The sequence below is a fragment of the Pteronotus mesoamericanus genome, unplaced genomic scaffold, assembly GCF_021234165.1.
Source record: "Pteronotus mesoamericanus isolate MK-2021 breed Mesoamerican mustached bat unplaced genomic scaffold, CSHL_Meso_final scaffold_21, whole genome shotgun sequence".
NCBI classification, from domain to species: domain Eukaryota; kingdom Metazoa; phylum Chordata; class Mammalia; order Chiroptera; family Mormoopidae; genus Pteronotus; species Pteronotus mesoamericanus.
The window spans coordinates 4,972,013-5,093,908 of NW_026555310.1; the positions used below are offsets into that span (position 1 = coordinate 4,972,013).

Genomic DNA, 121,896 nt, shown 5'->3' on the forward strand with positions numbered 1-121,896 from the left:
TGCTTTTCTCTTGCTGCTTTTTTTTTATTGTTTTTTTGGCTCTGACTCTGATTAAGCAACATCTGGCTTTTATTTGGGAAGCCACCAGTGTTGCAGACATTTGTGAAAAGATCAGGATCACCAAAGGGAGTTTTGTGCCCAAATGTCACTCCTTTGTGGAGAAAATACTCTCAAAAAGAGTATTTTTCTAGAAAAAGATCCTAGGAGCTTCTCCATGACTGCCATCACCAGGCTCTGAGAGAGCTGCAGGGCCGAGCTGCTGACGCAGGGGTGACGTGGGCATTCTCCTTTCTTCACTGACCACGAGGCTTCATTTTCAGAGTTGACCAATTTTTATTGCTTTCCTTTTTAGTGATATAAATATTTGAAATCTCTACACTTGAGTGGTGACATTTTTTAAAAAGTGATTTAAATTCATGTCGTTCTGTAACTGATAGCTATGAAGTCAAATTTCTAAAGATATATTTTTATTTGAGACAATAACATATAAAACGTGAGAGATGTACATTTGTATTTAACCAACACCTGCCCGTGGATGTGTCCATATGACCCCTGGGCAGAACGTAGAGTGCCACCTACAGGCCGGATCCAGAAAAGCTTCCACACAAGTTTCCATGTTCTTAGTCTCCCACTTCCAACCAAAAGGAGAGGACACCAAGGGCCCTGGTCTCTGGCAAAGGTGGGGGCAGAGCAGGCCAGAGATGTCCAAGGAGAGACTGGGGAAGGAGGCCCTGGGGAGAGAACTGAGAGAGCAGCTGGCGGGATCCCGATGCTGACCCATCCCCCATACGGCAGCAGGCATCCTGCTCAGGCAGACCACTCTCTTGTTGCTTTTAAGATTCTTTGTCTTTAGCCTTTGGCATTTTAATTATGATGTGTCCTTTTTTTTTAAGATTTTATTTATTTACTTTTAGAGATAAAGGAAGGAAGGGAGAAAGAGAGGGGGAGAAGCATCAATGTATGAGAGAAACACCAACCAGTTTGCCTCTCACATGTCCCCAACTGAGGACCTGACCTGCAACACAGGCATGTACCCTTACGGGGAATAGAACCAATGACCTTTCAGTTTGAGGGATGATGCCCAACCCACTGAGCCACATCAGCCAAAGCATCTTCTTTTTTTTTTTTTTTAATTTTCACCCAAAGATATGTTTTTTGATTTTAGAGGGAGAAGAAGGGAGAGAGAGAGGGAGGGAGAGAAACATTAATGTGAGAAAGAAATATTGATCAGTTGCCTCCCATACAGGCCCTGACCAGGGACTGAACCTGCAACCTAGGTATGTGCCTTGACTGGGAATCAAACCCTCAGCCATTTGGTGTACAGGATGACACTCCAACTAACTAAATCACCCAGCCAGGGCAATTATGATGTGTCTTAGTGTGGGCCACTTTGGGTTCATCTTCTTTGGGACTTACTGCACTTCCTGGACTTGTATGTCTATTTGCTTCACCAGGTTAGGGAAGTTTTCTGTGATTATTTTTTAAAATAGGTTTTCAATTTCTTGCTCCCTCTCTTTTCCTTCTGGCACCTCCATTATGCGAAATGTTGGTATACTTGAAGTTGGCCCAGAGACTCCTTACACTATCCTCATTTTTTTTTTTCTTTTTTCTCTTTTCTGTTCTGATTGGGTGTTTTTGCTTTCTTGTGATCCAAATTGCTGTTTTGATTCTCGGTTTCATCTACTCTACTGTGGATTTCCTGTAAATTATTTTTCATTTCAGTTAGTGTATCCTACATTTCTGACTGGTTCTCTTTTATGGTTTTCATTTCCTTTTCTATGCTGTTGAAGTTCTCTCTAAGTTCATCTATTCTTCCTCTAAGTTCACGAAGCACACTTATAACCAGTGTTTTTAACTCTTCATCTAGATTGCTTATCTCCATTTTGTTTAGTTATTTTTTGGAGTTTTGTTCTGTTCTTTCACTTGGGACATGTTTTTTGTCTCTTCACTTTGACAGCCTCCTTATGTTTGTTTCTATATGGTAGGTAGAGCTGCTACATCTCTTGGTCTTGATAGAGTGGCCTAATGTAATAGGTGTCCTGCAGGGTCCAGTGGCACAGGCTCCCCATTCACCCAAGCTGGACATTCCAGGTGTGACCCCCATGTGAGCTGTGTACACCCTCCTGCTGTAGTTGAGCCTTAATTGCTATAAATGGGATGATTTACTCCAAGGCCCATCACCTGCATGGACTGCCTGCAACCAGCATGATAAGCTGTGCAGGCACCCTCCCCACAGAGCAGAACTTACTTCAGTCGGGCTCTGATGCCTACTGAGTTCACCTCTTCAATGTGTCGCTTGTAGAGGTGGTTGGGTGGTGCTTTGACATGGTCTGAAGCTGTCCACTGAGTGCCCTGGCTCTGGGGCCTCACCGAAGGTGCAGTCTAAGGTCAGCCACCCCGTGTGTTCTTCTGCCTGTGGCCACCTGGAATGAGCTACAAAGTGATCTGCAGATGATTGGTACTTGTGCTGGGCTTGGAGGTGTCCAGGAGAGGACAAGTTGTGAGCCAAGGCCAGCTGTCACTAGTGCTGGGTCTAGGGCCACTTAGTAAGAGGTATGGAGTATGCATGCCAAGGCCAGATGCCGCTTGTTTTAGAGATTTTTAGGAAAGTCTGAAGTGTGAGCCAAGACATGCCGTTCATATGGAAAAGCCACTGGAAACAGCTTGGGTGGGTCCCACAAGTTGTTGGAGCGTGATCAGGGAATGATCACGATGGGGCAAACAATGTGAGCCAGGTTGATGGAGAATGAGATAGGGGGCCTGCCTGCTGGCTCTGTGAGGGAAGGGCTAAGAAAAGGAACAATGGCCTCTGCCAACACTTCTGTCTGGGAGAAAGCTGCCCCTCCAGTTCTTGCCTTGATGCCAGACACTTTAGTACTTCCCCTTGTGTTCCTGGTGCCTTTCAAGCGGCTGTGCCCCAGCACTGGAGCTCAGAGTGTGTGAGTCGAAGTGAGTCTGTGCATGGGCCCTTTAAGAGGAACTGCCTTAGAGTCTGCAGCTCTCTGTCTCACTCAGTCACAATCCCCACGGGGTTTCACATCCAGAAGTTATGGGGACTTCTCTCCCCAGCACTGAGATCCTACGCTGGGAGGCCTGGTGTAGTGTGGGGCTGGGACCCCTTGCTCCTCAGGTTGTACCTTCACAGCTGAGATTACCCTCCTGATTGATTTTGATCTGCCACACATGGGTGTGGGACCAATCTGTGGCGTCTCCGTCCCTCCTACCAGTCTGGACGTGTCTTATTCTTAGTTGTAGGACTTCTGTTCAGCTAGATTTCAGGAGGTTCTGAATGATGTTTGTTCTGTAGTTTAGTTGTATTTTTGATGTGGTTGTGGGAGGATATGAGTACTGTTTTTACCTACTCCACCATCTTGATTGGAAGCAAGAAATTACAATCATACAAAAAAGTAGAATAGTACAATGACTTCATCCATTGCCAAGCTACAACCAATATAAACTCATAATTAATCACTTCATCTATACCCGGCACTCTTTTTTTTTTTTATCCTTAGCCATAGACATGCTTAGAGAGAGGGCAAGGGAGGGAGAGAGAGTGGAAGAGAAACATCAATGTGAGAGAGAGACACCAATCAGTTGCCTCTTGTATGTCAGGCACCAAACGTACAAGCCCAGCATGTGCCCTGACTGGGAATCGAACACATAACCTTTTGGTTTATGTGTTCGATTACAGGGCAATGCTCCAGTCAACTAAGCCAGACTCACCACAACTTTACCCTCCACTCTTTGCAGCTACCCAGCTGCATTATTTTGAAACAAATCTCAGCATTAATGCATCTATAAGTTTTTCAGTATGCGTCTCTAAAAGATAATTTTTATTTTATTATTTTTTTAACTCCTCACCCAAGGACATTTTTTCATTGCTTTCAGAAAGAGCGCAAGGGGAAGTGGGGGAGAGAAAATATTGATGTGAGAGAGAAACATGGATCAGCTGTCTTCTCGTATGCACCACAACTGGAGATCAAACCCACAAACCAGATATGGGCCCTGACCAGGAATCGAACCAGAGACCCTTTAGTCTATGGGGTCCTGACATTCCAACCAACTGAGCCACACCAGCCAGGGCTCTAAAACATAATTTCTAAAGGACATAACCATAATAACATTATTAGCTATATTTCTTTAAATCAACTGTCTAGTCAGTGTTTGCACTAGGTACCAACTGTTGAGTAACTTAGTGGTTTAACAAAACAACAAACGCGAACTTGGGAGCATTTTAGCTAGGCTGTTCTGGCTCAGTGTCTCATGAGACTGCAGTCACCTGAAAGGTTGATCCACTTTCCAGGTGGCTCATTTTACACTGGCTGGCAAGTCAGTGCTGACTTTTGGGGAGTGGGGAACTCAGGTCCCCTCTGCAAGCACTATCCACAGGGCAGCTGAAGGGCTTCAGAACCTGTCCCTGGTTTCCCCCAGAGCAAGTGAACCAAGGAGTCAAGGAGGAAGCTGCAATGCCCTTTTTATAACTGACCTAGCTTCATAAGTCACGCACAGTTTTCCTTCAGACCTACATGCCAGCCTGCTTCACTGTGAGAGGTGAGGGTGTGAATACCAGGAGGCCTGATCCTTAGGGGCCTATCCTGAAGGATGGTTACCACAGATTCGAATAGCTCCAGATCTCTCTTTCTCTTTCTCTCTCCAGTTTGTTTATTAGAATCAGGATCCAAACAAGGTCTACATCGTTGCATTTTGTTGGTATGACTCACTCCTAAGTCTGAAACTCTGGGTTCCCTTCCCACTTTCTTTCAGTTTCATTCTTATTTCTTTGCCCCTCCACCACTTTTTTTTTTTTTTTTTTTTTAAGAAATCAAGTTGTTTGTCCCTATAGACTTTTACTGGATTTTGCTGTTTGCATCCCTGTGATGTGATTTAACATTGTCCTTCAATCCCTGTCTTTCCCATAAACTGGTACTTAGATCTACAACCTAAAATGTCATTGGTAGTGGTGTTTACTTCCATCAGGAGGCACAGGTCAGGTTGTCTCAATATGATGTTGGTGGCTATTGATTATCATTGCCTACCTTCATTTTCATCAGAGGTTTACAAAACAGTGATAAATCCTGTACTACCTCCATCAGCTGGACTATTTCTACAGAAAGGAACTTTCACTTACTTTTTGATTACCCTGAAGTACAGTTAATACAGAAAAGGAAGGCTACATGTTTATTTCCCTTTGTTAACAAATATTCAGAAGTGACTGGTTTATAGCATCCTCCAAAGGTGACCAGTAAGATATTCTTAAAATATCATCATGAACTTAAAAATATTTGATTTCAATCCATTGCATTTATAATTCTTATCATATCTGAAACAATCCCATCTCTAGCCAGTAGGAGCCTCTTTAGGTTAGCCTCTGAGTCCTTGTGAATTAAACCAGTCAGCTTTGATAGCTTCTTTGCTGTCCGAAGTAAGGTTCCCAGTTCATGTTGTACATTTCCTGTGCAGACCTTTAAGCACCATTATCCAAGGAGCTCTGGTTCCTTTTAGTGGATAATGAGAGAGACCACAATTTGGGTATTGAGTATAATTGCCTTTCAACTCACTCCTTTCCCAGGTTACTTTCCAGTCACCTGAAATGTAAAATGCAAATCTGACCACTCCCTTGCTCAATGCCCTTCAGTGTCATTTCCCTCAGGACGAAGCCAGCTCCTTAGCATGGAATACAGGCTCGCCTTGCTTTATTGAGCTTCATGGAAGTTGCTATTTTCTTTTTTTCTTTTTCTTTTTTTGTAACTATTTGAAGGCAAGACCCTCCATCAGCAAAAAAGGTTACAGCTCACTTTATTGTGACACTTGCTTCGTTGTGGTGGTTTGGGAAAAAACCCGCCATGTCTCTGAGCAATGCCTGTACAGACTGGGTCCTTAGCTTACCCCTCCCTCCCATGTCCCACAAGTCTTCTCAAACTTGACAACCCAGCAAAACCTTTTTTTGCCACCCCAGCACTCTCTGAATCATGCTGCTGTGCTTTCTCATACTAATTCTTTGACTTGGAAATACCCATTCGCCTCTTCCACCTTGACTTGGTCTTTGAGATTTAGCACTACTTAGCTCTGATGTCATCTCCAAAACACTTTTCCCTGAACCGCCAGGGCCGGCTAAATGTCTTCCACTGTTGCCTCAGGGCCCACTGTTTACCCACGGAAACTCTCCTTCCCTTGGCTGTGAGTAACTAAGACGCCTGTCTTTATCCCCAGCATGGAGATGCCCCCATCTGATAACCTGCTTAGGCAAGACAGACAGTCTCTTTCCCCAGCATAAGAGGTCCTTTCACTTCGACACCAATGACTTCCTCACTCTAGTTCAGGCCTGCAGGTCTGCTCAGCACGGAGTTGTGTTAACCCCTTATGTTTAATTTGTAATTGGTGGGCATGTTGGGGCAAACACTAAAAGGTTACAGATTGGTAGGGGGCAGATTTTGCCCAAACCATATCAGGCCTCCCTCTCCACCCCAGCTGGAGCCGGAGCCAGAGTGAAGGGTGAGATGGCACTAACCTCAGTGTCGCCTACATAGAGCAACAGTGAAGAGCTGGGCCTCCAGAGACTGGGTGCCTGGGTTCCTTCTAAACTTCTGTCACTGCCTGCCGGCATGACTTTGGACACTACTGATCATATGTAGTAAATGCCACCTTCCTAGGCTTTTGGGAATATTAAAACCTGTATAGCACTTTGTGTAGTGTAGTATATTATGAGCACCATGGTGCAACCTTTGTGTCTTACCACCAACCGCCCCCCCCCACCCCAAGCAGAAGACAGTACAAGGATAAAATTGGGTTTTAAAGAATCTTGAGACACATTTTTCAGTCACCATGAGAGTGAGAAAAGACGTTTTAGGTACACTTTCTAAGTTGGGGAAAGAAGTGGCTAGCGTTAGCTGAATAGGGGTATGTGAAGTCCAAAGAGGTCAGTCAACTGGCAGTAACCTAGATGAACCAGTCAGGTAGCAGTTAACAGTCAAATCCTAACAGGAAGCTCTGTGGCTACAATGAACACGACAACCAGAGGGCAAACATGCCAAAACGGAATAACCAGCCTGTAATCCAAACTTCGATTTATAATCTCATATATAAACAAGGAAAGGATGTTTTTCACTAATGATCCCTAGCACATAGAATAGACCCTGGCCACAATGGTGACCAAAAGTACTCACAGAATGAGTGGGTTATGCCTTTTATCCATTACACATCCCCAAATTCCAGAGCTTGCCTATACGTGGGAACCAACTACAACATGCTGTTACCACAAACCACCTGCAATAAAGGCTGGGAAGGGGGAGACCAGAAAAAGGCCCGGGCTGTTTACTGGACAGAAAAAATTCCCAAACTTTGTAGCAAGTTGCAGCTACAGAATGGGTGCCTACGTGGGGGTACTTGTTTCTTTCTATTCACACCTAGAAAAAAAAAAATCTCGCTCCACTCAGCTCCCATTATTAAATCCTCCAAGCCCCACCATGTTCAGCTATGGCCTTGAATTCAAAACACGTTAACACCAGGAAAGGTTAAGGAACTTTATTTATTTATTTTTTTACAAATTAAGACTATGTAGGTTTCATATATTTCTGATCAAAAACACCTTTGTCTTCACAGTATGTTAGAGAATGCAGCCTGAGCTGAAAAGCAAGGAACTAGAAAAGAAAGTGATAATTACAGTGATTACTGTTTTAAAAACCTGTTAGACATTTTCTTTAAAAGTAGTTTTTTTTTATACGTCATTCTTGGCACTGTTTCTAAAGAAAAACTCCTTTAACCCAAGCAAAAAAAGCACAAGAGGTGGAGTTTGGCTTCAAGAGATATAACTTGGATTCTAAGGGTTAGCAAAGAATCAACAAATTTATGGAGTTGTTATGAGGGGGTTAGTGGGAAGGAAGTCTTTCTATTAAGTTTACAAGCCAGAGACTGGAAACAGCAGCTCAGAGGGCAGCATCCTCTGTGGAGGCACGCCACTCCAGAAATACACACAGCCCGCGAACAAATCTTTTCATGGGATGGTGTACTGCAAACAAGTAGTCACTGGGTCAAACCATGTAATGGGTGTGAACATCCACAGCCAAAAATGGTGTCCTACTGGCAATAAGCTTTCTGTATTTCCAATAAAGCTCAGTCTCTCTTACACTGAAGCCCCGTGAGTAGCCAGAGCCACAACTGCTCCCAAGGGCCATCCATCTGCGCCAGCTGACTGTGCAGCCCACAGGAAAGGAGCTGGTGATCCCCACTGGTACCGCCCTCCCTCCATGTGCAACCACAAAGCTGCAGGGAATTAAGTATCTTGGTCACCTGGGCCCTGCCAGGATGGCTGCAGAGTTACAGAAAACAGGTATAGAGCCAAAACCTAAAACGCACGTGTAAAATAGACATCTCTCTCCTGCCCCAAATTTCTGGCTTGACAATACCTATTATCAGGAGGGACATTACCAGATGGAAGATAACAAAAATGCAAGCCATCACAGCCCCATTCTGTTGATGTGAACAAAGAACCACACAGTAGAGGAGATTTTGTCCCAACAAGTCCTTATCAAGGTTTGTCTGGCAGGATTAGTTACAATTACCCTCAGAGGCTCAACCATTCTTTTCCCCTGTTCTTCCTCTCCTGGGATCTTTAATCACAGCCACCTGGCAGGGGCCACTCAGTAACTAAGGTGATAAGCAATACAAAATAAAATAAAGACCTGGGGAAATTTAGGAATTCTAGGCTCTACCTTGCCATGCATCATCAGTCTTTTTTTAAGTGATGACAAGAATTAGTCTTCCCTTTGGGCTGAAATCCTCCTGCCCCAGGGATGGAAGGCAGGCAGGCTCCCTGAGGGTCAGACAAGAGATAGGAAAGAGCTGGAAAGAGAACACCTACAAATCCACATTCCTTTTGTGACGGCAAGGCAGAAAGGTGAGCTTGCCAGGCTAGCAGCAACTTAGGAAGCTTAGAAGCAGCAAAGCATCCACCAGAACAGGCTCTTCATTTTCTTTGCAGGGGTTGACAGAAGCTCAGATATAATGAGCCTGAATAACAACAGGGCCAAGCAAACTTCTTTCCAAAGGAAAACACACTGCCCAGTCCCACAGGAACTGTGCGCCAACCAAACAGTGCTGAGGGAGGAAGGGCTGAGGTGACTCTACCCAACAGTTCAGATCCGCCTGGTACAGCCTGGCCGGAAAGCGGACTCCTGGAGCTGTGTCCCTCTGCGGGTTCCACTCCTCATCACGATGGACTGGCTGCCTAAGCGGAGGAAGAAGCAAGGGATAGGATGACAGAAAAGGAAGTGGGGGAGAACTCCAGGAATACGAAGCCAAACTCCAAACTATATTCTGCTAATCAGTTTTTTGATCAAAAAATTCAAAATAGAGAAAACCACAAAGTACAAAAGCTTTTCTGATACTTTTCATTATCAGAGATCACGCCACATGTAATGTGTGCAGAGAGAAAATGAGAGGGCGGAGGGAGAGGAAGCCAAACTGGGAAAAGGCTGGATGGTCACCTCACTTCTTCTCTTTCTTCTGGTCCTGGAAATGGAGAAAAATTACCCAATTAATTTTTGCCATCAGACATTCAAGCTAAAACTCTTAAGTGTGCCAACACCTGGCTGCCTTTGATTAGGGACAGGAAGGGATCAGGACAATAAGCGGGAATGAGAACTGCTCCTTTAGTGCAGCAGGAACTGAATCTTAACCTTCTTCCACTGGTGGCCCCCCAGGTTGCTGACAGACTTGAGAATAAACTCTAAGCAGCCGCTCCCACTCCCACTCCAAAAGTATGCAGGTTGGCTGCCTGACCACCCTTGGCTACACACAACACTGCAGCTCACACCCCAGCCAGTGCAGGCGTCCGCCTGGCGGTCTACCCCGAAAGAACTAAACAAAAGGTCACCACGAAGGCAAAGACCACCAACTTTCCATCAGGCCTCAGAAGGAAGCGTAACTCCTGTGCATAAACCGACATTCAGAAATATTCTAGTCCAGGGGAATTCTTCATTCAATCTTAGGTGGAAACCCAGTATATTTAACAAATGAAAGTTGAGTTGCTTTGACAGAAACTGGGACACCCGTTTGGTGCTAACTGTGGCACAGACCAGAGAACCACCAGAACCACCTAGTCACCTGCTTCTACCACTGCACTGTGCCTTATTCCATAGCAAGGATTGTGAGAACAGCTGGTGGGCTTGTCTGCTCCCCTGCTGCTGGAGCAGTCTACGTTTAACACTCACTAACCATATATGGAATGCTTCACTGGAAAGAAATTAAGACTAACAAATGGATAAATTGGTTTTCTTCTGAAATGTATTTACAAAAGCTGGTTGCCAATATTATACAAATCTTCTAAAATATCCTTTTCTGAATCATAACTATCTTTAGAGCCTTTAAATTCTTCATATAGCAGACTGTTTGCTGCCCCTAAAGCTCTTTTCCCTTTGGTACTAATATTCAGGATTAGTTAAAAAAAGGACTATTTTTACTTGTTCCTTTTTCTCCATCAGCTTAGGATTTCTTGTTTACTTCTTACTCAATGCCTTATATAACCCTGCACCTACACAGTGTGTAAGCAAGTTTTCAAATCTGAAGTATACACGAATGTTGAGCTCAGGAGCTATTCTCCCATCTTCAGGTAGTGGGCTGACTAACCTTCTCATTCAAAGCCAGGATCATCATCAGTTTTCTGAAGAGATTAACGAAATCTAAGAAGAGGTCAATGCAGTGCCTGAAAAGAGAACCAGATTACAAATTGCACTTCCTACTTTCCTTTACACAAAAATGTAAAACATAAAACTCCCACCCCATGAGCTGACTTCACCAACACTCTACCACCAACTAAGGAAGTAAAATTGTGTCTGAAATCCTTTCAACTCAATGAAACCATGTGTTGGGTTGACCAAAAAGTCGGTTACGTTTTTTTCCACAAAATAAAAGACACATTTTTCATTTTCACCAATAACTTTATTGATTTGGATGTTTTGAGTATGTTGGCTCTCTCCTGCTATTGGCTTCTAGTAAGTAAGAGACCGGGGTGCTGCTAAACATCTTCCAATGCATAAGACAGCTCCACAGCAAAGAATTATTTGGCCAAAACATCAATAGTATCAAGAAACTTCACAAACCACTTCTGACATGTTCAATCAGTCACAGCACCTTCTCCATACACTGCAAATATATTTTTGGATTTCAGTTCCATTTTTACCTTTCTTGAAATAAAAAAGCATAATACACCGCAAATGTTGCGTATTTTCTTCCACCTTCAATATTAAAACAGCTGCACAAAAATGCGCCAATTTTGATAAGTTTTTTTTTTTTTTTAATGCATGCTGATATGACAGCTGTCACAATACAATCTAACAAAACTGTTTCAAACGAAAAGCCAACTAAGCATTGTTGGCTTAGCTGTATGAAAAAAACTAAATGAACTTTTTGGCCAACCCACTAGCACAGAGAAAAGAGAAATTGGGCTTTAGATTCTGCAGAGGCCCAACTCTGAACCCTGCCTGACCCACTTACCACTAACTTTGAGAGGATTTCAACATGAAAAAATATGTATATTTTAAAAGTTATATATATAGATATCTATATATATCTATATATATAAATATATATCTATTATATCTATATATATCTTCTCACTGTTAAAGACTTAAAGAATACAAAGGTATAAAGAATAAAAGGTGAAAAGTTCTCTTCTTTCTCCTTTGCCTACAGGTAACCACTATGAAAAGCATGGATACCACATTTTTCCGTGTATAATGTGTACTTTTTTGGCCAAATTTTTGAGGAAAAATAAGGATGTACATTATACATGGGTAGTATCTGAAATACCTTGTATCTGTTCTTATGTTTTGTAATTATTTGTTACATAAAATTTCTTGTACCATAATATGTTCAAAAATAAATGCTAAAATTCCTTGATAATACAAAAAAACAAGTATCCAAATATAAATAAATAATAGAATTGAAAAATTAAGACAAAAGATTTTTTTCCTGAAAGTCTGGGCCAAAAACATGGGAGCGCATTATACATGGCAAAAACAAGAAAAACTCCAACAACAATGGTATTTAAATACATATTAGTAGTTCAATATTTAAAAATCTGATGTCTTTCAGGAATTGAAGGTATGTTATTTGGTGCCTGGTTCCAAAACCATGGGTATTCTTCCACACACACCCCCAAAGTAAAATGTAATGTAAAGAATACATTAAGTTTGGCTAGTGCTACCTGAGCTAGTCTTACCCCTACCAATGTGGACAGAAAGGTGGGTCAGGCAACGGATTGTCCCTGGGATTAAGAGCCACAGAATGGAGGAGTAAACCTCACCCTTCATTCTTATTAAAGACCAGTTTTCACACTCACCAGATATAATCCTTATCTCCATTTTCAGCCTTTTCAATAATGAGTTGAGTATCAAAAAGGACAAAGCCACACATGAGCAACAGCCCCAAGTACAGGTTTGCCTAACAAAAGAATGACATGAGGTTACTATATGGTAGACACCATACACAAAAAAGCCATACTTCTTTCTGGCTCTTGGCCACTTGAAAGTACATGAGATGCTAACCCCACTGACATTAACATTCATGGGAACTGAAGCCTATGGTGAAGACCTCCTTCTGTCAGCACAATTCTACACTAATTTGGTTATTTTTTTTGTCACTGGAAGAGATTCAATCATTTTAACAAGGAGCTGCTGTTGGACTGGCCCTAGAAAAATGATCTATGAACAAACCATCTTCTCCTTTAGTCTAAACTTCCACCCACAGAACGCTCCATCCTAGGAGGATTGGTGGGGCAGCTTCAAGAGCACTTCTTAACAACAAGCAGCATTCTGGAGGGGTCTTGGTCTATCTTGTTTCAGGATTAAGCAAGAAAAAGAAGTGTGAGGCAAATGGCCGCTGGAAAGTTATATGTAAAGTCTCACCTGGAAAAGCCAAATGGATCCAAAGAACAGATTCCCCAGGGAAGACAACACCATCAGGCTCATGGCTGACATCAAGACACCTAGAACAGGTGACAAAAAGCCATCTTGAGAGCCAAAGTAAAGGAAAACAATCTGCTAAAGCCATTCCTTGTGTTCCCCCCCAAAATGAAGGCTTTCTATTTCAACTCAATTGCCACAAGAAGCTGGGGTGTGGGAGAATAGTCCTAGTAAGAATCCTGCCTAGAGTGGAGACCCTCTCCTTGCTTTCCAGTCCAACACTTACCTCCCAAAAAGAGGTAACTACGGCGCCTGGCATAGAGTGCACTCAGGGTGAAGCAGGTGAAGATCATGGCTGTGCCTATGAAGGCAGTGGGAAGGATGCTGTTAAGGAAAAGACCATTAGACTGAGGGCTACAGTAATACAGTCTATATTTAGAAGGTACTTTTGTAAAGATACAAAGACTTAAGACTCTACTAAAACAGTTACCTGGGGTTGATGTCAACACACAACTCCAGAGCAGGGCCCAGGCCAACTCCTAGAAAACAAAAAGCCCCAGAACACATTACTACCATCAATTCTTGAAGAGAACCCTTGATCAAAAGCTGATCGTTAATAGCACAGACATACCTATGCTCCTAAAAAAAAACACCAAAAACCATGTGGACTAAAGTAATTAAATCTTTCTCTCCATTCTCCTTGTTTTCAACAGAACTCCAACTTTACTAAGTTATTTATTTATACAGAGCTGCAAAATTGTCCTCTTAGTCGAAAATCATTAATGACCCCCATAAGGAATAGAGACTAGGAAAAATGACAAGGGCATGTCTAACATTTTGAGGTAAATCATTACTCTGAAGAGGCGTGATGCAATGTGGGCCTGATCAGGAATTAGAAAAAAAGGATTAAGAGTAAAGCAGACCCACGTGGCCAGCAATCTCATGGTCATGCAGGACTGACCCTCTTTAGGCAAAGAAGGCCAGACCAGTTCTGCAGGTGGACATGTGCCCAAGGCGGGGCACAGCAGCAGCCTGTTCCGGCTCCAACATTTCCTCCACTTTGGTTACTCTCCTTTCTCCTTGATTCTGCCCTCTAATCTCTAATGCCTTCAAAAACTAGCTCTCCCTGATCTAAAAATCTTAATCTCTAAATCCTCGCCTTTCTACAATCTCTTCAACATGGTATAGATTAGACTCATTCAGAATGAGCTGTACTAACTCATATGTTGCTTTGCAAGTATTTTTATTGTGTAACTTTAGTCTGGTTTCCCTTAATGGTAATTCTAGAAGCGCTTTAAAAAAAAAACTTTATTTTTATTGTTGATACCATTACAGACGCTCTCATACTCCCCCCACCGTTGCCGCGCGCACTGCCCCCGCCCCCCACTGGCCATCACCACACTGTTGTCTGTGTGTATGCAGCACACATAAATGTTTTTTTGCTAATCCCTTCACCTTCTTTCATCCAGCTCCCCCCACCACATGTATCCATATCTGTTTCTGTTTTGTTCATTAGATTCCACATATAAGTGAGATCATATAGTATTCGTCCTTCTCTGCCTGCCTTATTTCACTTAGCACAGGTCCACCCATGCTGTTGCAAAAGGTAAGATTTCCTTCTTTTCTAAAGTCATATAGTAGTCCATTGTGTAAATGTACCACAGCTTTTTCATCTACTCATGTACTGATGGGCACTTGGGCTGTTTCCAGATCTTGGATATTGTAGACACTGTTGTAGAAGTGCTGTGCTTTTCATTCTTTTCTTGAGAATCAACAAAAGGCCCTGTGTGATGTATTTCAATGTATGGCTTTAATTAATTGTATGTAAGGTTCAGAACAGATGGACGCTTCTACAATAGTTGCCAGTGTGAGTCCAACTAAGTCAGGTTCTTAGGCCTTGCACTTAGTCCCATGTCTACCATTAACAACTTATGCTACCTAAGCTCTTAGACCTCATTCATTCAAGCACACAAATGCTTATTTTTGGATACAAAAATAATCACCAGTCACAAAAAGCTTACCCTCTGTATGGGGAAGCAAGATGCACCTACACAAAATAAGAAAGCAGTACAAGGCAAAATACATTAAAATATAAGGTTGGATAGTAAGTGTACCAGTGGGGATAAATCAGAATAAATATAAATCTCAGAGCCTAGTCTAAAGCGATACTAAAAAATACAGTCTTCACCCCGCCAACCTCCCAAATTAGTCTAATCCCTTAACATACCTGTAAGGAAAGCAAATCCAACAAGAAGTCCCAGTCTTTTTTGCTCGGTCTCATGGCTATGAGGTGTTGCGTTCAGCCAAATCATCAATCCCAGGGAGCCCAGGGCGGAGAGCAGGCCAGCCTGTCAGATTCAGATCATAACTCAAGTTATCAAATTTATTATGCAGACTTTATCAGATTCAAATAGTCATCTGAACTTCCTAGTATTTGCTTCTGACCTGGAGGCAGTAGAAAAGGCACTGTGGGCTGAAGACAGAAACCAAAAGCCTTAACGCACAGGGTTAGGAGCATGGAGGATGCTGGAGGCTGTTCTGACCTGGGTAGTCCATCAACCACAACTACCCTAGTCAAACCAGGAGTCTTGCCCAAGAAATACCAAAAACTGAACTGAAGTGACAAGTACTGAAAATACATTCCAATCTGTAGGACAAGTAGAAATGACCCCTTTTTGATCACTTTAAAATATACACAAATACGTACACACATACAAAGACTCAGAGAGGGTGCTAGGGATGAAATGTTTATGTCCCTCATCCTAAATTCACGTTTAAATCCTATCTCCCAATATGATGGTATTTAGAGGAAGGGTCTTTGGAAGGTGATTATATCACAAGGATGGAAGCTTTAGGGAAGGGACCAGTGCCCTCATAAAAAGGGGATCCTGAGGGCTCCCTTGTCCCTTCCACCATGTGAGGACACAGCAAGAAAACGGCTGTTTACAAAACAGGAAGTGGACCTTCACATACAACAAATCTGCTGGCGCTTTGATCTTGGACTTCCCAGCTTCGAAAACTCTTAAGAAAAGTTTGTTGTTGCCTGGACTGGTGTGGCTCAGCTGGTAGTTGGTTGTGCATCATCCCACAAATCAAAAGGTCATGGATCCAATTTCCAGTCAGGGCACATGCCTGGGGTGCGAGTTTGGTTCCTGGTTGGGGTGCATGTGAGAGGCACCTGATTGATGTTTCTCTCTCACATTGATGTTTCTCTCCCTCTCGTTCTCCCTCCCTTCCCCCTCTCTAAAAAACAAATAAATAATATTTAAAAAACAAAAAACAAAAAAAAAACACAATACTTTGTTCTTTAAGCCAGTGGTCCCCAACCTTTTTGGCACCAGAGACTGGTTTCATGGAAGACGGTGGGGTCAGGGAGGGAAGCTCAGGTGAACTACTGTGGACTGATGGGGGGGTGGGGTGACAAGAAGCAAAGCTCACACCAGCCTAGGTGTTGGGACCCCTGGTTTAAGCCACCCACTCTATAGTATTCTGCTATAGCAGCCTGAAAGGACTGAGGCATAGGGTAAGTATCAAAACATATGCAGTTATTTCTGGGTGATGGGATTATAGAGTTTTATATCTACTTATCATTAGTCTGTTATCTGAATTCTCTACAATGAACATGCCTCAGCTTTGAAAGAAAACAAGTTCTTTTCTTATAAAGCAAGTGGGAAAAAGCTATAGACATTTAAAAAGAAAGAAACCATTAAGGACATATGAAGACACAAAAGTTCCCTCCTTCCTTTAAAGGTATATTCCAGCCGTGGCTGGTTTGGTGCAGGGGATCCGAGTGCCAGCCTGCAAACTGAAAGGTCACTGGTTTGATTCCCACTTGGGGCACATGCCTCGGTTGCAAGCCAGTTGGGAGCCGTGTGAGAGGCAACTGATCAATGTATCAATGTATCTCCCCCTCTCTTTCTCCCTACCTTCCCCTCTCTCTAAAAATAAATAAAATCTTTAAAAAAAGGGGGTATATTTCATTCTTGATTTTCACAGTAGTTACTTTATATAGTCAGTATGAACAATGAATTAGTGAAAACTGAACAACTGCTCCTGTGGGAAATAAAATATTAGGTTCTTGCGAACCCCCAGTCACAACATTTGCATTAACTGATCAATACATAACCTTTGAAATATACTGTCAATTCATTAACACTGAGCTCACAGTCACAGCACCAGAACTCACGCCAGAACAAAGTTTATCTAATACACATTTTCTCCATAAGGCAAATCACTCTTCTCACAATTAGGAACACTAAGAACATGTAAGCTCTATGCTTGGAGCCATTTTAAACAGCAAAATTATCAAGAAAAATGCAAAAAAAAGTAGCACTAACAGACTGTAAGTAGGACTATTGTTTATAGTTTGAGAGCTTGAAATAAGGTGCTGTGTTGCCTTGTTCAGTATCGGCTGGAACATGGGTGGGATGGGCAACTCAGATTCTTCTGCTGCTCTGGGTACAACTGCAAATGTCTGCAAGAGTACTGATTTTAGGGTTACAAAAAAATTTTACTGAGTAGGTATACAAAATCCACCAATAATGAGGATGACTTTATTTTACATTACTTAAAAGGGCCACTTTTGCCTAAAAGGTAGAATATGTTTTAGTCTGAACTCAAGGGATTGCCCTGGCTGATATGGCTTAATGGGTTGAACACCAGACTGCGAACCAAAAGGTCACCAGCAAGAGCCCCAGTCAAGGGCACGTGCCTGGGTTGTAAGCCGGGTCCCCAGTTGGTGGGTGTGTGAGAGGCAACTGATCTGACCGACCGGTGTATCTCTCTCAATACACTGATATTCCTCCCTCTCCCTCTCTCTAAAAATCAGTCAGTCTTAAAATCAAAGGATCAAAGTCCTATCCTTTGAGTATCTAGAGTAATTTTTCGCACAACTCCTGCAAAGAAATGCCTGAGCACAGGGACAGTTCTCAGCAGTGCCAATGCCAACATGGGCACACCCTTGTCCTTACACTAAAAAGGACACTCAACAGTGACAAGTCTTCGCTAGTGAAACTTCAAACTTACTGATTACTCCACAACTCTCCCTTCTGTTCCTGCTAACCAAACCCAAACGCTCCCTCAACACAGGAAAATGGGTTATTAAAGGGTTTTTCACTTAACCATGCAGATATAAGTGTATCAGAGAATAAAATGGGTCAAATCCTTAAAGGTCTCAACCCTGCCCCTCCTGATAATTAATTACACAGTGTTCTGTATCCACGTATTCCACAGTCATTCACACAAAAAAGAGAAAAAGGAGGAAAAGATAAAAAGGCAATAGTGGAGAACACCAGCAACACATCATTCAATGTCAGGGTTAAGACATTCTGAAGCTAAACATTTCCGTATCTAGAGAGAGCAGAGTCTCCAGAAAATTTAAATGGCTCTACATGTCCTTAGTATTTACTGGCTGGCTTTGGCTGAGTTCAGATGCCAAACTACTGAAAAGGATTAAGAAGAGGCATAGGCTTATACCACCCTGCTGAGCTAGTTTCTTCCAATTATAATTTGTACAATAGCAACTTGAAAACATTTCTCTTACCTGAATGAAATGAGTGACTACATGGACAAAGGCCCCTGCAGCTGCCACAAACATACACAGGGCAAAACTGGCATAGACTTTCTTCAGGTGCTGCTGTGTTGAGGGGGTTCTAGAAAAGAATGTTAAGAATAGCCATCACACTGTGACCAATCCAATCTCATCTCTAAGCTAAGAAATCATTTCCTTCTCTTCTTCCCAGGCAATACATGAAAGTTATATTACAATTAAAAAAGGAATGTTTTGAACATAGGTTAACTAAGAGAATATTAAATGCTGGGGAAGAGCCAAAACCCCACAATTATGAGCAATCAATACGGAAACTAACATAATTAAATGACTTTCCAGTGATCACAAAGCATCCCTTAGAATCTGGGTGTGCTTATCATATCCTCAGAATTCTAGCTAAGTCCATGTTGGTCTATATATACGAAAGTTAATAAACTAGAAAAAGAAAAGCCAGATATGAAAGGAAAAGCAGTAAGAAACTGCAGTGAAGGTCAACACACTTACATATGGGAAAATTTTAAGAGCACATCAAAGTTGATCTTCCGATCAAATACGTTCATGATGCCAGAGTCTGTGGGACACAGCCTCAGCACTGTAGAATAAAAAATAAAAGAAGAAAGGTTATTTTAAAGATGCAAGTTCAGACAAAATAACAATTTTCTTACAAAAAAATACAAGTTTGGAAAAATGAAAGTACTTAAAATCCAATTGTTCTAACACAATTATTTTTATTTTTATATATTTCCTTCTAGAATATTTGTAATCATAATCAACCATTTTAAAGGGGACAGAGGAAATGACCTATCTACCTCTCCCCAAGGTACTTCATTAATAGAATCTGATTTCTTTTCTTTCAGAAGGTGATTTGCCCCTTTAAAAGACCATTTTCTCTGAGAAATTCTCATTAGCAATCTAGTTAAAGGAACCCAGTCACTGGAACATAAAGCAATTTTATGTCATTGTTTCAAGTTGCTAGAGAACTCCCTCAGCAACAGTAAAGAACTTCAAAGATTTAAAAAAAAGAAAAAGAAAAAGGAAAAAAAATTCCCTGGCTTGTGTGGCTCAGTGGATTGATTGCCAGCCTGCCAACCAGAGGGTCAACAGTTTGATTCCCAGCCAGGGCACATGCGTGGGTTGCGGGCCAGGTCCCCAGTGGGGAACGCGCGAGAGGCAACCACACACTGATGTTTCTTTCCCTCTCTTTCTTCCTCCCTTTCCCCTCTCTAAAGATAAATAAAATCTTTTTACAAAAGGAAAGAAAAACTATAAAGGTCTGCACTAGGACCTGCAATTTAAAAACATTTATGTAGCTTTCTATCAAATGCATTTTAGAACTGAACTAAAAAAGGGATTCACAATTTTAAAGAAAGTTCCTACCTCCATGAAAAGGAAAAGTGTATAAAAAGAATTTTTTAACGTCATTTCAGAACCCTTCCTACAAAAGACTTGGTGTAGCACAAGGAATTGCTGTATAACCTGCACCCAGACTAAATATTACTATTTCACTATATTTACTTTATCCCCTCTCTCTCTATAGCAATATATAGACTTAAAAAATGCATATATCTTTTTGCCATGCAGATACAATGCCCCTTACCTATAAATACTTTAATGTGTATATCCTAAAAATGATGATCAAAATCAGGAAATTAACATTGATACAATGCTATCATCTGATGTACAGACCTTATTCAGATCTTCAGCCAACAGTCCCAACGGGCATTTAAAAAAAACAAACTAAAACTAAACTATACCGAGGTCCCATTACTCATCAATACCTCAAGTTTTGCTCCCTCCCCTATCTCACATGCAATCCTAAACAAACATGCTCAATCTAGAAAACTAGAAATCTAATCAAGAGCTTTCATCTTTGCTAAATATAAATCTTCCAGATTCTTATTAGACCCAATCTTATTCAAATTTACCAAAAAAGGGAGGGGAAGGAGAGGACTAAAACCACTCATACCCATTCTAATCATCACTTAACCTAATACTCAGGAAAATTCATCTGGGCAAGCAAACCAATTTCCTGAGGGACCCTGGGCCAGTGGAAAGATACCATTCTTAAGAGTTCAAAATTTTACCACTTGTTTCGAGAGGCTCTCTCATAAATGAAACAATTAAAATGGCTGGCTTGCTATCTCTGATTTCCTCTTTCCTTTCTCACCATTCCCACTCACCTCAATTCTTTCGTTAGTTCTGTTCTTAAGAATGGCTATGGTAAGAAGCTGCAGAACGTACTAAACGCTGACGCTCTCATCTCTAAGTCTCAGGGCTCTAGATGGTGCAATTATTGCAGGCTGTTGCGCTGCCGGCCACAGCCTTCCATAACCATGATGAATACATCCTCTCGAGAGCACACTTACAGGACGGCAGAATCAAGCACCTGGAAAGTATCTTTGTTCAAGGCTTCCATTAACACCCCTAATGACTTCCCTAGACAGAACTTGCAACAGTACTGAAGCAACCTTCAGAGTCAAGTTTCTCCAAAGTATTCACAACAATGCTAAAGTATCTCTTGTTTCCAATTTTAAGAGTTAAAAAAGTTAAAAAATATCTAGGGGATTGTTAGTCAGAAAGGAGCAACACTCTGTAACCAGGCCCCACTAAGTAGAAATTTAGAAGGGGAGAATGGCAGAAACTCCTCTGTCCCAGTTCACTCTTTGACATTTCCTAGGGGGTACTGACTGCCTCTTTCCAGGGCTCTCTTACAATTGCTAATGGAAAAATCATCCAAGTTTGTGAGGGTAAGGAGGGAGGTGTGGAATAGGAATTTTTTCATGACTTAATAGTGGCTTGTAGTTTAAAAACCATAAAATAGAAATAAAATAAAACTAGGTTTCCAACATTACTACCTATTTTAACATTTAAGTGAAAAATGTAACTACCGCCCTGGCGAGGTAGCTCAGTTGGTTAGAGTGTCGTCCCAATAAGTCAAGGTCGCGGATTCCCGGTCAGAGCCCATATAGGAATCAACCAATGAATGCCTAAGTGGAATGTTTTTTCTCTCTCTAAAATCAGTCAATAAATTTCTTTTAAAAATGTACTGTAGCTATGCAAAGATACACAGCAATTTTAACAGCTTTAAGGGGGGAAAAGAAATGCAATACAGTATACAGATTTAAGATGGCATGATGTATATATCACATATTTTCCAAAATACTAAAATATGAGGGGAAAAAGTTGGTCTTAGAGTCAAGAAAACATGATAATTTGTTCTAGATCTGAACCAGATAAGAACTAAGGTGCAGATAAATAATGAGTTAAAAAAAGTGTTCTTACCAAAAGTATTCTCAGTCTCAGGAAGAGTATTTAAAACCATTAACCAAGTAACTCAGTTAACATCCAGAGGACACTACAGTTAATGAAAATCTTTATTTAAAAAAATAAAGTATATTAAAATAGTAAAATATTAAAATTTTGTTATATATATTTTACCACAATTAGGAAAACAAGTACACTACTTGTTGCTCCAAGTTCTTTAATACAGCAGTCCCAATGTACATCTAAGCCCATTATAAAACTGATACCAGCACTGGTCTGCCTTACCCTGATCCCAACTTGTATAGAAATCTAGAAATCCTATATTCAACTAATTATAAAACAGGGAGGTGGGATTATGTACACAGAATACAATGAGGACAGTGTGTCCTGGACTCATGGGAAATTTGCCTATGTTGCATTTATAAATGACAAGTAAATGTTCAGGTGTTAATCATAACCAAATTTCCTTTAATTTGGTCCAGAGCCTCCTTTTAAGCCTTCATCCTTAGGAGAGCAGGAATTCCCAAACTTGTCAGAATCTGTCAAAATTTGTCATGCATACACTGCTAAAGCTGTTGGAAGTGTCACTATTCCCCAGGTCAGCCTCCTCTGCCAGAGCCACTGCCTCCCCCCCCCCCAAAAAAAACCCAAAACAAAACAAACTCAGTGCAGAGCTTTACCAAGGGGGGGAAAAACTTAAGGGAAACAAAGAAATTCTCCCTTCAAAATCCCTCCTACTTTACACAGCTTTAATCAAGAAATGAAACACAAATGTAAGAAATTTGTACAGATAGCAAAGTGTGTATTCACCAATCAAAATCCAACATTAATCGAAGTGAAAACTAAAGCAAAGGTTTGTAGTTGCCTAGATGTCTCTAGGGGACAGGAAGTCAATGCTTACCAGCCTTCCTCAAAAGAGACAACTTTGATAAATGTCGGACCCATTTGCTTTGGTCTATTAAACTTGAAGGAAGAATATTCTTCAAATATAAAAGATAGGTCCTTGATTAATAACTCCACTCTATTGCCATGCCGAGCATTAACAACTATGTATGAGGAAACAGGTATTTTTATCAATGAACATCTATGTCTATCTAGTGTCTTGTTAAATCCATTGTTTTGTTCTATTATTTTCTTTACCCTTGTCCTAAAATGAAAAGATTATCGTAAAGGGCCAGGCCTTAAGTTAAAAATATTCTCTGCAATCTTATTGCAACCCCTATTAGATACAGTGCTTATGAAACATGGTCAAAAGCTATGCAGAACAGCCCTGGCCAATGTGGCTCAGTTTGTTGGGCATTGTCCTGCAAAGTGAAAGATCACAATTCAATTTCAGTCAGGGCGCATGCCTGAGTTGTGGCCCTGGTCCCCAGATTGGGATGCAAACGAGAGGCAACCAATCGATGTTTCTCTCTCTCTTTCTCCCTCCTGTCCCCTCTCTTGAAGAATAAAGAAATATTTTTTTTTAAGTATAAAAAGAAAGCTGTGCAAAACAGAAACAATCATGCATTAAAAAAAAAAATTCCTTGCCTTTGAAAAATAAAAGTCTGCTGACTGCTGGAGCTAGGACGACAGCTGCCTGAAGTGCATACAATTTAACATTAAACCAGCAAGTTCAAGAAACATTGCTCACGCGTTTAATTAAACATTTACTTTGTGAGTTATGGTTCTCCATTCCCCCTGTAATAATGTGACCATCTTGAATTCTGATCTCTCCCAAGGGACCTGATACTTAAAAGAGAAAAAAATATATCCCATGTAGTTTTTAAAAAAGGGGGTGGGGTGAAGGTGGGACTGTTTATAATTTTTCAGTTCTTCCTACTGAATAGTTTCCAGAATCTGTATAGCCATGTCCTTAAGCATAGTAGTTAAAAGCATGAGCTGCTGCACTTGAATCCTGGCCATTATTTCCTTAGCTATATGACACACAACAAATTTCTGGCACTTAACCTCACTGTGCTTCAGTTACCTCATTTGCAAAAGAGAAATATACAGGGTTCAGAAGTATGCTTACTTAGAGTGTTGTTGGTAGGGTAATATGGGTGTAATAATTTATAGTTTTAATTTGAACATTTCACCTAAAATGTCATATGGTGAGCTTGAGTGTGATATTGTTACAGAATTACATGCTTATGATTTTGTAATAAAAGATTTTGTAATAAAAAAGGGGCATTATTTGTGTCAGACCCTGTGTATTACCTACTTCATATGGTTGAGGATTAAGTGAGATAATATAAATAAAATGCTTGAAATAGTACTTCATACACAAGACTGGCTCAGTATGTTAACCATTACTGTTACTGAAGTAAATATAGTGGAACCTCAGTAGTTAAAAATTCATTCTGGAAAACTGTTCAAGGAGTGATTTATTTGAAAAATGAATCTCCCTTTTTTTCTTAAGATTTTATTTATTTATTTTTTAGAGAGGGAGAAGGGAGAGAGAGAAACGTGAAATGTGTGGTTGCCTCTCGCATGCCCCCTACTGGGGGCCTGGACTGCAACCCAGGCACAGCATCTAGACCGGGAATCGAACTGGCGACCCTTTGGTTTGCAGTGGGCACTCAACCCACTGAGCCACACCAGCCAGGCCAATTCTTTTTTTGTCACCTGAGAGACATGTGACTGATCATACAGGTATGAGCAATGAAAGGGTTGTCAGGTAGAGAATCAAGACCCGAAGTTTTGTTAGACAGGCAGGACATTTTTTCCATGAACAACTTGGTCAAGGACCGAAATGTTTGAGAACTAAGATTTGACTGTACTCATTACCCTCAAGTTCTCAGCATATCCTTATTCCTTTTAAAGGCTAGTTTTAGAAGACATTTATCACAGGCCTAATTTACATATGTCCTGTCAATTACTTTAAAAAATATTATTCAACCATTAACTCACAGTTAGCTATATATCTTGAAGGTTTAATATTTACCCAAATGAGAAATTAAATTATATGGAGGGCAGGAGGGAGTCAAAGAAAGTTATAAACTGGAATGTAAAGAAACTGGATAAATCTTATCACTGGTTAAAATGACTTTTCTTTAAATGACATGCCCCTCTTCTGGCACATTTATACTATACCTCCTGTCCCACATGGTCATAGGCATTTTGAGACAGCCTAATAACAACTAAGTGATAACCTGATGTGGTAGAAATTTTGATGAAGTAAATGGTCATTACAGCTTGATGCTTTGACTATTCATAGTTGGTCTATTTGCTTTAAGAAATTCCACTTCAACTAGGTCTGGACTTTGATTGCTCTAGATCTGAACCATACATGTCTCAGCTGCTCCCCTCCGCCCCTACAACTTGGACCAAAATCCCCAGATTAGCAAACACTGAATGAACACTCTCTCTCTAGGGGACTACCTCAGAACCAAACCAGTACCTGCAGATTGAAATGCCTATTGCCTTCAATATATTATTTTTTGTACCAAATTCCAACACTACAGAATCTCTCTCTGACCACAACTGTTTGACAGACACTGAATCATAAGGCGGCCCCAATGTCCTAAATACAGAATCATCTTGCAATACAAACCAGTCATCTCTCCCCAATTAGCACCATACTTAGCCCAAATGTAGGTATAGATTAGGACAAACTGTACATCCACACAATCCTCACCCCTGAAGATCTTTTTTGAATTGTTTTAGATTCCGGTTAATTGTAACAAAACTCCTCTCACACATTTGGCTTTAAGCACATTCAGAGCAGAGCCTGTATATGAATCAGCTTGCTGCCCCCACAATTAAGCACAACCAGGAGTGTCCAGAGCAAATACAGATCCCATTATCTATCTGATCAAGAATGTTATAACCTCAGAGGCAGGGGAGTATAAGGGGACTAACTAAATGGTAGAGGGAAAAAAAAATACAATGAAGATTAAATTTTAAAAAAAACCCAAAACCATTATACCCTCAAATCAACATTCCCCAGCTGGCTCAGAGGGAGACCTAACTTGAGACCTAACTCTTTCTAAAAGCCAACCTCGACAGTCCTCTCCTTGGTTTGAATGTCTTAGGAAAACAAAAATGTGCATAAAAACTATTCCATGAAATCTGATTAGAAACTCGGGGGGAACAAAATACAGTTAAGTGGAAGACATTTCTAACAGCTTCTACAACCAAATCAAAGTAGCAAAAGATAATTTAGAAGATTGAGCATCAAGGGAATATTCAGTGTTTTCCCAGAAGAGATTAATAGTCTTGTGGTAGTTCATGAAATAAAGTGAAACTCTTCAGGCCATCAGTAGTATCTTCTATAATACCACTGACCACATTTATATAAATTTTACAACTTTCAAAGTGCTTTTATATACATTATCCCCTTTCATCTTCAACGCCAATAGATGAGGGAAGAACAAGAATGTTTAGTCCCACTTTAAAGATTAAAAAAAGAAAGTTCAGCCCTGGTTGGTGTAGCTCAGTGGACTGAGTGCCAGCATGCATACCCAAGGGTTACTGGTTCAATTCCCAGTCAGGACACATGCCTGAGTTGCAGGCCAGTTCCCCAGCGGGGGGCGCTCAAGAGGCAACCACACATTGATGTTACTCTCCTTCTTTCTCCCTCCTTTCCCCTTCTCTAAAAATAAATAAAAAAAATTTTTTAAGTAAGTTCAAAAGGGCAGTGTAATAGTGATACAAGTACTGGATTTAGAATCACAAGTCCTGCTATTTTCTAACATATAACTTTGGGAAAATCATTTTACCTATGGTCCTGTAGGCTTCCTCATCTGTAAGATAAGGATAACTAATACCTGCTCTACCAAGCTTAGTGAATGCCAATAAGAAAATCTCTGTGAATTATTCTAAAGTGCTAAATGGACATTAGTACTGACTAGACCAACGTCAGAAGTTAAAAATATGTAAAAAGCAGAGCCAGAACCAGGTTAGGCTTCTTCTGACCTCTTAAGCCTGGTACGCTTTCTAATGGTACACCCTACAGTAGAAAAGCAGGTTTTCATTAAGACAGTTCCAGCCATTGATCAAGAGAAATCTTTTTTTAAAATTAACATAGGCTGATTCCTATTACACTTTCCTATATTTTTTAGCATTTCTACAATAAACATGAACTATATCCATAAAAGGAAAAAATACAGAAATGCTGACTATATGAATTAATTTTATCTTTCCAATTATTCAGGAGAACAAAGCTTCAGTCAGATTAAAAGTAGAGAAGGAAAGAAAGAGGGTGGGTACTAAGCCGTGTTTCCACAACAAGATGAATAATTTAAGAAGGAAACTCTGAATCTAAATTACAAACTGCATTTCTCAAGAGTTCAACCATTCTGTCCCTACTGACGGAAAATTGCAGAGAATCTAAATGTCGACACAGTACTTTAAGCCAGAAGAAAAAACATTCCACAAAGAGGAATGAAAAAAATCAAAGAGAGTAAATCTAATAATTACAGAAGTAAGCGTGTTCGCAAAAGCCGTAAGAAATGTGGTTGTGCGACTGCAAAAACCTGTCTTGAACTGATTTCTTAAACTACACATTCTACCAAAAGATAAAATAGAAATAAATATCAATAAGTAACTAGAAAAGCCTATTCTCTATTAACCTTTAACCTTAAAAATCTTTGTGTTTCAAGCACAGTCAGCTCTTCTACTGGGTTACACACTCTTAAGTTAACTATTGCTAGAAGAGTCTCAAGTTCAGAAAGGTTTCTGTCCTTGTTTGGATTGGGCAACGCAACCCGGACTGGCACGGGGTAGCAATTCCACACTTTATACACAAAAATACCAGAGCTCCAGCAAGCAGGTTCCAGAAAAAACACAACGCCCAATGCCGCCGCCTTTCCTAATCAGACTCTGAGAAAGTCGCCCACAAGGTTCAGGGCTAAATAAAGCCTAGCCACCTCACCTGTCCGAAGGTAACCAATCAGACCAGTGCCAGGCTGCCCTGTAACGCTGGAAAGTCAAGCCAAGCCCCGTCTCTCCACACTTAACCGCTTCTGCTGTTTGCTCGCACGTAACTAAGGATCCTTGCGTGTTACAGAGTGTGACATCACCCGCCCTGCCGAGACAGGGCGGCCTGCCTGACGAGGCCCCTTCCGAGAACCAACCCCAGCCACTCACACAGAGGCCCCTTGGCGGAGCAGTGATCGGTCGGGTCGAGCTGAGGTGACCATAAACCCGTGAAGTTTCGCTTTCATTCCCCTCGGAAGGAAGGGGTGGGGGACGTGCCCTAAATTCCAGACGGGCCTGGGCCAAGGAGCCACTGCGTCTACTCTCGGCGGAACAAAAGGGACGCAGACTTGAGAATAAGGGGGAGAAGAGGCTAAAAAGGGTTTTCGGTACCGCTCCGGCGAAGAGCGGGCGCCTGGACGCCCCCCAACACTCGGCTGACTCGCCCCCGCCCCCCCTTTCCTGTATAGTTGCGCATGCGCGATACCAGTTCCTCGTTTCCCCTCCCCGCCCAGCCCTCCGGAGTCCAGTCGCAGAAAAGGGGCTTTTCCCACGGGGTCCAGTCTGTCCGAAAACGGGAACTATGCCCATTCTCGTTCGGACAATAAGTAATTAACCCCCTCTCATTCTTCACTGCCACCTTGCGCAATTCTAGTTTCAAACGTACCTTCTGACCCGCCTCTCCTGAGCCACAAAGCTCTTCGAACACCGGATGTGCTTCTGACGCTTCCAGGCTCCGCTTCAGACTCTTTATTCTGAGTCCGCCCTTCCAAGGAAACCCCGCCCCAAATTTATTTTAAGGCCAGCCCTCATTGGTCGTTGGCTGCACTTCTGCCCTTTATTTGACTGGACGTGCATAAACTTCGCCGGCTTACTTCAGAGCCATTCGCTAATGTCTTTGTCAATCAAGTTCCTGGCCACCAGCCGGAATCATAGAAAAGGTCTCAGCTTTCTTCCCCTATAGTAAAAAAAGGACTGCTGTACAAAGCTCCTTCTAGTGGAGAATGTGGAGAAGAGGGCAGACCCCACCCAACACACAGGTCTGGCCAAATAATGGAACCCCTATGACGCGTGAAGGGATAGCGCTATGTACAGTCCCAAATGGCGCTATAATGTCCCGGGATTTTATTAAATGTCCCAGGCTTTTTATGAAACGTTAAAAAAGGAAAGAGGTTAAAAAACACAGAAAAGCTCTTCTCACAAGCCAATTTGTCGTGAATCTAGTGGAGCTTAAGCTTCAGAGCATCTTTGAATTCACGGGCCTAATAAAATGGTGGTGGTTTTATGTCATCAACTTTGGAGTCTCATAGATAACTGAAACAGTGTTCTTTCTACAAACCAATAAGAAAGAGATCAAAGTCAACATACATATGGACAAAGGGTATATAAATAGGCAACTCACTAAGAGAAAACCCAAATGGCCAATAAACATGCAAAAATTCTCACTAGTAATTAGAAAAATGCAAATTGAAACATCTTTAAAGCATTTCACACATGATTGAAAATGAAAAAGTCTGACAACTCTAGTATAGGTGAGGACGTGGAAAAACAGGAAATCACACACCATTGGTGTAATGAAAAACTAGCATAAACACTTTGCATAGCAATTTAACAAGACCTAGCAAGGTTGAAATGAACATACCCTTATAATTTATAGGTATGTATTTTCATACATACGTATGCAAATATACCCAAAGCTGTTTGTTGCAGCATTTTTTTAAATAAAAAATTAGAAACATGATATATTTATACCATGCATTCTCAACAGGGGCAATGTCACCCCTAAAGGGGTGAAAATTGATTTTTAGAGGTGCCGAAAATTTTAGATGTAGTTTGCAGTAGTGACCCTCCAAAATTGATTTCTATTCAACAAAAACCTATTCCTTAGCTTTTAATTTCTCTTGTTGGGAGAAATTAAAATTGTGATTCATTTAAGAACTTGAAATTAAGTATATTTTCTCCCTGGGGAAGATAATAAAAGAAAGGTTAAGAAACAGATTTATACAATGAAAAACCATAGAGCTGCTACAACAAATTTAATAGATTTTTATGTATCAACACGGATATATCTTTTTTTTAATCCTTACCCATAGGTATATTTATTGACTTTTTTTTTTTTTTTTTGAGAGGAAAAGAGAGAGAGGGACAGAGACAGAGAGAAACATCTATGTGAGAGAGAAATATCAATCGATTGCCTCCCGTGTGCGCCGCGACGGGGATCAAACCTTCAATCTAAGAGTGTGCCGTGACTGCGAATCAAATCCAAACCTTTTTTTAAGACGTTTATTTTTAGAGAGAGGGGAAGAGAGGGACCAAGAGAGGGAGAGAAATACTGATGTGAGAGAAAACATTAATCGCTTGCCTCAACCCAGAACGTAAATCAAACCGGTAACCTTTTTGCTTTGAGGGACTACGCTCAACTAACTGAGCTGCACCAGTCAGGACAAACCTGTAACTTCTTTGGAGTTCGGAAGGACACCCCAACCAACTGAGCCACCTGCCAGGGCACAAGGCACATCTTGAACACAATCTAAATGAAAACAAATTACATATTGTTACATGCAATATGGTGCAATTGACATAAATATAAATTAACACCCAGAACAATAATATATATTATTAATATGTACATAAAAAAGGTTTTGAAGAACTCGGATTGTATAAACATTAAATTTATGACAATAGATGCATTTGAGGAGGATGGTGGAGGGGAATGAGGTTAGGGAAAGGATGCTTCAACATATTTATAATGTCCTATTTTTATGAGAGATTAGCTAAAGCAAAAGTTATGAAATCTTGCCTTGGCCTGGTGGCTCAGACGGTTGGAGCATTGTTCCACACGCTGAAAGGTTGTGGGTTGATCCCTGGTGGGGGTGTATAGGAGGCCAAAAAATAGATGTTTCTGTCTGATATCAATGTTTCTCTCCTCCCACCCCCTTCCTTGCCTCTCTCTCTAAAATCAATAAATATATCTTCAGGTGAGGATTTTTTTTAAGTTGTGAAATCTTCACATTTGTTAATTTTAAGCAATGGGCACTTGGGGCATTTATTATTCTCTATGCTTTCTGTCCCCCCAACCCCAAAACTGTTCAAATTGAAACAAAATAGGAATTTGTATTGTTACAAAAATTTGTTTTAGGTATGTGTTAAATGCTTCTGTTTTGAGTGTGTCTGTGTGCATGAAATCTAACTTAGGAAGACAGACTATGAATGGGTGAAGTAGGCAGGGTTTGCTTATAAAACAGATTTATTTTTTTAAACCCTGCCTGCCTCCTGGTCCTAAAGATATCTGAGTTTACCTGGCCCCAAAACTCTCTACTTTAAGGACACTACCAACCTTTTCCCTCTCTCCTCTCCTCCCCCCAATCCATGGGAGGGAAATTCTCCTTAGTGTGGTAAAGGACCTTCTTTCTTATCTGGCCAAGACACTATGCCCACGCCCTTGAAAACTTTGCCAAGGGAGCAAAATGCTTGGCAGTCATTATTTGTTCACCAACTCTATCTTACTCTCCATATTTTCCCCTGAGGCAATAAGCATAAATCCAACTAACTGTTTGATCGAGGGAAAGGAGAAGAAAAACAAAAGGGAATGTCTTAAATTGTGACTCAAGGCAGCAAACCATAGCTGCCATGTTTGGAGTGCCTGCTATGTGATCCTTTGACAATGTCGTGAAATTTAAACTCATAAGATTCTTAAGTTGAACTTTGTCTCTCCATCCCTCCTACTTTATTTGTTCACATCACTATCTAATACTAAGCCAAATTACATATACCATATTTTTGTGGTGTATAATGAGCAACCACATTTTTGGCCCAAGCTTTCAGGCAAAAAAATCTTTCAATTTTTTTAATTCAATTTTTATTTATTTATATTGAGAAACAAAACTGATTATCATATTCCAGGGTATTATTTTACATATGGATATCGTTACTGCTTTCTAAAGTGACACTTTTAATGGATAAGCATAAATAAAAGAATTAAAAACATTTACATAGATATGGAATTAGTACTACCCATATATAATGCTCATACTTATTTGTCCCTCAAAAATTTGGGCAAAATAGTGTGCATTATACATGGCAAAATACGGAAAGTTGCTTCCCAGGAGAGGCTAGAACTTGGTTTTCAGAAAGCAGAGAAATATTCTTAGGAAATGGCTGAAGGAGACTCTTCCTATATAGGACAGAAATGGCTATCACCCTGTCAATTCTGAAAACCCTCATCAGGAATATGTCCAACCTAAAGTTAGAGGACCACCCTGACCGGTGTGGCTCAACGGGTTGGGCATTGTCCTGAAGAGCAAAGGGTTGCCATTTCCATTCCCAGTCAAGGTATAGGCCTCAGGTGTGGGCCAGGTCCCCAGCTGGGGGCATGCGAGGGGCAGCTGATACTGCTCTCATACACTGATGTTTCTCTCTCTCTCTTCTGCTCTCCCTTCCCCTTTCTCTGAAAAGAAATAAATAAAATCTTTAAAAAACAATAAAGTTAGGGGACCACATGTAGGGTGAGCAAACATTCATTTACCTGGATCTGAGGGGTTTCCCAGGAGGTGAGATTCTCAGTGCTAAAACCTGGACAGCCAACCAGGATGTTGCTAGCTCTAAACCTGGGACAGAGTGACGGCTGTACAGTGGAAACTTAGGCAGGGAAGGTGGCAGGAGAAGAGAAAGCTAAGTGACTTCCATCCACAGAAATGAATTTGAAGGAAAATTCTGTTGGGTTTCCAGTTTTAAAGAGTATAGATGCGGCTATTGATCAAAGAGCAAAACTAAAGGACCTCAGGAAGACCTCTTAGGCTTTCTAACTTCCTATTTGTAATTTGTCATCCTTATTTTATTATTAGTGAGCAGAGGTAAAACCCTTGTGATTATAGGTTATTTTAATTATTTTTTACTTTGCTTTTTATAATAATTCTAGTTAAGATGTATTGTGTGTACTGCTTCTTATATGCTAGACAACGTTTAAGATACTTTATATGTATTAATTAATTTAATTTTTGCAATCAGCCTGGGAGGTAGAATTTATTCATGTAAAATTTATTATATTTAAGATGAGGAAACTGTCTCAAACAGTTTGCCCAATGTCACAGAGCTTGTTTTTGAGCTCTGGGTACCTCATTTTGAAGCTCATGCTCTTTTTTCTTTTTCTTTTCTTTTTTTTTTTTAGAGAGAGAGGAGAGGAGGAGGGAAAGAGAAAGAGAGGGAAACATCAATGTGGGAGAGAAACAGCGGTCAGTTGCTTCTTGCGTATGCCCGGACCTGGGATGGAACCCGCAACACAGGCATGTGCCCTGACTGGGTGGGAATCAAACCAGTGACCTTTGGTTTTGTGGGATGACACCTAACCAATTGAGGCACACTGGTCAAGGCCTAAAGCCCATACTCTTAATTATTAAGTTATACTGCCCTTGACACTGAGGGTTTTTGTGATTTGGATTAAATTTAGCTTTAAATCCTAGTTCTAGAAATCATCTCTCTCTTTCTTTCTCTCTCTCTCTCTTTATATATCCATCCCTCTCAGAGACCTAGCCTTTCCTCCTGATAGTAGCCCAGACCTGACTAATAGTCACATGGTCCAGTCCAGACCTTTGGCCAACTAGAGATAGCATCTTGACCTAAGATATGTTTCAGTTCCTGAGCCCTAAAGTGGAACAGCCCCCTGGCTACTTTCCTGTAAGACTGGACAGAGGGAGCCAGAAAAGACCTCAGAGCTGTCCTCAAGACCTGAAGAAATAATTCACGACCCATACCTCATCTCCAACCAATCAGCTCCCGGCATAACCCCAACTCCTAACCCATCATGTCTTATAATATTGCCCTATGTAATTTGTAACCTACATACCATCGAAGTTCGGGCTTTTGAGCATTAGCTTCCCATTCCCCTGGATGGCGCCATACACGACAAAATAACCAATATTTCTTTATTGCAATTCTTGGTGTCCAGTGTTTGCCTCTACTAACACAAGGTGGACGAATTCTGTTCTGTAAAACTCTCATTGTAAAATTGGCATGTATAGTTAATGTAATTTTATAACGTGTTTGTGTGCGTTTTTACTAGAACCCATGAAACAAAATGGCAGTTGTACCTCAAGAGCTAAGGGAGAGTAAGAGGGTACAAGGAGGAAGATGAGAAGACAGCAACTGGATTCTAAATTCCTGATGTTAGGGAGGAGGGTGTGGCAGAGTTAAAGAGGGTGTGAGAAGCAGTTTGAATTCCTCAGCCTAGGACTAGGACTGAGAGGAGAAGGGCTGGGATGGGGGTGGGGGCAACTTGGGAAGGACTTGATCCCTAGTCTAAACTTAACCTTCTGGAGACCAGCGTTGTTCCCCAACAAAGGGGAATAAACATGGATTTCCTGAGGTTACTCTTCTATATCTCACACCTTTCCTTGTCTACTTTTATAAACCCAATCTCTCTGTCTTGAAATGACAAACCCAGCCTCATTTGCTACTGTGGCACAATTTGCCTAGCAGGCCTGTGACCTTGTTCAACATGACTGCCATTTTACTCTTTGCTCTTACATCCCCAGGACTGGAAATTACTGGAAGCAAGAACAGAACTAACTGCTTCCTGCAGCCCCAGACAGAAGATAGCATTGGAACAAACCGCAGCCTCATGCCACAACACCCCAACAGGCCAGGAGCCACACAACAGCAACCCCCACCCTTTTTTTATCCAACTATAATCCAATTATACTCCAATAAAAGCTCAAAGCCCCCACCCCTCAATGCCTGTGTATCTCTCCACACCATGCCCCTCTCTTTTCTTGAAGAGTGAATTTATTCTCTACACTTACTTCTCTTTGTGAATTCTTTCACAGCCTGTGTCACCGACCATCTTAACCCTTCTGATCTTAAATGCGCTGACCTTGTTCTGCCCAGTGGTTACTAGAACAAGCAGCTAACAGGAATGAAACACAGGAAAGTCCACACCATCATCTATGTGAGTATTTAACATTCTCTGCAAGATTGAGGAGAGCCTTTTCACTTCCCAGCTCTCATTTGCATCTTCATTAACCTCTGAAGGACAAGAATAAAAAAAATTGAGCTTTCTTTTTCCAATCACAGTATTATGGACTATTATACTGAAGACTGGCAGGAGAAAAAAAAATAGTTTGCCATTTTTTTACATTAATTTTTCTTTTTTATTGTTTTTTCTTTTTAAGAAAAAGAGAGAGAGAGAGAGAGAGAGAGAGAGAGAAACACTGGTTTCCTGTTCCACTAATGTATGCATGCATTGGTTGACTCTTGTATGTGCCCTGACCAGGGGTTGAACTGCAATCTTGGAGTATCAGGACCATGGACTAATCAACTGAGCTACTCGGCCAGGGCAGCTTGCAATATTTTTAAATATCAATTCAACCCTTTTTAACTTTTAAGAACGCAGTGAAAATAATAACAAGAGTATTAGAAGAATGCTTTACTCTCTTCAAAGTCATTTTCCATCTTCTATTTCACTTAATCTGCATGACAAATCAGTGGAGAAAGTAATACAGACATTATCGATTCCATTTACAGATGAGGAAGCTAAAACTCAACTAGATTAAGTTAGTGTACCTTAAGAGCTATCACAGACTCTTCTTTCTTGAATATAATTATCTCTTTCCATCTCACTGCAGAGCTTCAGTCTGAATTTCCAATCAATTACTTCAATATTTCCCTGTACTCTGAAGTTTACACTCCTCTACCACCATTTCTAAGGTCCAAACACTTTACCTGCCCTCCCTGGTCCTGCCTCTGTCATGTAGAGCAAGTAGAAAAGACACTACACATATACAACCATCCCTTCCTGCAATGACTCCCTGTATCATTATTTACAACTGATGATTCAAATCTTTTCTCTCAAGTATTTGATATACCTTTTTCCCTTGCCTTGCTATGATGATTTTAAAATTGACCCACAAATTCTTTAAGATTCTTCCCTTCAAGAGTTGGTGCCTAGCCCTGGCTGGGTCACCCAGTTGGCTGGAGCATCATCCCATATAGCAAAAGATTGAGGTTTTGATCTCCAGTTGGAGCACATACCTAGGTTGCATGTTCGATCCACAACTGACGTGTGTACGGGAGGCAACTGATTGATGTTTCTCTCTTACATCAATGTCTCTCCCTCTCTCCCTATCTCTTAAAAAAAACAAACAATAAATATATCCTTGAGTAAGGATTTAAAAAAAAAGAGTTAGTGTCTAATTCTTCTCCAATTAAGTGTGAGCTGGACTTAATGACTTGCTTCCAATAAGTAGAATAAAATGGAAGTGATGAAGACTATTGAGACTAGGTCGGGAAAAGTACTGAAGCTTCCTCTCTGCTCTCTGTCCTGGATCACTCATTGCCATGTCAGGAGGACACTCAGGCAGCCCTGTGAAAAGGCCCAGGTGGTGAGGAACGGAGGCCTTTTGTCAACAACAAGCAAGAAACAGCAAAAAGCAAGCCAACAGCCATATGAGTGAGGTGTCTTAAAAACCGTCAAGCCTTCAGATGACGAGCCCCAGCCAATAGCTTTATTGCAACCTCCTGAGAAACTCTGGGCCACAAGCACCTAGGTAAGCCTCTCCCAGATTCCTGACTCTTAGAAACGTTAAGATAGTGTTTTTGTTGTTGTTGTTGCTATTTCAAGTCTCAAAGTTTTGGGGTAATATATGAAGCAGAAATACATAACTAATACTCTTACCCAGTTTCCTTTCCTGATTCCAGCTGATAATGTGACAAAGCTGAAGGGTGTCACAGCTTGAGTACACTGGAGTTAAAAAGGGAACTAAATGACAAGGAGATTCCATGGAAAAACTGTGCACATGACTGGATTAGTGTTTCAAAACAATCATTCTAGCTGATTCGTGGCAAATGGATTGTAAGAGAACAAGGTTAGCATCTGAGAAAGGAGTTAAGCTATTACAAAAGAACAAGTGAGAGCGAATGAGGGCTTGGGCTAGAACGGTAACTTGTTAACAGGGAACAAGGTAAATGAATATTTCTGCTGTATGAGGATGTTTTGTGTTCTGTGCGTGAGAAAGACTGGGAGAGGGAAAAACAACCTGGCTTCTGTCTGAAATCACTTCCTTCAGGGCACCAATGCCTTCTAACTGCTAAATCCAAAATCCAATGGTTTTTTTCTAATTAAAAAAACTAAAGGATCAAAACTTTTATTTTCATTCTTACAAATTCTATAGAAATGAACCCAAATGAAACAGATATGTGCATATACATATATATATGTACCAAAAGAATCTATAAAAGTAGATGGTTAAAAATAAAACAGAAACAAACTCAAAAAGATTTAAAATCAGTACTATGAAATTTATTTTCTCAAAGTAAAGTAATAGTAATTTTATTTATTTATTTTTAGTTTTTTAATTTATTGATTGATTTTAGAGAGAGAGAGGAAGAGAGAAACATCAGTTTGTTTTTTCCACTTATTTATGCATTCATTGGTTGATTCTTTAAAAAAATTTTTTTTTACTTTATTTTTAGAGAGAGGGGAAAGGAGGAAGAAAAAAAGGGAGAGAAATATCAGTCGGTTGCCTCTTGCACTCCCCAAACTGGGGACCTGGTCCACAACCCAGACATATGCCCTGGCTGCAAATTGAACCAGAGACCCCTTGGTTTGCAGACCAGCACTCAATCCACTGAGGCACACCAGCCAGGGCATTGATTCTTTTTTTTTTAAATCCAAAACATTGTTCAATTGTCTTCTGGCTCAACTGGGAATGAAACCAACAACCCAGGTTTTGTGTCCTGATAGGGAATCGAACCCACAAACTTTTGATGTACCGAACAATGCTCGAACCAACTGAACCACCTAGCCAGGGGGCCACCTGGCCAAGGCCATTGGTTGATTGTTTATGTGCCGTAACTAGGGATCAAACCCACAACCTTGGCATATCTATCAGGACAGCACTCTAACCGACTCAAAGTAATAGTAACTTGAAATTGCTGGTTGTAGTTGGTTTTCTAGGCTTATTTACATATTTTATTGTGGTCATCTATATAAAGGAATCTCTTCTATTTTAGAATATCTTTAAGTTTCATTTGATTGCATCAAGAAGTCTTGAATTCTTTTCCCTTTACAAAGATTTCAATATGAGAACAAATCAACTTCAATTTTCTTCTTCCTCGTGAGTCACAGGTTGGAAAGGCAATGTCATCTGTCCTCTTTCAGGATCAAACACTCAAAGAATTCTAATCAGTTTATGGGAAGGAAGTGAACTCATGCTTGTTACTACTTTTATTGGCTTTGCTGACACAGTCCTACCTGGCTCTCCTACACTGCCTCAGACTGTCGCGTCTCTGCCTTTCCTCTGGATTCCTCCGTATCTATCAATATCTTTTACTCGGGGTTAAAACTTGGAATTATTCTCCACTCTTCTCTCTTCTCTTTTTTCAACATATATCTGTCAAGTCCCTAAGATTCTACATTAAACATCAGAGATGCGTTTGTGCAAACAAGCAAATAAGCATGGCCTGTTTTGTGAACTTTTCACTCTAGTGAGGAAGATAGACACCAAGCAATCATGTAAATGAATATATACAAAGAGCATATGGTTTGTTCTTCTTCCCCAGTCCAAATGTCTCTACTTTACTTTAATTTTTAATTTATTTTATTTAGATATAATTAACTGCACATATATAAAACATACAATTTCATGAATTTTGTCATGAGATTATCATTAAATTCAAGATACTGAATATATCATTATCCCCTCAAACTCCCTCATGCCCCCTTGTAATTTCTCTTGCCCTTACCCTCTCCTATCCCTAGGAAACAGTAGACCTGATTTCCATCACTACAGATTAGTTTGAATTTTCTAGAAATTTATATAAGTGGAATCATGCAGTCTGTACTCTTTTAAAAAAATATTTATTTTCAAAGAGAGGGGAAGGGAGGGAGAAAGAGAGGGAGAGAAACATCAATGTGCAAGAGAAACATCAGTTGATTACCTCTCATTCCTCCAAGCAAGGACCTGGCCTGCAACCCAGGCATGCACCCTGTGTGGGAATTGAACCAGAGACATTTCAGTTCAGAAGCTGGTGCTCAGTCCACTGAACCATACCAGCCATAGCAGCATGCACTCTTCTTTTTTTGTTTGGCCTCTTTTACTCAGCATAAATTTGAGATTTATTTATTGTTGTAGTATCATAGTTCATCCCTTTTTATTTCTGAGAAGTACCCCATAGTATAGATTGCCATAATTTGTTTCTCCATTCACCTAGTGATGAACTTTAGGATTGTTTCCATTTTTTTGCTATTATAAATAAAATACTAAGAACTTTCATGTACAAGTCTTTATGTGCCCATATGTTTCCTTTTCTTTGAGGTAAATATCTAGGAGTTAGAATGACTGAATCATACGGTAGGTATATATTTAACTTTTAAAGAAATTGTTAAACTGTTTTCCAAAGTGTTTGTACCTTTACACTCCCACCAGTAGTATATGAGAGGTCCAGTTTCTCCACATCCTCACCAACACCCAGACTAGACTTTTTTTGTTGCAGGTGTGTAGTGGTATCTCATTGAGGTCTTAATTTGCAATTTCCTAATGACTAAGGATATTGAATATCTTTTCATGTGTTTATTTGTCATTTATATGTCTTCTTTTGTGAACTCTCTGTTCACATATTTTGCCCATTTTTTTAATCTGGTTGCTTGTTTTCTTATTAACAATTTTTGAGAGTTGTATACATGTCTAGATACAAGTCCCATGGCAGCTCTGGCTGATGTGGCTCAGTGGATTGAGTGCCAGCCTGTGAACCAAAGAGTTGCCAGTTCAATTCTCAGTCAGAGCACATGCCTAGGTTGTGGGCCAGGTCTCCAGTTGGGGACATGTGAGAGGCAACTGATCAATTTACCTCTCCTTCACATCAATGTTTTTCCCCTTCTCTTTCTCCCTCCCTTCCCCTCTCTCTGAAAATAAATAAATTAAAAAAAATTTTTTAAAGTCCTTTGTCAGATATGTGATTTGCATATTAAAATATGGTATGATGATAGACATATTTTCTCCTGGTTGGTGACTTGTTTTTAGTTCTCTTAATAATGCCTCTCAAAGAGCATTAGTTTTTAATTTTGATGAAGTCCAACACACCAATTTTTTTTAAAGGTCTGTGCTTTTAGAATCATAGCTAAGAAATTTTGCTTCACCCAGGTCACAGGAAAAGACAAAGAACACCCTGAAGGAGTAGATTAAAGAGACCAAAACCAAAGACTTGTCCCCTGTCTTTCAGGTAACAGGGCACTGGGCCAGGGGGCTGGGGGAGAAGGAAGAGACCCAGTTGCAGATAAGACATTGGGTAGATTTCAGACAAGCAGAGTGGCAAATATGGTTAATTAGCATTCAGCACACATTCCCGTCTCCTAGTGTGCTTTCCTATATTGCAGAGGCTGAAAAGCTAAGGATTATATTTCTCAGAATACTTTGCAGCCAGTCAGATATACTCGGGATGAGATTTAGAAGGCAAAAGTGAGACAAAGGCCATTATACTGCTACTTGGCTATTTCTCCTGGCAAGCAAGGTCATGAGGATGTGATTTATTTTTACAGCTGTGATCCAGTGATGTCTCTAGCTTTGCAAATATTGAGAGGTGGTTGCATCAGAGTGTAGCAGTGGCAATGTCCTGATTATAGTTTCCAGATCCCTGGATCGGAGCTGTAGCTACTTGTTCTTAAACCCAGTCATCAGGGGAGACCTCCAGGTGCCCTGCCTTCCTTGACTGTGGCAGAGGTAGCAGCTTCCCTGGCAGAGTGCTCCTCCCATGTTCGGGAGGTCTCTCCTGGGGTTTCAACCCAGAGTGGGCCCCTCTAGACTTCCCATGTTCTTGTAGACTTAAACTGCTTGGAGGGGGTTTTGTTTCCTGCATTGAGTTCTGAGTGATGAGTAGTCAGATTGTATTTGGGAAGAATGATAAAGAATTTAAAAGGACTCCCACTGTGTGGGAAGGATGTCACAATGTCTGAAGTCATTCATTTGTTTAATGAGCATGTAACAGACATGAAGCAGGTGCTATTGCTAGACACTAGGAATATCTACTTGCCCTGAAGGATCTTACACAATCTAATGGTGTCATGGTATGATGACAGAGATATGCTGCAACTTGATGTGCTCACAGGCAACAAGTTCTTAATCAGATTTGGAGAAGTCATGAAATAGGTGACTTGTGAGTTTATGGTTTTGTTGCTGCTGTTGTTTTTAATGGATGAGCAGAAAATAGTCAGCAAAGAGGAAGAGGAAGGACATTCTATCTATAAAAGGGTCAATTATTAACAAAACCTTTGGAATATCTGTGTTCACATTTCTCCCCCACACCTTCTCAGGAAAAAGAAGGAAAAGGGAGTTACGTGTTTCTAAAGACTTTAGAGAAGGAGGCTAGAGATAATGTAGGAGCTTTCTCAGTGGGGAGAGAGAAGATGGAGGGAGTTGAGAAGTGTTTTGAACCTAACAGAGATTCTGGGCTTCCCTGGAGACTGAGGGCAAGGCCTCTGGAGCTGGCCTCAATGTTTCGGTCTCATTCCCTCACCTCTCACAAGAGGATCAGAATGGAATGGGATTCTGAAGCCAAGGCCAGGGTCAGTGTCAGGGTCACCATTCACTAGCATATAGCCTTGGATATACTATTTCACTTCTTTCAGTCTGTTTACTCATCTATATAATGAGGATAATGATATTAGCTCCCTCCTACAGTATAAAGGTCAAATCAGATACTGTATGTAAGAAAAAAAAAAGCTGTAGCCCTGGCGGGTATGGCTTGGTAGATTAAGTGCCAGCCTGTGAACTGAAAGGTCACCAGTTTGATTCCCAGTCAGGGCACATGCCTGGGTTGAGGACCAGGTCCCCAGCTGGGGAGGTGATGCATTGATGTTTTTCTCCTTCTCATTCTCCCTCCCTCACCCTCTTTCTAAAAATAAATAAATAAAATCTTTTTTTTTTTAGTTTTAAATTATAAAGCACTGTAAAAATATTAGGCACTATTGTCTAACAGGTCTTGCTGATTCTGTCTCAGGTATATATCTCTGTTATAGACTGAATTGTGTCCTTCGCAGATTCATATGCTGAAGACCTAATATTCGGTGACAGGGTCTTTAAGGAGGTAATTTTGGATAAAGGAAGCCATAATGTGGGGCCATAATCTGTTAGGACCGGTGTCCTTATAAAGAAGAGGAAGAGACACTAGAGCCCTCTTTCTCCCTGAGTGTGCACAAAGCAAAGGCCCTGTGCGGGCACAGAGAGAAGGTAGCCATCTACAAGCCCGGAAGAGAGGTCTCACCAGAAACCAACCCTGATGGTGCCTTGGTCATGGACTTCTAGCCTGAAGGACTGTGAGAAAATAAATTTCTGTTGTTTCAGACACCCAGTATGTGGTATTTTATTACGGCAGCTCCAGCAGACTGATGCAATCATCCCCAACTTTATTTCTCTTTATCCCCCTTGCCCTGATTTGGTTCAGGCCCTTATCCTCTCCAGATCATCTCTGCAGACCTCTCTGTACTCTCAGATGCTCCTAAAGGATTCTTTCCAAAGAGCTTAGTTAAAAACTGCCTGGGGCACAGAACTATTTACAGCATAATAGGCAAACTTCTCAGTTGAGCACAAGGCTCCTCTTGAACTTGATTTGATCTGCCTTTCTAGTGCTCTTCCCTGTCCTTCCACTACACAGTCTATACTTCGGCCTTACTGAAATTCTTACCGTTGCTCATCCTGTGCTCTTTCCCTGATCTTCATTTTGGCCACGGCTCTTCCTCCTACCCAAAATGCCTTGTCCCCTTCCTGATCACCCCTCCTTCCATCGCCTTCTCATCTCACTGTCTCACTTTTTCCTCTTGCATGTCTATTCATCTTTCAGCTGTGGCTCAAGTGTTATCTGCCTCCTGAAGCGTTCCTTCACAACTCCATCCTCAGTTCTCCCAGCAGCACTTTGTGTACCCCTCTGTTACAAGACTTACCACACTGTTTTGTAAACATTATTTTGAGAGTCTTTCCTACTGGACTGTGAGCACCTGAAAAAAAATACCCATTCATCTTTGAATCTTCCTTTGTACTTGAAACAAAGGAGATACTAGATACATATGCCTTAAACAAACAAACAAAAATCCCACAGTCCAGACAAGGCATGCGCGCGCACACACACACACACTTAAATAAAAGGCAAATAAAAAACCACAAGTTATGTGTCTGGGTATCCTCCATTGCACCTAGCACAGTGTCTTGCATGTAGTAGACTCTCAGTAAATGTTGTTGAATTAAATTCTAAATGAAAAGTAGAGAAAATAAGAGTCATAATCATTTAAATCGGGAGAACTCTGGGTTAGGGTATAAAGCTGGTATGCACCAATATAACGGCAATGATCCCCTCTGGTGCCTTGAAGCTCAGTTCGTACTCCTTCAAATCTCTGTCTCGCCTCCCTGGCTCCATACTGTGAGTTCTTTTGAAGTCAGGGGGTCTCTTTTCATCTTTACATCTTGCATTTTTTATCTACTGGTATCTAGCCAGATGCTTTGCATGTGAAAAGCATCCAATAAGTGTTTGTTGCAAACTAGATGATGTTAAAAACTAGATTGTGCCTATCCTAGACAGGATTTGAATAGGTCTGTAGAAGAAAATAGAAATCCAGATCAGGGACCCAGAAAAAGTGTATTCATTTCCTAGTGTTGCTCTAACAAATTCCCGTACACTTGGTGGTTTAAAGCAGCACAGGTTTATTACTTTACTGTTCTATAGGTTAGGAGTCTGAAAATAGGTCTTACACGGCTGTGTTCCTTCTAGAAGCTCTAGGGGAAAATTGTTTTCTTGCTTTTCCCAGTGTCTAGAGGATGCCGCATTCCTTGGTTTGTGGCCCTGCATTATTCTGGTCTCTGCATCTGTAGACATCTTTTTTCATTCTGACCCCTCTGCTTCCCTCCTATAAGAGCCCTTGTGATAACATTGAGCCCAGGATAATCTTCTCATCTTGAGATCCTCAGCTTAATCACATCTGCAAAATTCCTTTTGCCAGGTAAAATAACACATTCACAGGGTCTCGTGGTTAGGGCAAGGGTACTTTGGAGAGCCACTGGTATTCTGTCTACTCCAAGGAGTAAAGCTGAAGACATAAAAATGCACAAGGAATGTTTGGGGATGGATTTTTCAGCTGAAGCAAAATGTTCAGGAAATATTAGAACCAGGTAAAACAGGAAAAGTACATTAAACGGTCACTCGTGTTTGGAGATAATACAGACCACTGAATACCAGATTAAGTTTTGTCTTTATCCTGCATAAAACAAGAAAGCTTTGGAGATGGGTGAGCAGGGAGTTAACAATGAAAGCAGCAATCTAGCAGACTCCAGAAGATCCTAGAGTATCTAAATCTGGTCATCAAGCAAAATGAAAAACAGAAGGTTTGGGACTAAGAGACTACACAAGGGTGAATAATACACTGCTGTTTACTGTCTTATCAAAGCTATTCTCTCTGCTAGATATTCTTTGAACATCCATAATAAATAACTGATGAATTATTTCCCCTCATGGATTCTTCCTTTTTTTTTTTTTTTTTGGCTAGTAGAAGTGTTCAGTCATGTTATAACTCTTCTGTCCTAGAAGAGTTTGATTCAGCAGTTGGGAAAGTGTGTATTTGGGTGGAGTGGTAAGAAAAGAGGGGTTAAGATGTGAGTTGATTGATTTGTCCAACTGATTGGAAGAGGCTAAGTTTCTTGGGAGAGAGTTTTCAGAGTCTGGAAAGACAAGAACTCCCCTTTTTGGTTGTAAACAATAGAAATTCAACTCAGACTGACTTATAAACAAGTAGAATTTACCAGCTTTAAAAAGCACCAATATGGCTCTGGCCAATGTGATTCAGTTGTTTGATGCATCATCCCATACACCAAAATGTTGAGGGTTCGATTCCTGGTCAGGACACATGCCTAGGTTGCGAGTTTGATTCCCAGTCGGAATGTGTACAGAGATGACTGGTAGATGTTTCTCTTTCACATTGATGTGTTTCTCTTACTCTTTCTCTCCCTTCCTCTCTCTCTGAAATCAATAAACATATATTTCTTTCAAAAAAGCATCAATAATTCTGATGATTTGCAAACTGATATTGTGGGCCTGGATTTCAAGTCCCATATATACCCAAGTACCCAGTGGCTACCTCTACTTGGATGTCCAACCAACAAATCAAACTCAACACAGCCCTGTTCCAGATCTTCTCTATCCATCGCTCCCTCACCAAATCTACTCTTACCACAAGTTACTCAGGTCAAATCTTTTTGGGTTTTCTTTCATTCACCCTTTATATTCAAACTGTGAAGCAATTCTATTGTTTGTACTTTCAAAGCCATTAGGACCACTTCAGGGCTCCTGTCCAAGATGGTGGTATAGGAAGACACTGAACACCTCCTCCCGTGAACACATCAAATTTACACCTACAGACAGAGCAATTCCCCTTGAAGAACCGAGGGCTGACTGAACAGCTTCTGTACAACAAATGAGAGACCACATAGAAATGGTAGGAGAGCCAGAGGCATGGCACTGTGGGTGCTCCTACCCAATGTACCACCTTGCAGCCGGGAGGGATCACTGAAGGGCCTGCGCAGACTCGCTCTTTCCGAGACACAGGTAAACAACAGTGGTTTAAAGGACACCCAGGCTATATTGGAAGGAAATTCATTTACTAAGCCTAAGAGCATCTGCCAAGGACGAGGAGAGCTGTGGGAACTCACTCCCAGCGGGGAAACACTGAGCAACCACACATCGATGTTTCTCTCACTCTCTTTCTCCCTCCCGTCCCCTCTCTCTAAAAATAAATAAATAAAATCTTAAAAAACAAACAAACAAACAAACAAAAGAACAGGCGGGGCCTCAGGGAGTCCAAGGAACAAGCAGCAGAGCTGCTGTGGGCCTGGGGTGTGAGGGGCACTGGAATGGCTTTGGTCTGAAGTTAAAGTGCCTGGACTGAGCTCCTGCCATTGCAGCCAAGGGGTCAGGGTGGGGTCCCAGAAGGCAAGGAGAGAGAGAAAGGGGCAGAAAACCTATATAAAGAAATAATGACGGAAAACTTCCTCAAACTGGTAAAACAAACAGATTTCCAGGTGTAGGAAGCACAGAGTCCCAAATAAGGTAAGCCCACACGAAAACACATCATCATTAATATGACAAAAGTTAAATCAACAGGGTTTATTTTTTTAACTTCAAATTTGGAAACAAACAAAACAAATAAACTTACCTTTTAGCTACAGTACTTTCACTATCCTCAGTTTGATGATAAAAGGACCAAAAGAAGTACAAAGAAAACTTAAATTTGACTTAATTGGCTAGTAGGTTTATTGTTAATAGTGGTGTGGGTGTAGTAACTTTGAAACAAATTTATGCGTATCACAGAATTGAGCGAAGGAGTAAATATATTCATCTTTTTGGGAGCCAGTCTTCTCTTGGTGAGATGAAAGAGCTACAAATATAGAGTGGTGAAAGGCAAGAATTATATAAAATGGCTATTTTCTCCAGTCTGGTCACTCAAGAAAATGAGCAATGACACTTCAGTGGCAATGAACACAGCTAGCTTCCAGATCTGGAATTATATTATCACTCCCCACTAAAAAGAACGAGGGGTCCTTAGCAAAATGGCTGAGATCAAGGCTGGGGCTGGAAGAGTGAGCTTCAACCACATTGTACCAGAAGTTAAAATGTGCTCAAAGAATGACAAGCACAGAAGCCAGCTTGAAGGAGCTCCCACTGGCCAAATCTGGGACAATCTGAGCATCAAAATAAATAACGATAATAATGGATTATAGATCATTGAGTAAAATCAGAATCATGGATTTATTCTGACAGAAGTAAATAAATAAACAAGGGAGAAGGGAAGAACTTCATGGTAAAATGTTAACTAATAAATGCAGAAAGAATGATAGTTTTAAAACCACTGTATGACAATCATGATAATTTGATTCAGGCAAAAGTCATCAAGGTACTATAAGGAATAGGATATTCACATAGCTTCAGATAATTTCCCCACAGGTTAGTTATTAATTAAAAGGGGGAAATAGTAACTAAGCAGAGAAATTTGGAGGACATGTCCAAGACTTGGTGATCAAAGTTAACATCATCAGTATGAGAACAAATCACAATCACCTGTCACCTGATAGGATCAATGAGAAGAGTATTATATCGCTTCTGGGGGATTCCTGCCACCTATGCATAATCTGAATCTAATGGAGTATCAGATAAATCCAAACTGAGGGATATTCTACAAAATAATTGATTCCATCTCTCCAGAATGTCAAAGTTGAGAAGAACAAAGAAAAAAGGGTTAAGACTGATCCAGATGAAGGACTGGATTGGACCTGGACCTGAAAAGTTCTTGCTACAGAGGACAAGTAGGACAATGGGTGAAATCTAAATAAAATCTGTAGGTTGAATAATGGTGTTTTATCAATGTTAATTTCCTGATTTTTGACATGTTTGTGTTGTGGTTATGTAAGAGAATGTTCTTGATTTTAAGAAGTACACATGGAATTATTTAGAAGTTTAAAAAAAAAATCTGAGCATTTCTCTCTGAGCTACTATCCTGCTCCAAATCACCATCATCTTTCACCTGTATTATTTTAATAGTCTCCTAACTGGTCTCCCTGTCCATGCCCCTAATGAATTTACTTTCAATACAAAAACCAGAATGATTGTTTAAAACTCAAATTAGATCATGTCACTTCTTTGCTCAAAATTCTCTAATGGCTACCTAACCTACTCAGAGAAAAGCCAAAGCCCTTACAATATCCTATAATGCCCTGCACAATATGGCTTCTGGTTACCTTTCTGACCTCATCTGTTACTTCTCTTTCTCTTTCTCATTACACCCCAACCATACTGGCCTCCTTGCTGTTCCTCTTAACACATCAGGCATAGTATACACTTGCCATTCCCTCTGTCTGGATCTTTATTCCCCAGGTATCCACATGGCTTACTCCTTCACTGCAGTTTTTTTTTTTAATTCAAATGTTATCTTATTAATGAGGTCTTCTCTGATTGGTCTATGTAAAATTTCAACACCCCTACTATCTCTATCCTCTTTCAGTTTTATTTTTACTAATACTGATCACTAACGTTTGTACATTTTACTTATTCATTGGCCACCTCTCCTCTTACCCAGAATATAAATTCCAAGGGGGCAAGATGTATACCTTTTTTGTTCACAGATGTATTTTCAATGCTTAAAATGGTATTTGACATACAATTAGCTTTTCAGTAAATATTTGTTGAATAAATGAACGAAAAGTCAAGGTGATAACTTCAGGCATCATAGGATTTAGATTCTCAGCATGTTACTAAAACTCCGTCTTTATCTCTTAGCTGCTTTGTTTTCCTCTGTATTGGCTTCATTCTCCAGCAGGCTTGAGGTGTGATGGATGATAGCATGATGGCCACCAGCAGCTCCAGATTTACACTCTAACAATTCAGCAGCCTTAATGGAAAGAGAGCGCCTCTTTCCTGACTGCTCTAGCGAAAGCCTTAGAAAAGAGTCATACACTGGGCTTGGGTCAAATGTCAATCCCTACAACAATCTCTGAAGGTAGAGGAAGAAAATCCTGTGACTGGCCAGGCCTGGGTAAAGTTCAGCTCTGCATGGACTGAGAATATGGGAGAGGTGGGTTTCCTAAAAGGAAATGGGGCGCTATCACTTAAGGAAGAGGGAGGGAGGCTAGGCTGGCAGGAACAACGGATGTCCGTCACCTCACCAATGATGATCCACCAGCAGACCTAGCTCAGAAGAGCATTCTTCTCTTGTTCCTCCATTTTCACATCCAGCCAGATGATCCTCCGAACTTTGGTGAGGTTCTCTCCTTCTAAATGCTTTTTCACCTGTTTCTGTCAGTTAAAGTCTTCCTCATCCCTCCACAGGTTCAAATATGATCTCCCTTATGATGACTCCTGACAGGTGCAGTCTCTCTCCCTCTTCTGAGCATCCTAGTTATTTCTACTTCTCTTGTAGTTATCTCTTCACACTTTGCCCTATATTTTACTTATTTGTATACATTGTGAGCTCCTTGTGGAAATGGGGCGGGTCCTCTTCCGCACTGTCCAAAACCACACCTCACACCCTCCTCAACTGCAGTGCATAGATGCGCACCAAGACCGCCAGGGCGCGCTAGGCACCAGGCGCGGGGCCGCCGCGGGGGCGGAGGAGCGGGAGGCACTGTGATTGGCAGGTGCGACCTTCAATCGCGCTCAGGCGGGAGTAGGGCGGGAGGAGGGGCCTGCATGAATGGGGCGCGCGGCGAGCGGGCTCCAGTCGGCGCTCGCGGGGAAAGCCGGAGTCCTGGCCGAGAGTGGGTGGGAGGAAGCAAAGTTGGGCGGGGGGACGGGGGAGGAAGGGAAAGAGCGCGGGGGGCGGGGAGGGGCAGCGCCGGGGTGGTGCGCTGAGAGGCGAGGCTCGGGTGTGAGCTAGAGCCGTAGCCGCCGTGCGGGTTGTTTCTGTGCCGCTGTCTGCTGCGCTGCCTCCGCCCTCGCCGCCGGCCGTCGCCCTTGGAACCCCGAGGAGACCCCGACCCGGCCTAGGAATCCGGACTGGGGAATCGGCGCGGAGTGAGGAGCCGGGTCCGAGCGACCGAGCCCAAGGCCCCCGGGGGTGGAGGTGGGGGGCTGAGGCCCCCAAGGGGGCCCCGCCGCGATGGGCAACCTGGAGAGTGCCGAGGGGGGTCCAGGCGAACCGCCCTCCGTCTCGCTGCTGCCGCCGCCCGGCAAGATGCCGATGCCTGAGCCCTGTGAGCTGGAAGAGAGATTCGCCCTGGTGCTGGTGAGAGCCGAGCCCAGTCCCTTCCCCCTCCGACCGCCTCCCACCCAGAGCCCAGGGTGGGATTTGGCCGCCGTTCCCCCTGCGGCCCACCCCTTCAGTCAGGGCTTCCGACAGATCCCAGCCTCTAGTGCCTTTCCAGCAACCTCTGAGCAGCCACCGGCCGGCCCCGACAGCCCCGTCGGGGACCTCCCGACTGACGCTTCAACCGCTGGACACTTAGGAGGAGGGGTCCACAGCTTGGGACCGTCCTAGGATCCAGACTTCTCTCTTCTCCCCACCCTTCTGCTGTTCTCACTTCTCCCCACTTCCCGACAGTCTCCCCAGGTTCCTAGAATTCTCATTCCTAAACTTCAGGCTGGTTCGGGAAAATTCAGAAGCTTGAGGCCGGCCCACTCTTCAGCCTAAGTCAGGGCTCTCTGACTGGGGAGACGGCCTCTCGTGTTAACATGGACGCTTTCCAGGCAGTGGGTCCCACTCCCAGCCCGAACCAGATGTTTGGAGGAGGTTGGGGGAATGGGGAGGGGGCTGGCAGCTCTTGAAGGAGGTGGAATAACGAGTGATGCCATTCTACTTATTTTCAGAATGGCCTGCAGGCATCCTGCAAAGTTGTAGGGGATTTGCCTAAAAGGGCTGAACATGTGGATAAGCCATTTCACTAGTGTATTTTTCCAATTGAAACAATACACAAACGATCCCGCCCCCCAACCCCCCTTTTTATGTTAAGCCCTAGTGGTTGATTTGTGTTCTTTGCCTGTGTTTCTTTTTAGTGTTTCTGTAGGTTCCCAAATGATCTGTATAGATGAGTTTTTAGAGTTGACTTTGGGATCCTCCTGTGGTATGGGAATTGGACATTGATGCTAGTGGCTCTGTGGATAGAGAGGATCTGAGCTGATACCACCGGGGTGGAACCAGAAATATGTTGGAGCTGAAAATGAAGTTTTGGAGAGAGAAAGTGAACTAGGTGATGGATATCTGCTAACAGAGGTAAAAGACTTGGGGAAATGGTTCCCAGTTCCTCAAAGAGAGAAGAGGCAGCGTTAATTCTGCTGTTACTGTTGGTATGGCCTGAAGTACTGACTTTGCCTTTGCCCGTGAGGGAAGGGATAAGTTGTGGACTAAGCAACCTTATTGGATTTCATCTGCCTTGGAAGAGGGAGATTAGATCTGTTGGCATCAGTGGAGCTGTCTGAAGATCCTGGTCTCTCTGATGGTGGAGAGCTTGACATCAGCCTACTGGCACCACAGCCAGATCAGAGAGCGTCCACGGGAAAGCCGTGTTACTGGCACCTCTCTGAGCCTGTCTGCCCACCAGCTTTGCAAAGGGCCAGAGGGACCTGGACCACACATCCTGTGACTCTCTGCATTTCCCCTAGCCTCCTCGGGGATGGGTGAGTCAGTGATTACTAATGTTCTGTGGCCATCTCAGAGACTGAGGAGGAGTGCCTGGGACTTGGTGCCCTTGAGAACAAGAGCTCAACTGTTGGGAAAAAGAGTGGGAGGGAATCTGCACTCCCTTGGGGGCGTGAAAACCCCCAGTAAGCTGGCACGAGGTAGCCTCAGGAATTGGAGAGAAAGAAGGAGAAAGAGGGGGCCTTAGGTAGGGGCTGCCGGGCCATGTGTTGTGAGAGCTCAGAACAAGAGTCAATCATGTTTTCATTGGAGCATGGTTGATAAATTTATTTTGTTGGCAAACTGATGGCTTAATATCTACAAAATGCACTTGATGTCCGATTACTAGCCAGAGCACCGAGAGAGCCCAGGTTAAGTAGAGGACTGGACCACCCACTTGCAAGCCTTCCTTTCTGTATAAAGTTTAGATGTGTTTCCTTGTGGCTTTTGTTTTGGTCTTGTTTCTGTGTGCCTGAGCTGCAGCTGATGGGGGGTTGGAGCAGGGCAGGCCGGGGCTAGTTAGCTGTCTTAAGAGAGAAGCGGATTTTACCTCACTTTTTCAGCTCGGGGAAACCATGCTTTCTTTCTTGCAGGCTTGAGTTCTATGGGGGCTCTTAAAGCCTTCTTTTCTTCTGCCACTGAAACGTGCCATATATAATATCCTTTGGGAACAATACTGGCTGTTGGATGTTTGACACTGGAATAGGCTCAGGTGTATTTTTTGAATAGTCAGGAGAAACAAAGTGTCATAGAAAAAGCCAGGGTTCTGTCTTAGCAATTGTCTTAACCAGTCTGAGCCTCATCTATTATTTTATAGATTTACTTATTTGTAAATTGGAGCTAATAATACCCATCCAGATGAGACTGTGAGAAGTAGCTGAGCCGTGTAGGTTTCGTACTCAATATAACTTAGCTCTTTTTCTTGATTGTGTGAAAGTGTCAGACAAGCTTCTCCTTTTTCACCTGTTCCTTTCTCAGATTGTCAATTTCACTATGGTTGATTTTCTTTCATGAAAAGCAGTATTTGGGGGGTTTGTTGAGTGACGTACTAGTGTCCTGGTTAAGCATCTGGACTTTCAAGTCCTCCAGTCTTTAGTAAAAAAAATGTTTGACCTCAAGCAAGTTACTTAATCTGTTAGAGTCCCAGCTTCCCCTTATAGAGACAATAATAGTATTTGTCACATGAGACTGTTGTGTGGATTAAATGAAATTGAAAGTCAAGTACTTAGCAGAGTCTGCATCTACTATATGCTCAGTAAATAGTAGCTTTTAAATATGTAGCTCTTAGCAGTGACTCAGATCTGAGACCATTTGTATTCCCAAAATGGGATTTAAGTTTAGAAATCTGATGAAGCCAGTGTCAGGATATGTCTGCTGGTATCAGAAGGAGGGCTTCCCCAGTCCCAATGTATCTATGGAAACCCCCCTGAAAAGCACCCTGTGTTGGGGAAGTTGTATCATTGCTGAGTCAAGACCACAGGCACATTCCCATCTTTCTGATGCAGACACATGATCTGACTTGTCAGCTGAGATTGGAGAACTCAAGGTCTGAGGCCATGAGGTGATTTGTTCAAGACATTGATCCCAAGAGTCCTGACCTAGCCCAGTGCCCTAATCCAGGGCTTCCCTACGGATATGCTAAGATACTGATCCCTCATCCCTGGGAATAGCTGAGGTCCCTGACTGGTCCCCTCTGTCTTCCCGCATACCCCATGTACTGTACAAATAGTATTTTCTGGTTATGCCCTAATATGAAAAAGGTTGCCAGGTTGCTGACAGGCTGCTTCCTTGGGATTCTTCCTTACCCATCCTGTCTGAGCATCAGCAGCTCCCATTCTGTTGAGTATTGAGAAGTTTAGGGATGGGCAGTTATTGGGGCTCCTCTTTATTAATACTAGGATGAGAGCTGACCTTTGGTCTGATCAAGCCTCAGTCTGTATTGTGGTCCCAGCTAGACTACAGTCCACCCTCACAAAAGTACAGCCTTTTGGCCAGTATTGGCCTTTCCTTAGATAGAGAGGGGGGAGGTAGAGGGCCGAAGGGCACTGAAAGGATAACCGTCTGCCTGTGCTGTGTTTGCACCCTGATTTTTCCCTTTGCTGACTTATTATAGGCTTGAAACAGAGTCTAAAGGTACTGACACCAGAAAAAGCCCGGGATATCTCTCAGAAAGAGGCTTTCAGGGCATGAGGGTGGGGTCGTATGACAGGCTGTTGCTGCCATGGCTCCTTCTCTCACATTTCCCTGGTGATGACTGGTGACTTGGGGTTTTGCTGTGAGTGCAGCATTGATGTGCGAGCTAAGCTGGTCTGGGTGCTCGTTGTCTAAGAGGCTTTGACGGGCTTCCTTTGACACAGAAAGGGGCTGGGAAAAAGCTGGACTAAATATCAAGTGCCAGATCGCCATGGTGGAAATTTTTTTCCCAGCCCTGGGAATTTTGGTGAATTAGTTCAGGCTGGAATAGGACTTGTAGGATAGCTAGGAAAGGGCCCATCACAGCAGCTGGTCAGAGACCCCTCTTGTACAGAGACCCCAGTGAGGAGACCCTGGGCCACAGAGAGGAGCTTTATTCCCTTGATGTTCCCACATGACCCTGCCTTAGACTTGGGGGAGGTGTGTTTGTATATATGTGGGGATGGTCTGGTGGAATGGACCCCTTGGCATTGGGAATGTTTCCATTGCTCAGAAGAAGATTCAGGGGTTTTTTTGTTTTGTTTTTGTTTTTTTCCCTTTTTCTTTTAAAGTAATACTCATTCTCTAAAAAAAAAGTACAGGCAGTTAAAAAGAAGATTGAAGAAAAACATCTGTTATTTTTAGTTCCTTTACCGGTATGTTTTAAAACTTTAATATTTTTTTCTCTGCATAGGTGATACTTATGTATATGCTCAGTTTGGGGTGTTTTTGTTGTTACTTTACAACTTTTCGTAGGCTAATCATTGTAAAAATTTTAAAATGTGTGTACAATGGTCCAGCAAATGAATGGACCACTGTTTACTTAACTATCTCCCTATTGCTGGACATTCACATTATTTGCTTCTGTTTGCTATCATAAACAATGCTGTAATGAACATTTCGGTGTACAAAGCCTTTTTAGTATTTAGAATTTTCCTTAGGAAAATTGAACCCAAAATTGAACATGCCAGGTTGTAGGATATGTTTTTAAGTTTCTAAATACACATTTCCAAATGGTTTTCTAAAAAGGGAGTAATGCATGTGAGTGTCCTCAAAGAGTGAGAGGAGGATTGGGAATAGCTTCTTTTCTCCTGATTATTAAATTAATACATGTTTATTAAGCAAATTTGGAAGTTAAAAATATAACAAAGTACAAAGTATATAAAAGAGTATACTGAAGAGAATTAAAATCACCTGTGATCCTACTATCTACTATTAATATTTATGATCATACTGTGCATATCATTTTATACACTGATTTTTTTATTTTACTATTTTAAGCATTTTCTCATTTTTTAAATATGCTTCAGTATCATAATTTTGTGGCTGCATAGTATTCTATGATATTGTGTTTTATTATTGCCTTATATTTCTCCCTCTCTCTTTTTTGCTACTATTAATAACACTGACGAATATCCTGTGCATAAATATTCATGTGCATCTCTGATTATTTCCTTAGGATAAATAGTAGAAGTCAAGTTATTGGGTCAAAGGGTATATGCTTTTAATTTTTTTAAATTGGTTTTAGAGAGAGAAAGAAAAAGGAGAGAGAGAGAGAGAGAGAGAGAGAGAGACATTGATTTGCTGTCACTTATTTGTGTATCACTGGTTGATTATTTTATGTGCCCTGACTGGGGATCAAGCCCACAACCTTGGAATATTGGCAAGATGCTCTAACCAACTGAGCTACCTGGCCAGCACAAGGGTATATGCTTTTTAAAGGCTTCTGAGAAATATGCCTTCTAAAAAAGTTGTACCAGTTGGCTTTTCCACTCATAGTGTCAGTATCTTCCTTCCTCTGTAAGCTAACAGTTACTGGATGAGTTAACTTTTTAAAAACCTTTGCCAGTTTCATTAATTAAAAATGATATCTTGTTTTACTTTGCATATCTATTAACATTTCAGTCATAGGTGTTTTGGCCATCTTTTGTTTGTGTTGGGGATTTATTATATATACATATTTCTATGTAATAAATGTATACATTTTCTCCACTTTTTCATTATAAGATATTTCTCACATACAACTTATATAAGATTAAAAAAAAATAAAGTGTCCACCCTGGGTGTTCCTGAAATTGCTTTCTGTCCCTTAAAATTTCTTCTCCCTGCTGTCTTATCTGGGATGCAAAGCCCCTTTTAACTCAGAACTTGTTGGGTCTGTTCCTGTAGCTGGGACAGTCCAGGTGGCAGCCACACCAGTGCTTCATAGCTTTGTCTGTGGGGAGACAGCCCGTGCAGCTGGTGATGACAGGAACTGGTCGTGGTGGAAATAGCCAATCTTCACTCAAGTGAAAAAAAGAAGCAAGGTGGAGAGGAAATGAGACCACAGATCCTCCTCCGCTGCTGAGGTTGCCTGGGAAGGCCAGCTGGAGCCAGGGCCCTGTTCTGTGGTCAAGACTGAAGTATCCACCCCAGGACAGACTGTAGTGGCCGAGGGGACAGCAGGGCTAGCTGCCTGAAGTTCGTGGCTTGTGTGTTATCTGGTTGACCAGGCTGGGCACCTCCATTCTAAAGAAACATTTCCCCCAAGTCACAGTTGAACTGAAGCAGTGCCAGGGAAGGGCCGGAGTTCGTTCCAGTTCGGAAGTGCACTTTAGAGAGGAGGAAGGACCTTTTTCTTTGAAGATAAGAGAGGGTGCTGCCTCTACACAGCTCCCCCATGCTCGCTTTTCTCTGGGTACTTTAGGGCCCCCTCTCGGAGTAGCACCAGATGGGAACTTAAGGGCTTTGAGATTGTCATCCATGAAGAAGAAAAGTGGATCCCAGAAAAGAGGTGAGCTGGGTGGCTAGGATTCCTGAGCTCCCATTTCCAGGCTCTCTTTGGCCTCCCTCAGCAGAGCCGCATCTTTGTGTCTTGTTTTCCTTCCACATGGGAGAATGAGCTCCCCAGGAAGGATGTGGAGGAATCAGGCTGCCTCTCAGTCCTTGGGATACTCTGGTTGTCTTCATCTCCCACCCTCCTTTCTACTTCCCTTTTCATCTTTCAGAACCCTCTTTCCAGATTTTCTTACCCTTTCTGTCTTCCGTCACCTCCCAACAAAATTGTGAGTTGGGAGTTTATATGTTCGATAAGGGAGGACCTGAATGGGGTTTTTCTGTGAGCAGTTGCTCCCCACCCCCAGCTTTACCAATATGTATACTCTTTTCAGTTTATAAAAAGTACTTTTGAGTTCCTTGTAAGGCATTCTAAATAATGTTTAAACCGCTGGGGTGAACAGAATGATTTACATGACAAATTTTGCCTATAGAGGAACAGTTTAGGTAATTGTATACCCATGATGGTTCAATTCTTGCCCTCATCTCTTCCCCTACCCCTTCCCCATCTCTTTTACCACTTTCCCACCTTCATTCAGCATTATCACCAGGGTATTAACTCCTGTTGGGCTGGTGGTCTTGATTCTGGGTCCCTAAAAATATTAACAGGGAAGATAATGTAGTCTCTTCTCCCCCTGCTTGCTCATTTGTACTCAGATCTAGACTAGAGCATCTCATAGCCCTCCTCCAACTGCTCAGCCCCTCTCTCAGTAACCTGGGGATGAGTGGGCTTTGGGTACTTGAGGAGTGGTTATCCTGTTTGAAGAACTACTTATAGCTTAGAGCAGAATAAGTTTCTGCTCAGTTTTTACCAGCTTCCATACAGGGAGCCGGGGGCCAATCCTTAGATCTTCCCAGTGTTTCCCATGAAACTTGAAGGGAAAAAAATCTGTTCTGGATGGAAGTAGTTGGTTTGAGACTCTTGCTGGCTCAGGCTGGTTTGAAAGAAAAAGTATCAGTTTGGAGTCAGAAGACTTGGGTTCTGATCCAGCTTTATAGAAGTCCCCCCACCGCCCAGCTGAATGACCTTGGGCAAAACCTAGAACTTTTTTGAGCCAATTTAATCCTTTAAGAAATGGGTGATAATAATACCTACCTTACAGGGTATGGAGGATACTTAAAGTAAAAAACATAGTGAAAATACGTTGTAATCTATAAAGGTTCTACAAATAATTGTTTGTGGCATGTACAGTATCCAGGATACCACCTCTGTCCCCTAAGTGGTTTTCAACTAGGGGAGATACTGTCCCAGCAGGGAGTTTTAGGAAACAAGTGAGGATGTTTTGTTTATCACACTGATGTGGGTGGGAGTGGGTGGGTTCTCCTGGCACTTGGTGTCTGAACACTGGGGATAGATATTAACTACCCTAAGGTGTTTGGGTCACCCTCACACAATAAAGAATGATCTTGTCCACAATGCTGTTAGCCCTCCTGCTGAGAACCCTCTTCTAATCTGTACCACCATTGTCCTGTGTCCCAGTTGGGGAGGAAGCTTTAAGAGCAGAAAAAGCGAAGGTAGAGTTGCAGTTTTTGGTGCTGTCTTAGTTTTCCCATTTCTTATTGCTAGAAACAGGCCTCTCTTTATCACCCATCTGTAGGTTTAGTGGGCTGTACTCTAAATCTTGTCAAGAAGCAGTTTGGGGTATACATACTTCACTCTGACCATTGCCTACCCCCTGGTTAGTTCGCAGGCCAGGATAAAAGTTCTTTTAGTTTGGAAATATACAGGGCCCAGCCAGAAGTGAGGCCTGCTTGAGTGTGGTTGGTAAGGTAATAGTTTACAGTTTTAGTAATTTATAGTTTTAATTTGAACGTTCCACCCAAAATGTCATATGGTGTGCTTGAGTGTGATATTGTTATATTACAGAATTACATACTTATGACTTTGAAATAAAAGATTTTGTAATAAAAAGGGGCGTTATATATGCTGGACTCTGTATTTGAGAGATCTTTCAATAGCGCTTCTGAATCTTTCGGGTAACAGATCTTTTTAAAAATTGATTAAATCTATGACCCCCTAATTCTCCCTCTCCCCTTGCATATGTACACACACACAGAATTTGGGTGGAGGGAGGGGAGTTAAAGCCCATTCTTGCATCTGCTAGGAAATCCCTGGCCCTGAGCGTAGAGGAATGGGAAGGTAGTGCTGGGTGAGGAGAAGCCACTGCAGGAGCTCCTTGATACAAATAGTACTCCGGATATTTTGTAAGGAGGCGGAGCCCTGGTTATCAGTTATCAGTTCAGATAAAATGATGCCTCTGTGATTCCAAAAAGAGCTTGTTGAAACTTGGCTGACTCCCTGTTAGGGAGAGAGAGATAGTCTGGCCCCTGGACACTTTGATTTAAACTTTGATAAGGACACTTTGTGGAGGGGTGTGCCCCTTTGAGCTAGACCCTCAACATCCAGGAACATCCAGGTAGGAATGGCAGGATGTACTTTGACAAGCCAGGGAAACCAGTGGCATTCTTGAAGTGTGGCCCAAAGGTTAGGTCATATCCTGTGTTTGGAGGTACTGCTTGCCCAAAGCTGGAATTCCTTTGTGCAGGCCTAAGGTGTCCTGGACTGTCCGGACCCTTGGCTTCCCAGGATGTGCCTGAAGGGGGATTTCAAACACCCAGTCTCTAGATGTTACTTCTGTGCTTAAATCCTCTTGCTTTCTGCCTTACAAAAGCAAAACAAACAACAACAAAAATCCTATACTTTTTTTTTGACTGCTCAGAATATTTCATACTAAAATTTTTGAGGAAAAATTCAGATCTTTTGGGGTCTACATTTATTATGAGTAAAAGTTTTTTTCAGGACATTAAGAGTGTGTTTTTTTCTGGGTGGAGACTCCCATCTCATTCTTTTAGGAATGGCTTAGTTTCTTGTCTCCACCAAATGCCTGGATTTAACTTGTACACATTAAGGAAAGAGAATGAACACTTGTTGGGTATATGCTGCATGCTTTTACACTTAACTTGACAAAAACTGTGACGTAGTTATTCCATTTCTACTTTATAGAGGATGAAACCAGGGCTCAGAGGAGTTAACTAACTTGGAAAAGGTCTCACCTTAAATGTCACTTAGGCTATAAGCAAAAATTTTTGGTTTGATGTTTTGTCCATGCCAAAAGGACTGCTAGAAATACAACCTCTAAAAGATGCTTAATATTTGATTATATATAGAATTAAAAATGCATAGAAAAATTTCTGGAAGGATACAGATAAAACCCATAACAAAAGTTACCTCTGGGATGCAGGGAGGGAACCACAATGGGAAGAACAAGACAGTCAAAAGGAATTTAGCTTTATACTGTTCACATTTTTTACAAGGAGAATATACTTATGTGTTAGTTATATGATTAAGAGTTAAAGAAAATAAAAATTTTTTATCTGAGTAGAAATCAAGGAAATAAACATTTAAATGATACACTTTTTAGGCCCTGGCTGGTTGGTTAGAGCATCATACTATCTGCTGAAGTTGAGGGTTCAATTCCCTGTCAGGGCAACAAATGAATGAATGAGTAAATGATATACTTTTAATATTAATTATCTGGGTGAAGTTTCAAAGATTGACAGCGTCCATGGCTGTCATTTAATGGTACATTAATACATATTAATGGTAGGGTAATTTGATACAGATATTTTATAAGGCATTTTCTAGGGCCATTCGATTTCAAATGTGTGTTCCCTTAACTCAGCCACCTCACTTCCAGGAGCCTGCCCTATAGAATTGTTTACACATGTGCATGAAGGTGCGTGGAGAGGATCCTCGGAGCTGCATAGTTTAACAGTAAAAAACTAGAAACAACTTGATTGTGCATTTCCTGCCCAAATCTATTTCTCTTACATTCATCTATTTACTCAAGGCAAATACTGTGAGTTATCCTTAATATTTCATTGTCCCTTTCCTCTGCCCACTCTATCAGCAAGCCCTGCCAATTCTGTCTCCAAAAATATATCTCAGATTCACCCATTATCTCTATCTCTACGGCCACCTGCCTCAGTCTTCGTCACTATCAGCTCTCGCCTGTATTACATCCAACTGTCTGGACTCCAGTATTGTCTACTGCCCCTTTCTCCATCCTTCTATCTGTTCTCCACAAAGCAGCCAAGTTTAAAATATAAATAAACTAACATTATTCCTCGGCTTTTCACTGGGGGGTGGGGGGCAAACTCCTGGCCTTGGTCCTTAGGGACTGCATTATTTGGCTCCTGCTGACCTCTTTAACCTTACTTGCCTTCCTGTTTACCAAGCTCCATATTAGCCTTCTTTCAGTTCAGGACAAGCTCCTTTCTGTCTCAGGGCCTTTGCACAAGCTGTTTCCTCTCCTGGAATGCCCTTTCCCTGGATCTTCAAATGGATCAATCCAGCTTACACATCAGGCCTCAGTTTTAAAAATGCCATCTCTCAGAGAGGCCTCCCTCCCTTATTGTTCTCTGCCTTAGTGTCCTATTCATTTCTTTTGTATTATTTTTCATTTTCAAATTATTCGATTACTTGTTTGTTATCTGTCCCTCCAGACTGTTTGCTCCATGAGGGTGGAGACTATTATGCTTATCACTGTATAGCCAAACACCTGGTACTGGGTAGGCACCCACTAAACGGCTGTGGCTGATGGGAATCTCCAAGATATGTATGTATAAATGTAACCATCTAAAAAGGCAATTAAAAGAAGACTATATATAATGCTTTATGAAGCCACATATGTTTGTCTGTTAATGTATAGAACAAGACCTGGAGGAATCAACACCAAGCTATGATGACCTAAGGAGGGAGATGGATAGGCTTGGGAGCCGAACAGTGACTCATTTTTCTATTCTGTAAGCTTTTGAGTTGATTGATTAAAAAATACTATGTACTCATGTATGTGTCCCTCCTTTAAGAGAAAAGAGGGATAAATATAGGGGAGGAAGACTCAACTTTTATTACAAAAAAAAGGACAGCCCCTCTTATTCTGTGCACTGAGCCAAAAGAAGAGAAGAAAAGGGAGACTGGTCACAGCCCCTTTCCTGTCCTGTGCTGAGCTTAGAACTAGTTCTCAGTATTAAGAATCCTAAGGGATGCTCTTCTGCCCTGAGGCTGTATTTTAAGTTCATAAATGTAGGCATGATCTTGCTCCCCCAGACAGAGCGAGGCTGTATATTTTTAGTCTCTTCCGTTTCCAGGCCAGTGAAATTGCACCTCCAGCCTGAGCAGAGCTGGAGCAGGTGAAGTCAGCAAAGAGAATGCACATGAGCTCTGGGCTTCACTGCAGCTAAGTGTCTCAAAGTTAGGTCAGTTCAGCAGCCCTGACCCCTGTGGAAGCCACATTCTCTAGATTCTTGTCTCCCAGGAATACGGACAGCTAATCGCTTTAATAGCTAACATTTACTGAGTGCTAATCTCATGCCAGGCATCGTGCAAAGCTCTTTACATTATCTCATTTAATCATCACAACTCTATGAAGTAGTTATTATTCTCTCCATTTATAGATGAGGACACTGAGGTCCAGGGAGGTTAAATAGCTCATATAATATCACACAGTTAGATACTGAAGTTTGGATTTGAATTTCAGGAGTGTGACACCAAAGCCCATATTCTTAATTACAGTCTCCTCCTCTTTTCAGGGTCAGCCCCCTTTTCCCTCAGTGCTGCTTTGGAGGGGTTTGTCTAGATTATGGCAGACCACGGGGGAAGTTCCAGAACAAGTCTACCTTTGCTAAGACATGTGGTGGAAAGATTTGGGCTTTGGAGTCAACCATTCTTGGGTTTTAATCTCAGCTATCTCACTAGGACATTCATTGTTGAACAAGTTTTTTTTTTTGTTTTTGTTTTTTTTTTACTTTGTGACAGTGATGCCACTGGGTATACAGTGGTGAAAAAACAAATATCGCTTCTGCCTTCATGGGGAAAGACATTAAACAAAGAAATGTTTAATGATAAATTATGGTATTTCCTTGGGAGGCAAAGAACAGATTGTTAGGAGAATGCATAACCAAGGCTCCCCTCTAAAGGAAGGCTGGAGACAGAGCGCGTTGGAAGCCTATGAGAAACTTTCTGTTTTCATTTCATTTTCCTTCTTTTCTTGATTTATTAAGGAAATACGTCTTAGGTGCCAGCTGTATACACAGCACTTTCCTGAGGGCTTTGGAGAATACCAAAGAAACAAGACAATGCTCACAAAGCTGGAGAGACAGAATATCTATTTCGAACTGTACTTAGAACAACTAGAGAATTAAAACAAGTGTGTGTCTTCAGGTTGACTATGAGGCTCTCTGTGTGCCTCAGTTATTTTACCCATAACAGGGGGATACTATTTGTTTTGCTCAATCGCGTGTTATTTTGAAGGCCAGATGAGATCGGAAGGTGACGCGTGTCACACAGCTACAAGGCACAGAAGGACTGGAGAGTTAGGGAAAGGTCAGCATGGCCTAGGACCTCTAATCAGGCAGTGCTCTAAGGAGGGTGTAAACTTGTTAAGTCAGGCCTTAAAGGTAAGAGGTGAGGATCAGGAGAGAGGGGGGCTGTCGTGGGCCAGAGCATACAGGAGGGGATTATAGAGGGAGAATGAGCCAGCGATCTGAAGGGCAGCCGGAGCCCTGTCGCTGGGATAGAGGAGTCAGTCCCATTACAGACAGAGGGGAGCTGGGATCAGAATGGATGGGCAGCTCACAGAGATTTTGACTGAAGGGTCCCTGATAGTTTTAGAAAAGGCTGTGGAGGTCTTCCTGCCCAGCTTTCATTGAGGAATAGAGATTAGATAGTAAGTAGTTTCTGGCCATTCATGGGTTAGTTTGTTACATTGAATCATTACAGTATAAGAAATAAAAGTTTAATCCTTACAGAGTAGAGAATCAGAATAATTTGATTTAAGTAAAATGGGATAGAAGATAATCCTACAGGTTACCTCTGAACTGCAGAAGTCCAAAAACAGAAGCTTCCATTTGTAGTTATCAAACTTTGGACTAATTCTTTCCTTTGCTGAATCTATCTTGCCTTCCTTTTTAGGGTGAAATGTCATGTTGTACTAAATAACTTGTGTGATTAACAATGCCTTGTCCATGGTGGCTGGCTGCTCGGTACATCTCACTGCATAGTAATAGTGCCCAGTGTTTGAGCCACTTTGTACCTTGCTAGTGTTTCCTTGTGCACTGCCTTAGGGCAGGGGGTGGGGCAAGGGCACCCTCTCTTAGCTAGTCATCCAGGCCAGACGCCTGGGAGTTACTTTAGGCTACTTCTCCTCTCACCTTCTCAAGAGGTCCTGCCACTGCTTTAGCTGGCCCTCATCGCTTGCCTAGTCTGTTGTAACAGACATTTTATTGGTCTCCCCAGTCTTGTACACCCACCCACTGGGATCTATTGTCATAGCCGTACGTAAAGACCTGGGTTCTCTTGGAAGAGAGAACAACCCGTGCAAGCCTTGAAGTGGAAAAAAACTTGGCACATTTGAGGAACTGAAGGAACGCCAGACTGGTTAACAAGGATGCTGCAGAGATGTTCGAGAGGCAGAGGAGGTGTGTGCAGAGCCCAGGTCTCAGGGACCTTCTTGGCCTTGGGAGGGAGTTTGGAAATTAATTGTAGGGAGAGTGACCTTAATCTGCTTTATGGCTTTAAGAGTTCACCATGGCTGCTGTGTGGAAGGCCCTGGAATCTGGCTCCCCTCTGGGGAGCATGTTGGCCTGAGTGAGACTGGGCTCCTCACTCAACTCTGCCTGGCAGAGCTATTGTGCCCTCTGCCCTTTCAGGTTTGACTGGTGCTTAGCCCTCAGTGCTGTACCCCCACTCCGGCCAGAAAGGGCAGTGCCTCTGCTAAGCTGGCCCCAGTGTTTGGCGTGCCTCCCGGTGGCCTGAGCCTATAATTTGGTGGATTGGCTGGTTACAAAAATAAAAAGTGTGACCTATAACTAAAGCTGAGTGGATTCAGTAAAGAGGGAGCTTTTAATTTGCCGAGGTCCTGGGCTGTATTTAACTGGAGGAGAAATGTGTCTCCTCCCTATGCTCTGCTCCATTTTCTCCCTTTAGTGCCTGCTCTGGGGTGGGTTAAGGTTTGCGGGCCTGGGGGTGACCTGTGGGGAACTGTAGGGAGATATTTGGAAGGGACATTAGGATCCAACAGGTTTGATGGGACTTCTGAGAAGTTGGCATTATTGTCTTGCTTCTTATCTGGCCCATTGGGATGGAAGTAAGAGTTTTTAAATGTGTGATTGTATGATCACTCATGTATTAATTCAACATAAATTTATTGAGTGTTTTCTCTGTATTTTAGACATTAGGGCTACTATAGTGAACAAAGGAGACAGAGGCCTGCCCCATGGAGTTCATGTTGTTGTTGGAGAGAACAATAAACATATATACAGATATGTAATATAATGTTAAGTACCAAGTAAGTGCCATGAAGGAAAAGAAGGTAAGGGGATAGAGAGGAATGGGGCAATGGTTTAGATAAGGTGACAAAGCAAATTTTGGGGGTGAGGTATAAGAGAAAAGTGAAGTAGTGAAAGGCGATTCGGTGGACTCTGGATCCCAGCTCCTGAGCGTCCCTCCGAGGAAGCGGCTGCCGCGGTGGCCCAGGCAGCCTGGGCAGGGTTCAGACCGTTGCTGTTGCTCGTGTGGGGGCCCAGCTGGGCCCCAGCCCCTGGTGGGCCGCAGTCAAAGCCTGTGGTTGCCTCTTCCCTGCTCCACTTGTCAGAACTGTCTGCAGGGCTGGGCAGGGTGCTGATTAACTGTAAATGGATACTTATCTTTCCAGGGCTCCTCAAGTCTGATTCTCTCAAGATTTCCTGAAGTCACTGTGTGTTTTTGGCTAGAGGAGGAATGAGAAGCCTGCCCTGGGAGACTGCAAGGAACACAGCGACTCCTCCTGCCTGGGACTGGGGGCTCAGCCCAGCTTTTTGCAAGAGCTTTAGGGCTCAGTGGATTTGGGTTTGAATCCTGCTTCTGCCATTTATTAGCACTGTGACCTTGGGCCAGTGCGTAACTTCCTTGAGCCTTAGTTTCTTTATCTGTATAATCAGAATACTACTACTTAGCTTCTAGGGATTTTGTGAGGATTAAATAACTCATGTAAAGGATCCAGGGCAGTGTCTGACAGAGAGGGTGCTCAATAAATTTTAAGTGGAAATATTCTAAGACCGCTAACCTCTTGATGTCAGGGATCTGGTGTTAAGGCGTCCAGTGAGAATATTAAAAAAATATGGTATTGTTGATGGATAGAGACTAGTTCTGTGGACCTCAGAGTTGTAAAACCACTAAATTGCACACCACATACCAGTCACCTTGTCATCCTACTCAGTGACGTCTTCGTCATGACCGCTCCATAGGCCTGAGGACCTCCAGGAGCCGGCATTGCCCTTGGCCTGCCCTTTTGCATATTTCAGCTCTGGTACAGCTATGGAAGGATCGGACTTTAAGAGGCTTCTGGACTGGGTTATTTACCAAGGCCAGCACAGCCAGCATAGGCCTGTTGAGGCTGAGTCCTGTGTCCCTGGGACCATATTGAACTCAGGGTGGGAGCCTCTGTGACACGTGCTCATTTGCAGATTGAAGATCACTCACTTCCTTCCCCTCAGCCAGCCTTAGAGTGAAGCCCAGACAATGTTCTCGAATGGATGGATGAGAGATGGCCAACCAGGAAAGAGCATCTTTGTATGAACCTTCTGTGTCCAGAGTATACTTGGGCCCCTTACTTTGGACAGACTTCTTGTTTATGGTTGTGGTATTTTGTTTTTACTTGTCGCTCAGCAGAATCAGCATCACACAAGCACTCATTATCCTCAGCCCCCGGCAGTCGGGGCACTTGGTGAATCCCTTGTAAAGTGCTCACATCTGCACATTATTTTCAGATGCATCTGGCATGAGTTCCAGATTGACGGCCCAATAGCAGCTATTAGTTGCTCGCTTCGGGCTTGGCTAATTACTGCTGGCATCGTGAGTGACTAAGGAATTAAGAATCTTTTGCATTCATGGGACAGCAGGTCCCGATAAGCTGTCAAAGCGTTTATCTGTCATTTCCTCAGAATGTCCTTGTAAAAGTTATGAACATAAATTCAGGAGTTGAGGGGTTACCACCTAGGGAGTGTCTGGTGGCATCTGGCTTCTCAGTTGATTCTCTCCAAAAACTGTAAAGAAATCACTTGGTACTTGCTGCCTACAAATGCCCAAGAAAATATAAGATGGAGTCATAACATTGTAAAAGCAGGGCCACCTGCCTCTGTTGTCTTAGAAGCAAGAGGGCAGAAAGCTTTCCCCAGGCTTATTCCATGGCAGGGCAGGTACAGAGTCACATCAGTACCGTGGCAGTGTGGAGGGCTTCTGAGGCAGCGAACTGAGAATGGGTAAGGTGTCATCTTCCCTACCTGGAGACAAAGAGGGACACGATACCAGCCCTCAGAGACTCAGCGAGTACAGCCTGGTGTTCATTCCCTCAGCCAGCATTTATTAACTACTTAGAAAATTGCGTTAAGTGCCAGAGAAGTAAAGATGACTAGGACAACGTCCGCCCCAGGAGTTCCATCTAGAAGGGAAGATAAACACATTAAACATGTAATTGCAATCTGCAGCTTGGGAAGAGCAATGGTACAGATACGCAGGAGTGTCCAGAGAACACAGGGCAGGGGTGGAGCCAGGGGACTACTGCCTGTAAGGAGGAAATCTCTAGTGGCTACAGGGACAATTAGGAGTTGAAGTGCAGGAGAGAAAGCATTCCAGGTAGAGGGGCCAGCATGGGCAGGGGAGACAGCATGGTGTGTTCAGAGAATCCTCAGGCAGCCGCTTGGGGCTGCTGGAGTGTGGGGTGAAGGCAGAAGTGATAAGCAGGGCTTTGAATGCCACGTGGAAGGGACTGGGCTTCACGCTTTCTTTAAGGAGAATGGCGTGGTCGCATTTTGAATTGTTGGGCAGATTGGCTGGCAGCCATGCGCGAGTCAGAATTGGAGGAGGGCAGCCGAGTGGGAGGCCTGGTCGTGTGGTGGCAACGGTGGGAGCCTGAACCCGGGCTGGTTTGCATGGCGGAGATGATGGGACAGAGTCAGCAAATACTTTCAAAGATTAAATTTTGAGGTCCCGATGACTGATTACCTTCGACATTTAGAAGGTAGAGATGAGGGAAGAGGGAAGAATTAAGGAGGGTGTCCAGATTTCTAGCTTGGTAGATCAGTTAGATGGAGGTGCCACTAGTGAAGAGAATACAGGAGAAAAAATAGTGTAGAAGGGAAGGCGATGAGGCCAGTTGGAGATACGGGAGGCTGCAGGGCTGAAGCTGGGTGGAAGGTTTACTGGGCGGTTGGACTTTTAAAGCTAAAGCTCAAAGGAGAAGTGTGAGACAGAAACGCATATTTGAGAGTCATCGATGTCAATTGAAATTTGGGGCTGAAATATTCTCATGCCTTTCTCTATTCCCACAGATAGTACAGCCCTTCAGTGACTGGGAGGGACAGCTCCCAGGACGTAGGCAGTGTCATAGGGAGAGGAGCAGAGTTGTTGAAAAGAGGAATTAGTTCAGGGGGCTGAGAACAGATCTGTGGTAGAATCAGACCTCAGGTTTGCAGACCACAGGAGGTGGTGGTGGGGGGGGGGGCGGGATTGGGAAGTGAGAGATCTGAGATAAGGTGGAACGTGAATGACATCTTAGCAAAAATCTCCTCCAAAAGATCAGAGGAGTTGTCCATATCACTCAGCAGAGCACCTTAGTGACTCAGTTCTGTCTCTCCGAATTCTAGTCCCAGCTATTTTATAACTCTCCTGGGTGACTGTTGGTTGTCTCAGTCTTATCTTTCAAAGGGGGGGTATGTGCAATTGCTATACCTAGAGAAATAATAAACATATGACTATGTTTAACCTACACTGTTCAGCTATATCTACATACTCTTTTTGTATTTTAAAATACTGTGGAATTGTATGTTGCCTATGTGCTTAGAAGCTACCTCGAGTCAGCAGCAACCCCTGGCGTAGCTCCTTCCAGTTACCATTCACAGAGCCCTTCTCTTGTGCTGGGCGCTGTGCACAGTCCTTGCCATTCATTTGTCCCTTCACTTAATTCTTATAAGAGGTAGATATTATAATCCACTTTTTATAGTTGAAGAAATAGGTTTAGAGAAGTTTAGTAACTTTCCCACTATCTCACGAAAAGTACGGGGATTCAAATCTAGATCATTCCTGATTCCAAAGCCTCTCCTTTTTTTTTATCTATAGCATTCTGAATGTTTGAAATGCCATTCACATGAGGGCATTGTCACCATGTGGTGTCCAAGGAGGCAGTTTCCTTGTCCCTTTGCTCTGCATGATCACCCTCTTACTCTGTGACAGAAGCCTTAAACTTCAGGGGTCAGGCCCACATACTTGGTTGAGCTGGTTCCACCCCAGTTGGGCTGGATAGGAAAGTGCTGTTTAATGATCAACCAAAGCCGCCCAGACAAATCCAGGTGGACCTTCCCAAGGCAGAAATGGAGACTTGGCTGCTCTGTAAGAAGGTGCCAGGACCTTCTTGGCACCTTGTTGGTAGAAAAAGCTATGACCTGGCAAAAGTTATTTTGGAGGCCACATATTTGGGTTTGGATCTGGGTTCTGCCACTTTCTGTGCAACCTCGAGCCAGTTGGTTCATGATTCCTAATTCCCCAGTTAAATAGGCATAATATTTACCTCTACTGGTTATTAAGAGCAGTAAGCGAGATCATGTGAGAAAAGTGCCAGTAATGTTTTCCTCCCCCTCCGTGGCCCTGAGGGAATATGGCACTTAAGGGCTGCAGGCATGAGAAGCAGAGAAGATTCATGAGGCGGGAATTCTCAGAAGGCTAACTCCAGAGGGGTGCCTTTTGCTAGCTGGACAATCAGATGAGACGTAACAAAGCGGGGACACTCAAAGATAGGGTTGGGGTGCGGGCAGCTATGTCCTCTCTTGTCAAGCTCTGGCCTTAAAGACAGGATGGGGGTCAGTGTTGGGACATGGGTCAAGAGCAGACTGGGGTCATGACGATTCCGCCCCGAAGCGGACAGGAGCACCGAGTCTGAGGATGGACCTTCATCTGAGAGCAATTGAAAAGGCAAAGAGAGACAGAGGACCTGTAGTGCCTCCCCTTAGCTGATACGAATTATGACAGGTGTGTGACCATGCTGGGCCTCAGTGTACCCTTCCATAAAGCAGGAGTCATGCCCCTCCCACGTGCAGCCTGGAAGTAGGAAGGGAGTCATTAAGTTTTATGGTTTGAGCATAAGCTCCTGGACTTAGAATGAGGTTCCGGGAAAGCCAGAGCGGGGTCTCTGCGGGCGCGCCAGGTGAGATGGAGTGCTGCCCCCGCCACAGGATCTGTGAACTTCTGCGCGCCAGACATCCTTGCCTAGGAACACGTGTGTTCAAGGCAAAATCCATGCCCTCATACAGTCTACAGTCTAGTTCAGGAAATAACACAGAGTGCGAACGGTGAATAACAACATGAGAGAGGAGTGAGCCTTCCATGCAGTCTTGTAATTAAAGGATCTAGCACAGTGCCTGACCCAGAGTAGATGTATATAAGCTGTAGTTTCCCTTTTCTTTGTAAATACGCAAGTTACCACAAGGCAAAACAGGTCTTCCAGGTGGTACAGTGTCTGATACATCGAAGACACTAGTGTTGGAGGAATGATCGAATACGGTGATCAACAGGAGTTCAGGGCAGTAAGCCTTGCTGAAGTTTGGAGGAAGGAGTGTGCGATGTCTGGGTTGTTCGGGGGAGGTTTCATGAGGAAGGTTGATTGTATTCACTCTGAAGGATGTGTACAATTTGAAAAGGTGAAGAGGAGTGTTCATATAATTCATTGTCTCAGAAGAGGCATTATAGGGGATCCAAGCTTAGGCTTTGGGATTAGGCCTGGGTTCAAATCTCAGCTCCACCCCATATTGGCTGTGTGACCCAGGTCAAATTCCATGGCCTTTCCAAGCCTCTTTTTTCTCACGTATAAAATGGGAATAAATGTAGTCCCACCTTCACAGAGTTGTTGTGAGAATTAAATGATATAGTAATTTGTATAGAGCTCTTATCACAGTTCTGCCAATAAATGTTAACTTTTGTCAGTATTATCATTTCTGTCCTTCTCGTGCTAACCTACTTACCTTAGTTCCTAAGACCCTTTGTCATGTGACTGTTCCCTGCCTGATGGAATTTCTGCACATATGCTTTCATTCTATTATGGCAAATCACTTAGAGAGTCCTGGACTCTTTATGGTGTTTTGTGCTTTCCTGTATTGGCAAGTGCTATGTCCTTACCTAGAATATCACCATATTGCCCTCCTTCATTGTCTTTGCCTGACTCCCTCCTGCTTGATGTTTAAGATTAAGTTCTGTAGCATTTCTTCTGAGAAACCTTCCTTGACTCCTCTGTCCAATTAGATGTCGCCTCCCTGGGATCCCACAGTGCCGTGTGCGCCTCTCCCACAGAAGCTCTGTCTACAGTTACTCTTGGTTTGCTTGTCTATCTTGCCCTCTGGATATAAACTTCCCAAATGTAGGGATCCTGTCCTATTTTTATGTCTTCAGCTTCTAGCTTAGTGCTTGACATATAATTGTTTTCCAACTAAATGTTGAATTAAAAAAAAAAAGCTAGCATTATGTGTAACATTTACTACCTAGGTTTTGATTTAAGTGCTTTACATATGTTAAGTTATTTAATCATCATAGCAGTCCTATGAAGTAGGTACTATATCTACCTCCATTTTATAGATGAGGAAACTGAGGCTCATAGAGATTACATAACTCTCTGAAGGCCACACAACTAGTAAGTGGTCTCATACCAGGGCAGTGCAACTCCTCATTCAGTGCTTTAACCACACTGAGATTTGTGATAAGATATATATTGAACGTCCAAGAAAAGGTGAAGAAGCATTAGCCATGAATCACAATCCCATGAACACAGTTTAAAGGCATTAGTCAATGTGTGGAAATGCTGTTTGGGGTGGGGTGGTGGTAATCTGAGGTAGATGTTACCACTTTAACTTAAGACAGATTTGCTAGGGAAGGTGGGATTTTGCTTGTTTTGAATTGGAGGAGGAGCATGTCTGGCAGTTGGGAAGGAGATCATTTCTCTGGGGTGTAATGGAGTAGAAAACTTAGGGACAGGAGGAAGAGGAGTATATTATGGGGAAATTCAACTTGCTTGATCTTTATTGAGCTCCTACTAGAGTGGAAAACAAGCCGGTGGTGGTCTCTGAGCCCAGGAGCCTGCAGTCTAGCAGGCTATAGGAAGATGAATTTGGTTAAAGAATAGTGCAGATTGAGTGGTCTATTAGATTTATAGCATGAACTGAAAGACAGAGTTGAAACTCAGAATGAGAAGTCTGGGAGTTTGTTGAGGGAGAAGCAGCATATAAAGGAAGTGGTTTGGGCTATGTAGAACATAAGGTAGGTTAAAGGAGAGAGAGTCCAGAAATAGCAGGACAATATGAGAAGTTGGATAATTCCCTCTAAAAATAACCAGGGGCTGAACAGAGCACTTGGTGGGAGAGGTTGCAGCAGGAGCAATCAGTTACTTAGTAAGTACTTTCACGTGATTTAAAGAAGGATAACACATGACCCCTTATTCTCAAGAAGTTCATGTTCTAGTTGTATATAGAGGAAACACACACATGAAAAGATGCTATGTGGAACACATTCAGTTTCTGCTAAGGTCCATGGTATCAGTGACCAGGTAGTTTCTTTCTTTCCAGAATTTCCATCTGGTACTCTATTTTCAGGGATACTTCATGGTTCAGAATAGCTGCTGAAGTTCCAGCCATTATCTCTGCATTCCAGTCAGCTGGAAGCAGAAAGGAGAAGAGAAGGGTATACTTCCTCCCTTTAGTGACACTTCTGAGAAATACACGCTACTTCTACTTTCGTCTCACATGGTCACATAGCCACTTGAATGTCAGAGAAGATGAGAAATAATCTGGGCTGCCAAGTGACCAAGTGAATATTGGAGGTTCGTTACTAAGAAAAATGAGAAGACATTGGGGGATAACAAGCAGGTCTCTGCCGTGTTTTTCACATATGATTATGCTTTGAAGCTTGGAAGAGGGGCTGATTATATTAGGTTGGGTAGTCACAGAACTGTTGGATTTTGAGTCAGGTAGTAAATAGGTAGGGATTCAGAAGACTGGCAAAACATCAGTTACAAGCAAATCCTATGATACGAGTGGCTGTTCCAGAGGAGAGAATCGAGGAGAGGATAAGGCTGAGAGATACTGGGAGCAGCTTGGGAGAAGTTAACCTCTGAAGTTCTTTCTTTAAGATGCTAAGAAGAGCAGGCCAAGGCATTCAGGTTTTTTGTGTGTGTGCCTAAATGATAAGGAGTCAGAGAAAATTTCTGAACTGAGAGGAAACATAATATATTTAGGAGCTGGGAAGTTTAGAAATTTCATCCATGTGTAGGCGGGTAGGGTAGAGGTGCTGGAAATAGGGATACCAGCTAGGAGGTTATCCCAGGGGTCAGGAGTGAACAGCACAGGCCCACCCAGTGGGAATAGAAGGGAAGATATGGATGAGAGACCCTGGGAGGGAGATGTACTGGGTATCAGTGAATAATGGGGAAAGGGGAAAATGCCCTTTATAGGATGTAACCCCAGAAATGCGTCCTCCAAGAGGTGGTGTTGCCTATTAGGGCTCCCCAGGCAGGAGGGCAGAATATCATGAAGAGAAGGGAGGACATTGGTTGGCTGCAGGAAGAATGTGAGGCTCTGCCCTGAGACTCCTTGGCTTTGCAAAGCCGGCTGCCCCCAGCAGAATAGTTTCCATTCTGCGTAACTGGGGAGTGTGGGTCTAGCTAACCGCAGGAAGGGCCTGGGGAGCCAGCAGACAGATCGAGTTGCTGTGGCAGTGGCTTTTTAGTTGGGCCCTGGGGTCTCAGTTGGGAAGAGCTAACAAGAGTTCTCTTGAGAGACTGTGCTTCTTGACTAAGTAGGCCGGAGGGGGATGTCCTTGGCCAGGGTTGGGGGGCCAGGTTTCTTGAAGAGGCTGCCTGATGTCAGGGTAGAGCTGGGGGCTTTGCTGACATTGGGACATGGCCAGCTTCCTTTGCCCCCTGAGAATCCAATGGAGGGGTCCTCTAAGGTGAAGAAGGGGCCTCAGGGAGACAGTTGTATTTGGAAAAAGCTACTTTTGTGTCTGATGGATGGCCTTCTAGGACCTCTCCTTCATCTGACTTTACTGGTGTGAGTTGCAGAGCTCAGCCTGAGACGTCTGGTGAATCCATCTCTTTTTCTTCCAGGCCGCTCAAGGACTTGGCCCGTAACTGCTCAGCAAGTCATTTCTGGTTATGGCGATCATCAGTGACCACGGAAGCGTGTTCTCCAGACAGGGCTCTGAGCCTGTGAAAGCTGGCTTTTCCCTGGCAGCTTGTCCCCAAAGTGATAGCTTCAATTAAACAAAAACAGAAAGCCAGACATGAGCCCCTATAGGCACTTAAGTCATGGAGCACTCACTTTTCTGAAGTCCTTTGTCATGAGGTACCAAGCAGCTTTCCTATAAGTCTAATGGGGTAGCTCAGGCCTAGAGCAGAAAGCATGTGTGGCTAGTGTGGCCACCTAGAGTTGTGTGATACCCATGAGCTCCTGTGTGTAGGACGGAAGGCGGAGAGGGGTGAGGAGCAGAGGAGGGGGAGCTTGAGGTTGAGTGTCCAGGGAAGTGACTGCTGCCGTCCACCCCTTCCTATTCTTGGACTGTCCGGTGTGCGAGGGGCTGGTTGAAGTGTTCACTCCACTCCATCATGGGGCGTGGTACCTCTCCCTCCAGCCAAGTGTCATGAACTGTTCCTGTGATTTCCTTTCAGCTGCAGGATATGGTTCTCCCAGAATCTTTCATAGTTGTCTCAGGCTCATTCCAGCCTGTCTGTCTCCAGTTATCTTCTCCAAACCTGAGCTCTGAAAAGAAGGATGGAAGAGAGGCAGGCGCGGAGAACAGTCTTGAGCTCCGTCCTCCAGTTTGGCAGCAAAGCTGGGCTCGGCCTTGGTCCTTGGAGGCTGCAGTGAGATCTGGCCACCGACCCATTCTGCTTCCTCCCCTGTGCTATGCCCGCCAGTCTACCCCAGGCACGGGCCTGGGGAAAAGTGGGGGTGTTTGGAGGGCTGCTTTGCTTCCCACCTCTTGACCTTTTAATTTCAGCTTTTGGACCTTTGATCAAATTCTCTGATTTTTTGGTTTCCTTTTGAAAGGATTGTAGTTTTGGGGGGAAGTTAGGAGGAGTTGTACTGAGACGAGGAGATAAACAATCTGTGACGCAGAGGCAGCAGCAGCAGCAGCAGCAGCAGCAGCAGCGTAGGCAAGGGGCTGGGCCTGCCTGCCATCTGGGCGGGCTGGGTGGAGGAGGACTCCCGCCCTGCGCGCTGGCCAGCTGGCTTGCGTTAAAGCACTGGCTGAAAATAACTCTCATTGTCTGGGAGCTGCTACTGCGGCAGGGCTGGCTGTGGCCGCCAAGGGGGCCAAGGCAGCAGGAGCTGGTGCCTCCCACCTCCTTGGGCTCTTGCCCTTTGGGAGAAATGCCCAGCTGGCCACAGCTGTGACTACTGCCCACCAGTAGAGACACGTGGAGGGTAGGCTGGGCTGCTCCTAACGCTCTGTCCTTTTGGCAGCTGGGGATGGGCCTTTGTGCCTGATGTTGCCCTGGACTCTCAAACTCTGTGCCTCCTCACCACACTTACCTCTGCCCTTCTGTACAATGGGCTGATCTATGGAGGCACAAGAAGACTTGGTGGCAGCCATGGCCCAGGGCTCGGCCGTGTGTGGTACACAGGACAGTGTCTCATATCATCTCTAAAGAAGTTGTAGACTCCTTTCCCCAGGGCTCCCCACCACTGTGGGCTGAGCCTGCGGGCTGGGCTACCACACTGGGGAGAAGTGTCCAGCCACAGGGGATTTGGTGAAAGGTGATTCTGAAAGGGAAAATATTAAGAAACCACCAGCTCATATTCTGTATTTGCTCAAAATAAACGTCCCCTGCCTGTGTTCCCTGAAGCCTACAGAATCCCCTTTGCAGGAAAGTTTCAGCCACCTTGCTCTCTGCCTCTTGAGGAGCCATGCCTTTTTTGTCTCTCTTCCTAAGATTTATCATGATTGACTGGGACCAACAGAAACAGCTGGAAATTTTTGGTGGTTCCTATTTCTGTGCTGGGTTTTCCCCAGGCCTGGCCCAAGGAGACTGACAAATCAGGGGTGAGTCCTAAAGAGCCCACAGCTGAAGGAAACCCCAACCCCACCGGCAATTCCCTCCCCGCAAGGGGAAGGAAACGAGGAGGGGCTGACTGGCTGGGGGTGCAGGGCAGGAAAGGGAAGGGAACCTCTGCCACCAGAGCTGCCTCCCTCCTGAGGGGACAGGCTCAGGTGCGGAGTAAAGAAGCCTTACTCCCACAGAGCCCAGGAGGGGGGTGGCCACTGAGCAGGGCACTCTGCCTGGTCTCAGGCTGGCAGGAAACCGAAGCAGCCTTGCTGGAGAAGCATCAGATCCACCCCTTTCTGCTTCTTTCCATTACAGGTTTTTATTATTAGACTTCTTGCTGGTTCCCTCTGCTTTAGGACAGTCCCAGAATTGCTCTCAGTTTGAGTTCATTTTCCCCTTTTCCCAACTCCCTGGAGCCCCTCTCCCTCCCCAAGCATGGTGGTATTCCATTGCCTCCTAGTCTTAGAGGAAACCAGAGAGGGCTCAGAGGAGGGGTAAGGGGTTGCTCCGTCCTCTGAGTGCTGAGAAGCGGGTGCTGAAGCAGGGACAGCAGCCGAGACAGAGACAACCCAGAAGCAGGTGGGCGGGTGTCACCACATGACACAGGCTTTTCACGAGGAAGGGGAAGGAAATGTGTTGAACACCCACAGTGTTCCAGACAAATACAGACATAAAATGTTTACCATTTAATCCTCATGAAACCCTGGGAAGTAGCAAGATTGTCTCCTTTATGGAGGAGTTTGCTGAGGTTCAGCACTCTACAGATCCCCAAGTCTCTTTGCATTGACTCCATGTTCCGTGCCCTCTGCTCCGAGGCAGCTGTGCCTCCTTCCTGTTCAGCAAGGGTCTCAGTGAGGCGGTAGCAAGAACTTAGCCTCAGCTTAGAAGAGCTTCTGTCTTCCGAGAGCCCACAGTCCCTGTGGAACCACCGAATGTCAAGGAAACAAACCCTTGACTGAGACCGGAACCTTGTCAGGTTTGCTGCCTGGCTGTCCCCGGAACTCAGGAAGTTGTCCTTCCTCAGGGCAGAGTAACTTCCTCAGGACATTGGAGCCCTGCTAGGCTCACACACATTATCAGGTGGAGGCAGAAGCCCTGCCGCCCTTGTCTGGCAAGGAGAGAACTGCCCTGGCGGGGCCCCGGTCCTGCCCCCGTGGTGGGTGGCTCCCACCCCACAGCCGGGACCAGTTCCTTGTGAGGGTGCTGGAGGCTGGGGGGATTTTCCTTCCCTACCTTATTCCCAGCACACCTCAGTCCCAAGGAAGCAGAGAAGCCTGGCCGCACAGTCTGGAAAGGGCCACACACAGCTGGAGACTAGAGCATGTGGGCCTACGGTCAGAGCTGATTCGTGTTTCTGCCACCCGTTTTCATACTTTGGGGATTCATCTTTTCTGTGCATCTAAAGTTTTGGCCAGGTCCCTGATATGCCTCTTCCATGCTCTCAGGCTAGCGGTCCCAAAGCGGGTGACTTTGTTCCGTATTTGAAACCCCAGGGGCACCAAACATTTCCTCGCCAGTTCCCCTGGTGGGGAAGCACAAGGCCGTAGCAGCTGAGAGAGGGTGGCTGAGGGAGGAAGTTGGTGCAGGCAGGATATGGCGTCTGCCACAGCAGTGCGGGCTCCCCCGCTCCCTCCCCAGTGGCTTTCTTCTAGGGGAGACAGTAGAAAACTATGTTCATGACACTCGCTTGGGATAAACGGGCAGGTGACAATGATGTGCTTAGGATGTGCACTGAGGACAGTTTCTGCTCCGATCTCACTAAGGTTCAGCTGGCAGTGGCCTGGCACTGGTTAGGCAGCAGACCTTGCTCCAGGCCCGCCTTCGACCTTTGGGTCCCTGTTGTGGCCTTCTGTCCTCGTTCTGCTATGCACATAGACATGCCGAGGTGAGCCCTTAGCCAAGTAGATCCAGAGAGAACATTCGGGGTGGTATTTGTACCGCCCCACCCCAGCCATCCCTACTACATTAGCAGTGGCAGGGATTCTGCTGGCCCCTCTCTCCTTGGCAAGTTCAGGCAGATTCCTGTGGCAGCAGAAACCTCGGGAGAGAGGTGTGATGTGGTGGTGTCTTCCCCGTCTTTTCTTCTCTCACCTACCCTGCTTCTATATTTCTAAATTCTGCCATTCTAAATGCTGATCAGGAATCCCAACCCTACTCTTTTTAATGACCCATCGTGACCCCATTTGCAGCCAGGATCTGGGCCCATAGCTTAGACTGGGACGTTTTAACCATAGAGTTACCATCAATTTACTCTCCACTGGGTGCCTGTCACGGTATTAGACATTATTGGGGTTTGGAGGCCATATGAATAGACAGTCCTTTAGGGGCCAGATGAGCGTACAGCTGGTTTAATAGGATGGGTGTAGATAATTGCATAATCAATATGTGTGATGGAAATAAATGTTTAAGGATTTCCTTTCAGTTTTCTGCTTCTTCTGCAGTAATGCAGGGCCTGTGTGACTCCTTGATGCACACAATTCATGTCCCCAGGGATGAGGATGTCAAGGAGTGGGCAGAGGTAAACCAAGTGGTCACGCTTGGGTTACCAAGGAGTCAGAGCTGAACTCGGAGCAGTCGGTAAAGGAGAGAAAGATGAGAGGAAGGCCCTCCAGGTGGCCAGCAGTGTGCTGGGGACGAGGCTGGATTTGTGGGGAGTCATGTGGGTTGTCAGACAGCTATGATACTTCAGATAGGAGATCGTATTTGATTCAAGAGTATGGGGGAGGGAGGACAGGTACAGTGATCTGCATCTAGAGGCAAGAGCCGTGAACTAAAACAAGGTAGCCGGACTGGTCAGCAGAGAGGCTTGGCTGGGTGGCGACAAAGGCTGCTGCCCGGCTGCGGCCAGGCCATGCGTGGACGCCTTGGGCTTCACTCACTCACTCGCCTACACTTTTATTTGTTTATTCATTCAGCAAACAGTAGTGAACAAGGCAAAATGATGGTCTGTCCTTCTATTGTAGATTAGAGTGTCTCAAAAAGGGGCCAGGACACTTTACTGTATCTTAATTAAGTGGGAGGTGTGTGTGTCATAAGTAATTTGCTACTAATAATTGAAGTATTAAAGTTTTGTAACTTGTTTCTTAAAAATACTCTGAGCAGTTATCTTTATGCTAATGTTCTTCTCATTCCCCTGTATCCCGATACGTGGCAGAGTGTAGCATCTACACAGTCAGCAGGCGGCTCAGGGTTGGCCCGTGGGTAGGCATGGTGCGGGAAGGACACTCATCTCTCAGGCTATAGGGGAAAAGCAGATCGAAAGTTTCTGCTCTAAACTGGTGGCTTTCCAACCTGTTTGACCTGTCCCATATGAAGAAACACATTTTACAGCATGACCTATGTGTGTGTATGTGTATACGAGGTCTGCCTGGAAAGAGTCCAACCGTTGTTAATATAACGGTTTGTGCACATTGATGGAACCTGGCAGCCAAGGAGAGTGGACTGGAATGCACATGCGTGAACCCTGACAACTTCACTTACTTATCAGTGGGGGCGGTAGACCCTGTTGAGTGAGCATGTGTACTGTGTGGCCATGACATTCAAAATGCCTGAGTGAGTAGAGCAATCAATCTGCATCAAATTTTGCATTAAACTTGAACATTCCTCCTTGAAAACTATTGAGATGATTCAGAAGGCGACAGGTATGGGCAGCTGGTGACTGGCAACTTCATCACAACAATGTGCCCGCTCAGACATCACATCTTGTGCAGAGTTTTTTGGTGAAACATTAAATCACCCAAGTGACTCAGCCCCCGTACAGCCCAGATTTTGGGCCCTGTGACTTCTGACCTTTTCCAAAACTAAAATCACCATTGAAAGGAAAGAGATTCTAGAACATTGATCAGATTTAGGAAAATATGACAGGGCAGCTGATGGCAATTGGGAGAACTGTGTGAGCTCCTGAGGAGCCTACTTTGAAGGGGATGGAGGCATCATTGTCCTGCGTATGTTTTTTGTATCTTGTATCTTCTTCAATAAATGTCTCTATTTTTCATAGTACACAGCTGGATACTTTCTGGACAGACCTTTGTATGTGTATACACGAACTATAAAAGAAACAAAAGCTTTATGAAAGCTTCAGTATTTGTACCGTCTACTTGCAATGAATTCTGGTGTCTCCTATCCTATTCTATTTTAATCTGTTCGTTTTCATTTAAAACAAAGATACTCTTGACTCATTGATTTGATTCCATGACCTATGGTTTGGAAAACATTGTTCAACCAAACAGCTAAATATGAAGGGGAGACAGGAGGTCTGCCCCATCTCTCTGAGTCTTCCTTACTAGCGATAGTGTCAGGGTGAACGGAGGGCCTGGGAGGGAACGGTACGCGCAACCTAGCTTTTCTCTCCTCTGGTGGAGGGAGCGTTCAGCCCCATTGACTTGGGTTCTCCCCTCAGAGCTCCATGAACCTGCCTCCTGACAAGGCCCGGCTCCTGCGGCAGTATGACAATGAGAAGAAGTGGGATCTGATCTGTGACCAGGTATGGGGTTTGGGGCAGGGCCGGGATGTGGGGGTTGTGTCTGGGGCTGAACAAGGCAGCAGGCCCAAGGTCGTGGACTCCCATGAGGAAGACTGGCCAGGACTCGGCCTCAGTCCATGCCCGCTTTCCGTTCCAAGAGGACTGTCCCAGCGGAGACAGGGCTTGTAGGCCGAGCTCCCCTCTAGCGCCTGCTAAGTGCTGTCTTCATTTCTTCCCAAAGGGTAGTAGCCTCGAGGGGGTTTGTGCAGTCTTTGGGTGCAGGGCTGTGGAGGAGTTTCATAGTTTCCCAGCAGAACCTGTTTCTGCCTTTCCCCAAGTCAGGGCTGTGCCTGGCAGGATAGCAATCTAAAGGACCGTGTCTCTCTCCCTCTGCCCCAGACATGATAAATAGCAGGGTTTTTCTCAGTATTTACAGGCCCGTATGAATGAGAAGCTCCAGTCCCATAGTCTCCTGTTCCCAAACCTCAGAACATGAGGCTTGGAAGCTCTCTCTGCATAAATAGTGTTTAGAGCTGGAAGAGAATATAGAGATTATTACTTAGCTTGGAACCAAGAACTAACACCTATGGCCTGGCTCTTTACTCTGCAGACATTTGAAGATCAAAGTCAGGAGTCTGTAAACTCAGACAGGCCTGCTGGCAGGGCCAGGATTGGCCTCCACCACTTTCCCTCCTGGGAGGTTAGGAAGTGCCTGGCGCAATGTGGGCTAGTGTGTTTGCCCAGCTCTTTTCCATGGAGCCTTGCACGAACAAATGTATTATTTCTTTTCAAGCACTGAACAAAAGCGTAATAGCTACCATTTATTGAGTGCTTATATGGACCAAGCACTTTATATAAATGAAACATCTCGTTTAACCCTCACAGCAGCCCTGTGAGGAAGGCACTGTTATATTTTATGGATGAAGAACCCTGGTAGGTGGTGGAGCCAGGGCTCAGGCAGGTGGCTGACCCTGTGCTGACCACTAGGCTCCTCTGCTGTCCAAGCCACACTGCCTGACCTAAGGTAGGATTGTGCCTCAGCCAGCCTAGCCCAGGCCCCGCCCTGTCCGGCGAAGGCCCGTTTCCTTGTGTTCTGCATTAATAGAGCTGGTGAGTATGGTGAGCACTTGCTTGAGGTTTGGAGAACAGCAGCCCTTCGGAACTGTTTCTCTAATCGATAATCTTTCAGTCTTTTCTAGGCCACCTAATTTCAGCTCGCTCTCAAACCTTCCTTTTTTTCTTTCATCTTGTTTTTAGGTCCTGGACCCTTCCCCCCAGTCCCCTTCCCCCAGCTCTTCAGATATCTCAGTTGTGAAGGCTCTTACAGGACCAGAACACCTAAAAGTTTCCCTGAGATTCCCCTTGGGCCAGATGAGGGGGTTGGGCCAAAACGGGAAGGGCCTGATCCCATGCCCTGTGTGGAAGGAGACCAAAGGGTGGCCTTGCTGAAGGCAGCCTTCAGCACTGAGGTCGCTTTGGGTTACTGGAGTCTGGGGCCTGGCAAGGCGTAGAAGGTGTGTTTCCAGCCCTTAACTTTGTTAATGCTGGAAAGCCAGTCTGATCCCAACTTTTGGGTTCAGAGCTGAGAATGCTGGACTCCATAAGGCCCCTCCCGTTCCCTTGAACTTCTTACCCCCATCGATCAATTGGCCAGGCAGCAAACAACATTTGCCATTGTGTCTTCATTTTGGGTGTGCTGTTCAGAGCTCTGGGATCTCTGCATCCTTTCCATGCAGTAGGCTCTTAAAATAATTTTGACATAGAAAAATCTAGGCTCAGAGAGCGCTAATTAGAGTTGAGGACGGTGGTAACAGAAGGGAAGCACCTGAGGATAAGTCAAGAATGAAGACTTAACAGTTTGGGGTTTGGGCATTAAGAGCCAGGTGACAACTTTAGGAGGCTGGGTCCCCTCACATTGCACGATACGTGAGTGCTCTGCCTCCTCAGCATTCTCCTCAGGCCACCGGGCGCCTGTGCATACACGCGTGTTTCCCTTACAGGAACGGTTCCAGGTGAAGAACCCTCCCCACACTTATATCCAAAAACTCCAGAGCTTCTTGGACCCCAGCGTAACTCGGAAGGTGGAGTACAGGGCAGGGAGGCCCCATCTCGCTGCCCTTCATAGTCCTATGGGGTTTGGGGGCAAATCGCCTGACCTGGGGTGGGTCCTGTGCTTCTGAGCAATGGGAGTTGGGTTCTGGGTTTGGAGGCCACGGGACTGGAGTGGCTGCCTAGTGATAGCAGGAAGCCCTGTAGCTGCCCTCTTGTATCTCTTCCCTTTGCCCTGCTACCCCTTTTCTTTGTGCTGTGAAGTTGGATTGGTCAGTGACGGAAAATCCCATGTTTACAGAAGTTCAGGAGGAGAGTGCAGGAGTCAACCAAAGTCCTGAGGGAGCTGGAGATCTCACTTCGTACCAACCACATTGGGTGAGTCAGATTTGGCCGTCACAGCCTCTTTGCCTGGTCACTCGGGATCTGGTGTCCTCTGAGGATGGTCTGCCCATTCATCCCCCTATGGCGGTGGGTGGCAGAGCTGACCCTCGAGTGGCTTTGGTTCCCTCAATCTTCAGACTGTTTCTTTCTGGCTTTTCTCCCCTCGGCTCTGACAGCTGCTGACTGGCTGCTGCTGGCAAGGTTGGGGCCTCCCCTGGGGTCCTCAGCCTGTGGCTTTGAGTGGAAGATATTCCCATAGCAGCTGAGACTGGAGTCTGCCTGTGGCCTGGGGCTGGGCCAGGGAAGGCCCAGAGAGGGCTAAGGATGGGGAGGCCTGTGGCATTGGGTAGCTGAGACCTAGTTTTTGGACTCTTTTGTGCCCAAAGATTATTTGCTTGATTTTAAGACAATCTTAAAGTGAGCAAAAGTTTCTTGAGTACCAGTAAAGCAGATCTAAGGCAGCGGGGGCCAGGAATTGAATGTCTTCTGTAGTAGCGGACCTCAGCACTGCCAACCCATTGACAGGGCCCCTAGGAACTATGTGAGTCCTGTTTTCAGTCTCTGTTGGGGAACCAGGACTTGATGAATAGAAAGAGGGTTAATGTGTGAGGTATAGCGAAAGATGGCAGTGGCCTCAGTTTCATAAAACCATGACTAGCCAGAGTGTATATTGTGAAAGCGAGAGGGAGGGAGAGAGAGAGCGCGTGAGCGCACAAAGGACAATGAGGGACACCTGATAGACAACAGCAGGCAGGGCTACAGTTCTGACCGGGGGCCTGGCTCAAGTGTTGAGAACTAATAAGAGTGACAAATCTAGCCAGGGGTAGGGGTGGGGGTCACAGGGCAGGTGCCAGCCCCAGGGCTGTGGGCTTCCTGAGAGAAGAGCCAGATGACATCATCGGTCTCCCTCTCCTGTCCAAGGCAGCTGCCTACTTGTCCACGCCCAGGCTGAGCCGGCCCAGGGCTCTGGTAGAGGCTACCTGCGTGTAGCCAGCTGTCACAGCAGTCACAGAGGAAATGGCACGAGAGAACAGGAAAGGGACAGTTCCTGGCCTCGGTAGCTGCGCTCGGTGGCCAGATTTGGCTTCCATACCTCATCTGTGAACCAGATATTGAAAGCTGGCCCACCAGGAAACATGGAATGAAGCCTCCACCTTTATTCGGTGATTCCTCAGGGAAGGAAAACGGGCAGAGCCTCCGCAGCTGCCCTGCGTGTGAGGGCAAGAGCGAAACGAATGGTGGCTCGGAACACCAGCTACCACCCTGCACTCCTCCACGGGGCCTTTCCCTGCCTCCCTCCTTCCCTCCCTCACAGGCCCTCCTGTTTTCCCTATCAGATCTTGCTGCATGATCATGGGGGGTCTGCTTTTCTCCAGAGGGCCACAGCGCAGTGTGTGACAGCCCCTCCTTCCCTCCCCTTCTACCTGGTGCCTGCCCCTCTAGCCACTGGCCAGGAAGTGGGGCCACAGCAGCCTGGTTCCCAGGCCTGGGGCCTCTTGGCAGTTGGCACACAAGTGAGAGGTCTGGACCTGGTCTTTGGTTCCCAGGGAACAGCTTAGTGTCTGGCATTTTAGGAGCTCATGTCATCTGAATGGTTACTTCTCTTGGTAGCCTCACACAGGATGGCCAGGATCCTTCAGAGATTTCTGGGCGGGAAGACTTTGTCAGGCCATCCATCCATGGTGTGGGTGCTCCTGGGCCACAGGAGCCCAGGGAAAGGCAGAGAGAGAAGGATCCTGCTGTGGCCGCAGCCTGATCGGCCCAGGGCCTGTGGCAGCTGGGTGTGCAGGGACAGCCCGGGGGGGCGGGGGGCTCAGACCCCAGAGCGGGGTGAGCCGGGAAGTGGGATTCCAGCGCCTCTGCAGCTCCTCCTCTCCCTGCTTTGTATTGGTTTCTCAGCCTTGCCTAAGTGCCCTTTAACCTCTCCTCAAAGTGTCAAGATCCCGAAAATAGCAGTGTAGACTCAGACAGGAAATGAGAAGGGGGTGGGGAGCTGGAGAGCAGACAGACAGGAAACGGGAGGCCTGTCAGGCCCCCAGAGAGGAAGTTAACTTCAGGCAGCTCCGGTGTCAGTCAGCCTCAGCCAGAGCCTGCTGCCAGATCTCAGCTGGGCTCGGTGCTCCGGCCCAGCCTCTCTCTGTAGCTTGGGGTGTGGCTGGCAAACATGGCGCCAGTTTCCAGCTGTGGAGGAGAAGTGTCCCTGCAGGACTGTTGGGCACAGCTGGCCTTTAAAGACCTCCAGACATTCTGAGGGAACAGAGCATTCAGGACAGTCAGGGTTTCATCTTGACAGCATTATGTCCCTCTGCTCTGGAATGGAACCTGCCCTGTAACAGTCTTCCCAGGGCACGCTTTTCCCTTGCCTTTCAGGGACATCTCAGCCCCAGAGGCCTGAAGGCAGAACGATGGAACTGCCCTGGTCTGCTGTTGTCTTTGGGGCGTCTTGTTTGTCCTCCTCCCTCCCGGCTGAAGGGGCCAAACTCCTCAGTCTGGCTGAGCGGTCAGAGCCATTCCGGAGTTACTTGAGTTTCTGACTGTTCCCCCACCCTTTTTCTGTTCTGCCAAACACACAACTCCCACAGATCCGTCTTTGCTCACTACTTCCTAAAATACCTTTCCTTGAACTTGAGGGAGAGCCTTGAGGCTCGTTAATATGCCTCTGTTCTACTCTCTCTCCGACCCTCCCGGCCGGTCTTTTAACTGAGACTTTGGTCAAGCTGGGGACCTGCTGGCCTCTGTCAGGCACAGCTCTGCCCAAGGGTTGCAGTAAATGCTCTTGATAATCCCCCACTTCTTCGAACAAACATGGCGCAAAGACAGTGTGCCCAGCCTTGTTACTAGGGACAGAGAAAGTGGTTGAGCCGGGGCCCTGGCTCAGAAGGGGCCTCCTGAGAGCTCGTTTGGCTGATGCGGTATTGCAAAGCCGGGACCTTGCCCATCCCTGGCCTCCTGGCCTAGGGGAGGTCCCGGCCGGTGACATGGCCGTGGGCGGGTCTGCCATGGGTTTTCGTCTTCAGAATGTTCCCAGCCTGGTGCTCAGTTTTGGAGGGTCCTGGAGGGTGTTGTTGGATCAGAGCTCTCCCCCCCACTGTAGCAGGGCCCCCCACTACATTTTCTGTCTTTGTAGGTGGGTGCGGGAGTTTCTGAATGATGAAAACAAAGGCCTGGACGTGCTGGTGGATTACCTGTCCTTTGCTCAGTGTTCTGTCATGTGAGTACCACCCTGGGACTGGGGGGGACCAGTGAGGGTGGACAGAGAACACAGTCCCATCCCAATGTGAGGAGGGAGGTGGGATTGCGATAGTGACGATGGGAAAGGGGAAGCCCAGGCTAGAAGGGAGGCGCTGAGTGAGCAGTGGAGGCGTGGACGGGCAGCAGAGTGAAGGGTGCGAGGTGGCTGGAGCAGAAGGTGCGTTTGGCTGCAGGAGGAGAGAGATGTGGAAAGGAAGCTCAGAATGGGCACCCAAAGGATCCAGTCTCCAGGCTGGGAGCAGTCCAAGGACATGTCCTGGCTTCTGGGAGAGACGCCCTGGTGGGGTTCATGTGCTTTTGGAACGTGGGAGTCTTCAAGAAGCTCCTTTGGGTCTCCAGTTGTGTGAGGGTTACTCCAGGTCACTCCGGGAGTGGTGAGCATGACCTTTGACCCAGGCTGAGAATGAAGCACTCAGGAGCCTTTTTCAAGCAGGTTGGGAGCTTGGAGGCAGCCAGAAGCGAATTAATGCAGATGAGAAGGCCGTGTGGGGCAGTGGCAGGAACGAGGGGCTTTCAAGTCAGACAGAGCTGGGTGTGGCTCTCTGTTGTGTACCGTCTGTCTGACCTCAGGCAAGTGTCTGTCCTCTCATATCAGGGGATCCACAGTCCAGGATTCTAAGGATCACGTGATAATATGTGTAAAGCACTTTGCAGTACTTGGAACATATGTCTGTACTATGGCAGCCACTTTATTGTTAACTGTTAATATTCAAGGTGGTGTATCCTACCATAATTATCTGAGTATATGAAACGGGCGACTGTAGTGATCATTTACCAGAGAGTCACCACATTCAGACTTCTGTTCAAGCCTTAAATTGGCCCCAGGGTGACCGGTCGGCCCACTTCACCTGTGACTTTCCCCAGTTTCAGCCCTGAAAGTCCCACATCCTGGGGAATTCCTTGGTCGCGGGACTCAGCCCTAGTTTCCACTTTCCCTTTTCTTGCTACTGCCTTTGCCCGCTGGCTGTTCTCCTTTGTCAAGCTGGTCTTCAGTCCCTTCTCCTTAGGTGCTGAACTAACGCCTCTCCTAGGTTCAGCCTCTGTCACCTTTTCTGAGTCATTCCATGTTAAGATCAAGGGTGGCCCACTCCCCATTTCCGTCCCTGCAGAAGCCGTGCCTCATGAACCTCCTGTCCCTTTAAAAACCACTCTTTTTATAGAAAGAAATGAAAAACATTTGCTGAAGTGATTTTTTTTTTTAAATTCAGAACTTTTAAAGTAAAAAGATGTAGATCATTTTTCCAAATAAGCCTATCTTGTTTGAAAAGCAAACAAACCCCAGCTGCTCTAAACCGAAATACACTGGGACTTCAGGGCTGTAGTGTCCACGGCAGTGCCTCTGACTGTTTTTAAAAGAAAGATTTGGGGCAGGCATGGGGGTGGGTGGAGGAGAGCAAGCGTCTGTTTGTGGAGGGTTGAGAGGAAAGCGTAAAGCCAAATAGAGTTTGTCTGAGGGCACTTTTTGTAAACTGCTCGCCCCAGTGTAGGGAATGCTGTTAGTGACGGAGAGGAGCCACTGGGAAGCTGTTCCCTGTGAGTGAGACTCCTCTCCGGGAGCCCCGTTAAACATCTGATCTGCAGGACCCTGAGCCTGCTCCTGCTTCCTTTGGAATGTTCAGATGTCGCTTCCTACTTCAGAAATCCTCGGCTTCTTTGCCTTTGACCCCTAGCGCTGTGCATGTCCAAGCAGAAGGTTCTGTGGGGGAAGAGCCTGTAGGAGCTGCTCGCTCAGCCCTTAGCTACCTGCTGGGGGAGAAGGACCGGAAAGAGGGGCGGGCTTGCTTCTCAGAGGGCCCGCATCCCGACGTGGGGATACGTAAGGGAGAAGGCCCTGTGGCTTTGTGATTTGGAATTGTCCTCCTTGCCCTGGCCACATTCCCCAGCTGCTGAAACATCTGGTCCCAGAAGCAGGAAGTGACAAACAGAAACCATCCTAGCTCCTGTAGAGACAGACTAAGGCTGCCTGTCCCCAGCCTGGACCTGTGTGGTTCCTTTCCCCAGGGAAGCTCAGGGCCAAGGAACCTCTGTACCAGAAAACCCGGTCGTTCAGACCAGTGATGGTATTGGGCCGGGATCTCCTCCTGAGTGCAGGAGGCTGTCCCTCTCTGGGCTTGCTGGGACACCTGTTTCCTTCCTTTCTGACCTGCCCTCATTATTCCAACCCAGAGCCGGCGGGGCTCCCTCAGGACACTTGCAGGCTCCTGTGGCCGCTGCCATTTGCCAACTAGCAAGTCCTGCAATTGGCATGTTCTCTATGGGGCAGATGCTACTTGGGGAGCCACAGCCTCTCTGAGATGTCCCTTCTGAGGCTGAGAGCGCAGGAAGATTCCAGCTCCCCACATTTCTTTGGGCCCATGGGGACGTCACTGCTTGAGTCGCCTGGCCAGCGGGAGCAGCAACAGGCCTCCTCAACACTCCTGTCTCCTCAGATGCGCTCCCGGTGCTTCCTGTGCCGCTCTGCCCTCTACCTGTGTTGTTGGCTCTCCCAACCAGGGTTGGGTCTCCGCTGCCCAATGCCACTTTCTCTCCTGACCGCCCTTGCTTTATTGTTGCCCTAGAAGTCTACAGGGCAGGGGCAGGCTTGCCGGGGTCTCGGCACTGAATTTCTCCTGTGTGTGCGCATGTGTGTCCTCTCCTGCTCCAGGTTTGACTTTGAGGGTCTGGAGACTGGTGACGATGGTGCATTTGACAAGCTCCGGTCCTGGAGCAGGTCCATCGAGGACCTGCAGCCACCCAGCGCCCTGTCAGCCCCCTTCACCAACAGCCTCGCTCGCTCTGCGCGCCAGTCTGTGCTCCGGTATGTGTGCTCTCGCTCTGCCCGCCTGCCTCCCCCCAGCCCCAGCCCAGGTCCTGGGTAGCAGCGGTGAGTGCTCATGCTCCTCCCTCCACTCTTGCTTCCAGGCTCAGCTCTCTTGCCCTCTGCCTGCCAGTCTGTCTCTGGTCTGTCCTCTCTGTCTCCTTGACTCTGCCCAGCGATCTGTCCTGGGTAAGTACATCGCCCTCAGCTGTGCCCGCCCCACCTGGGGTTCCAGCTCTCCCCCTCCTCACCCCCTCTCTGGGGGCCCCTCCATTCCTCATTCTTGCTCTGCCATTCCTCCCGGCCTCTCAGGCAGGGCTTGTCCTCACCCAGCTCCCTCAGCTCCACGGGTGATCCAGCTCCGGCCCTCCTGTTTGTTTCCCTCCAGCTCTGCACTCTGCCCCCTCAGGTGCTCGGAAGCCAGCTCCCACCAGCCTGCCCACTGCTCGCCTTCCCTTCACTTCTGCCTTTAGGCCTTTTCTCTCCAAGGCTGCAGGGTGTTCATCTGTCTGCGGTATCGTAGGAGCTGCCCTGCCTGGAGGCAGGTAGAGGGACCTCCAAGCCCCTCCTACCTAGGGAGGTTTTCCTCGGGGCCCTGTGGCCCTTTCCGTGGTCTCTCTTTCACGGTCACACTTTCCTCCTTGGGTTTTGCCCTCCGCCACTGCTCATCATTCTGGTCATGCAAAAGCAGATACCACCTGTGCGTCCTCTTCCTTCCATCAAACATCATGGGCGGGGGGCGTGCAGTCAAATGTAGTCCCTGGTGCCCCTGGGGCTTTTGGGGTCTGTGCTGCCTTTTGTGGGACATAGGGGTGGGTTGGGAGCCAAGTGCTCCTGCCCCCAGGAATGTGTGGAAGATGCAGCCACTGGAAGGAGGAGAAGGAAAGGCTCAAATCAACGTCTTCCTGGACCCCTTTTGAAGACTAGGAAGGCCTATATACCTACCATTGTATTTTGGAGGACCTCCGGGCTTAGCAGGGTTGGGCACTGGTTCTAAGGCGGGAATCCTGGGTGGGGACTGACAGAGGCCTGCTCCGGGAGTGAAACAGCCGAGTGCCCGGCCCCGCCCCTCTTTCTCTGGGCTGGCGGTGCGAGGTCCTCTTTCCCCCTTTTCTGCTGCGGCTGAGGGGCAGCCTGTGCTCTGGATGATGGTGAGCACTTCTAGACCCTTCACCGACAGCCTGCTCCCCCGCAGGTACAGCACTCTGCCTGGGCGCAGGGCCCTGAAGAACTCCCGCCTGGTGAGCCAGAAGGATGATGTCCACGTCTGCATCCTTTGTCTCAGAGCCATCATGAACTATCAGGTAAGGGGGCAGCACCAGCCACGGTTCTCAGCCTCCTCGGCCTCTTCTGCCTCATCTGTCAAACCAGGAGCACTAGGAGGACACCAGCTTTAACAGAGGGGTTTGCTGGTGGGCCTATAGTCAAGGAGTCAAGGGTCTACCTTCCCCACCATCAAGGTCTCCCCTCCTTCTGTCCTTTTCCCTTGCTACAGTATGGATTCAACCTGGTCATGTCCCACCCCCATGCTGTCAACGAGATTGCGCTCAGTCTCAACAACAAGAATCCAAGGTGAGCTCCTTCCCTCCCCTACCTTCCGCACTGGGCCCAGGGCTCTGGAGATCTGGGCCCCACCTGCCCCTGGTTCTGCTGGAGCAGAGGCCATGTCCCTGGCCTCCCTCCAGTCAGCACAGCTTAGTGAGGGAGCAGACCTGCCTTCTGCCTTCTTTCCCAAACCCGGCCTCTCCCCTCGCCACCGAGGCTATCTCCGCTGTCTGAAAGGACTCACCCATTTGTGCAGAGGAGCTGTGTGGTGGCCATGGTGGGGAGCTAAGGTGTTAGCCTTCCTTCTTTGCCCTCTAGGACCAAAGCCCTTGTCTTGGAGCTCCTAGCAGCTGTGTGTTTGGTGCGGGGAGGTCATGAAATCATCCTTGCTGCCTTTGACAATTTCAAAGAGGTCAGTGTCCTGCATTCGTGCAAGTGTATGTATGTGTGTTTGGCAGGGAGGAGGTGGGAGTGAGGTAGGCAAGCACCCTTTCCTACAATTTTACACATTGCAACGATTTTAACATCCCATTGCTTACCTAAGTAGCCTGCCACAGCCCTCTGCCCCCTTCCAACAAAACCAGAACTTATCAGATTGTATGCCAGGAAAGTTCTTGATTGGCCAGCTAAGGGTGCCCTCAGATAGCTGAGGTCTCTAGTCCAGTGCTCCTAGCCTGGCCGTGCATCAGAATGCCCAAAGAGCTTGGTAAATGAACAGACTGCAGGGAGGCCTGGGTTTCTGTGCTTTAACAGGCTCTCCAGGTGTTTGGAGGCAGTGGGCCCACTGGTAGAGCCCGAGGCAGAGCCTTTGCAGTGGGAGGGGAAGGCAAACAAGGATCCTCCTGGGTGCGTGGCTGTCATTGGTGAGGGGAAAGGGAGCTTGTACTTGGAATTTTCCCAGCTCGGGGCCTGGCTCTGGAACCCCCATCTGCTTGAACATAGGATTCCTCGACATCCAGCTGCAGCTGCTGGCCCCGCCCCTTCCTTCTCCTCGGTGGACTCCTTCCCTAGCATCCATTGTTCAGGCCAGGAAATGGCTCTTCCTCCTTGAAGCCAGAGCTCAGAGGAGTCTTGGGACCCCTGTCAGCACAGGGGCTTTCCTGCGCCCTGGCCTCTATCCTGCAGCCCCACTAGGACCTCAGCCCCCTGCCTCAGCCAGTGCCTCCAGCCTTCCTCCTCGCTCCCTCCTTCCTTCAGTAACTTGGCCACTGTGAACCCCTGTGTTTCTTCTTAGCCTGCCCCTCACAGGCACCTAAAGCTCAAACTAAGATACGGACTTTATTGAGCTCCCTCAGCACGTTGGTGGGGAACCAGGGTAGATGCGAGTCCCCAGGCTGTCTTCTCTCATGTCCCGAGTGGTCCATTGTATAGAGAGAGTTGTGGTTAAACTTAGTCTGAATCAATCTTTGGCCACAGTGTACCTGGGAGCCAGGGCTTGGGGGCTTGGGCTCTGCCTGGGACAGGTCCTTTCCCTGAGAGGTTTGATTGTTCAGGTATGCAAGGAGATGCACCGCTTCGAGAAGCTGATGGAGTATTTCCGGAATGAGGACAGCAACATCGACTTCATGGTGAGGAACTGGGCTTGGCCCAGCCGGGCAGCATGCTCCCTGAGAACAGGGGCCAGGCTGGCAGCTGATTTTGATACTCTGTGTAGAATGTAGAATGGTTCCCTCTACCCAGTAAATGCTCCTTGTCCACTTGCACACTCCAGAGAGCATTTAGAATCTGCATGACAATGTCATTTGGGTGTCCCGAGTCTGCCTCCCTTCCCTTTTTGGTAGCCTTTCTGACCCTGGTTTGGATCCTGCCTGAGCCGCTTTCCCTTTCCCAAACTCTTCCTCCAGCTTCTCTGCCCTTTGTCTCAGGTCTTCAGCTAAGTAGGGGTGTCTCAAGAATTTGCCCTGGCTGGTGTGGCTCAGTGGATTGAACGCAGGCCCGCAAACCAAAAGGTCACAAGTTTGATTCCCAGTCAGGGCACAAGCCTGGGTTGCGGGCCAGGTCCCCAGTAGGGGTCGTGTGAGAGGCAACCACACATTGATGTTTCTCCCCTCTTTCTCCTCCCTTCCCCTCTAATTAAAAATGAAATAAATAAAATCTAAAAAAATAAAAATGAAGTACCTGCTGACATGCAGAGGAAATCAGAGTGGTAGCTTCATTTACATTTATTTCCCATGTAATTTACCTGTCTTAATACACTGAGTATTAAGTTTGATATCTTTAAAGTTAAAATGCTCTTTTGCTCCCAGAGAGAGGTAACTTTTTTATTCACCGCTTTTGATTATCTACCTAAGGACGCTGGTTCTAACAGCCTCCTGCCCTCCCTGTCTCTGCCTGGCGGGGCGCCTTTTCCCCAGGTGGCCTGCATGCAGTTTATCAACATTGTAGTCCACTCAGTGGAGGACATGAACTTCCGGGTCCACCTGCAGTATGAGTTTACCAAGCTGGGGCTGGAGGAGTTCCTGCAGGTGAGCCGGGCTTGAGTCCTCACAGGGTGAGGAGCTTTGGGGCAAAGCACCAGCTTAGCCATATCACAAAGGTTTTTCTTTTATAAGAGCTTAGTCATGGGTGCCCCTGGAACCCCGTCTGTCTTCCGTGGCATAGGGCTCAGACCCTCCCGCAGAGGGCATCCCAATCAGGCCGGTCCGCGGGGTGAGAATCGGGCATGGCCGCATAGGGGCTCCCTGGGTCTGCGGCTCTAGGAAGCAGCCGTGGAGGGTGACGAGGACCGAGCCTTTGTCAGGAGGCTCCCCTAACTACTGCTCCCTCTGCTCTCCCCAGAAGTCAAGGCACACAGAGAGCGAGAAGCTGCAGGTGCAGATCCAGGCGTACCTGGAGAACGTGTTTGACGTGGGAGGATTGTTGGAAGATGCCGAGACCAAGAATGTGGCCCTGGAGAAGGTGGAGGAGTTGGAGGAGCATGTGTCCCATGTAGGTGGTCCTCCTCTGCTGCCGGAGCCCCATTGGGGGGGAGAAGATGGGGACATCTGAGTTCCAGGAATCCTGAGCTGACCCACTTGCCTCCAGATTGGGCCCAGGGAAGCCTCAGGCACCACACGGGCTCTAAGGCACCTTGAGGCTGAGGCACTGGATCTCCCAGAGATTGGAACGCACACTGACCTCCAAGACCAGGCGTGAGGTGGCCTCCGGCTCGAGAGAGTCAGATACGGCCGTTTGCCTTGTACTGTTTCATGTGGTCTCAGACCCTGGGCCCATGGAAGCCATGTAGGGAAGCCCCCAGGCTAAGCTGCCTTTGGTGCCCCGGTCCTGACTGGTGTTTAGGCTATGCCCAGGTACCCAGGCTTTGGGGCCAGCCCTGAATCTGCCCTTCCCATCCTGCAGCTCACAGAGAAGCTTCTGGACCTAGAGAACGAGAACATGATGCGGGTGGCGGAGCTAGAGAAGCAGCTGCTGCAGCGGGATAAGGAACTGGAGAGCATCAAGGTACTGCTGCTAGCGCCAGGGCCTGGGGATCTGTGTTTTTATTTTCTGAGTCACGTTAAGTCCTTGAAAATGCAGATCTTGATTCATGACCTTGAGGCACTCAGATGAGGGTGGGCTGATGATTTCACCCCATTTTTTGGTTGGAGAGGGAAGCTGAAGTCAGAGTGGGCCAGACATGCCCAGAAGAAGGTGCGAGCATACATGGCACCCACGGGCATCTCTGGGGTCCAGGGCTCCTCCTACCAGCCCGTCCTGCTGCGTTTCCTCCCCTGCACCCCCAGGGCTGCCCCCAGCCCACATCGTGAATAGGCTCAGAGAAGCCCAGGTCCTCGGGGCTGTTATTAGGATACCCACCAAGTCTCCTAAGTCGGAAGAGCAGAGACTCCTCATAATTCAGTGTCTTCTCTGACCCCACCGCTAACTTTTTGTTAGTTATAAAATAAATCATGCCCCAACCTACCGTTCCTTCCTGAGGAATACAGTTATACCAGCTCTGTTGAGCTTGGTAAATATTCGCTGTGCCCCTGCTAGGAGTGTGGAGCGCTGCATTGGGAGTACAGAGAATGCAGAGATGGCTGAGGCAGGATCTTGTCTGTAGGGGGCGCCCAACTGAGTGAGCACATGGGCCAAAAGAAATGAGAGCAGGGCCGGGCACAGAGGGCTGACTGCTGGCGGTGAGTCAGGAAGAGTTACGTAGAGGCCCCTTCTACTTGGGCCTGGAGGGACCAGTGAGACGAAGGTTGGAGTGGAGAGGAAGGACACGGCATGACTCTTGTGCTCCCCTCCAGCTTCCTCGGGTCCCCACCTGGCTTTCTTGTGCTGCTGCTGGGCACCCTCCCAGAGACCCTCACTGGGAGATCCTTGGATAGGAAGTCTCACTCTGGGGACTTCTGTGACTGCTGTGCCTTCAGCCCTCTCTTTTCTGAATGGTGCGTCTGCCCAACAGGAGACTTATGAGAACACGAGCCACCAGGTGCACACTCTGCGGAGGCTCATTAAGGAGAAGGAGGAGGCGTTCCAGCGTCGATGCCACTTGGAGCCCAATGCCCGGGACTTGGAGTCGGTGGGCAGTGAGGCCCTGGCCCGGGTGGGCCCTGTGGAGCTGAGCGCGGGGATGCCAGCCTCCGACCTGGACCTCCTGGCTCCAGCCCCGCCCCCCGAGGAGGCTGCCCCTCTGCCTCCTCCGCCCGCTCCTCCCCTGCCCCCGCCCCCTCCCCCTTTACCAGGTAAGCGGGACCCTGGGAGCTGGGAGGGGCAGCCTCATTGTGGGGCCACACCAAAACCCCAGTCTGCAGTGCCTTCCTCGGGGAGCAGCTGGGGACCTGATTGGAAGGGTGTGAAGGCAGGCAGGAGGGGGCTGATGGGGTGGTCTAGAACCTGAGGGAAGCTCAAGTTACTAGGGATGGGATGTCTAAGGGTGGACATGATCTGTTTTAAGGATCGTAAAGCTATTGCTCCTGATTCCTCTGAAGACAGCCAAGGAGAGGGCTTAGGTCAACGCAAGAGAGAGTGGGTCAGAGACTACCAGGACCTGCCCCGTCGGAGTTAGGGCCCCGGGGAGCCCCTTGGGCGAGGAACTCAGGCAGCTTTTTCCCCTGAGAGTCTTTAAGACCAAGTGGGGCAGGCAGAGGGGAGGGAACCTCTGAGGAGTCTCTTGGCCCCCGGGCCACTGTGCAATTCTTCTTCCCTCAGACAAGTGTCCCCCAGCCCCACCTCTCCCTGGTGCTGCTCCCTCTGTGGTGTTGACAGTAGGCCTGTCAGGTGAGTGTCCCTAGGGATCTGGGCAGAGCTAGTGGGACCAGGGTGTGTGTCCTTGGCCCCTGCCTCACTGATTGTCCTTCCAAATCAGCCATTCGCATCAAGAAACCTATAAAGACGAAGTTCCGGCTGCCTGTCTTTAACTGGACAGCACTGAAACCCAACCAGATCAGCGGCACTGTCTTCAGCGAACTTGATGATGAGAAGATCCTGGAGGTAGCAGGGCCTGGGGCCCTGAGGGGGAGCTTGGAGGCTGGGACCAGGTTTCCCTTGCAGCCAGGTCTCCTGGCCTTGGAAAAGCCCTCCGACTCGGCCCCCCACCCCGATCCGGCGCGGAGTCGATGCTGCTGGGACTGCGGCCGGGGCTCCTCTCGTAGGGAGAGGCCACAGCACTTTTCTTCTTGTCAACTCCTGCCAGGACCTGGACCTGGACAAGTTTGAAGAACTGTTCAAGACAAAAGCCCAGGGCCCTGCCCTTGACCTCATCTGCTCTAAGAACAAGACAGCCCAAAAAGCCGCCAGCAAGGTGACCCTGTTGGAAGCCAATCGTGCCAAGAACCTGGCCATCACTCTACGCAAGGCTGGCCGCTCAGCCGAGGAGATATGCAGAGCCATCCACACGTGAGGTTCCCCCTGACCGGGCCCTGGTTCGAAACCCGGTTCTCCACCTTGGGCTCTGGCCTTCCCTGGATTCCAGGGCAATGGCAGAACCGTCTCACACCCCGCTTAGTCATCCACTGGGTTGGCCAGAGCTTACTGCATCCTTGCCGTGTGCCGGGCGTTGTGTGAGATGCTGGGGGTTCAGTCCAGACCTTCACTCAAGGAACTCCCAGTCTAGTGGAAACAGTCCAGTAACACTGGGCGATAACCACCAAGGTGATGGAGATATAAGTAGCTTCGGGAGAACAGGGAGGGCCAGGTAGCTAAGCTGGGTCGTCAGGGAAGACTTCCCAGAGGAGGTGATGTCTTTCCTGTGACATAAAGGAAGTATATGAAATCCAGTTCAGGTCCTGGAGGGAGAGGCCTGGTGCCTTGGGTACTGAAAAAGGCTATGGCCTTAGTAGAAAGAGGGGAGTAGGAGAGACAGGGTCGAAAGCTGGACAGAAGTCTTGGAGGCTGGGCCTCCTAAGCCACGCTCAGTGCTCCCTAGGAGCAGAGTGGGACATTGAAGGGTTTTTAAGCAGGACACAGAATGTTTCCCGAGGGTGGTCCTCTGCCCCTGGCAGTGTCCTGCTCACAGACATCACCCTCAGGCCTTCTAGGAACTGGAGGATAGAGGGATGATGGGTAATGTGGGCAAGGGCCAGACCTGAAGGGGTTCCCTCCACCTACACAGGTACGACCTACAGACACTACCTGTGGACTTCGTGGAGTGCCTGATGCGCTTCCTGCCCACAGAGGCGGAAGTGAAGCTGCTGCGGCAATATGAGCGGGAGCGGCAGCCCTTGGAGGAGCTGGCGGCTGAGGACCGCTTCATGCTGCTCTTCAGCAAGGTGGAACGGCTGACCCAGCGGATGGCCGGCATGGCCTTCCTGGGCAACTTTCAGGACAACCTGCAGATGCTCACGCCGGTAGGGCCCCCACTCAGTCTCAGTCACCTGCAGCTCCCTCTCCCCCGTCCACCTGCTAGTCATGTCGCTGGCCCTGTCAGACCTCCCAGCCCCTCTCTGACTTTGCCCCATCCTGGCCTGGGGTTACTCAGCTCTTCATTTTGCCTTCCAGCAACTCAATGCCATCATTGCAGCCTCCGCCTCTGTCAAATCCTCACAGAAGCTGAAGCAGATGTTGGAGGTGGGGAGACGTTGTGGGTGGGGGTGCTGATGGGCCCCAGGTCCTGGGTGGGGACCTGGGGCTGTATATAGAAGAGGAAGGAGCCCTCAGGGCTTGGCCTGACCTCCTCCCACACACCTTTTGGACAGATCATCCTTGCACTGGGGAACTACATGAACAGCAGCAAGAGGGGAGCCGTGTATGGCTTCAAGCTCCAGAGCCTGGATCTGGTAAGATGGTGGGGGCAACATGGGGCCAGGAATCTGGAGGGATGGTGGCTGCGGAGCCCGGGTATTCAGTCCTCTCACGTTGCTCCCTGCCCCCCTCCTCAGCTGCTGGACACTAAGTCCACGGACAGGAAAATGACACTGCTGCATTTTATCGCCTTGACGGTGAAGGAGAAATACCCAGACCTAGCCAACTTCTGGCACGAGCTGCACTTCGTGGAGAAGGCTGCAGCAGGTGAGGGGAGCCCACCCTCTCATTCCACTCAGGACAATCCCAGGAAGCTGTGAGATGGAACACCTGGGTCCCTTTTGTTTCTGGATTTTGTCGTCTGTTTTCTGACCACTTCAAAGCTTTCCGCTGGTGCCACGGGAGGGGCCCCCCAGGGGGAGCCTTCCCACAGGCACCAGACCCAGCCGAGCACTTCTCATCTGGGTGGGAGGGAGCAGGCAGAGGAAGGCAGCAGCGGGCTCTTCGCTCCTAAACCCGTCAGGCTGGGCCCAGAGACTGCATTGCTCTGTGACGTATGGGAAGTGCTTAGAAATGCCATAAAGCCCCTCAGGCGTAAGGGAGCTGTCATTCCTGTCCCACTCATGAAAATGGGCAGGCCTCAGGCAGCTCCGTTTTGGAGACCAGCAGCCTCTCTGTCTTGCCTTCCTTTGCTACTTCGCTCTTTGGGGTCATGAATTCCCAGCCTCCACTTTTCTCACCCGTGAGAGCCTGGCTAGCCTGGTGTGCCCCTTTCTGTGCCCACCTGGGTGGCTCAGGAAGCAGGGGAACCTGAATGAGCCCGTGCTGAGAGGGAGGGCCAGGGCTCGCTGTGGCCCTGGGCCGGGAAGGAAAGGCATGCTAGGGCCCTGGGCAGGCCTCAGCCAGGGTTCTGGTTACCACAGTGTCCCTGGAGAACGTGCTGCTGGATGTGAAGGAGCTGGGCCGGGGCATGGAGCTGATTCGGAGGGAGTGCAGCATCCACGACAACAGCGTCCTTCGGAACTTCCTCAGCACCAATGAGGGCAAACTGGACAAGCTCCAGCGGGATGCCAAGACGGCTGAGGTGAGCACAGGGTGGAGGCTGCTGTGCTTAAGGCACTGTGCCCCTCCAGCGGGCATACTTTTGGTTCTTGGATCAAAGAGCTTTTGCCAGGCACTGGCTGGCTTAATGTTGGGGAAAGGGGGCATGGAGGTGGCAGGCGGCTGCCGCTGGGAGCGTACCCTAATGAGCGCGGGAGCCGGTTCTTCCCCAGCCCATAGGGGCTGGGTGCTGCTGTGCGCCTCCTGTCCCTGGTGGGGAGCCGGGCTGACCCCTTCTGCCTTCTGTACCCCAGGAGGCCTACAACGCAGTTGTGCGCTACTTCGGTGAGAGTCCCAAGACCACACCTCCTTCTGTATTCTTCCCAGTATTTGTCCGATTCATTCGTTCTTACAAGGTGAGCAGGAGAGAGGCTTTTAAAGAAAAAAGGCTGAGAGAGAAACCTGATTGATGGAGAGAGGGTTGGCCTTCAAGTCTGGGCCTTTTCCATCTCCTCCTCTGAGTCCTGGGAGGGAGCGATGGAAGCTGGCCACAGGCCTTAGCTGTGAACTGGTGGGCAGGGTGGGGGCCCAGGCCCTTCCTGTCATTGTTTGGGGCAGGAAGTGCCCCTCCAGAGGGTGGCCACCTGGGGTTGCTGGTCCCATTGCCACCCACTCTCCACCCTCAGCGTCAGCCCCTCCCCTCACAGCTTGTGTGAGCCTCACAACCCCCCACCACCATGGTTCTTAGGAAGCAGAACAAGAGAACGAGGCCCGCAAGAAGCAGGAGGAGGTAATGCGGGAGAAGCAGCTGGCTCAGGAAGCCAAGAAACTGGATGCCAAGGTGGGTGGGACCAGAGCAGGGGCCTGAAGGAAACCGGGCGGGGAAGGATCAGGAGGGGGTGGAGCTAACGGAGAGGAGATGGAAAACTGGAGTCCACAGACCACCCAGAGGGCCTGAGGCTGGCGTCCAAAAGGATGGAGACAGGGCCTTTGGGAGGGGGACTCCCAGGCAAGGGTGGGGGCTGGGCTGCAGTGCACAGCCAAGGACACCCTCAGACTGTATCCTGGGGCAGGAGCCATCCCCAGGGTAGGTTAGTGATGAATCCCTTCCCTTCAAATGCTTGGCCCTAGACCCCATCCCAGCGGAACAAGTGGCAGCAGCAGGAGCTAATTGCAGAATTGAGGCGGCGCCAGGCCAAGGAGCACCGGCCCGTGTATGAGGGGAAAGATGGTACCATTGAGGATATCATCACAGGTGGGGCTCTTTTCCTCCCTGGGGCCTGAGTATTGGGCCCAGCTCCCCAAACCTAGTCATAGCCTCTGGGTTCTCATCCGACCGCACCCCCGTGGGGGCTGACCAGTCTCTCTCTCCTGGGCCACAGTGCTGAAGAGTGTCCCTTTCACGGCCCGTACTGCCAAGAGGGGCTCACGCTTCTTCTGCGATGCAGCCCACCATGATGAATCAAACTGTTAACCCCCGAGGCTGGGGCCCTTGACAGGTACTGGGCACCACAGCTGCCCCTCTGCATGACTTGGCACCGTTCTCTGGCTGCCTCGTGGTGATGGGGACACCTACCTCCTCCCTGCATGCCCCGTGCTCTGGGAAGCATGGCTTATGCCCTGCATGTGCCCTCGGGGAAGTAGTATCTCTCCCACTAATGCTGTCCCAGCTTCTACTAAGACCAAGGGGCAGGGACCAGGCCACTGCCCCTGAGAGCTGAGCCCGAAGCCCTGTTACTGGGCTTGGGTGTCCTTTGTCCTTGCTCCCCTCTTGAGACCCTTCCTCATAAGAGCACTGGCAGTAGTTTCTGCCTAGGGACATCAGATGTCCCTTGAACTTTTTCCCAGGATCCAGTCTGCTGGGGGGTCTCTTCCCAGCTCCTGGCTCTTGCTGAGTGTACCTTGTTTCTGCCACCGCCCAGTGGCCTCTAGTCACCCCCAGGTGATCCTCTGAAAATGCAGGGCCCACCCATCTCCCTGACCTCTCCCTCCAGCGTCTTGAAGCTGCTCCCCGTCTCATGGCTGGCTCTTCTCTGGCTCTGTGAGCTGCTCCTAAGGGACTGTCCCTGGCTGCCATGCCTGTTCACGGAACTCTGTCTCCCCGACAGGCCTTCACCACCAGCCAATTGTCGTTCGCCACCAAGCCTGGAGTGCGGCCCCACCCAGTGGCCCCCCTCGGGCTCCAGGCCCCCACTGAGACCCTCCAGGAGGCACACACTTCCAACTCTGAGTTCTACGAGTGCAACCAGTGGACCCAGAGCCCTGGCATCAGCTAAGGGACCAGCAGAGGGCTGTGCTGCTCCCGACCCAGCACCCACCCCAGCTCTCAAAGCTGCATCTCGCCTGCTGCCACTGTGGGCACTAGGTCTTTGGGAGCCTCCAGTACTGCACTTTGCCCCCAAGGTCTTCAACTTTATTTTCTGAAGGGTCACCAAAGGTCAGCTCAGGGCTGGAAAAAACCATTTCCAGCTTTAGCCTGTGCCAGAGCACCTTGGCCACTCTGTTGTTAATGCTGAAGGGACAAGAGGAGAATGCAATCATCCCTTCTTTCTCACAGCTCCATGGTCGGCTGTGGTCTACAAGGGTCTAGGTTTGGGGAGCCCTGGGACCCTGCTAATCTTAGGTCACCTTTCACAAGGAGTAAGGCCCTCCTGAGCCTGGGCCCCACTCAGCTGTGCTCATGATCTGAGTAGAGACGCCAGACTCACGGTCCTGGCCCTTCCGTTCCAGGCTGTCCTTGCTGAGGCGGGCAGGGGTTTTTCCTGCCCCAGCCCCAACACAGCTAGAGAGAGGGTGTGCCAACAGCTTCACCTCCCTTCTTCAGCTAGGTTTCTAAGGGGGGGGAGGGGCGTGGGCGGGCAGGAGGCATCATAGTCTTAACTGGCTATATTCTCAGTCCCCTGCCAGTTTATTAGCCCCTGGAAGAGAATACAGGGACCCACTCCCTTTTGTACATGTACCACCTCCCTTCTCGTTTGTACATAAACCCTAGTCCTTTCTCCCAACAAAGGCTTGAAGCACCAGGTCTGAGTCTGTCTTCTCTTTCTGAGGGTGGTGGGTGAGGGTGGCCATTTAGCTTGACCTGAGCCACACAGATAGAAAGGAGGCTTGCCAGAGCTGCCATCTGCTTGGGGGAGGTGAGCACAGGGGCCTGGCGGGGAGAACCAGGCTAGGTGGGCTCTGACCACACAAAGGGAAGCAGGCCTGCCACGAGGCACAAGCGCCCTCTGCTGGCCATGGCTGCACCTGCCCAGTCCCCAGCCCACCACTGAAGACAAAAGAGCCACTGGCCATGTTATAAATATTATTTATAAAACAAAACCAAAACAAAACAGATAAACTGGGTCCCAAGGCTGGAAGGAAGGCATGGCGGAGCCCCAGGACCTGGGCAGGCAGGAGCAGGCACTGCTGCCAGAGGGTGAGGACGCTGCCCTCTGCCGCCCAGGCTGTGTCCACCAGCCTGTCACTTCCCTGGAGGCCCCTTCTCACATTCTATCTACTGGCACCACCCGCCCCACGTGGCATACGCCACCAATCTCGTGTGGAGCTGAGGGCAAGGACTGCATTAATTGTCCGGGAAATGGGGGACCCTTGATCACAACAAGCAACCTCAGGAGGTGCCGTCAATGGCGTGTTGGGGGTGGGGTTACTTGAGGAAAAATAGACACAGACCAGACTAAGGGAGGCGTCTGGGGCAGACAGTGAGGGTGACCTAGTAGTCACAGCCTCACACAGACCCAAAGCCGAGCAGCTCGTTGGGTCACTGGTGGTCATCCAGCTGCTGCAGGAGTGTCCGCCGCCGCCTTTCCAGCTCACCCTCACTCAGCTCACTTTCTGACGTGTCCCAGCCCGTCTGGTGGAGCAAAGGCACAGCTCACCCACAGCCTCCCCTGAGGGCCATGGAGGCCTGGACAGAGCACTGCCTGGGCTGGGGCCAGGCACCTGCCTCTCACCTTCTCCTTCTTGATTCCAAAACCTGGGGAGCGATTAGGGAGCTCTGCCAGCCGGAGCTCCCTGTCCTTGTCCTGTTCTGGTTCTTTCTCATCACTCTCCTTGCCAGCTTTCTCCTCAGGGTCTGTCACACTCTCAGGACTGTTCTGTAAGAGCCCAGAGCCCGCCGCCTCAGTTCCTGTGAAGAACAGCCCGGAGGCGGGTGGAAGAGATCTCACAAAATAGCAGGGCCTTGGGTAGAAGTTCCTTCTCTACGCACCGACTTGTGTCTTCTCTTTTTAGTTTTCTTTTTTGGTTTCTTGGTTTTCCGAAGGCCATGATCTGGAAGTAGAAGCCCCCCACTAAGTTCCATGGGAGAGGGAGGGCTCGTCCTTTCCTCTGCCACAGTCCATCTGTCTGCTTGCTCTCCAGACAGGGACCTGCCCGAGGGCGGCTCAGCCATTCCAGCTCCCTGCCTGGGCAGGGGCTCCCCAGGGCCTCCTCTCGGTCTGGGCCACCTGTTCCAGCTCCTCGCTGCTTACCTGATCCGAGGAGAAGGCGGGAGGATGGGGAGCCCCGTCCTCCAAGGGCAGCTCCCCCACTTTCAACTGAATCAAGTGAGGAAGAGGGCTCAGAGCCAGATTCGGAGGGGTTCTGCCGCCTCCGCTTCGGGGGCCGGAGAGACGGTGGGGGCAGCTCCTCTTCTTCCGACTCAGAGCCCTGAGCGAATCAGCAGATATGTCAGTGCAGACATTCTTTGGCCTCCAAAAGCCCTCAAGTCTGGGAATTGGGGGCAAAGGGAAGGCTCTAGGGCCGAAGGAGTCCTCAAATCTCCCTTCAAGGGAGATGACATGGGGAAAAAAATAAAAGTTCTTATTTCCCCAAGACTGTCTAGCCTCCCCCACATCCCTCCCCCACCAACTCACTGAGGGCGAGTGGGAACGCTTGCGATGGTGCTTCTTGCCCTTTCTGCCGTGCTTTCGGCCTTTGGTGTGGAGGTGCTGGCATTCAGTCTGGTGGAGGCAGAAGGGGGAGTATCTGGTGAGCCTCAGGGAGGACCCTGAAACCTAAAATCTTGTTTGGCCTCCTTTTCTGAGGTTTGAGCCTTAGGCCTATCCAGGGCACCTAACCTCCCCCTCCTTAGCTGTCCAGGGAAGGAGGGCCAGAAGGAGGCGGGGGTAGGTCTCTGTGGAGCGGGCCTCGGGTGTTCAAGCACCTGGGACGGATGCAGAGGACCAGGAGCTCTGCCTCACCTCCAGTACCTGCAGGAACTCCCGGAAGAGCCGGATCCGCTCCGACTCCAGGGTGATCTGCTCAAAGGCTGAGTCGCACACAAAGCGCTCACGGACCTTGAACGGGAGAGCACTGCTGATCAGACCAGCCCCGGCACAGCATGGGTGCCGCCATGAGCACAGGGCAGGGCTGGGGCGAAGGAAGGAAGGGAGCCGGAGCTGGCCCCAGCTGTGTTATGGCTGGGGTGGGCCCCCAGTGGTGGAGAAGCACCGCTGCCCTCAGGACTGAGGGGGTGGCGTGTGGCGCCGGGCTGCAGTCCTGACCTCTTCCCAGGCAGTGCCCAGCTCCAGAGCAGGCACGGCCTGCCTCAGCATGCTTCGGAAGGCAGCTTCCCTGCGCCGCAGCCTTCGTGCCGCCTCCTTCTCGCGCTCTCTCTCCCGTGCCTCTGCTTTCTCCAGCAGCTGAGGGCAGAAAGCACGCCCAGGGTCACCCAGGAGGGTGGGCGCCGGGGCCCCACTAAGGCATACCTTAGGAAGTGGGAAGTTGGGGTCTGGGCTCCTACCATCATCCCCTGAACCGGGGTACAGTTATGCTGGGGCAGTGAACGAGAAGGAATGAAACAAGACACAGGGATGAGTTTGAGCAGGAGCCCTGGCTACAGCCCCGCCCCGCCCAACCCCTCACACTATTGAAGGTCAGCTTGATGTTGCCTGCGTCCAGCGCAGCAGCCCTCTTGTCAAAGCTTATGACGTGGGCGAAGTCCTCAAAGGCTGTGTTCACTTCCACACAGAAGCCCCGGTCCTGTGGGCACAGCAGTGCATGAAGCAGGAGGCACTGCCAGGGTGGGCAGAGGGGTCCAACTATAGGATGCTCAAGAAGCCCCCACCCCAAGAGGTCCACAGGACAAGGATGCAATCAGAACAAGTTTTCCAAGTCCTCCCCATCTAATGATTAAGCCCGCATGCCTACCCTTGCTGTGGTTGTCACAGGGAACTGGAGGGTTGGATCCCATGGGGAAAAGGAGGGGAGGTATATGTGTGCGCACACGCATGCGTGCATGCGCGTGCACACACACCATGTCTGTTGACTGATGCCTGAGTTTCTCACAATTAGTTAGTTCTCTTAGCTTAAAGTTTGGGCCCCATCTGGGCCCTCCTGCTGCTTGGCAACACCCTTGCATTCTTAGTCAACCTCTTCTGGTCCCACTCTTTGCTACATTTATTGAGTGCTTACTAAGTACAGCCTACCAAACTGAGTGCTTCACACACATTTAATCCTCACCTCTTTAAATGTAAGCATAATACTAATCTGATTTTATGCAGGAGAAACCAAGCTTTAGAGAAACTAGAGCACTTGCCCAAAGTCTTAGCTAGTAAGTACATGGCTGAGCAAGAGCTCTCCCCCAGGTACTTCTAACACCACAGTCGATACTTGCAGGCACTACGCCCACAGATTGCTCGGTCCAGGGGACAAACAGAGGCCATCAGGCGTGTAACTCCCAAACAATATGAACAAACACCTCACATTCTCAAAGAGCCATGGGCCAGACTCTGTGATTCTCATCGAAGCCTCACAACAGCCCAATAAAACAGAGACTTAGGAAAGCTATTTCACTTGGCCCAAGACCATAGGGTAGAAAGTGGAGCCATGGAGTTTGAAGTCTGGCTCTCCAGTCGGCTGGGGCACAGGCCCAACTTCCCTTCGTCTCCTTCCACACAGCTCTAATTTGCTCCAGCCTTCCTGCCGACGGCAAAGACATACACTCCTCGCTTTTTCCAAGAGGACTTCCTCAACCCACGCTCTCCAGCCCTTCTCAAACATATCAGTCTCTCCCTGAGGGACCTGAAAGCTTCAATCTCGCCTCTTCACTGGCTCCTTCCATCAACCACACACTTCACTTAACGCGGACTTCCTTCCTAGCCTGCTCCTGCCTTCCTCAGGCTTAGCCACCTGCTTCGTTTCCTTTGTTTCAAAAGTCTTTAAATGTAGCACAAAGGAAAATGAATAAGCATTTATTGAACCTACCACAAGCAAGACATAACAAACGTTAAATTTTTGCAACCTTGCTCATAAATTTTCCCCATTTTACAGAGGAGAAGACCGTGGCTCAGAACCATGATACAACGTGCAGAGGCCTCAGTCAGTAAACAGCCAGGGTTATCTGACTCTAAAAAGCCTGTGCTGCACCCACTCTGGCCTTGTCACGGGTACTGCTCTCCCGAGGGGTATTCATGTCCTAACAGGGCTTCTTCTTGGTCCTCGCTTATCTGGTCCTCAGCACCTCTGCCGCTCACTTCCTCAATGCTCCCCGCTCCCAGGTCCCCTGTCTCTCTGACCTCTTTTACCGCCTCTCTCGCATGCACATATTCACCTGAGAACAGCACTTTGTCTTTTCAATCCATACTGTCCCTAGCAACCTCATTCTCTACCTCTCTCATTTTCAGACCCAGGCTACACTGGATGCTTCACAGACATGCCAAATTCAGCAGACCCTAAGAAAACGCCTTTCTCATGAGCTCCTGCCCAGCCCTTCCCCCCCACCCCCCACCCATCTCGCAGGCCCGATCTTCTGTCTCCCGGCTGTTCCATGGTCGGGGCTCTCGGCGTCACAACCTGCCTGACTGGTGGGCGGCCGCAGGGACCCCCGGCCTGCCGGCCTTCTGTAGGCAGGAGACCAAAAGGGGGAACAGGAAGAGGAACTGTCTAAACAAGCTTCTTTCTCCAGAGATGTGGAAAAGCAGGAGTCAGTGAGGACAGGCCTCCTAAAGACCTATCTATCAACAGTACCAGCCACTCTGTGGCTAAAAGTTAAGTGTCCAATAAAACTTGGCTCTCCTGGGACTAGATATTTCTACTTTATATGACTATTCTATTTAACATATGGTATTTACCTTATTCCTCCCTGCCGCAGGTTGTTTTTGAGAATGATTTCCAAAATGGAATTCCTATTTTCTCCAGCCGTTCTTCCTGCTTAGTCCTTATCAATGGTGCCACCACCCCCTTGCACCTCACGCTTTCCTTTCCCTCAAGTCCACACACACAAAAAAACCCCAAACCAAACAAACCCTTATGCAAAACCTTGATGTATTAAAGAGAAGCTGCTGAATGTGAAAACAGAGGAAGGAGCATGGCACTCCCCGCCCCCGCTCCCCGGCACTTGTCCCAAGCAAGGCACCTCTGAGGAAACCCGGGGAGTGTCAGAAACAGCCCAATCACTACAGCTCTCCCCTCAGCTGCCGACGGGGTGCCCACCCGAGCTCGCTCCCCGCCCAGATCACTGCGGCGGCCTCCGGGCTGGTCTCCCTGCTCACCTCTGACCCAGCCTTGAGAACCCAGGGCTGCCCGCACATTTTTACCACATGGCCCCAGCAGTGCGACGGTGGTCTTGGCGGGAGTCAGGAGAGGATGGCACAGCTCCAAATTTATTTGAACTACTTGCTACTACCATTTTAGTGTCCTCAAGCTTCAGGTACTATCCTTAGGATACAACACTCAGTCTGAAAGGTACTACCCTACCCTCTTACCAGGGATTCCACAAAACATTGTCTGACCAGAGCATTCCCATTATCATTACTTACAAGATAAAAATCCAAACTTCTTATTTTAGCATTCAAGGAATTTACACACAGGGCTCCACTTCCAAATGGGGACATGTGGTTTCAGAGAAATAAAGGAAGCCACGGGACAATATGATATGTCTTACTTAAGGTCAGCAATTTTTAAATGTTATGTTTATATTAAACAGAATTAATATAGTATTAAAATGTAATGCCTGCATGAATTTATGAGGCAAAACACATGAAATGTGTGTGTGCTGTGACATTTTTTAGCTTTATTCTCAGTCCTTCTGACCTCTGGTGCCAAGTCACTCCCCTTGGAAATTAGGTATACTTGGGTGGAAAACTCCCAATTTTCAGAGGACGACACTGAGGCTCAGAAAGGTTAAGTAATCTGCCCACAGGCACACAGCTAGTAAGTGGCGAAGCTGGACTCTTACCCCAGGCAGTCTGCCCCCACACTCATGCTCCTAACAACTATGCCTGCTGCCTCCTCTGATGCATTAGCATGTCCTGCACTTGTACAAAGAAATACACTTTGTTTTCTTCATCAGAAACAGGCTCTCTCAGTCCATCGCTCACTCTCCCACCTTTGACAGACACAGATATGCAGAACTATTTCTCCAGTGTGAGAAAAGCAGCGTGTGCGTGTGATGGCAAGGGCCAGCTGCACTCGCTGCCATGGCAGGGAGGTGAAGATAAGGGTGACGTGCCCCTTCTACAAGGCACGGGCATCTCAGCTGGAGCCCAGAGAATTCTTTGTGAAACCAGCTCAGTGCCACTAGATTATCTAAATTTCCAAGAGAAGTTTAAGATGTGTATAATCTCATGATCTTAAAATGTTAGCAAAAATGCCAAACTTCCCTAAAACACTGTACAGACCAGAAGGAACGCATCCGTGCGCTGCCTGTCGGACTGCGCTCCTGCCCTCAAACCCACCGCGCCCCGCCCGCCCCCGCCCGCACTCCTGCAGTCCCCTCACCCAGCGCCTCCACCGCCTCCACCTACTCTTCAAAGGTCAATTCTTCTGATTCTTACTTGCCTTCTGGAAAGTGTTATTCTTCTGTAGTAACACTTGCCCCTCTGTGTAACAGCTGTCACATCTATCTTCCTATTAGGCCATGAGCTCCTTATGGGCAGAAATGGTTTCTTATTCATTTTTGTGTCCCCAATGCACAGTAAAGGGTCACAGTAGATACTTGCTGAACTGAGCTGCAACGCTCCTGTGAAACAGGGCTTACCAGGGAGTCCTGCCCAGGGAGTGTGCCCCTGCACCCAGCCTGCGTGCACCTACAGCCCCAGGCCTCCCTCACCTTAAGGATGTCCTTAATGATCTTCTTCTCATCGTGAAATCGGGCCTTCAACTCCTCCACATAGAACTTGAACAGGTCCAGAGGGGTGGAGCCTGTGGGGGAGGGAGGGAGGGGGGCCTGGCAGGCAGCAGCTTCCCGAGGCCTGGGGGTGGGGTCAAGGACAGGCCCCAAGAGCGGGGGTGCAGAGAGGCCGGCGGGGCAGGAAGCCAGGCCAGAGAAGGGGAGCCCAGCTGCCTTACCCGGCTGGCCCAGCATGTTGGCAAAGCGGACATCAGTGCTGACCGCTGGGTACAGTTCCATCCAGGTGGACATGGAGTGCAGCTGCCCTGTCTCGTGCAGCTCGTCCAGGAAGGTCTGAGCAGGGAAAGGCCAGTTATATAGAGAGTGAGACACGGAGGGAGGCAGAGCCGAAGACTGGGGAGGAGGACGGGGCGGGAGGGGAGGCAGGGACAATCCAGACCGAGGAAATGTGGGCCAGGGAGGCAGAGAGCAATGCAAAAGAAGAGGATGTACCTATAGAGAGGGACAGACTAGAACATGAGAGTGAGCCAGGCTGGGAGGCAAAGAAACAAACCTGCCTGCAGCACAATCTTCCCATGACTTGGTTTCAATTTCCTGTGTGTTACAGCTAAGCAGCCCCCACTACTACACCACCACTGCCACCTCCGAACTCTGCCTGCCTGGCCCCCACCAACGGTGAACACGCAGCCTAACTGCCAAGCTGTGCCTTTAGGGTGCTCTCTCCTGACAGCTTCCAGGTGACGGGTACATCTCATCTCCCTAGAGGGGCGAGGCCAATTGAGGGGACACAGCAGGGGAGACCTGCAGGCATAAAGAGGCCTTGTGGAGGTGGCACAAGGCTGGGCACAGGCAAAACAGTGGGCCTGACCAAGGAGGCGGGGGCCCCGGCGAGGAGGCTGTGGTCCAGAGCAGAGCTGAGCTCTGATCCAGGGGGCGGCAAAGTACCTGGAAGGCCTCCCGGTTCTTGCGTTGCTGGCGCCGCTCCCGAAGCCGGGCCCGCTCCCGCTCCTCCTCCTCCTCCCTCTCCAAAGCTCGGATGTGCTCCTCAAAGCAGATCAGTGCATCTTCCTTGTCCATGTCTAACCACAGAGAGGAGGCTCAGCAGGCACTGCACCAGCAGGACACCCTCTCAGTCCCCAGCAACCCCACTGCTTCGAGGATGCTGTCCCTGTAGGTGCTGGGGACAGCCAGGGCGGTGGGGCCAGGTGAACAGAGGGCTCTGGGAGAGAGGGTGCTGAACGGTTGTTCTTGAGGAGGGACCACTAATTGTATGAGAAAAAATCAGCAAGAATTCAGCTCTTATAAATTTAGGTACCAAAGTCATAGTGTTTATGAAATCAGTTCTCTTGGGATCTAAGGTTTCAGTTTATGAAACTGGAAATCAATCAGGCTTTGATGCAACTTCAGAAGGTGAATTTCTGATATTGCCAATGATTACAGGCCACTGACAGCTTACTGTAACGTGTGACCAGTTGATGTCCACAGTGCCATGACAAGTTAAGACAATTCACATCAGCTGTGAAAGTCATCATCTCTAGGTCGTCTAATTCCCACCCCAAGCTCTTCCTCCAAGGGCACGCAATCTCCAGGTCAACAGCGGACCCCGGAGGGAGAGGGTGCCCTGAGCATTCTGGGATCTCCAGAGTGCTGGGGCTCCTGGAAGTCCAGGAGGGCAGGAGGCGAGGTCACATGGGGGAGATGTGTGAGTGAGACAGGCGATGGGAAGCCAGGAAGAAAGGGGAAGGGCAGGCCCAAATGGAGACTCAGGCTTACTCTGAAGCTGATGGTCCTGAGCAAAGCTGGGGTTATCCATGAGGTACTGCTGGGCCTGGGACCATGTGGTTTGGAAGTTGACGCTGCTCATCCCATCCAGGATGCTCTTCAGAGCCTGGATATTGCGGCGCCGGAGCTGCTTGGCCTGTTCCTGGGGAGCCACGGGATCAGTGTGAGGCAGAGCAGGCCAGAGGTACTTAAGTGAGCCAGAGCAGAGGAGGATTTTGGGGAAAGGTAGCTAGGGAACCCTAGGAAGGCCAGGCACAAGGCTTTCATGTCCCCAGAAAAAGGAAGGAATGCAGTTTATAGACCAGCCCTGCAGAGTCCTTCCTGCCCTCCCATGCCCGGGGTTATGGCCCCAGAGGAAAAATGAAGGGATGTGTAAGTGCCACAGCAGCTTCAGAGTAAGGAGCTAGGACTGTGAGGCATCAGAGAAATGAATGACCAGGGTCCAAAAACAGCAAAGACATGAAGAGTCTAAGATGACACCAGGGCTGACAAATCCAACCCGGTGACTATTACCTTCTCCTTCTTGGCCAGGAAGAAGAGGACGTCATCATAAACCTCTTTTCGATCCCTCTCAGGGACCACAGCCCAGACCTCCAGCTCCCCAAAGGTCTGCTCTGCCCGCCTGTGGAGCACATGGGCTGTGGGTAGGCAGGCGGACAGCAGAGACCCTGGCAGAGGTGTTCCCGGGGTTCCCCAGCCCTGCCCCAGCCCAGGCCCCTGACCGGTAGCGGGTGGTGGAGGTCATGTGCTCGTGCTGCTCCAAGAAGTGCTGCAAGGTCTGCTTAGCCTCCTTGGCCCTTAGCCGGGCCTCTTCTTTCTCCTCCTTCTCCCGCTGCGCCTTGTACGCATTGAATGCCTGCTTTTTCTCACTCAGTTTGGGCAAGGCACTGGGGTGGGAAGAGAGGAGTCAGCCTGAACCCTGTGGGTCAGGGCACACTGGACACAGGTCTCCACAGAACCGAGCGAGGGGTCCGTGCATGGGTACAGCAGGCTGCAGGGGCTCCAGGAGGCCAGAAAGCTCTCTGGGACGTGGGGAGGGCTGAGAGGTAGAGAGGGAAGGAGACGGGTTCCAGGACACTGATGGTGCTCGGCCCTCATGCCTTGGGGATAATGAAATGGCAGTCAGGGACCTGCCCTATCCTGCCCCCTTTCCCCCATTAATTCATATCAATTCAACAAGATTTATTGAATGTCTCATGTCAGATACCTTCCCCTCCTCCTGGAGGCCTTCCATAGCTTCTCTTCCCCTCGAGCCTTCACCCACCTACCGCTCTCCTGGCTCTGGCCCCTGGGGGTCTCAGTGTTAAGCTGGGGTTTCTCAGGGAGCCCCTGGCCCAGCCGCTCTCATCACCAGGGTCTGGAGGGCCTGGCTCCCTCTACCCAGGCCTACCTGTAACGGGGGTCGGTGACCACCATCTTCATGGCTTGTTCCCATGAGGCATTGGAGGGGACAGCCTGGAATGAAGCGGGTGGGTGTCACAGGGCCTGGCCACCTCCAATCCCCTCCAGGCCTATCCTGGAAGCCCCATCCGTCACACCTTGTCCCTCAGCAGCTCCTTAAAGGCCTGTTTTGCCTTCTCCCGGTTGCTCCAACTGAGGCCAGACCTCTCTGGTTCTGGCTTTGATTCCTCTTCCTCCTGTTGTGGTGGCTGATGCTGTCCAGCAGAACTGGGGGGCAAAGGAGACTCACAGCCATAGCACCCCCCAGTTCCCACAGGTTTCAATGCCCTGGGTGATTAACAGCAAACCACTCCCTTCTGGCTCCCCAGGGCAGCCCCTGCCTGCCTTTCAGAGGTCACGAACAGATCTCCACACCCTCCCCAAGAGGCTGGCATCCAGGGTGCTGTGGGGGCAGCCTCACCTGCTGGGGCCGTCCTCTGGCTGCTGCAAGAACCCCGGCTCCGAGGTCTGGGCGGCATCTGACACGTCGCAATCTTCACTCCCGCCGGGCTCCGGTTCGAGGAGGCCCACAGGCACTGGGGTGGGGCCAGGAGGCATAGGCGGGGGGTCAGGCTGTGGCTGAGGAGGCTGCGGCTGTAGAGTCTGCTGTGTCTGTGGCTGCTGCTGCTGCTGCTTCCTGCAGGAGAGCCGGAAGGGCAGTGTCCAGGAGGGAAGCAGGGAGAGAGGTGGTCAGGGGCTGGCCAGACCCTCTACCCTGAGAAGGACTGGGGCCAGAGTAGACCACTGTACGAGGAGACCGAGAGCTGGCTCTTCCTTCCATAGAGCAGGGATCATGCGGAGAGTCCGTTCCCACCCCTCAGGTGGCCCCAAGTATGGATGGATAGGCGGGACAAGCAGGCAAGGTACTCACCCTATGGCCTCTTGTTTGACTAGAGCTGCAATGGGAAAAGATAACATGGTCACAGGGTAGCGAAGGCCATCCCCCCAAGAGCCCCTGCCCTGGCCCGCCCCATCCTCACCCTCCAGGTCATCCAAGTCCTTCGGCCGGGTCCAGCGGGACTCCTTACTCTGGTTGTTATAGTAGTAAGGTTTGCCTGTGTCCGACTTATACTCTTTCCAGGGGCACTGGGACAGCAAAAGCTGTAAGAAGACGGGTCAGAAGACATTAATGGGCTGGGTACGCCGTCCAGCCACAGTTGAAGGAGCTAAGAGGACCCAGTGAGTAGGGGACACAGGACTTTTTAGCTACCACCTGGCCTGGCTCAACATGAGGGAAGGTGGACTTTCTGAGATCCTAGGGAGGTTGGGGTGGTCAGGGATCTTGGGCTGAGAGGAACCATAATGTGTATGGTTACAGACTCAGGGAAGACCAAGCACTTGCAACGGTCAGGGCAGCTGAAAGGAAGGACCAGAAAGCCCCACTCAGGACCTCTGCCTTGGACTTGAGCACGCTGGGCTTCTCCCACACGGACTGCTTGTCGTCAGCATTGTAGTAGTAGATGCGCCCATCAGGGGCCACATGCTCACTCCATAGGGCCCTCTGGGGGAGGGGTGCACAGAAGGGTGGTCAAGGCCCTTTTCCCAAAGCTGCTTCTCACCCCAAAGACTGAACCATTAGCCCCCCACTTTCAGCTTTTCTACCCAGAGATCCCTGAGCTAGAAAAACTCACCGGAGGGCCTGTCCCAGCCACAGCAGCTAGAAAAGAAGCCAAAGGAAAGACACTAAGGCCTCGTTCCAACCTCCATCTTATTCCCACCTATTCCTCCCTTACTCCATCCCCAATATATATCCCCTGGCCCCATCAACATCCCAAGAACACTGGCATCCCAACAGGCATGATCCAGGGTGGACTCTAGTCCCCTCTCCCCTGTACCCCCCAACCTCCGAGCCTGGGGGGAGCAGGCCCCCAGAAGACTCACAGCTGGCGGTGTCCACACCTGGAGCCGTCTGCCGAAGAAAGAGGAGGGGGAAGGGTTGGGGCCAAGCCCAGTGGCTCCCAGGCCCCAGGCCGTGGGGGATGGAGAAGCAGGCCAGGCCAAGATCCATGTGTCCTGCTCTCGGGGATCTCTGCTACCTAACACGCTTCCCCCACCCGCAGGGGCCGTGGCTCTAGGATCCCTGGGGGAATCACGCAGCAACTCATTTCTTCACTTTCCTCAAATGAGGGTATTTTGTTGAGGCCCATCCCTTCCACAGTGGATGCCAAATGCTACATGCTACCCAGACTCTACTACACTGAGCAACGGCACAAGAAGTACAGCAAGATCCCCAGGTGCTGTTATTTCCTCCAGAGACAAAAAAGATGTGAAGAAGGGACTGCATTTAAGTGACCACAGTGCTAGCTCTGTGAAGACAAGCAGTGCCTGGCATGAATGTGTTCTTACGAGACATGGGCACAGCAGAGAGTAACAGGAGAGAATGTATATGCTTTGGGGGATGAATGAGAAACAGGAAGGGCTGAGTACATGGCCAGACAGGAGGACTCAAGTGTGGGGAGAGCTGACAGGGACCAGCATCGATCCAATGAGAAGAGGGGAAGAATGGAGGTCACATCCCTGAACTCCAGTCAGACCCACAGCGCTGCAGTGCGGAGCTGCGTCCTGCTGGCCCCAGTGCTTACCGCTGCGGTGACAGGCACCGCTGGCATCAGCATTCCTGGCATCATGGGAGGTACCATTCCTGGTATCTATGGTACAAAGACAAAAACCAGCTCCTGAGGTGGGGCAGGCAAAGGCTGGGCAGGGTCCGCCGGGATTCTGCTGGGGCCTGACCCTGACGTGGGCGCCCCCTCAGGCAGGCCCGAGGGTCTGCGCTTCCAGCCGAGCCTGAGCGTTTTCTCCCGTCACGCAGCGGACAGATCCTCGTGGGCCCGTCGCAAGGCTCCCCCACGCCTCCCCAGTTTCTGAAGTCCAGATCCCCACTCTCATCTCTATCCCCAGATCAACTGACAGGTTTTCTGAGGCCCTGCAACAGGGGGGAAGATTACCTGCGTGAGTGGCGGCGGCGACCCCATTGGTGGGAGCATGGGGGGCATGATGCCGGGCGGCATGGGGGGGATGGCGGGTGGTCTCTGGCTCATGGGGGGTAGCCCCATCGGAGGAAAAGGCGGGGGGATTCCTGGAGGGGGCATCTGGAAGTGAGGAACAGAAGAGATAATGAGCAGAGAAGACACTGCCTTGGACCTGGCAGGAAACATCCACTTGTCTCCCACCCAGACGTTCCACCCTGGCTCTGAGGCAATTCCAAGGCTTTAGTTTGGGAAGCACACAGTATGAAGCCGCCTCCCTCCTCACCACTGAGAAAGACTGAAACTGGGGGGTCCTGTGGGTCTAGCAGGCAAACACACAGCTTCTTGAGAGACAGGGAAGGAAGAAGGAAAAGCAAAGTATAACCACCACCAGACCTCGTCTGGAAGGCTCCACCTCTTCAGCAACTCTCCCCAAAGAGGCCTCAGATGCAGGGCCAGGAGGCAGGTGTTCAGGTACCCAAATCCCTAGTCCCCTGCCTTCCACCCCTTTTTCTCCAACTCAGTGACCATCGGTTGCTAGTCCAGCCTGACTTCTGTGGCATATTGAAAGTATGCAGACAAGGAGCAGTGAAAGAGAAAGAGAGCCCACCCTGCCCTCACATTCCCGGGGTCTTTTCCCTTCCACTTCTACCTCTACCCCAGCCCCAGTGTGTCCCAAGGACAAAAAGACAAAGGGGAAACTGTCTACTTTATGAACGGAGAGCTGAACAGCAGCCTCTCCCACCCCAATACCCCAGCAAAACCATCCCTCTTCTAAGGGCAGCAGAAGGGGTTTTTTACACAAAAACCGTGCAGCAGTGCTAGGGACTTTGGAATTAGGGGTGCAGGCTGGAAAAGCCAAGCCCAGGGGAAGACATAAAACTTACGAAGGGTGGTGGCATCATGGGGGGCCCCGGTGGGAAGGGGGCAGGCGCTGCTGGGGGCCGGGGACCAGAATCGGGAACCGACTGTTGAGGGAGAGAAAAGTCATAGGACCCAGGATGGGCAAAGAGCTGGGCTTTTGCAAAAGGGAGCAAAAGGGAAGCAGAGGGTAAGGATAAAAAAGGAGAACAAAGTTCAGAGGAAGGGTATCTAAGACCCATTTCCAGCCCAACTCCAGCTCTGAGCTCTGGGTAGGTCTGCTCTCTCTTCCACCAGCCCAGAGCCAGCTGGCTGAGCCCCTTCAATGTCATCTTTATGTTACCAATAGAAGTTTCCATTTTGCTGAAGCCACAGAAAAGATGGAGGAGGCTGTGCTACAGGAAGACTGGCTCTGCCCAAGGCGTTTCATCCGCTCTCCTGCCTGTGGCCAAGGCTGTGCCTCCCACAAACCAGTTAAACTGTGGCCTCTCATTCACAAAGTATCCAGGAAAGAAGTGGCCTCTTTTCCTGTTGCCCCACCCGAATTCACCCAGGTACAGAGATTCAATACCAAATCCCTCTAATTACAAATAACTAGAGCCCTTCCTAAGTACCAGCCTCCCTAACTGTACTCTCTCCAGCTACCAGCGCCCCTACCCCCAATCTGGCCTCATCTTTAGTCACTTACTTTTTGACATCATCCCCTCCCAATCACCTCCCTCATTTCTTTAGCTCTACTCCCCCTCCCCTACAGATCCTGAACTCCTCTTCCTGTGGGGAGGCTCTGAGCAGCCTAGGCCTCCCCACCCTGCACCTAATGGCTGGCCGCATCCCATCCTTTCTTTCTCAGATTAAATATCACTTGCTCTAAGAAGCCTTCCTGGCTCTGTTTAAAGCATATCCGTCCAATTTATTCTCTATCTAGTCCCCTTTTGTGTTTCCCCTTAATAGAGGATAATAACATTCCACGGGGGCAGGAATCGTGTCTGGCTTGTTGAAAGCTGGATTCCTGGCACCTCCACAGTATCTGGCACATAAGGGACACTCAATAAATACTGAATGGATGAATGACAAGTTAGAGAACAAAAACTCTCTTTGTAGAACCCTCTAATTCTAAATGTTCATTCTATAAATAAAGCCCCACATTGGCCAAAATGATGTCTATACAAAGTTCCCATTTAGGCATTATTTGTAAAAATGGAAGATTGGAATCAGCCTAAATATCCACCAATACGGAACTATGAAATTACACACAAACATAAAATGGAATACCATGCAGTCAGAAAAAAGAATGAAGCAGCTGTCTTGATATGAAACAACCTGTAAGATATATTAACAAATGGCGGGGGGGGGGGGGCAGAGCAAAGTGCTGCAAAGTTTTATCACTTGTTTAAAAACTGGACACAAAAGATGACATGCAAAAAATTGGTGGAAGGGGGACCAAGTTGGAGAGGTTTATCCCTATGTGCCTTTTTGTTACTTTTGAATATGCACCCATGTCTGTCACCCATTCAAATAAAATTATTTTTCTTAAGCAAACTGTGGTGTGGAGGTGCAGTTTAAAGGCCTAACCTTCCTCCTCTTTGCTTGAAAGGAGGAGGGTGGTAGGGAAGAAACCCAGGGGAAGGAGATTCCAGAAGCCACCTCTCTGGGGCCCAATTTTCCTGCTTCTCCAATTATCCCTATGTTGAGAAGTCTCAGCTTTTAAAAAACTACTTTCTAATCTCTACCTTTAGCAATATCTGTGCTTCCTCTCTTCCTGCCCATCTTGTCCTAAGGCAAGATGACGATAAGCCAAAATACTCCAACTTGAATCACCTCTTCTCAGTGTTCAACTCCTTTAGCCCTGTATCAGACCGGCTCCTGCCCCCTAAAACTTCCCTTAGCACGAGAAGGCAGAAGCTAATCAACATGGAAAGAATCCTGTTCTTTGTGCCACTCGTTCCCACCTCATGCTGCCTTAGGGTCCTCTCTACCCTTCCAGATACTATGTAACCATCTTTGGGTCCTACCAGGCTCCAGCCATTGCCCATATCAGAGATTGCTGCCACCAGCTATCCACAATAGAAACGTGAGTCGCCCTGGCTGGTGTGGCTCAGTGGACTGACTGCCAGACTGCAAGCCAACGGGTCATTGGTTCGATTCCCACTCAGGGCACATTGCCTGGGTTGGGCAAGAGGCAACTATGGTTGATGTTTCCCTCCCTCCCTTCCCCTTCTCTAAAAATAAATAAATAATAATAAAAAGAAACGTGAGAGTCATTCTTCACAATTCCCCTTTCCTTTCCATGCATCATCATGGAGTCCTACTAACTTTATCTCCTAAAGATTTTTTTTTTTTTTAATTATTTTCAGAGAGAGGGGAAGGGAGAAAGAGAGGGAGAAAAACATTGAAGTGTGAGAGATACATCCATTGGTTGCCTCTCACATGCCATCTGGGGACCTGGCCCGCTATGTAGGCATGTGCCCTGACCGGGAACCGAACCAGCAACCTTTTGGTTTGCAGGCTGGCACTCAATCCGCTGAGCTACACAGTCAGGGCTACCTCCTACGGATTTCTTGAATCCATCTACTCTTCTCCATTTCCTCCTCCAAACCTACCACCCCTTTCACCTGGTATCCCCCCATCCACTCCAATCTGTAGCCATAACATGTTCATCAAAATGCGCCTCAGACCATGTTGCTTCCCTGCGTTCTTAGGGTAAAGACCAAAACCCCTGCCCAGAGCCTGGGAGGCTGTGGGAGATTTGTTCAACTGCCTTGGCAGCCTCTTCCCCGCTGAGCTCCTGGGTCTGTGTCCACACTCGCCTTCTCTCAGTTCTCCAGTCAAGCACCCACTTTTGTGTGGGGTAATCTTCCCACCAACCCCACACATCTCGCGTACATATCCTTCACATCTGTTAGTGACCATTTCGTCAGAAAAGCTTCCCTCCCAACCCAGTGGGCCACTCAGCATCCTCCTTCACATGCTCGCACACCATGTACCTTTCCTTTCAGCAATTATCCATTGGAATTTTAGTTATTTGTACAATTCTGATTTACTATTATGTGGCACTAAGAACAAATGTGGCCAATTAAGTCACGTTACTCTACTGATTATAAGATACATATTGACTTCAGAAATATTAGATTGTGATCTTAGAATCAATGAAACATCTGTGGCCTCCACTAGGCTGAAAACTCTAAGGGGCAAGATTTTATCTATCTTTGCTCACCCCGATATCCTATCCCCACTGAATTTTCCTCACTATCTGCTACTGGCACACAGTAGGTGCTAACAAACACTTGTTGACTTAATGACTAAACAGTCTTGACAAATCCCACAAAACAAAGCCATTGGTAAGACCTACCAATTCAGGGAACAGAGAATGTCAGTGATGGGGAGGGGATTCTGGCAACCACCTAAGGTAGTCTCCTTTTTTCAGATAAGAAAACTAAGGGGGAATAACGAATCCAAGGTCCTACTGCTGCTTAAGGAGAGAGCTGGGACTGGACCTGATCGGCCTTCCAGCCCTCTTCCCTTAAAAGCACAGTCCTTTCTATATGACCCTATTAACCAATGTCGCTTCAATAAATTCAAAAGCCCTGGCCAGGTAGCTCAGTTGGAACGTCACCCTGATGCACCAGGGTTGTGCGTCTGATCCCAGGTTGGGGGCATATACTGGAATCAACCAATGAATGCATGGCTAAGTGGAACAACAAATTGATGTCTGTCTCTCTCCTTTCTTCTCTCTCTAGAATCAATAAATTAAAACTAAGAAAATAAGTAAATAAATAAAAAGCACCGCCCTGACCAGTGTGGCTGAGTTGGTTGGGTGTTGTCCTGCAAAGTTAAAAGTCGCCCACTTGATTCCCAGTCAGGGCACGTTCCTGCGTTTCAGGTTCAGTCCACCATTGGGGTGTGTGCAAGAGGCAGCCGATCAATGTTTACGCTCCTCTCACATCAATGTATCTCTCCCTCTTTCTCCACCCCCCCACTCAATAAAAATAAATAAAATCTTTAAAAATAAAATTATTTTTTTAAAAAAGCACAGTCCTTGCCACAGAAAGCAGGTCTGTTTTCTTACTCCAGCATATCCCCTGCAACCCATGTGGTAGTTAAATCAACAAGGACCCAACATTTTCTTGCTGGACAATTAGCACTGGCTCCCTATTGCCCACCCTACAGAATCTCTACCTAACATTCAAAGTTTTTCAACAAGGCCCATGCCATACCTCTTCTTAGCTTCTTCTGATTCAATGGCTTCCCTCTTCCTCTGCATAGATTACTCCGTGTTTCTTTATTCCACTGTTTCTCACTTTGTTTAAGATGATCCAATATTCACCTTCTTCAGGGTATCTTTATGACTATCATTCACACATACACACCTCTTGCACTGCTTTGTGCCAAGTGACATGCTACTCTGTGGATGTTTGTTGGGTGTTTCATGTGGGACTGCCTGTCTCCTTACTTGGTTGGGGACTTCTCTACATTCAGGGATTGAGTTTTCTCTTTTTAAGCTTCCTCCAAGTGTCTAGTCAGGGCCTGCACACAAAGTGGTATGATAAAATGCAGACTCACCCTTAACCTTATTAGATGTTTGCCTACTAGAATATCCTAAAAAAGGCAAGTAAGTATGTGTGTGTATACATGAGCCCAGATACTTTTGCATAAATTCTTTGGGTAAAGGCTGTGAGACAGAGAGGCAGCTTGGCAGAGATCTGTGTGACCGGAAAGGAAAATGGAATCAAATACTGGCTTGGGAAAACCTAAATAATGAAAAACTAAGTGTATATGACCATCTTTACCTTGGAATGGAGACCCCTGGCAAGGACCCAGACACTGGTCTGTTTTTGGACAGAGGACAGAGCAATGGAATGAACATAAATTTCTATGGAACTTCCAAAGCTCTCTGTTTCCCAAGCCTCTCCTGTGTGATGTGCATACTTTCCTTCTTTCCTCAAACATCCCTTCCCCCATCCCATTTGCTGAAGTGCCTACACAACTTTATATCTTACTACACCTCTTGGCGAGAAGCTGAAGAACTCACTTGTCCAAGAAAGGGATATAGGAAAGGGGACTGAAAGAGAAGCAGATCCTGTGTCTTTCTGGGAACAAAAACACATTTGTGGGCTGGGGGTAGATGATGAAGTGACAACTGATCATCTGATTATCATATGTTCACCAGGACCAGTGGAGAGACCCCCAAGATGCAATCAATTCTTCTCAGCCTCCACATCTAAAGGTCATCTCAGAATTGAAGACTCAGAAGAAAGACAAAAGAAAAAAAGGACAAGAATGGAGGAACAGAAAGGAGAATGGAAAGTGGGAATAACAGCTAATAGGAAATATTTATTGAGAGCTGATTATGAACCAGATACTATGACAAACATTTAATCCTCACAACCATCTTAGAGGTCATGATCCCCATTTATACATAAAGAAACTGAGATTCAAAGAGATTAAATGGCAGAGACAGGTTTGGAATCTAAGCAGTTTGACCCCAAAGCCTGAGCTTTCAACTACTTCACAAAGCTTCCTCCCAGCAAGGACAACGGTGCCACGGGCATTTCTTACACTCAAATTCATTCTGTTTTCTTTCCCAATCCTCATACGACCCTGCAATCCTCAGACAGCTAGGTGATCCCAAGACTGACCTGGTCTGGCTCACTCCCTGAAGAGATTTGTGTTGGTAAATGAAGCCTGAAAGGCACATCTCTCAGAAACAGGTAGTCATCACCAAAAAATAAAAGTATCATAGAGGCTGAGAGACACTGATTATCCTGTGATCTGTCTACACGCTGCCCTTCTTCAGTCTTCCCTCTTGTCTTCAAGACCATCCTAGTCCCCGCTCTCCTATACCAGCCTCATTATTCCCCCTGCTTGCAAAGATACTGTTTTATTAGAAAACATCTTCCACTGCTTCTCTCTGATCCTGCCATCTTAATCTTTCTCCCTCTGAAGAACAGAATGCTACTTCTGGTCTTCACCTTTATTGGGTTAGGCCTCAACCTCCTCCTCCCCTACTTATAGGGAGTTCTTCCATCCCTCCACCAGGATTCCAAAGGCCCTGGCTGGCCTGCCCCAGCCTTGCAGGCTGTGTGCCTACCATCCCCACCCCTACATCCCTGGGGATCTTCTGCAGCCCCAGTTGAAGGCCTGCCTCCATCTTCATCCTTTCTTTTGCTTCCCCACACCCTAGACCCCTGAAATCTCTCAAGAACCACTCCATTTTGGAGTTAGAAGAGATCTAGGCTGTCGTTCTTAGGCATCCCCCCCTTTTTTTTCCATCGGTAGGAAATCTGAGGCCCAAAGAAAGGTAGTGACTTGCCCAAGGTCACACGGAGTTGTTACAGTTTATTGATGGTAGAGCAAGGTTGGGACCAAGGGGCCTCTGCTTTCCTATTTCTTGGACTATCCAGCACTGGGTTGGGGCCGGAAGCCTTTCCTCTGGAGACATTGCCCCCTCCTCATCTCAGGAGACAAGGTGAGGAAATGAAAGAGGAGGTCTCCAAGAGGTCTTGAGGGGTATACACAGCTTCCCAAGGGAACAAGCGAGTCTGGGGGAGGGGCATGGCGCACGCCAAATATCCCAGGAGAAGAGACTGTGGCCCCCAGCTCTCCCCTTGTCCTGCAATTTCCACATCCCCTGCCTCCTCTCTTCTTTCGCGACCTTTCTCCACAAGCCCATCCTTCACTTCTTTCCTTTTGCCTCCTCACACAGTCACGCAACTCTCATTCCCTTCAACACCCCCCCTCCCGCCATCCTCCATCATGGCCTCCCCCACCCCTTCTCCCCAAATCCCCGACCCCCTCCCCTTTACTGTGCTCCTCGCCCTGACCCCTCATGCCCCTCTCCCTCCCCCGGGATCCTGCGTACCCCGCCGGCCTCCCCGGCCCCGTCACGGGCCGCGGGGGGCGCAAAGGGACCGCCCCGGGCCCCTCCACCCCCGCGCGAGGACGTTACCATGCCAGAGCCTCGGAGCAGCTGAGCCGGCTAGGCCCACCCGCCAGTAAAAGCCTCTCTGATTGGCCAGGCCACAGTCGGGAAGGCGGGGCCCGTGGGGGGTCGCACCCCTTGGTGGCCGGGGCTCCGGTCGCTCCCGTCGACCAGCCGGGCCCAGCACCGGCCCGGAGCGCCCAAGCTCGGCCCCGCCCCCGGCGCGGAGAGCCAGGCCCCGCCCCCGCGCTAGGTCCAGGGCCCGCCCACCGTGGGTGGGGCGCACCTCCTCTGTGCGGACTGACCGCCGAAGTGCAGCCGCCGGTT

At 47.2% G+C, this 121,896-nt stretch overlaps 3 protein-coding genes across 5 annotated transcripts; 1 reads left to right on the top strand and 2 right to left on the bottom strand.

The window, feature by feature from the left end:
* Positions 1 to 7,506: 7,506 nt before the first annotated feature.
* On the bottom strand, positions 7,507 to 28,354 carry TMBIM6 (transmembrane BAX inhibitor motif containing 6). The gene is made up of 10 exons (XM_054591135.1): positions 28,280 to 28,354; positions 18,952 to 19,039; positions 18,442 to 18,550; positions 15,127 to 15,247; positions 13,390 to 13,438; positions 13,186 to 13,283; positions 12,903 to 12,982; positions 12,338 to 12,438; positions 10,624 to 10,699; positions 7,507 to 9,507 (listed from the first exon to the last, which is right to left on the bottom strand). The coding sequence occupies exons 2-10, from the start codon at positions 19,005 to 19,007 to the stop codon at positions 9,484 to 9,486; spliced, it is 714 nt and encodes a 237-aa protein (XP_054447110.1). The 5' UTR covers positions 19,008 to 19,039; positions 28,280 to 28,354; the 3' UTR covers positions 7,507 to 9,483.
* Positions 28,355 to 49,005: 20,651 nt separating this feature from the next.
* On the top strand, positions 49,006 to 100,344 carry FMNL3 (formin like 3). 3 transcript variants are annotated; one of them, XM_054591136.1, is made up of 27 exons: positions 49,006 to 49,354; positions 79,250 to 79,333; positions 81,313 to 81,393; positions 81,663 to 81,739; positions 84,873 to 84,956; positions 87,642 to 87,794; positions 88,990 to 89,098; positions 89,290 to 89,366; positions 89,658 to 89,751; positions 90,833 to 90,907; positions 91,694 to 91,804; positions 92,118 to 92,267; positions 92,679 to 92,780; positions 93,727 to 94,006; positions 94,473 to 94,541; positions 94,630 to 94,754; positions 94,957 to 95,159; positions 95,875 to 96,109; positions 96,261 to 96,329; positions 96,458 to 96,538; positions 96,641 to 96,770; positions 97,427 to 97,587; positions 97,859 to 97,960; positions 98,293 to 98,385; positions 98,676 to 98,799; positions 98,927 to 99,043; positions 99,653 to 99,767. In XM_054591136.1, the coding sequence occupies exons 1-26, from the start codon at positions 49,229 to 49,231 to the stop codon at positions 99,016 to 99,018; spliced, it is 3,087 nt and encodes a 1,028-aa protein (XP_054447111.1). In that variant the 5' UTR covers positions 49,006 to 49,228; the 3' UTR covers positions 99,019 to 99,043; positions 99,653 to 99,767. The 3 variants fall into 3 exon arrangements, with proteins under 3 accessions (XP_054447111.1, XP_054447112.1, XP_054447113.1); XM_054591137.1 differs by lacking the exon at positions 98,927 to 99,043 and having other exon boundaries at positions 99,653 to 100,344; XM_054591138.1 differs by lacking the exons at positions 87,642 to 87,794; positions 98,927 to 99,043 and having other exon boundaries at positions 99,653 to 100,344.
* A 469-nt stretch (positions 100,345 to 100,813) lies between these two features.
* Positions 100,814 to 121,634, bottom strand: PRPF40B (pre-mRNA processing factor 40 homolog B). Its single transcript, XM_054591139.1, has 26 exons — positions 121,597 to 121,634; positions 114,677 to 114,757; positions 113,769 to 113,912; positions 113,403 to 113,468; positions 112,702 to 112,729; positions 112,452 to 112,477; positions 112,211 to 112,321; positions 111,801 to 111,921; positions 111,692 to 111,716; positions 111,242 to 111,457; positions 110,919 to 111,048; positions 110,771 to 110,835; positions 110,103 to 110,267; positions 109,894 to 110,002; positions 109,372 to 109,522; positions 108,544 to 108,677; positions 107,817 to 107,931; positions 107,578 to 107,669; positions 103,392 to 103,508; positions 103,031 to 103,168; positions 102,728 to 102,823; positions 102,401 to 102,487; positions 102,017 to 102,194; positions 101,755 to 101,816; positions 101,498 to 101,641; positions 100,814 to 101,397 (listed from the first exon to the last, which is right to left on the bottom strand). Exons 1-26 carry the CDS (start codon positions 121,597 to 121,599, stop codon positions 101,305 to 101,307), a joined length of 2,697 nt encoding a protein of 898 aa, XP_054447114.1. The 5' UTR covers positions 121,600 to 121,634; the 3' UTR covers positions 100,814 to 101,304.
* Between the last annotated feature and the right edge of the window lie 262 nt (positions 121,635 to 121,896).

Excerpts from the sequence above, each read along its gene's own strand:
- PRPF40B (XM_054591139.1), bottom strand. Across the intron at positions 110,003-110,102 it reads ACCTCCACCACCCGCTACCG|GCGGGCAGAGCAGACCTTTG; the intron begins GTCAGGGGCCTG and ends TGTGCTCCACAG. Across the intron at positions 101,398-101,497 it reads TTGGAATCAAGAAGGAGAAG|ACGGGCTGGGACACGTCAGA; the intron begins GTGAGAGGCAGG and ends TTGCTCCACCAG.
- TMBIM6 (XM_054591135.1), bottom strand. The coding sequence starts at position 19,007 with ATGAACGTATTTGATCGGAAGATCAACTTTGATGTGCTCTTAAAATTT. Across the intron at positions 15,248-18,441 it reads TAGTCACTCATTTCATTCAG|GCTGGCCTGCTCTCCGCCCT; the intron begins GTAAGAGAAATG and ends TGAATCTGACAG. Across the intron at positions 10,700-12,337 it reads GGAGATAAGGATTATATCTG|GCACTGCATTGACCTCTTCT; the intron begins GTGAGTGTGAAA and ends TTCTCTTTTCAG.
- FMNL3 (XM_054591136.1), top strand. The coding sequence starts at position 49,229 with ATGGGCAACCTGGAGAGTGCCGAGGGGGGTCCAGGCGAACCGCCCTCC. Across the intron at positions 92,781-93,726 it reads AGGAACTGGAGAGCATCAAG|GAGACTTATGAGAACACGAG; the intron begins GTACTGCTGCTA and ends TCTGCCCAACAG. Across the intron at positions 96,110-96,260 it reads ACCTGCAGATGCTCACGCCG|CAACTCAATGCCATCATTGC; the intron begins GTAGGGCCCCCA and ends TTTGCCTTCCAG.